Source organism: Ambystoma mexicanum, chromosome 4q (genome assembly GCF_040938575.1).
Source record: "Ambystoma mexicanum isolate Mex_15411 chromosome 4q, UKY_AmexF1_1, whole genome shotgun sequence".
Taxonomy (NCBI): domain Eukaryota; kingdom Metazoa; phylum Chordata; class Amphibia; order Caudata; family Ambystomatidae; genus Ambystoma; species Ambystoma mexicanum.
In genome coordinates this window covers 262,494,748-262,638,926 of record NC_090928.1, presented here as the reverse complement: position 1 = coordinate 262,638,926, position 144,179 = coordinate 262,494,748, and positions in this window count along the sequence as shown.

The window sequence follows — 144,179 nt, the reverse complement described above, 5'->3', positions numbered from 1 at the left end:
TCATTAGGAGTTTGGAGGTAGCCATGCTGTTCTTACCGGCATGGCTAACCCCAAACCGGGTACCGGGTCCCAAAAATAGGGAATTACCGGGCCATTCCGACCTTGAAGGACCCGGTAATTCCCTTTTGCGGGACCTGGACCCGGTACGTCCCCATTCCCATTTGAGCCCCCAGAGGGCTCAATGGGAATGGGGAGGTGAAGAGATGGAGGCCACACTGTGAAAGCCGGTAAGTTATTTATTTTACAGAGCTCGCCGGTGCCCTCATCAATGCCGGGCTCAACTCTCGTTTCAAACCGCAACTCTCCGCTGCGGTCACGTGACTCTCGTTCCAAGGATAACAAGAGAGCACGCGCGACCGCCGCGAGACAGCATACCATTCTCTACACATCTTCCCCCTCAAACAGAGCAAATACATTTTTTATAATGCTCATAACAGTAACGAAAAAAAAACTTAACAAAGCGACAAATCAGTAATCAGAAAATGTGTCTGAACTGGACAGAATAGAAAGTTAAACAGTAATGCACAGCCTACACATGACATGAGTAACATCAGTGTCCAGTTTCATAATGCACATCCTACACATGACATGAGCAACATCAGTGTCAAGTTTCATAATCCCTCATCCACACCGGCTTAGATCTAGCCCTATGTGAAGAATCTTCTTTGACTCTCCCACCTGTATTCTTCTTGTTCTCATCAGGCACCCTTCCTTTCATCTCCTCATTCAATTTATGATTATCCTCCTCCACAGTTCTCAACTGTTCCTCAAATTTACTCTTTTCCCCATCACCAGTTCTCGCCAACCTTCCTTTCGACCAAACTTCACCCCCTTCCAAAAGGATCACATTACTTTTTACTGCACATATCTTCTTCGGACCCAGGAATCTACTTTCCACACACTTGTTCACTAGTCTTGGATTTTTGACATATACTTTTTCCCCAACCTTTCATTCTTGTTCCTTCACTCTCATCCTGTCATCAAACAGTTCCTTATTTCTTTCCTGACTCAATGTAATGAGTTTCATAATATGATTCCAATCAACATTAACCACTTTGGCCATTCCCAGCCATCCTGGACAAAGCCTTGTCCCAGGTTCCCTTCCTTTCATCGAAACAAATAGAGATACACCTGTCACAGAATGTGGTGTAGTGACATAATTCCATGTCAGCATCCTTAATACTTCCCTCCATGGTTGTCTCGATTTCATGGCCATCTGCAGGCCCCCTTTTATGTACCTGTTTATTCTTTCAACAAGTCCATTGGCTTTAGGATTATACAGGGCAGTCCTTGTGTGTTTTATACTGTATCCCGCAAGAAACTTTTTCATTGCCCCAGACACAAATTGCACCCTATTATCCGACACGATTTCAACAGGTACTCCTTCCTTAAGAAACACCTTTTCCAAGAAACCAATCAACTCCTTTGCCGTGACCTCCTTTACAGCTTCCCACTCAAACCATTTGGAATGAAAATCCACCACAACAAACACAAAATTCAAGCCTTCTCCCAAACCCGCTACAGGACCCATTATGTCCACCGCTAACTTACTCCACGGCTGGTCCGGTATCACATTTGGAATCAACGGAGCCTCCCTCACCACTCTGCATTTGTCACTTGTTTGGCAAATTATGCAATCCTTGACATACCTTTCCGCACTCCTATCAATTCCCGGCCACCAATAATTCTGCCTCAATTTCCTCTTCATAGCCGCTTCTCCAGGATGCCCCTGATGAGCCAGCTCAACCAGTACCTACCTAAGGGAAAGAGGAGGAACAATGCACCTCCCTCTCCTTAACCTTTCATCACATAGGTTTAACTCATTTTTCACTTCCCACCAAGTATTGAATTTACAATCCAAGTCCTTTTTTTCTGGCCACCCCCTCACCGTCCAACATTTGACTAGCTTGAGATCCTCATCAGAATTTTCTTCTTGTGCCCATTCTTCCTTACCAACTGCACCTTGTAGTTCTGCTACTACTGACTCCTCCTCCGTCTCTCTATCTTCCACAGGTTCACCCCTGAGTGGCAGTCTGGATAGGCAGTCTGCCACAACATTACGCTTCCCTGGCAAGTAGCTCACATCAAAGTTAAAGTTTTGGAGTCCCAAACCCCACCTGCTTATTCTTCGAGAACCCATGGCCCATCTCTCGCTCTCAAACATCTGAACCATGGGCTTGTGGTCCGACCTGACAATAAATCTCCTCCCCCACAAGAAGTACTTAAAATGATTTACTGCCCAAACCATGGCCAACGTTTCTCTTTCAATAACTGAATATTTGCTCTCTGCCCCCCTCAGCGTCCTAGACGCAAATGCTATCACTCTCTCAGTATTGTCTCTGTCGTACTGCACCAATTTCGCACCCAGTCCCAACATGCTCGCATCTACTACCAAAACAGTCTTGTCCTTAGGGTCAAATCTACCTATGGATGGTGCCTCACCCACTGCTTGCTTAATACACTCAAAAGCCACATCACATTCAGCGGACCGTTCAAACTTCACTCCCTTCTTGAGTAACATTCTGAGGGGAATTGACACTTTGGCAAAATCCTTTACAAACCTATGATAATATTCGGCCAAACCTAAAAATTATTTCACCTGCTCTTTATCTTTTGGCACAGGTGCACATTTCACTGCTTCCACCAAATTCTTCTTAGGCCTCACCCTTTGATCATCTATCTCATGTCCCAGATACTCCACCCTGTGTACTGCAAACTTACACTTGCTCCTCTTCACCGTCAACCCTGCCTCAATCAATCTGTTCAACACTTGTTTCAACACCTCATCATGTTCTTCAGTAGAACTAGCATATATCAGCACATCGTCCTGGAACACAATAATGTTCTTTACTCCACTCAACACCGTCTCCATGACCCTTTGGAATACGGCTGCCGCCGAGGCAAGCCCAAATGGCATCCTACAGTATTTGAATAAACCAAACACTGTGATAAATGTCGTCAAGTGTTGACAATCCTCCTTCAGCGGAATCTGATGGTAAGCTTGAGAAAGGTCAATGAAAGAAAACACACTTTGGCATTGTTCAGTACTGATAGCTTGTCACCTATTATCGGTAGATGATGTCTATCCACTAAGATGTTCCTGTTCAGATCTCGCAGATCCACACATAGTCTAATATCTCCATTGGCCTTAGCCGCTACTACTACCGGCGATAGCCATTCCGAGCTTTCACTCTTCTCTATTACTCCCCTTTGGAGTAACGACTCCACTTCTGCTTTGAGTTTCTCACTTAACCCATGAGGTACCGGCCTCACCCTGTGCACTTTCGGACTGGCCCCTGCCTTGAGCTGAATCTCGTGTTCAAATCCCTTCAACATCCCTAGCTCCTCACGAAACACCATGGGATACTCCTTTTCCCATCTGTCCTTCAGTTCAGCTACATCAACTGGTCTCTCCGCGTTCGCCTGTATTCTAATTCCCAACTTCCACTGTTCACCCCATCCTAGGAGTGAAGAACCTTCTTGGGTAACATATACCTCTGCTTCACAGCTCCTCCCTTTATACTTGATGGAAGCCTGGAACATCCCTACAATTTCAATTCTCACGTTTCCATACGCATATGGTTCTATGTTGTGCTTCTTCAATTGTGTCACGTCTCCTTGCATACAACTCAGAAATGTCGATTTTGACATCAATGTCCACGGTGAGCAACTGTCCACCTTCATTGTCACCACTCTTCCATTGACCATGAATACATCTGTAGGCGCACCTCCCTTGCTTGAGACCTCTGTTACTTCCAGCACATGCCTCGTCTGGTTGCTCCTTCCCATTTCCAGATCTTCTCCTTGTTCAGACACTCTTCCACCTGCTTCAATGCTCTGCACTGTCCCTGATTCACGGCAAACTCTCGCGAAATGCCCTTTCTTCTTGCATTTTAGACACAAGATATTTCTGGCTGGACAAAACATGCTTGTGGAAATATGACGGTTACTACCGCATTTGTAGCACTTGATTTCCTTGTTGGAGACTCCCTTACAAAATCCCTTCACCGCAGCCACTTCTCCTTCCGACTTGTCTCCCTTCATAGTGGTCATATATTTATGGGTCTGTTCCATACTTCTTGCCATGTCTATGGCCGACTCCAGTGATGCATCTTTAGATAATAGCCTCTCTTGTATCTTTATATTATTCGTGCAACGAACTAATTGGTCCCTTATGAGAGAGTCAGTGAGTAGCCCAAATTCACACGTATAACTAAGAGACCTCAACGCCGCAATGAAGTTTTCCACCGGCTCCTGTATATCTTGTACCCTTTGGAAGAACTTGTGTCTCTCAAATGTTATGTTTTTCTTGGCTTCAAAATGAACTTCCAACTTCCTTTCTGCCATGGAATATTGGTCCACCTCCCCCTGGCCTTGCTGTGGAAGATCAGGTAATCCATCATAGACACTTCTGCCTTCGGTTCCCAAATTGTGCAGCAGGATCGCCTCTTTTCTCGCTGCTGCGAACTTGTCCCCTCCAATTGCAATCAGGCACATGTCAAACAACTTCTTCCACCTGTCCCACCTTATAGGTGGAGCACCAGGTTCTGACAGGAACGGTGGCGGGGGTGACATACTAGCCGCAGCCATCTTTTTGTGTCTGGTGTCCTATTTACACCAAATATCACCAATTGCGCTACTGCACTGGCTTATATCTCCAATCCTATTCACTGTTCTTCCCCTTATCTCCTTAGTATTTGTCAGCCCTTATGTGCTTAAATGCTCTTAAGCAACTCTTAAGTGTAGATGGTGCAGGTTCACTGTATATGAGTATGTTCCTGCAACATAGCCTTGTGTGAAGCACCTTCCACCTCTGCAGTGACTTTAATGTCCTCTGGGAGGCACACTCCCTGTGAACCCTGCAATGACCTAAATGTCCACTGGGAGGCTCACCGCTGCAGTAGCTTCAATGTCCTCAGGCACACTCCCTTCTTATGGTGGCCTCTTGTTGGCCCTGAGCTCACTCTTAGCAGTGCCTCCCCCCTGGCTGTGCCCCAGCCCCCCCTCTCCCTGCTCCTAACCTTCTTGTCCAACGAGTGGGGTAGTGGGCGGCACCCACCAGGAGGAGCAGCTTTTTCTTATGCAGCCGCTCGCTCGAGTAAAGGCGGGGAGAACGTCCCCCTTCAGCGACACGCTCCGAGGCGCCGCGGAGACAGTCCCCCTGCAGGCCCCCACCTCTCCGCAGGCCTTTTTCTGTCGCAGGGCCTGCCCTCCGTGCCACGAACGGCGTGTTCTGCGTTGCGCGTTCTGAGTTGAGGGAGACGTCGCCAGGCTCCGCGGCGAGCTCTGTGTGCCCTCCTCGTCGCCACTTGAAGAGATGGAGGCAACACTGTGAAAGCCGGTAAGTTATTTATTTTACGGAGCTCGCCGGTGCCCTCATCACTGCCGGGCTCAACTCTCGTTTCAAACCGCAACTGTCCGCTGCGGTCACGCGACTCTCGTTCCAAGGATAACAAGAGAGCACGCGCGACCGCCGCGAGACAGCATACCATTCCCTACAGGAGAATGCTAACAAGGGGCCCGTTAATGACGGGCCCGTTGTTAGCATCCTGGACAGCTAGCGGGTCCCGCTCTGCACATCTGGTCTGGCCAGGCATCCAGAGCGGGACCCGCTGCAGACCTGGTGATGTAGCGGCCCTGAATGAACGGTGCTGGTCCCTTACCGGCACTGTTCTTTCTGCGGTCGCACATGTTGTAATGAGGCCCATTGACCCTCTCTATCATCAACCACTGAAGCGTATTGGTGCTCAAACACACGCGCCGCTAGTGACTAGCTTAGTCAATAGCATTGGGTGGCCGGGGCTGGACTGGCCTGTGGGGAACTCTGGAGATTTCCCGGTAGGCCTCTGCACCCTGGGCCTCTTTTGTGTGGTAAACTATTTTATTGTCACATTTTCCCATAGGAAAGGGTTGGGCTTGCTGAAAATGTGCAATATGGGGCCAATTTGAAAACTATTTCCAGGGCCTCTGTCGTTGCTGCTAAAGAGATTTTACCGACGAGAAATTCAGTGTAGCCGATTAAAATTGATAGCATGACGCACTTTTTTTAAAAGATTTTTTAGATCATGTTCTTTACACCCTGGGCAGCTAGTGCAATATATCTAACCTTTAGGTAGGGCAAAGGCAAAGGTGATTTGACTATAGCCTGTTTTGATTGTAATCCTAGTGCTTTTGCTTGCAGATCACATGCGTTAATACATTTGTGACTTAATTTCCATAGGAAATTATAGACTTCCTGGCAGTGAAATGGAGCATTCGGCTGCATTAGTAATAACGTAGCTTGTTTACACTGTCCTTCAAATATATATTACTTTCGACATCTCGGAACGCAGTGTTTGCTGTTTTTCTACATAAAAATGAAAACCATAGCACCCAACTGCGTGGCATGTAAATCGTGTGGCAATTTAAAAGATACACGCCGATTTAGAACCGCATTACTTTGTCAAAGTTAATACAACTAAAACAACTGGAGGGGCCAAATACTTTTTTGGGAGTTTCAGAATCTGATGTCGCGTAATAAGTAGCAGAGATGGAGGAAAAACAGAAATGCTGAAGTGTTTACCAAGTATTCCTGCTCATTGCTCTGAATAACGATGCCTTCTCGGTGGAACCTTTCTCTTCACTTTCTCGCCCTGTCCTATGGCCTCTTATGACAGACAGCATTGCAACCAGTGTGCTCATACCTGGAAGCACAAACTCATGTCAAGAAGGCAAGGCTCTCTAATTGGAAGCGAGTTACGTTACTGTGGATCAACGTGTCACTGGTAACCCTTACCATATATGGTAACATGCCCCATTCAGGAGATGCTAGTCCAGTTCTGGTTTTAACTTTGCATTCTGGGACTTGAAGTCCTAGGTTCATAATGGGGAAATCAGTGCTTAATGTGTAAGAAAATAAGTGGCAGGCGCCCAAATATGTTCCTGCATGCGGGAGGGGCAGCTCCCCATCTGATGTTGACACCACCCACTGTTGCTCCATACAGAGTAACACGGCTGCTTAATACAGTTTCAACATATTTGGGGTTAAAGCTCCAACTCCCAATGGTTCATTGCGTGTGAAAACACCAATGAACCACTCAGTGGACCTCTAGTAATAATTATTACTCCCCCCGCTGAGTTCTCTCCATATAAGCTCCATAGCGTCGCACTTGCAGCCGGGACCCAAACGCCCTTTAACAACTAACATTCAGCCTGAACTTTCCATCTACCTCCACCAGTCCGGTAAGAGTCTGAATGAGCATCGACAATTGACTACTATTCTTAATGTGGCTTACGCTAAATTAATGAGCGCTTTCTGATTTATTAAGCCACGGAGCTTACTTGGCCCTTAATGTATCTATCGCGCCATCATGTCCCAATCACCAATGATATTTACTGTCTGTAGCGGTTACACCGTAAACGTTTATTAATTATTGCCGGGCTCTAAGGTGTATGCCCACCATCTAACTACTGCACCACTATATCTCTCTTCATCTGCTGCTAACTTTCTAACACCAAAATTCGGAACTATGTACTGTAATAGATCATTAGTTTGATTCTCGTTGCTAATTGCCTGTTGCTTGAAAATTGTTGTACTGCCGCTATATTGATTGCCTAGAACACTTTTGACTAGCACCTTTACGCACGCTCGAAGACTACCTTCCTCTACCTGTCTAACCCTTACTGTAACATTGCCATACCCATGCTCACATTCCGCGCATCTACCACTCTATACACCAGCTTACCTAACTTGATGCTCCCGTGTCTCGACATGCCGCTGCATTTCCTTGCCAGCCTCCTCCTTGCACACCTTGTCACTATCTCACCGCTACTCGGCGCACACTGTGTACAACACATCTCCACATTCGAGACCCTCTTTCACCTCTGCTTGCCATCCCTTACAATGATCCACAGCACCATACCACTGATCCACCACCCCACCACATCCATCACACCCATTCATAATTTCATGACCAACTCGCACATTGATCATTCCAACAATCCTTATCTTAATGCACCCGCCTTGTGGCTTCAACATTTCGCCACCAAACCCATACCCAATCCCCAGATCTGCACACATCTCTGAAACAAGGAAGAGTCTACATTGGCTTTTAGTGGCCCAAAGGATATCATTGAAATCCGTGGCCCTCACACATAAATGTGTAAACAATCCAGCCTCCCTCTACCTAGCCTCTCGATTCTCTCAGTACACACCCACTCGGTCACTCAGATCTGCCCAAGCACACTGCCTGACCATCCCCAGATACAAACTTCAGAAAGCCGGGGCTATAAGCTTCCCAGTTCTAGCCTCTAAACAATGGAACTCACTTCCACTCACCATCAGATCCTTAGCCTCTCCAACTCTATTCAAACAAAAAGCAAAGCATTGGTTATCCTCCACACTTGACTAACCGCCTTTCTACTCTGCCACTTGTCACTTGTCTTCCAAATTCTTGAAAACAACCACTTGCTTTTGTACTGCAAAGTACTTTATTTTTCCTGTTCATCTTGTACTAATGTAACTGTAACTGTACTATTGCAACTGTAACCATTGCCTTATTTATCCTGTTCATCGTATACTAATGTAACTGTAACTGTACCATTGTAACTGTAACCATTGCCTTATCTAAGATACGCGCCCGGTTGCCTTTGGGTCTGGAGCGCTATACAAATAAACAAAATACAAAATACCATATCAGTTGTGTCTTCAAATAAAATACATGTTTAAGTGTTTCTTTAAACACATCATCGTTAACATTTTGCTCTGGTCCTATCAGTGTGAAGGGGAGCATGTTAACCATCTAAACAGCGTAAAAAAAGCAAAAATGCTTTCCTCCTAGGGTAAATTGATGGACGAATGTAGGCAAAATCATTACTGATCAGAGAAGTGTTGCATGTCAAACACTGCAGCAAGATCATCTTGCATTGGTTGGAACCCATGACTCGCTTTCCTCTTCGATATGAGTCTTTTCACTGACATTTGCCCTGTGCTGGGCTGTTGGCTGGTGACTGTCCTCTTGTTGTTAACCCACCATGCAGGTTATTATTACACTAAATAATTTGCAGCAATGTCATGCAGGCTGAGTGTGGCAGTGTGTGGACATTGGGGGTCGTTACGAGGTTGGAGGTAATGGAAAAACCGATTACCAGCATCGCATACCGCTCTAGGCTATTCCGACCAAAGACCCCGGTATTAGAGGCACCGTTACTAGCGGTGCCTCTAATAGCGGCAAGCGCTCGGGCATGCGCCCCATCATGCCGGCATGCCGCTAATGGGGATACCGGCATGCTGGCAATAACGGCATTGTGAACCAACTGTAAAATGCTATGCGCAGTGTTCCCAAATGCCACAGGTGCACACAATCAGCACAGGTTGAGGCAATGGAGTCTAGGGCAGCACAAAAGGAGAACACCCACACACCACACCCCTTCCCACACCAAAATGATTCCACTAATAGTAGCAATACTGGGGACGGAGGACATGCTTGCATTGCGACACCAGCAACAACAACAACAGCAACAGCAGGCACCACAGAGGAGACACAGGAGGAGAAGGAGGGTGAGACAGGCCCAGCATGCCCCACCAGTACAGGCAGTGGTACCACCCAGGCAGCCCCTAATCCCTCGCATCAGAGCCAGTCCATTCAACCTAACCCCTGAGCAGATCCACATCCTGTACCGTCTGGACCGGGACACCATCACCACCATCGTGGACATGATGCACAACGACATTGTCAGCCTCATTGAAATACGCACCGCCATCCCTCCTCTACTGAAGGTAGTGTTGGTGCTCCACTTTCTTGCCACAGGCACCTACCAGCACACAGTGGGGCACATGCATGGCATATCACAAACCTTATTTTCTTGCATTCTGAACCATGTGCTGGATGCCCTCCTCAAGCACACAAGGGACTACATATCCCTACCTCGGACTCCCCAGGAGATTTCTGATACAAAAGTTGGCTTCCATGCACTGGCAGGCATGCCAAATTGTATAGGTGCCCTCGACTGCACCCACATGGAGTTGGTGGTCCCGCATGCCATGGAGGTGGTGTACCGCAACCGCAAGCAATACCACTCCATCAATGTGCAGCATGTGACGCCAACAAGATCATCACACATTGTTGTGCCCGATATCCTGGATCAACTCATGACTCAATGGTCCTGGCTACTTGGTAAGTTGCATGACAGGCACATGCCAGTGAAATGGGGGGGGAGATGCACACACCACCATGGTGTCAATGTTGATGTGACAGCACGATGTGCACATCACTAAACACTGTGCCCCAAAGCATCCCAAACAGAACATGACAACCAAATCCCATAGGACTGAAGTAAGGTGGACACCTATCACAACATGCCAAACAGTAAACCACCCCACATCCCACAACAGGTGCACCACTCATCAGCGGACCTCACCCTCCGTAACACCATCCAGCAACATGCAGTGAATATGCACTATGTTGCTGTCTCCACCAAATCACCACACAGGAAAAGCATCCATGGGAGTGCATTGAACAAAACCACCAAGGAAACCCACTGTCTGTCACAGGGCCGCCACAACCAGAGGAGTGCAGCATGTCACCATGGGAAAAATCAGCGCTGAATGCCTAATATTGCAAAGCCTACTGCCAACGCTGCCAGTCAGAAAATCTTACACAACACAACACATCACAAATTTGACACAAACACAGCTGTATGCGTCCACAATGCATGAGCAACATCAAGGCAGTGCACACCGTGTATCATCTTGGAGATGCAACCCATACCATTAGTCCATGGCACAGGACACATTGAGGGCATAAAAATGGCATGCATACAACAAGGGACATGTGCATGTGACCAATGATAATCTACAGACATGTGTGACTAGTACAGCTGTCCATCATGAATCGACTGACATATACCTTTTTTTGCCTCCCTTGCAGGTGATAGTGGATATCTCTTGAAGCTATGGCTCCTCACCCCTGTCAGAAACCCACAGAACAGGCACAAGGAGGACTACAATCGTTCCCACACCCGTACCCGTGTGGTCATTGAGCAGACCTTTGGCCTTGGCCTGTTGAAGGCACGGTTTTGCTGCCTTAGCCGGTCTGTTGGGGCACTCCTCTACAGGCATGAGAAGGTGGCCAAGATCATCATGGCATGTGTCATGCTGCACAACATGTGTATCCAACGGAACATGCCCCTGCCCCCTGACATTGAACTGCTACCACCTGGTGATGATGAAGGGGATGAAGAAGATGTGGCTGTACATCATCGCGGAGCCGATGCACAGGAGGGACGTGCTGTGAGTCAGTCAGCGATTGCACAATATTTCTGACACACATGGCTGCAGAGACTGACATGATAGTTGGACAGAGGGCACTGGGTGTGGGCGTACATGTACACTATGCACTGTATATGAATAAATGACGCATTTGCAATGGGGAATGTCCACTCAAGATAATTTCTTTCACACAACGGGTGTATTAAAATGTCCAATAAAGGTGTAAGTGCACTAACCCTCCACCACACACACACCCCTGCCCCTCCCCCCACAACTCCCCACACACCCTCACCCCTCTCCCCCTCTCCCCACAACTCACCCCACACACCCTCACCTGCCTCCCCCCACAACTCCCCCACACATGGTGTCCAAGCAATTGTCTATTGCCTTCATCAGGCTGGCCAGTCTACATCCTGACACTCCCTACACCTGGTGGTGGCATGTCCGGGTGGAGCAGGGTGCGCGCCGACCTGCATAGTGGGCTGGTCTGCGTGGAGCTTGAGGAACACGGGGTGGCTGCCTGCTCCATTTGGGGGGCCGGACGCCCAGCCTCCATCGAATCTGCTATGCGGCTGAGGACCTGCCGCAGGGCAGACACCTCCTTGCACAATCTACCGGTGCTATCTGCTATGATCTTCCCCAGGGAGGCGGTGTTCTCGCGCCACTCCTGCCTTGCTTGGGCATTGTCATTGACAAACTGTCTCACCAGGGCAGTTAGCTCCTCCTGCCGCTGCGAAGCCTGCCTGCCTGCTGCCCCCCCGCAGGTACACCATTGGGGTTGGAGTGTGCTTGTCTGTCATGCTCAATTTCAATTGGGTCCTCTATGGGACTCATGCTCCATTGGATGTACTCCCCCCACTGCTCCGGGGTGGTGCCGTGGTCGGAGTCGACCGATGTGACCTGGGGGGATGGTGCCGGACTTGGTGTGCCAGGCAGGTCGGAGGAGTCGTCCTCCACGGGCACACACACCTGTCCCCGCGCCTCTTCATCAGTCAGGGGTTCTGTAGCTGCCGCCTCCCCGACAGAACTGTTCTCTGCAGAGAGTGCACCTTCAACCGTATCCTGTGCCATTATCACTGGAGTTGTGGGTACAGTGTCGACGGGCCTTGGTGGCACCAGTGCCGTGGCATCCTGAGGTTTTTTGCTCTTCAGTGCCTGCCGTGGCTTTTGCGGGGCTCTGGAGGTGGAAGGCCTGTTGCCTTCATCCCGGGCCCTCTTCCGGGGTGTGGTCGGCTGTGGGGGAGAGTCCCGGACCTCGCTGTCAGGATCTGAGCCTGTCGGGGTCGAAGAGAGGGACGGCATGAGTGATGGTTTGAGAAGCATCATTTATACATTTGTATAATTGCTCATCTACACAGTAGAGGGGAATAGGCAGTGGAGTTTGGATGATCACATTGCTTGCTATATGGGTGGGTAATGAAGGCATCCATCAGGGTGGGGCGGACGTACGCTATGTGACATGCACATCTGTTGTGGCTTGCATGCAGTGTGAACTATGCCATTAACATCTTAGTGTGTTTTGTGTACGGTCTGGCATTGCCTTGCTGCAGGCATCTGCATGTGTCTGTGCTGCAGACACCGTGCTCTTTCCCGTTCCTGTGCGATGACGCTACTTCTGGTTCCGCTTATTTACAGTGACGGATATTAGCGGTCACGGCTATTCGGGTAGTGCCGTCTACACTTTACATGATGCCGCTAAGGACCATTTTTAGGACTTTAAAGGCATGGCGGAAATGTCATTACCGGCATGGCGCAAAGCTCGTGAACGCATACTCGTAATAGCCCTCTATTAGCGGGCTCTTGACTACACGGAAAGAGTATTTGCTCCATGCGGGTAAGGACAGTTACTTACCTCCAAACTCGTAATGAGGCCCATTGTCAGCATCAGTGCCCAGGATTGGCACCTTGCATCTCATTGTTTTTCATGAAAATTGATAAATAGTCCTCTCCTGCCAACCCGGGTCATCAGGTTTGTGACTAACAACGGGCCATCCCAGGATGCAGAGACCCTGATCTGTACACACTGTTGTTAATAGTTATTTTACTACAACTGACTGACAGTTAAAATAATAAAGTTGACAAAATACCACACCATAATCAAGCTGGTATTAAAAATAAGTGCAGGGGCTCAGAAATAATGCTGGAGCTGAGCCCTGACAAATTAGGCCCTGGGGCAAATCCAGGACTACAAGTCCCAGAATGCAAAGTTAACGCAAGCACTGGACTGGCATTTCCTGTATGGAATGGGGAATGTTGGGTACATGACCTGCCAAGGACACTGTGCCCTGCCGTGAGGTTTATTTCCTGGATGGAGAGTTGGAAGAACAGGGATTAAGATGGAGGAAAGGGGATTCAGTGGAGGAAGTGTGGTTCAGGGGTGACCCCCCTGCAAATCTAGTAAACAAAGTGAGAACTAAGAGTCAGGAAACAAGGAGGTTAGGTTGTCAAACCCCTTACCTTACTGCAAAACATCTCAGAACCTCTAGGTTGTGACACCTGAAGCTAATCTTCACATACCCTCTGGTCTATCACACCAGTGGGGAATGAAGTGAGTAAACAAACGATGGTGAGGGCAGAAGAACCAAACATACTCCGGATTCAAATGAACAACAGCACCGGGTTAAGTAATGCCTCCAAGGTATGAAAAGTAAAAAAAGGTAAGACAAAACACAAAGATGCCTTTAAGGAAGGATGATAGTGTCCAAACAAAGGAAAGGGGGACAAAGTGTCTTCTCTACTGGCAGACACATGAACACAACAAGAAAGGGAACAAATATCCAAAGCTTTCCAAGAACAAAGATGCAGTTCCTAGAGTTCCAGTTTCAATATGAAATTCAGAGCCAAAGGAGAGTAGTTCTAAGCTCCAGAGAAGTTCCACAGTCCCAAGTCGCAAGGTAACTAGCTGTGTCTAGCCCACGTTTGGCGACCTACACTTTAGCCGAATGCGATTTTGCTGATTTATTTTGCATTTTTTTGTGGCAAAATACATATGGTGGGTGGGGTTAAGGTATATATAGGGTTGGGGTATGGGGTATTAAGGGAGAGGTGCCAGGGGTGTCCCCCATGCATTTTGTAGCAAATAAAGTGCAAGAATCAGTAAATAGAAGTCAGTGAAAGTGTAGGTAGTGAAAGAAATGCGGCAATGGTTCATAGATCCACCAGCTGTGGTAGGTCAGAATCAGAAGACGGACACAGAGGCATGATGTGAGGATTTTTATTAAAGAAAAAGGAAGGCTTACCCTCTCCCTAAATCTACAACTCCAACTCTACTCCAAATCAGAAAAGTAAACGGGTTCTTGTCAGGAAGTCAGGAGGTCTAAACTGAAATCAAGTCATCGGTCCATAATCTTAATCTAACCCAGTTTCTTTCCCCGCCTCACAAAAGGAAATAACAAACACATGCCTTGGAATTGACCAATGAAAGGAATGGCTGCTGGCCTCTGACATCCCCCTCCCCCTTGGTATTATTACAATAGGCCCCTGCCTATATGCAGAGTTCCAAACATACAGTTTGTATACTGCTGGAGTTCTGTCCCAGGACCCAGTCAGTTCTCTTTGTCTTTTTCCCACTTTAGGTTTCTCACAGTACTTCTCATTTCTGGGAGACTTTAGGCTTTCTTGGACCCCCTGCTCAGGGTCCTTTCAGTCCCTTCCACAATTAAGGGTTCTGCTCCTTATTACTCACCACTCTGGGGTTTCTTTCTTCTTTCACCACTCTGATACACTCCTCTTTCTCCCTCACCACTCTGGGGCTTCTCGCTTACCTCCCCACTGCAGGGCTTGTTTCTTTCTTCCCACTCTGATGCTTCTCGGTTCCCTCCACATTGAGAGGCTTGTTTCTTATGCTCTCCCCACTCTGGGGCTTCTCAGTTCTCTCCCATCTCTAGGACTCCCCATTTTTCTTTCCCCAATCTGGAGTTTCTTGGTTCTCTACCCTCTCTGGGACTTCTTGGTTCTCTCGCCACTGTGGGGTCTTTATCTCCTTTCCTTGTTTTGACTCCCACCTCCCAGTCCACTGGAGCCAGTGGGTACCTGCTGACGTGATTCGTCAACTGGACTCTGCATCGGTGGCTGGCGACTCCTTTATTCTGCTTGATCTGTGAAGAGAGCAGTGGCAGCTTTTTCTCCGAGGTACTTCATTTGCATCTCTGCAGTGGGGTTGGACTATTCCGGTTAACGGTCCACTGCATCTTGCTGCACTTCCATAGCACAGACCATTGGCTGGGACATCACGTCTTGTGTTCTCTCTTCCTAACCTGCCACACCTCCTCTGGGCACTTCAGCACCATTTGACTGGCCCTTCTGATTGGTTCTTTCAGGGACCCTCCTCTAGAGGGATGGCTGGTCCATCTCTCTGCTGTCTTCAAAGAGAACTGGCAATGATTTGGGCCAGAAGACGATTCACCCATTACAGAAGAGGTGAATGGGTTATCATAGCCCTTAACTCCCACAATTCCCATAAAGGTATTAGAGTCTCGGTTGAGGGATAGTATCACTCTCTGAGGTTCTCCTGTCCCCTAAGGGGGGGTCTCCTTCAGAGGGGTACCGCTTACCCTGTCCCCTAGAGGATGTTAAGCGTAGCAGGCTCACCTCCCTAGTCCCAAAGTGGGTGGTTCCCCGTTGGGGAGCGGTGGCGATCTTGTTGGAATTGTCACACAGCCCAACAAAATGTTTCACCAGAGAGATGAGAGTGAAGGTACAGCACAGAGTGTAAGAATTCCGTTACCTAATGCTTAATTAATTACAAGCGTATTGCAAAAATTACATAGATCAATACCAGCCACAGCAGAGTATTCATGAACCTAGTGGCAGGCCAGGAGTCCAAAGATGGCTCAAGATGAGTGGCCAGGTTTAGAAACAGAGGAGCAGACAAATCAGGTTGGTACAACAATGGCAAAGTCTGTACAATAATTGAGTCTTCCAGTGGGTGCAGGAAGCGAGTATACAAACAAGGAAGCAAGAAAGACGAAAAACAAGATCTGGGGCATCAGTGGGGATATCAGAATGCCGAGAGTAGAAGAAACAAGCTGCCATTTCACAGAATGCCACTGGAGCATGGTGGTCACCAGGAAGCTAAATGGGCAGTGCTATTTGACCGGATCACCAGGCAGTTCTTCGAGGTACATAGGACATCTGAAAAATGAATTGCTAATAACTTTTGACTCATATGACGGATTTATTGCATACACCATTTTTGTCACGGCAGACCCCCAGACTGGAAATATTGGGAAAGATCTGTTAAAAAATGAAAATGTTATTAAGAAAGTAAAAAGCACCATTTCGGCCTACTCCCCATTAATTTTCCCATAGAGAAAAAGTAAAGGTTTCTGCTCATTGTACAGCAAAAACCGCTGGACGGATTTGGACCAGGTATGACATAACTTGGGCACGAAGCATTGACTGAATTTTCGGGAGGGGTTTGGGGTTATTGCATCCAGTAGTTGTTTAAATATTTGACGGAGAAGGGGGGCCCTTCAGCCAAAATTATAGCTATATGTCCCATGGTGCTTTGCCGGAGAGAGACTTTTCAGAAAGTAAAAGCCACCATTTTATTTTCTCGATGCAAGAGATAACCACGGTTATTACGGGAAAAGGAAAAGTTGAAAGAATTGCCTTTTGGGGAGGGAGGAAAGTATGCAATGGCATCAGGCTAGAGGTGGGAAGGGGGCAAGAATACATCATGTGAAATTGGGGTGTTGGGGGGGCTAGGAACCAATTTCAGAGCTCAAACGTTTTCTCATAGCTGCTGTTATTCGGCAGGACAACCGTGGTTATAAAAGAAAACGCCAAAAGGAATGAAATTGCGTCACAAGAAATGACGAGTGTTGAGGGATGGGAGAGGGCTAGGGAGAGAAAGAGGACCTAGTGGGAGCATACAAGAGGAGGGGGCACTTGGTGAGGACCTGGGAGAGCCGAGGAGACTTTTGGATTTTGCACGCGTTTTGACGATAACTGTGGTTATCTGCAGGCGCCTACAGATAACCGTGGTTATCTCTACGGGATTATCATTATAACAGTGGTTACGGGAAAAATGTTTTATTTTTGAAGAGAGAGTTACAAAAGTTGGATTAATACAAAAAAGTGGGAGAACATGTACAGTGGCCATGGTCAAAGGCCATGGCTAGTGGCTTGGTAGTGTTTAAAACTATACATTATGTTAGTGGGCCTGAAAGACATGTATACTGGCCACGGCTAGTGGGTCGAAAAGAAAAATATTGGGTGAACAGGTACAGTGGATACAGCTGAAGGCCATGGCTAGTGGTCCAATAGTGTTTCTTAATATACAGTGGGCACAGCAAAAGGCTGTGCTCACTGGCCAGCGACAAAGACCCTGGCTAGTGGACTTGAAAGACATGTATAGTGGCTACAGCCGAAGGCCTTGGCCACCTAGTAGGTCCAAAAGAAACATATTGGGGGAACGTGCACAGCTGAAGGCCGTGGCCACTGGCCATGTCCAAAGGCCATGGCTAATGGATCGTGAAAAAATATGGTATAACAAAATCCAGGAAATTCACTGAAAAGTGTTAAATTCAGCAGATTTAAAGCAACAAAGCACTTGAAATTCTCCAGATTTGGAAAGTCATGACCAACTTAACTCGGCGCATTGCCGTTGCAAAGCCCAGGCGCACATACATATGATAAGAGAAGGGATTCAAAATGACATACAAAATGGCATTATGGGGGACATAGCATTATGAGAGAAATCAATGGGAGCACGCAAAGTTAAATGGTAATGACTTGCCACATCTGCTAAATTTCAAGGGTTTTTTTGTGTTAAATCTATTCAAATGAACTACACCGTAACTAAAGGTTTTTCAGTGAACCTATATAGTTAATGTGATACATATGAGACTTAGGAAATGCGAGAATTCTATTGCTAACAACTTTTGACTCAATGGATGGATTTGGCTGATATTTTCCAAACAAAAGGTTTTTTGCTTCCCCCCCCCCCACCCGCCACCCCTCCCCTCTAACTTAAAGAAAAATACACTGTTTTCGGACTACTACCATTCATGTTCCCATAGAGAAAAGGTCCAATTTTGGGAAAGCCGAAGTGCAAAAATAGCTGGGCGAATATGGACCAAATTTGAAACACTTGGGCATTAAGCTTTGACTCGATTTCTGGGACTGGTTTGGGGTAACTCCATCCACCAGTTTTCAAAACTGATACAGAAGGGAGTGCCCCCTACCCTTTAAACCTTTATATCAGCCTTGGTGCTTTGCAGCAGAGAGGCTGAGAGTATTTTCAGAAATGAAAACCTACAATTTTTACCCAAAATTCGATGGATAATACCTTATTACTTCCTAGATGGATTTGGATGACATTTTACTAGTAAAAGGTTTGTGAAGGGCCCACCAAACTGGAAATTTGGGGAACCATAGGTTAACAAATAAAAAAGGTAGTAAGAAAAAAAAGCACATTTTGTTGTCAGCCTGCTCACATTCATTTTCCCTTGGAGGAAAGGTGCAGTTTTTGAACAGCCGCAGCACGAAATCCGCAGGGCAGATTTGGAGCAAATAAGAAATAATTTGGGCACAAAGAGTTAACTTAATTTCCTTGACTGTTTTGGGGTAAATCCATCCAGTACTTTTAAAAATATTCGACAGAGACGCGGGTGTGCCCCTGCTCCTTAAAAACATGATATACATATCAGCCTTGGTGCTTTGCAGCAGAGAGACTTTTCAGAAACCAAAAGCCACCATTTGCTTGATGCGACCAATTCCTATAATAATACTGGGAGCAGGCAAAAATGAAAGAAGTTAAAATGCTATTTGCAGGAGGAAAAAGGATGCCATGAAGCTTTGGAATGAGCCCCCATGACCGGAGTCATATAGTGAGTGTACTAACCTTATCGACTTCAGAAAAAGAATCAAACCCTTCTGTTTATGCATTCACTCCTAGGGGAACACTGATTGTTCTGATCAACATCACTTAACTGGCCTGGCCGTAGGTGCTACATAAATACAAATAGCAATGACAATCACATTAGGCTAAAGGTCTTGAGTGGGAAGGTTGGCACCGTGTGAAGTTGGGGATTTGGAGGTAGGTTAGGGAGCCAGTTAAGGGTAGAAAATGTTTGCTTTATATGGGAAAGACCGCAGGAATCGCACAAGATTACAACAGCAAAGACGCGCGCAGAACAATATGTGCATCACGCGAAGCGATGAGTGATAGGGGCTAATGGGAGAGGTTTAGGGAGGGAAAAAGCAATGGAGTGAGGGGACCTGGAAAAAAGAAGTGGGACACATGCTGAGTGCCTGTGAGGACGTAGAAGACTTTTTTGATACCGAGCAATTTTTCCAGTTTTCTGAATTTCTGTTATTAGAAACAATTACTGTGAAATTAACATGGGAATAAGACATTAGGAAATAAAGGTTTAACATCTGCAGCACCTACATCTACTGGGCAGAGGGAAATGGGTGCTTGGTAACAAATGAATGGGGTGACATGGCCAGTGGCCATGGCTAGTGGGCCCAAAAGAAAACTATTGGTGCAAGATATACAGAAGGCACGGCCAAAGCCCATGGCTAGTGAGACTTCAAGAAACTGTGCAACATGTATTAAGGCCACGACTGTAGGCTGCGGCCTCTGGTCAGTGGCTACGGCCAAAGGCCATGGCTAGTGGGCCATAAAGATAACTATTGGTGCAATACATACAGTGGCCATGGCCAAAGGCCATGGCTAGTGAAACCTCAAGAAACTATGCAACATGTTCAGCTGCTGCCACTGGTCCATGGCTGAAGGTCGTGGCTAGTGGGCGCAAAAGAAAACTATTGGTGCAACATGTAGAGTGGCCACGGCAAAGGGCATGGATTGTGGGCCCTGTGGAAACTATAGTATTACAAAACACTTGAAATTCAGTGAAAAAGCATTTCTTGTACAAGTAAACAATTACAATACTTATTAAAGCTGTTGAGGAACCTTTTTGGGGTACCTTGTAGTGGACCTCAGCGCCCTATTTTATTTTGAAGAAAACTCTTGTTCAAGGTCGCATGAGAAAGGGTAACAATGGAGTCATTGGCTCCTCAACTCCGTTTGAATAGAAAACTGTGTTTGCAGTTACACTCAAAATAACTCATGCGCCCAAAATCACTGAAGCAGCAAAAAGGAACAAGTGAATGACCTAGTACTCAACTTATCAAATCATCAACTAAAATCAGAAGAGATTTCGCTATTGAACAAAGGCTTCACATTTGCGCCATGCATAGATTTTCAAATGATGGATATTCACATTGATTTATTCAAATTTGTTAGGAAACTAAAATTAAAAAAATACTTTGCCGCACAAGTCTCAGTATTCCGTGCAAAAGAACCAGAAATTGAAAGGGGCAGCCTCACCATTGAAGATTTGACCAATATCCACCTTCTTAGATCACTACAAGACACAAGAGAACGACCAGTTCATGAGACCTTGCACGAACTTCAAATACGGCAAACTAGCCTTTTGACAAAGGAAATGAAATCCAAATCCAAGTTTACACCACAGTTAATGTCGGACAATCTAGTGGACACATTCTACAAATCAGTTACCAAAGATCTCAATGATCTTATGGATGCCATATTAAAGAGCAAGAGTAAATTCAAACATAAATTTGACAATTTGACAAATATGGAAAGGAAGGCTCTGTTTAATTTAAAACAAGACCAAAATGTGATCATTAAAGCAGCAGACAAAGGAGGAAAGATAGTGGTTATGAATCGAGAGGATTACGTAACAATGGCAATGAATCATTTGAACACACCATCCTGCTATGTAAAACTAAGAACCAACCCCAAATTGGAAATACTAACTGAACTTAAGGATGCTATAACAGACTGGCACAGGCAAGGACTCATCACAGACGAAGAGAAAACATTTTTGGATAAGAAACAGACAATTTTGCCTACCATATATTTCCTGCCAAAAATTCACAAGGATCATGAAGGAATCCCGGAGGGGAGACCCATTCTGAGTGGAATAGGATGGGCCACTATGAACATGGCAGACTACATAGACAACATACTAAGACCTTTGGTCAGCAGAACTAAACCCTATTTGAAACATACCCCTTCCGAAATAAACAAACTGGCAACAGTAGAATGGCACAAGGACTAAATACTAGCTACCCGGGATGTCAAATCCTTATACACGTCCATCAGACATGACACAGCCGTGGAAACAATTGATTACATTTTTTCCAAGGAAACTGCATCTAATTTTCAATCGGTCAGCATGCTCAGAGAAATGTTACTACTAACTCTACAAAACAATGTTTTCATTTTCAATGGTGATTTTTACAAACAAACCAGAGGGGTAGCTATGGGGGTCAAATATGCTCTGGCCCTTGCGAATTTAGTAATGTCCATGTATGAAGATAAACATATCTACCCAGATGAAACATACAACCAAAACGTAATCCTATTGACCCGATATATAGACAATGTTTTGTTGATTTGGAAAGGAGAAGAAGGGGCACTGGAGGACTTTAGAAAGAGAGCCAATTAAAACACAATGGGAATAGAATTCACTGGAATTTCAAGTGTGAACGAGGTCAATTATTTGGACCTGAACATCTATGTATCAAATAACTTACTCAAGACAAAAACGTACAGAAAGGACACTTAGGCAAATTCAACCTTATTTGCTATGAGTTGTCATCACAATCCAGTAATTAGAAACATTCCGAACAGAGAATTTGTCAGAGCCCGAAGGAACTATACAGGACAAGGGGATTTTGAAAAATAATGTCAGCTACTTACTAGCAGGTTTAAGGTAAGAGGATATGGGAAGAAAACTATTACTAGAGCACAAGAAAAAGCTAAAAAACTGAGCAGGCAAATAAATTGGAGAAAATTAGTTTTATTACCACATACTGTGCAAACAATTCAACTTTGAAAAGAATTTAGAAAAAGAACTGGTATCTTTTACAACTGGACCCACATGCCAAAAAGTTTATTGAGGAAAGTCCATCTGTCATTTGCAAACGAGCAAGAACAATCAAGAATATACTCATTCCTTCCTTGCTCCCAGAAATCAAAATGAACAATCCTACAACATGGTTACCTCAATTACCAAAAGGTTTCAGAAAATGCAGTGCAAGTTCAATGTGCAAGCATGCTTTAGACAATACACCAATTTTTGAGGACAAATATGGAATCCAACACAAAATTGTGGACTATATTAATTGCAAAACTAAATTTGTCATATGCTATCATATGTCAATGTGAAGAGATCTAAATAGGAAGAACTATCAGAGAGTTGAAAACTAGAATACGAGAGCATTTCTCATCTATAGGTAACCAGGACACTAACCTACCACTAGCTCAACATTGGCAAAGAAACCACCAGTGGAGTGACAAGAGACTGATGAGATTTGTAGGCCTTAGAAAAGCGACGCTTGGACCAAGAGGGGGCATTTCCCAGACAGTTTTTTCTCTCTCAGGAAACTTGGTCCACCCTTCGCTGTGGGCCTCTTCGTTCTATGTTGCATTGACAAGCATTTTATTTTTTGTTTTAAAAGACTGACTGCAAAAGTCACTACAATGTTCCCGATCAACCCTCCTCATGAAGAGATGTATTAATGATCACCTGCTCCTTTTTGTCTTTCTCACTCTGATAAAGGTTATGTTTATGAAATCTCCAGAAGGGGGAAGGATAGGGGAAAAGGCAATGTTGGGGATTTACAAGAAAACAAAGTTTGCGAAACACATTGTGTCGTGCTAGTGAAATTCAGTGTTTGGTGTTTGCCAATAATCGTTTGTAAAAGACACCAGGAGCAAGCAAAGCTGGGCGTATATTTTTATCGTATGTGGCAGAGCCAAACAGCTGTCACAATAAAAGGTTGACTCAGGGCTTTGGGAAATGTGTGTAGAAGTTGAAGGGCACAAAGCCTGAGGAAGAGTGTGTTTTCCTAAGAAACAATTCTTACGTGTGCTATTGTGCTATGTAATCACTGGGGCTGAAGGATCTATCTGATCCCTGGGTGTGGGCAGCACACTTCATTACCGCTAAGTGACTATGTACCTTTAGTGCTCTAATAAGTGCAACAATTTAGCGACCATCACGGGTCACCCGGCCCATTTCATATATCCCATTCATTGCCATCTCCCAATTCCTGAGTAAATTGTAGAGGCAACTTATGCTAAGTCTATAAATAATGTAACTGATGTTTCACTGAGAGCTAATATCATTGTTGCAAATTCTTCTGCTTTATCGGAAAGATCAGATGGTAAATTAATTTGTTGTATTGCAAAATACTGTTCCTGCCTGAACTCAAACACTGCCGCTCCTGTGTGCTTTATACTGGTGTCAATGAAGGAAGAACTGTCAATAAACAATACCTGTCCTTCCTTTATTGGATCTTCAGAGATATTAGGATATCCTTTGACAGTGGGCACAAATGTGCACAGTCATGAACCTCATCTTGTAATTGTACTGCTATGGCTATAAGGTTGCAGGATTCAAGGTATGACATCATAGTATGATGACATTAGTTGCTGATAAAGTATTCCCTCGTAACAAACTTTAAGGACATGCTGTGTTCCTTTTTCTAATAACATCAGCATCACTTTTTTCCTTATCTTCGACTGTATCTTTGAACATAAAAAAATGGTGAAAGTTTATCCTTGTGATTTTTCTTTCTCATGTTATGCCTTGTATTTTGGGCAGGCACTGATTCATCTATGTCAGATCCTTTAATCGGGCATACCCTCTTTTGCTTCCCCGTCTTTCCCTTCCTCCTCGCTGTCTTCTTCCTCTTCCTCACTCTCCACCATCATACCCTGGCTTTGCGCTATTTTCTTCAACACATTTACTGAATCTCCCCACGTTTCCCTTCATTTCTCATTCATATAACGACAGATACATGTCCACACATAGGATCCTCTGTTTTGTTGGGGCCTGCTAGGGGCCTTCTGCAATCTCCCTCCATTATATTTTTCATCCCACAACTTTGTCCTATATCAAATATTATGGACAAACCCCAGGTATCTAACCCTTTTCCCTTTTGTTCCAGCTTTTCCTTACCCACTACTGTTTCTCTCTCCTACCTTTGTCCGTATCTCTCCACCCGTCACTTTTCCTTTTCTTCCGTCTCAAGTCAATTTAATTTATTTGTATGCTTTTGATAACTACTAACTGAGGCATGATAACTGCTGTCTGATGCTATTGCATCAGAATCCTCCGTTCCCTCTACAGTAATTACTGACTCAGGGGTTGGGGGTGCCATTTATCTCACATTTTATTTTAACTTGAGCCTGAATCCTCCTTTGAAAGTGGGGGATAATGAATCAGTGGCATCTGATAACCTACTGCTGCCACAGTAAGCTTTGATTTGGATTTAGATGTAGGTGGTTTTCGTGCTGGCAACATGTAATCAGGCTCCATCTTTTCTTAAGGAGGTGGTGCTGTAGGTATAAAAGCTGTATCATCTGCCTCCTGACTTGCTTCATCCTTGGACTCCTCACTGTCTTTCCCACATAAGTTCCATAACTGTAATATATGTAACCTTTTCTACTGATTCTTCACAGACATGGTAGCCTATATTATTGTATGCATGTGGTTTTGATATGTTTTAGAAAATGGATCATCTTTTGGCCATGCAATAGTGTAATTCTTAGTACTTTGTACCCATTCTTTACAATATTTCCATAATTTTTCTTTATACAAAGGGAGTGTATTGCACATTATTTCAAGTGGCGTTTCCATGGTGAAATCATGAGTATTTAGTTGTGCTTTTAGTAAAGGTGATTATCACCACCCCCGTAGGGGTATCCTTACCAAAATACTGAGCTTGCTCTTACGAATAAATGCCTCATGTCCGAATCCTGGATCATATCTATTTAACACAGTTGATTTACCAACTTCTACTACACTATTTATTGAACCTGCAATAAGGCACTGCTCTCCTATTGGTGATCCCCACTTTCAAATCAATCAGAATTGGAGGCACCACTTTCTCCGTCCAAGCCCCCGCCATCTGGAACTCTATGCCGCTTAAGATCCAATGCATAGAGGACCACCTGGTCTTCTGGAGGGCCCTGAAGATGTGGTAATTCCTTTGGCACCCTGACTAACCCTGCCCCCCTTAGCTAATTAAGCCCAGGAGGCGTGCAGCAGGAAGGAGGCCCCCTTGTGATCGCCAGAGAACGGTAAGAACACCTGCATTGCATTTGGCTGAATTATGAGGGTAGCCAATTTATTGCACCTAGATGAATTTGAAAGCATCCTATGTATGATACTTTAATTAACTTTGAGGGTAGTCAGGCTATTGCACTCAGATGAGTTTTGATGGGGACCAATGTGTAGCACTAAGACAATTTATAGGGTGGCCAGAGTAGTTGCATCTGGTTGAGTCTCTGAGGATAAGCAATACTTCATTATACTAAAAAGATTCTATATAGTCAAAGGCCCGAATTTTGCCACGCTCTGATTCCACCGCCTCATTAAATTCAGCTGCATCTACAAAACCAATGAACCAACCAGGAGACATGAGTATGTATCACAAATTCCCTGCCTATGCATACTAGCCAAAGGCATCGCTACCCACCGATACCATGCACTACTCTAAGACATTGTACAACACCTCTACTATTAGAATGTAGATATCCCCCACGATAAAAGCTTGGCCTAGCTGCACACTTAATGTTCTTCTCCTGCATACTCTCAAGACCACATTGCTGCACCCATCCACTACATGCACTACCCAAGACACATTGCACCACACCTCTGCCATTAGAATGTACCTATCGCCCACAATAATATTCGGCCTAGCTGCACACATAATGTATCTACCATTATAATGCACTTATCCCGCACTATAGAAATGTGGTCTAGCTGCGCACATTGGGCCTCATTACAACTTTTCAGGTCTGGACCGCGGTGATTCTGCAGCGGCGGTAACAAAGTTTCCGCGTCCGCAAGGTTGCGGAAAGACCGTCCGATAACGTGCTGTCGGTCGCGCGCACCACACGGACACGGAAACGTTGTTACCGCCGTCACGGAAAAACCCACGGAAATGGACATAGCGGTGCGACAAGTAGCGCAAAACCCATGTCCGCCACCGTCGCCACGGACATGGAACCGGAAATACCATGATCGCCAAAACAGGAAACAGAGAGGCAGCCATCATATGAAGCACAATCCATTGCCATCCAGAGTCAGCACAAGCAGAATCCACACTGTGAGATGCCAAAAGGGACCACCAGCATGTCTGCCAGGATTCCAGCCCAGAGGCAGCGCAAACAGTGCTTTATTGAGGCGGAGCTAACCGTTCTGGTGGAGCACATACTGGAGCATGCAGAGATGCTGTTCAGTGCTGATCAATGGCGTGCCACACAGAAGCGGAGGAAGGAAGTGTGGGCAGAAGCAGCATGCAAGTGCACCGCTGTGGGCGTGTCTGTGAGGAGTGTAAAGGACTGCCACAAGCGGTGGGACGACCTCAGGCTGAGGGTGCGGAACCTGATCTCCACACACCGCCAATGCAGCAGTGGGACAGGTGGAGGACCCCCTTCCCCACTGAGACTGCAACCATGGAAGGAGCATTGCAGCAGTGTCCTCCACCTTGAGGGCATCCATGGGATCGGGGAGGCTGAGGCAGGAGTGAGCCCACCTGCAGATGCTGGTAAGTGGTCAAACATGAATGCCATATGAGTATATGTTGATGGCATGACTGGGCCAAAGGACCCATTAACAACCCCCCGACCTCCAAGGCAGTGCATGACTGGGCCAAAGGGCCCATTAACAGCGCCCTGCCCCAAGACAATGCATGACTGGGCCAAAGGACACATTACCAATCCCCCCCCCAAAGGCAGTGCATGACTGGGCCAAAGGACCCATTAACAACCCCCCACCAAGGCAGTGCATGACTGGGCCAAAGGACCCATTAACAACCCCCCACCCCCCAAGGCAGTGCATGACTGGGCCAAAGGACCCATCACGATCCAGATGGCGACCAATATCACTACAATGCATTTCCCCCAACAAGCAGATGCATGTAAATGCCACTATGAAATGATCAACCTGTATGATACATGTGATGCACCCATCAGGCACCACCACATAACTAATTGCATGTCTTTTGTGCCCCACAGCCATATCAAGTGACAGCGATACTGCACAACGGCCCAGGCAATCAGCTGCAGCATGTGTCCAAGCCAGCGCCCCTGCACGGGAGGATGCTGCCAGCAGTTCGGCATCTCTGCCCCCAGTAGCAACTGCAACACATGTGCCGGCCACCAGCACCAGCATCGCCACCGTCTCCACGCTGCCTGATGCAACACAGGTGCCACGGGCACCCATCATGCCCACCCAACCCACCACAGAAAGCAGCTGCACTGCAGAGGAGGCAGCATGTAGTGATAACAGTGCCCCGGCAGTGCAGCCTGATACTGGGCCACAGGGGGAGATGCCCACATTGGATGAGTTGGAATTCTTCCATCAGCTGGAGTTCAGCCCCACATCACTCCAAAGTCCCATGAGGTCACCCACCCCATCAATAGCAGAGCTAAATTCCCGCATGCAGCGGATGGAGGAGCAGCAGGCTACCCTCACCCAGCTGGTGGAGAGGCAGCTTGAGGAATCTAGGCTGCAGAGGGAGTGCTAGAGCACGTCAGTATGTCGTCTCTCAAGGTCCATTGGATGCTTTGCCTGCATTATAGTCACCCTGGCACGCCATGTGCGGGGGGCAATGACAACACCTCCAGGCTCATTGAGTCCATGTTGATTGGCCAACAGGCAAATATTGCACATATGCCATCTATTCCTGATTCTGTGCCATCCAATACCACCACCCCATCCAGCTCCACCACTGCCAGTCCATGAAGGCACTCGAGTCGGCTAACAGGGCTCTCGGGCAAGGATGCACAAGCACAGAAGCGCACACGGAAGTGATGGCATGTGTGTCAAGCACTGCAGGACACATGTGGACTTGAAGGGTGTGAGGGGTGGGTACGTTTGGGTGGTGGGGGAGGTCGTTTGGGGGGTTTGAATATTGGGGCCTGGTTGGGGATGGGTACGTTTGGTTGGTGGGGGAGGTCGTTTGGGGGGTTTGAATATTGGGGCCTGGTTGGGGGTGGGTATATTTGGGTGGTGGGTGGGAACGGGTGTACAGCTTCCCTAACCATTGCACCTCCTTCCCTGTTGTTAACTTATCAATATATCATCATTTCAAAAAACATACATGAGTGGACATCTATCATTTCATTTGCAGTGCAATTCATTTATTTGCATCACCATATCCATGCATTGCTGTGAATGTGCTGTTTCTCAAAAGTAAATGCGAATCAGTTCATCCCGTGCTCTTTGTCCATCTAGTGGACCCCCAGGAGGAGGTTGTGCCATCCCATCCCCATCTCCATCCCCATCTTCATCATCTACGTCTGGGGGCATTGGGATGTTCCTGCGCAGGCAGAGATTGTGCGGCATGGTACAAACGAGCGTGATTTTACCCGCCTTCACTGGGCTGTACAGCAGTGATCCGCCAGATCTGCTCAAACAGCGGAACCGGGCCTTCAGCAGTCCGAATGTCCTCTCAATCATTCCAGGTGTGCGGACAAGTGCCCTGTGGTACGCCTCTTCATGCCTGTTCCTTGGCCTCCGTACAGGTGTCATCATCCATGGCGTGAGTCCATATCCAGCATCACCTACATGGGATGTGGATGGGGGGGACATGTCAGTGTTTGTGGTATCATGTCTTCATCTGATGCAGTGCTATCTTGTATCATTGTTCATTCATGCATATGTGCCATGCAGTGGTTGGACCAGTGGTTGGTTGTGTTCTTTGGCCATCACAGAGGATGTTGGCAACTGGACATTGAGCAACGCATTGGTGTGCATGTGTACTCTGCCCTGCAGGTGACATTGGATTGTGAGTATGGCATTGTGCAGTGATGTGCACACATGGCAGAGTCACTCCACCGTGATCAAGTAGTCGATGCAGGATGTCTCATGTACAGGCATCATGTGCATTGGGAGGGCAGTGTTGCATATTGTGGGTGGGTGTTTGCAGTGACTCCAGGTGTATGGGACAGTGATAGTATCGGCTGTGTGTGTCATGTGGCAGGGTGTGTACGGGCACACTGTGGTGACCTGTCATGTGTTGCTTTGTGATGTTTAGGATCCACTGTCTATTCAGTTGATGGCCGGGGGGGTGATGCATGTGCAGTCACAGCAGCACACTCACATTGCTCATTGGCCTGGACACACACACACCACTTCAACAGGGTCGGAGCATTGGCAGCTGTACTCACCCAATAGCCATGTGCTTTGTCCAGCATAGCGTTCCATGTACCGTGGCAATGTGGAATTCCGCAATATCATTGAGTCATGGGTTGAGCCTGGGAAACGTGCGCAGCAGTGTGTTATCAGTTGTGTGGCATCACATACCATCTGTACATTCAGCGAGTGGTACTGTTTCCTACTGCGGAACGCCATCTCAATTGCACGTGGTACTGTCAGCTCAATGTAGGTGCAGTCGGATGCACCTATGCAATTTGGCATGCCTGCTATGGCATGGAAGGTCAACTTGGTGGCAATGACCTCGGGGAGGGTACGGGGTAGGGCTATCTGTTCCGACACATGGCGCAACAGGGCATCCAGTACCTGTACCAGGATTTTGGAGAAACAGTGTTGTGATATGCCGTGCAGCTCACCAACTGTGTGTTGATAGGTGCTGGTGCCAAGGAAATGCAGTACAGACATAACCTTCAGGAGGTGGGGGTGCGGGTGTCTATGTGGCTGCTGATGTTGTCCTCAATCATGGCGGTGATGTACAGGATTGTTGGACGGTCCAGCCGGTATAGTGTGTGGATCTGTCCTGGGGTAAGGTTCCAGGATGAAGCCCTGATGTGTGGTATTGCAGGCTGCCTGCGGGGTGGTGGCGGCTGGACAATGGGGTTTGCCATAGGTGCAGGGTTGGCTGGTTGCCGCCTGTGCCTCCTACGCCTCCGCCTCCTCCTCTGCACCATTACTGCCATCATGTGCAGCGCTGCCTGTTGGTTGAGTAGGCCCAGTCCCAATGCTACTAGAGCTGCTGCCTGCATGGGTCTGTTTTGTGTTGGGCTGGGTGTGGCCCTTTTGTATGCTCCCAGTGGCCTGCTGGGTCCATCTGGGGTGATTTGGTGCACCTGTGCCCTGATTCAGTTCAGCAGGCACTGTTTAACGTCATTTACGCGTTGGCGGCAGTACCGCCACTGTGATCATGGTTTTAACACCATTTTTCACACGGTGTTTCCATGCCCGTGCTAGTTGTGATGCTTGCGGTGTTTTATATAGCCGGTAACAGAGGGGTTTCCGTGCAGGCGGAGTTTACAGAAGCCTTAACTCAGCGGTGGCGGTTGGAGGTGGTGCTATTTCCGGGTCCGCAGGTCATGATTGGGCGGACGCGGAAACGGTGCCGGTATGGTTATACCGGCGACGTTAAGTCTGGACCGATGTACTTGTAATCGTGTCTCTCCTGCTCATGCATACTCTCCAGACCACATCTCAGCACCCATCAAATACATGCTCTACCCAAAGACACACTGAACAACACCCATGACGTTAGAATGCAGCTATCCCCCACAATAGAAACGTGGTCTAGGTGCAAACATACTGTTCCTCCCGATCTCGCATACTCTCCAGACCACATCTCATCACCCATCTACTACATGCACTGCTCTATGCAGGGCTCAAGTCGAGGGTGCACGCAGAGGGGGGGCGGAGTCACCCACTTTATTCAGAGGGTGGATTCAGTTCCCCCAGTTAAAATGAGAAACATTGAATGTCCTCTTTGAATTTATGAATTAAAGCCGACTTCTGGGATAGAACCACTGTCGCCAGGTTTGTAGGCCGGACACTTCACCACTGCACTACATAACCTGATGAAAAATAACCAACAACTAAAGATGAAATTTCGCATTTCTGTACTGCATGTTCCAGGGAAAACATTTGCATTGGTTCTTGGAGTTTAAAACATGCACACCTTTTAACGTTTTCAAAAACACTATTGGAGGAAAATATCCTCTCTTGGCTTTGTGTTTGTGTTGATTTTATAAAAGGCAAATTCCATTCGTCCTGTGCAATTTGAGTGGTAATGCAAAGACAATTTAATGAAATGTGCACATTTCACATTGATATGCTAATTTCTGGCGATGTTGCATCCCACCGCGTTTGTTGAGAAGTCCCCCACTTCAATTTTTAGGACTTGACCCCGGCTCTATGACACGATAAAATTCGGTCTAACTGCACAGATAATGTCTCTACTGCTCTCACATACTCTCCAGACTACCCTCAGCTGCCTTCCACTACATGCCCTATTCTAAAACACATTACACAACACCTCTGTTATTAGAATGGAGCTATCAACCACAATAAAATTGGGTCTAGCTGCAATGTTTCTCCTGCTCTCACATACTCTCCAGATGACTTCTCAGCACCCTCCATTACATGCACTACTCTAAGACACGCTGCACAACACTTCTGAAATTATAATGCAGCTATCCCCCAGCACAAAAATTTGATCTAGCTGCACACATAATGTCTTCTCGCATACTCTCCAGACTACCTCTCTACACCCGTCCAGAGCCTGTTTCGACATGGATGAGTAGAAGAAGGGCCTTGGCCACCGCTACCTACCTTCGTATTTGGCTAAAATACGCACACGCATTCTATAACTCTCTGACAAATTTCTCCACACCTGGACTTCTATCCCCCAAGGGCGTTCAACCTACAGCGCGTTGAGACCATATCAATGGTGAAAGGCGCTTCACAAATGACGTTACGTTACATTAGGTTACATTACTTTCACTTGAACAAATTGAACTAGGGCATATGATCCCAATGATCTGCAAAAGCGAGGCCCACGGCTGCAAAAGTGTTGCCCACACCCTGTCCACAGACAACAGGCAATTATATGACTGTGAGTTGACAATGACAGCGCAAAACAAAAAGCATTGCAACAAAGCATTGCCTGAAGCATCCATATGCTGAACTTACACTTCCAGGATCACTTGGGCATGAATGCAACGCAAGACGGCTACCCAAGGGGGCCTTCACCAGGGGGACCCCAAGGGGCCTCAAAAGGGCCCTTCACCATGACCCTGTTCAACTATAATTTACTGCGAAATTATTGAGTGAGCGGGGACAGACTCTATGGGATGGTTTATTGCTGCTATGTTTGCTCTGTTGACATTCGGTGGTGTCAGAGGTCTATTCTGTTTGTATTAATTGTTGTATAAAATAATAAAATGTTTACGCACAAAAATAATTGCCCTTCGCCTGAGGCAGTACATTTCTTTCACCAGCCATACATTTGACTCCAATTACCCGTATGTAAATTGCCACACTTAACATTGTTGCTCCTGGTAGAATGCATGGCGTTCCCACAGGGCATAAAATCCAAGTGGCAGGTAAGGCCCCATAAATCCACATTCTCGTTCTTCCCCATTGAATGCAGGCTTTGACGGCAGAAATGTGACTGTGGAACCCCTGGCAGGCAGTGCCAAATCCCCCGCCAGCAGAAGTTGGCTCCTCTCTGCACATCGCCACTGTGTGAACCCCTTGAACACATTTGGAACGGGCCGAGGCCGGCTGGATGTTCCCCCGCTGCAATTTGAGCTTTGTCCTGCCGTGTAACTGCTGAATATTCCCTGGTGCCAACACCAGGACATTAGGGGCACCAATAAGAGAGGCAGGAATGTGTAAGCTATTCATTCCGTGTCGCCTCATGCAGGAACGGGCGCTCAGAATGGCTTTATAATTAAGGCCCACTGAGGGATTCGCAGAGAGAGTGAATGGGCCTTGTCCGGATTCTGCCGCCACTAATTACTCGTCGTCATGGTGACACCGGTATGCGAAGTTCCTTTCTCTGGGTTATATAGACGACATGCTCGCTGTGCCTAGACGACGCACTTCAAATGGGCTTACAGGCTGTTTATAGGGAGGGGTGCGATCTTTAATTGGAACACATCTTTTAATTGTGTCACATTTTCCGAATGTTTCAGTCCCTCACAAATCCCATTTCCACAACCTGACAAACGTTCCCTGGCACGCCGACCGCTGCGCACGGGAGCGCGTGGGCTACGTGGAGAATGCGAGTGGACGCTCATTTCACCTGAGAAGTGCAAAGGTTAAAAGGGCAAGTATGGTAAAGTTTGGGAAATGACTAGAAAATGAACATGTTTACAGCATATTGATTTGTTTACTGCATATTGATTAAAAAAGAGTTGAAAGTAAACAGAGAGTTTCCAATATCAATTTGTTTACTTGCCAGTTCAGGAAATTAAGTTCAAGCTTCAGAACTTGAGACTTCCTCTTCTGGCCACTGGGGAGTGTCAAGTGAACACACATTTCATAAAGAGCTCTTATCAGGGACCACTTCTATTTATAGTTCAAATTTAGGTAACCTAGCACAACCAACTTTGTACAGAATGTTGTTAAAATTACATACCATATCATAGAGACAAGTACAAAAGAAACTTTGGCAAATCCAATAGTTTTGGCTTGTGGATAGTCATTGCATAGGAATGAAACTTTCCCCTCACTGCTGTGAGAGAGGTTTAGATTATATTAAAGACACGGAGGCAAGTATTATGCATGAACTGCTTTACTACAAAACCAGCAGCAAAGAAAAATACACTTTTACTGTAAATAATCACATTTTTCAAACACACAAAATTAATATTTTGCAGCACGGCTGAGCCCAACCCAAGATGGAGGAAAGTCTTGCCCTGCTATCCTCCAATAAGCCATAATTGACAACTATATAAGTCCTTTCCTCTAGCATGACATACTCTTCTGCAGCTGCAAAACAATGTCCGCCATCCAATGGAAAACCCATGCCAGAACTAAAATCCATCTCGAAACAGAATCAAGGGACCCCAACATGATAGAGCAGTCATCCGAAATCGTGAAACTCTCGTGCCTGCCTTTCTCCTCATCTCAAAGCTGCACAAAAAGAAAAACAAACAGGGTGGGTGGGATAATATTTGCCACCACGGGCCTCATTACGAGGTAGGTGGTAAGGGATTACCGGCACCGGTAAGGACACTGGTGCCGTTAATCCCTTACCACCCGATTCCGAGGTCCCTTAGCGGGTCCCTTCCTTAACGCCTGGTTTTACTGTGATCAGGATGCACCCTGAGGTGCAGGGCTTTAAGTGGGCTAAGAAACGGGAGGATCGGGTGTGCCTTTATGCAGATGATATCCTGATGTATCTGGGGGAACCCAGGGCTTCTGGCCCGATCATAATGGACATAATAAATGAATTTGGGGACTACACCAGCCTCTCTATTAACTGGGACAAATCGGAGCTGCTGCGTGTGAAGTGGGGGGGTGGCGGCGGTCCCATTGGGATTGTCCCCTTAAGGTGGTTCAGGGGACGATCAAATACATAGGGATCCACATTGGCCCGGACAAGCAGTTTTCTTGGGAACAACCTCGATCTTATCTTGAAGAGAGCCAAGTTAGTCGTTAAACATTGAGCTACCCTCCCAGTTTCGCTCATCAGACAGGCCAACCTGTTCAAGATGCTGACGCTACCTAAGCTGCTGTATGTTCTCCAGAACACCCCAGTGATAATTCCCCTGCGAGTGTTTCCGCACCATCAAGGGTCTACAGAGGGAAGCAATATGGGGTTCAAAGGACCCAAGAATCGCCCAAGCTATGCTGACGAGGTCAGTGTGGGAGGGAGGGTTGGGGGTCCCAGACGTCAGAATATACAATTAGGCATCGCACCTAGTATCTGTGAAGGAGTGGCTTTACGAGGAGGGGGGACACACATATCCAGTTGGAAAGAAATATGATGGGGGACCTCCCGCAAATACGTATGCTTTACAGACACCCACATAGAGTCCCGTTGCCGCTCGGCCGGCGCACAGAGAAAGAATGGTTTGCTGCCGATAGCACAATGTGGTGGAAGGGGGGAGTGACCTCGGATGCATACATTTGGGGCAACCGTGACCTGTTGGAAGTGAGTAAACTGGGTAGTCAGCCAGGATGGGTCGCGGCAGGGATCCAGAAAATTAAACATAGCCTCTCTCAGAAAAGTTTGACCCCGTTTGAGTGGCTGCAGGAGTCCCATGGGCTACAGGACAGTGAACGCTTCACATACATGAGACTGAGGTGATTGAACAAGTACTCCCGGCATGACCAGGTGAAAGCGCAGCAAAAAAACCAAGCAACGGACGATTATTTTCAGAACAACGAGGGATCGGTGAATAGCCAGTTGGTTCTGTGGTGTGGGGGAGGCATTGGAGAAGAGGAGATTGCAGAGGCCTTTGTGCAATAATATCCGGTGCGAAAGAGTGCAAGAGGGTGAAATGGGGAGGAGGAGATTGGAAGATACTTGGCGGGGATAGACCTACCTACCATGGGGCAGGAGAAGAAGAGGTCCCTAGAGATGGATCCCACCGAGGAGGAGATCCAGGCAGCCATAGGGCAGCTGTAAACTGAACGGTTTTCCCATGGATTTCTAGAAAATCGTGTCCACAAGGTGACAGCGGCTATGGGCAATATGTTCAACGACAGCCTAGAAATGGGGTGACTGCCGGACGACTTACAGCTGGTCACCTATGTTGTCATCCACAAAAAGGGGAACCCCTGGATAGCTGTAGAGCTCATAGACCGATATCACTACTGAACGGGGAAGCACAAATATTAGCAACAATATTGGCCAATAGGCTGATCGGGATTATGGGCGGCTTCCTCCACAGTGACCAATGTAGCTTTCTACCGGGGAGGGCCACGCAGATGAACCTCAGGCGAGTGCACAATGCCCTGGGTAGGGCAGTGACATTGGAGGGAGTGCATGCCCTCATTGCCCTGGACTCGGTGCATTGGGGTTCCTTTAGGCAGTGGGTGCAGGTGAAAGGGGTATGCTCAAGGGTGCCCACTCTCTCCACTTCTGTTTCTACTGGCAGTGGAGCCCCTAGCCACCGTGATCAGGGTGCACCCTGAGATGCAGGGCTTTAAGTGGGCTAAGAAACGAGAGGATCAGGTGTGCCTTTATGCAGATGATATCCTAGTGTATCTGGGGGAGCCCAGGGCTTTTGGCCCGATCGTAATGGACATAATAAATGAATTTGGAGACTACACCGGCCTCTGAATTAACTGGGACAAATCAGAGCTGCTGCTGGTGAAGGGGGGTGATGGCGGTCCCATTGGGATGTCCCCTTAAGGTGGTTCAGGGGACGATCAAATACATAGGGGTCCACATTGGCCGGGACAAGCACAGTTTTCTTGGGACCAACCTCGATCCTATCTTGAAGAGAGCCAAGTTAGTCGTTAATCATTGGGCTGCCCTCCCAGTTTCGCTAATCGGACAGGCCAACCTGTTCAAGATGCTAACACTACCTAGGCGGCTGTATGTTCTCCAGAACACCCCAGTGAAAATTCCCCTGCAAGTGTCCCACACCATCAAGGGTCTACAGAGGGAAGCAATATGGGGTTCAAAGGACCCAAGAATTGCCCAAGCTATGTTGATGAGGTCAGTGTGGGAGGGAGGGTTGGGGGTCCCAGACGTCAGAATATACTATTAGGCATCGCACCTAGTGGCCGTGAAGGAGTGGCTTTACGAGGAGGGGGGACACACATATCCAGTTGGAAAGACATATGATGGGGGACCTCCCGCAAATACGTATGCTTTACAGACACCCACATAGAGTCCCATTGCGGCCGCCGCTTGGCCGGCGCACAGTCAAAGAATGGTTTGCCGCCAATAGCACAATGTGGTGGAAGTGAGGAGTGACCTCGGAGGCATACATTTGGGGCAACCGCGACCTGCTGGAAGTGGGTAAACTGGGTAGTCAGCCGGGATGGGTCGCAGCAGGGATCCAGAAAATAAAACATATCCTCTCCCAGAAAAGTTTGACCCCGTTTGAGTGGCTGCACGAGTTCCAGGACAGTGAATGTTTCACATACACTGAGGCGCGCGCTGGGATACGAGGGCAGGGAAGAGTGGGATCTCCCTGAGCAATCCCCTTTAGAGGCCAATTTGCTAGATGGGAAACTGACGGGGAAGGTGGTTATCACCCTCTATCAAGTGATAAATAACTTCACCCTCCGCTGAGTAAATTGAATTAGCTCAGCGGCAGCGTGCGCGTCTTGGAAGCAAAACGACACGAAGCAACACAGTTCGATCCCTGGGTCCGCGCTTAGAAACCTCTGGGTGTTTTAGCGCGTTATTAATACGTAACTAAGACAAAAAAAAAACTATTACCCAACATTCCTGTAACAGCGCCTCGATGTGTGAGCGCTTTATAAATAAATAAATAAATGAAGGACAAATGCAGCATGCACCTGGGGATGATAGCGGAGGAGGACTGGGGGGACTGGGTGTGGGGGTGTGGGGGTGTGGGGTTCTGGGTTGCCCCAGGGAAGCGAGCATCTCAAGCAAATTGAGACTAATGCAATACAAAACATTGCATAGAACTTAGAACTTACTACACCAGGGTTCGCCTGCATGGGATGGAGCGAGCTGCGGACCCGAATTGTTTGAGATTTGGGACGGCGAAGGGTACCTTCATGCACACGCACACTATATGGGGCAGACCCATCTGGTGGCCATTCAGGGATGAATTGTCCGGGATCCTGACGAAGCTGATAACGGATTACCCCAAACTCTGCCTGCTGCATGTGTGGGGAACAGGAATTTCTACTGCCGGGAACGGTGTCTGGGAAAAACAGCACTGATGGTGGCCGAAAGGGAATGGGAAACAGTGACAGCCCCAAGGATCACAGCCTGGGGTTACGGAATCGATTACTGCTGTGTTCTGCAGCCCATGTGTGTACAGAGACAGGGGATGACCCCAGAAACATAACCAAATCTGGGATAAATGGCTAGAGGCGAACTGATGGGAGTCTGCCAGGGAGGCGGGTACAGCTTTTTTCAGGAGCGGTTGGGGTGGGGTGTGATGTATGCATGGGGTGGGAGTTGTGGGTATGGGTGAGGATGTGACGGAGCATTCTGGAAATATTACTGGGGCAGGAAGGGAGGTGGGTGGAGGCTGGCCTGGGAGTATGGGGTGGGTTGTTCCTCTAAAATAGTTTTTCAATTGTAGCATACAGTTAAATAAATAACTTTTAATACAGAACAGCAGGGCCATTACGTGTATATGAAGTAACGTGCTAACTGGATGAGCAACAATGGAAAAAACAACAGCTTTATGGAAAAACAGGGTAGAGCTTTCAATTCTGTAACATTCAAATTATATCATACACCTCTCTCCACATTTTAGTAAGAAAAATAATTAAACCCTCATGTGTTTTTTCTGTGCATTACCGTGACTGGTTGTGTAGCTTTCTGTTCAGAAAACCTAATAAACATGGTTTATAAAAAAAGGGGGCAATTGGGCGGTAGTTCACTGCAGCCTGTCGATTGCCCTTCCTGAAAATTGTGAATAAGTATGACGCTTTCTAAGAGGTAGAAATTGTCCCGCATTGCAAGAGGGTATAAAACAGCACAGACAGAATTAAGGTCCAAAGAGTAGGATTTCTTTTTAAAGTTATGTTAGAGAGACCGTCAGCGCCAGCTGCTTTGCAATACTTAAGCTTCATAATGCGCATGGATATGTTATTACATGACAGGTTTAAGGTGCAAGACCTTTGCCGATTGCAGGTGATTGCCTCTCGGTTGCCAGTGGGCGCTGAATAGAACTTGCTGTAACATTCCCTCTAGGTGGTTTGGGCAACGGGATTCATCAATACACCATCATGATTTGCTACTATTGAATTTAAAAGTCTCCAAAAGCAGTAAAACTAGAAAATGACAAGTAGTGCATTTATAGTTTTTGACCCATCTATTTTGATGTTTCATGGTTTTCGCTAAGATTAAGACATAGGGAGGATTTTTCTTTATGAGGCCTTGCATGTTCGGCCTGTAGCCATGACCAATTTATTTTTCCATTCATCTCTTTCCGGATTGCAAAGGTTTTGGGACCGCCCCACATAACTATTGCACCCCGTGACGAAACCACACCAAACTAGACTCGGTCTATACTTTTTTTTCCAAAGTTGCATGAGTGGCAACGTTATAAGCCTCCCAAATACTGCTCTTCCCCACCCTATAGTTAAGGTGAGTCGGACTCCCATAGGCACCCCAAAAAAATGATTAAGTCTATTAGAGGTGTGCAGGTCCCCCCAAGCCCTTCAGACTGCAAAGTTTAGGAAAGAGTTGTTAAAAAACACAAAAGTTAAGAAAGCAGAAAAAAACAAAAAACAAAGTTGCAGCCTACTTCCCATTCATTTTTCAATAGACAAAAAAGGTACATTTTTGCTGGATCGCACACTCCAAACCACTGGGTGGAATTGGACCAGGTCCAAAACAACTTGGGCACAAATTGTTGACTTCAGGACTTTTTGTGGTTTGGGGTTTTTATTTTTTTATTTATAGTTTATTTGTATAGTGCATATACACAGAGATGTGTTTCAAAGCGCTCAAGAAGGGGAGGGGGAACAGTGGGAAAAACAACAGTCCTTCAGAGCCCTTGACTTTCTGAACGATACAGGCCTACACAGACCAAAGTAAGTGCAAGAATAGGTGCAAATAATACATATAACAGTGAAGAGAACTCTTTCATGTCTGACGACAGTCCTTAGTTTTTCAAATTGCCTTACACAAATAGGCTAAAGGTAGGTGGGGGGGGTAGAACAGCCAGGCTACTATGCAATGCTAAGTTGAAGTTGATCATACAGTTATATAGCGGTGTGACATAAATACAGTGGAGGGTGATGGGTTGGTGGGAAGGGAAAAGGAGTGAAGGAAAGGTAGACTACTGGGCATTACTATGGTCCAAGTAGTTAAGCAATTTTAATGTATGAGGAAATGGGCAAGTAGGGTGAGGGGGGGATGAGGATGTGATAGGGTGTTGAAACAGAAGAGGTGACAATACATCAACAATACAGGAAGATAGAAGAAGAGAGTGTTAGCAGAGAGGGTGGGATAGGGTGGGAAGGGGAGGGCAGGAGAAAGTGGCTGCAGATGGCAGAGTCAAATTCGATTTTAGGCCGGACAAGGTGAAAACACATCAGCAGATTGAGGTTATTCAGTCTAGTCGTTTTTAAAAATTTGATGGAAAAGGTGGTGCCCCTTCTCCAAAAAGATAGCCATATCTTGGGAAAATTGTTGAGAAACCGGGTGTTTATAAATGAAACAACCCCCATCTTTTTTTTTTTCGGGATGCGAGAGATAGTCCCGGCTATAGCCGAGGGTGTCAGAAAATGAAACGCAGGAAAAAATGCCATGTCCTGGTAAAAACACATGCAAATGCCATCAGTCTAGAGGTGGAGGGGAGGTTAGAGGACACCAAGGGAAACATGAGAGTTGGAAGGGGTCTAGGGACTGAGTTTTTAAAACAAATCTTTTCTGTAACCTCAGCTACAGCCGGGAATAGACAACATTTCATAGCAAACTGCGTCACGGAAACAGCGTGTATTGTGAGGGGCAATGGGAGTGGGCAACGGTGGTGAGGAGATCATCATGGGTGTGTGGGGAGCAGGCAAAGAGGAGGGAGACACTTAGTGAGGGCCTGGCGAGTGAGGAAAGCATTTTTATTTCTGCCATTTTATTGATATTCGAGGCTATAATATAAATACAGATAGCTGAGGCTATCTCTAATTCTGTACCTGCGATTATAGAAAAAATATTTTTTTAAAAGTATATTTTAAGAGCTACAGTGATGCGGGGGTGAAGAATCACTGGCCAGTGACACTATAGGCATCGGGGACTCCCATTCATGCAGTAATCAGGACTGGCCCTGCTTCAAAGCAAGGGAGCAGCCAGCTCCCTCAGGCCATGTTGCCTAATAAATGAGTACAAGTTACAATACCAATTAGAGCAACATGGCATGAGGGGGACGGCCCCTTCCTTAATTTGAATAGTAAGAAAACACATGCCATCTGCATCATTTTTAAAACTCATGCTACTTTGTCTAAAGGTCAAGCTGGCATGACACCCACATGAAAAGAGCAGCTATTTCTGGCTAAGGAACTGCTAATACATGGCGAATTGCAAATCAAGCCTGTACATGCGAGGCAAACTAGAATAACCTTTTTTTATATATATACTAACGGTACCACCCGGCTTTGCCCAGGTCTGTAGCTGACATGCATGTGGGGGTCTGCTATAGCCTTCTGTATGTTTAATTGTGTTAAAACTTTCTATTTTTGAAATTTTTGAAAAGTTCCATGGCAGCCTGCAGAAGGCAAAGTCAGAACCCTATAATTATATTACCACAAGCACATTTTTCCCCTTTCAAACCTATCCTACCTTCGAATAACTTTACCACATAGCCAGTCCCAGGTGGACATGGCCACTTTAACACCATTTTTCATCCCTCATGGTCATGGCCAGTAGCCAGATTGTCCGGCCCATGACGTTATACAATCACCCGGACAATCTGGCCACTGCCCATGGCCACAGGCTACACCTCAGTCACCAAAGGTATATCACTTTTTTTGTACCTACATTATGACACTTGTTGAAAAATAAAACACGGGGACATTTGCAAAACCATGCTTTAAGGTCCTTGCCAATGCTCATTAGACAAGTTTGCTTGAAATCAACACATGTTTAATATTTTGTGAAGTGTCAAAATGTATGTACCTACAATAGTCATATAAATTAGCCACCACTTGACAAAATCCATTCAGTCTTTACACAAACATTGAAGGTTGAGTCTATAATCTTTCTGAAAACATTGTCCACATTTGTTAAATGGCAACAAAGTTATAAGCCATCTAAAAATGTTGAGACCCCCCTCTTATTTAGCCCCCTCTTGAGAAAATCCCACCAAACTTTACAAAAACATTTATATCTATATTTAAAATTGTTTTGCAAATCTTTGTGCAGATTCGTCAAATGGCACCACATTTATTAGGCTTTATAAAATTTTGGGACCCCCTCTAAATGTGTTCCCTCTTGACAAAACAGCTCCACACTTTCAGAAACTATTCAGAATCAAGTCTACAATAAAATTCAAAAATGTCATTCAGTTTCATTGAGTAGCGCCAAAGTTATAAGCCATCCAGGAATTGCTTTTCACCAACCCTATAATGAAGATATAGGCATAGATGCCCCGAACATCTGAAGTGTTTGCGAATCCAACATTGGCGTTTCCAAAAATCTGACACACTTCACGCTTTTCACCATCCAATCAGTGGGCGCGTCCATTGACATCACAGCACCCTCTAGGTCAATCGGATGCCTGACCGCGGACCGAACAGGGACATGGGTCCGCGGACCGAACCCAGATATCACTAATTATTATGGACCTACTTTTTGGTCATTTAAAAAAAAACAACTTGACGGATTGACACCAAATTTACAAATGCACACTTTCGGGACCAAGCCGCCACTCCTGGCACAAACATTGCGAACATTCGTCCAGAGGTTTGGGGTGTAGGAATGAGCACATTTTCTTCCCATTACGTCTATGGGAAAAAAAATGTGGGATCCCCTCTATGCATTTGCCCCCCAATGAGGAAACCTCACCAAACTTGCCAAAATTCAGAGCAGGTCATATACTTTTTTTTGCAAAGTTTATTAATGATTCGTTCAGGGAGAACGAAGTTATAAGACCCTCAAAAAGTGTTCTTCCTATGAGTTGCGCAACTTAACCATAACTACGTGCCGCTACCGCAGGCCGTGTGATATATATACACTTATAATACGGTTCACATTGGACATGTCTGAGATATCTCCTATTTGCATATGCTATTACTGGTTACTTGGTGTAAATTCATTATGTATGGTATGTTTCTACTTTCTTACACTTATTTGTGAATACTGTTACACATAAGGTTTTCAATTCAGCAAATTTGACTGTTATGATTTACAATGTGACTGGATTAATATATCAATTGCATTGCAAATGGGAGATTCAAAGATGGCAACCACCATTGATACATTGTGAATGAGCAGTGTTAGAAGACGTACATCGCTCTACGTGTTATGTCAGGTGTACCCAAGACATTGAAAAGGGACTATCTAACTATAAAAATTGGTGAACACATTCCTCTCTCTCCTCCCCAAATGTTACTTAAATGTGTGTATGTAGGTGGGCAGATCATGTGACCAAGCAATGAGTTGTTGCAAAACGCGTCTTTTTTTGCCTCTGCTTCTCCATGCACTTTTAGAGAACCTCACAATAAACTTTTATGAACATTTGAAATAGAGATACATTTTAATTCCTGGATTCCAGACTCCGGTGTAAAGTCAATACCGTCATGGATTTTGCTAACTGGGAGTGCATCTCTACCTATCTGTTGGGGACCAGAAATAGGCGATACCTGTAATGATGCCTATAACATGAGCAGCCTTCAAAACAAAGTATCCATCAAGAAGACCATTCTTTATGTATCGACATAAAGCTGACAGCCTCTTGGGAAAGATCCCTAAAGAGCATGTGAAGACGGTTGAAAGAAGAGACTGGTGATGTCACATGAAGCAAAGTAACAAGGGGGTCCTGGGAGTCCCTCTGCCAGACATTAGTCCTGGTTATGAGAGACGTACCCAGAGTCTTTAGCTCACTATCTTTCACAGAGAAGAAATATCCCAAACATATCAGTCTTTGTCCTGCCCTGGCGCAGTCCAACACCGAAATGCTAGGCAATTCTCCTCTGAAAAAGAGTACTAACAGCAACCCCAGACATGTGTGTCTGGGTGGACCTCATCAGTAGGGTGGAGCTGTGCCTCTCTAAGAATAGTGAGCAAGGGGTCCACGTCTGGATTCCCCTAGTAACTTAGGGTGAGACCCAAAGTTACTTAAATTTGCAAATTAACAAGGGGGGTCCTGGGAGTCTGTCTGCCAGACATTAGTCATGGTTACGAGAGACTTACTCAGAGTCTTTAGCTCACTATCTTTCACAGACAAATAATATCCCAAACATATCAGTCTTTGTCCTGCCCTGGGGCAGTCCAGCACCAAAATGCTAGGCAATTCTCCTATGAACAAGAGTACCAACCGCAACCCAAACACTTGTTTCGGTCTGGTAGGACCTCATCAGTAGGGTGGAAGGTTTTGAATTAATCTGGACCACTGGCATTGCTCTGGGCAACCTTCCACATCACCGTTGTTTAGCCCGTCTGCACCATTGCAAAAGTGGTCCAGCCATATACAAATCAGTCAGGTACTGCCACCAATGGGAGCAGCCCTGCCCGAACTGATAGGCCAGGTCCCCTCTGCACGGAAACACAAGCAACCCCAGACATGTTTCGGCCTTGTTGGGCCTCCTCAATGAGGTGCAGCTTGGTTCCCTATGGCGTAGTGAGCAAGGGACCCACGTCTGGGCATACCCTCTCTTACATAGGGAGACAAACTGAAATAAAAAAAGTGATGGGTGGAAGGTTTTGAATTAATCTGGACCACTGGCATTGCTCTGGGCAACCTTCCACACCACATTTCTTTTTGCCCATCGGCGCCATTGCATAAGGGGTCCAGCCATATGCAAATCAGTCAGGTACTGCCACCAATGGGAGCAGCCCTGCCCGAACTGCTAGGCCAGGTCCCCTCTGCACGGAAACACAAGCAACCCCAGACATGATTCGGCCTTGTTGGGCCTCCTCAGTGAGGTGCAGCTTGGTTCCCTATCTCGTAGCGAGCAAGGGACCCACGTCTGGGCATACCCTCTCTCACATAGGGAGACAAACTGAAATCAAAAAAGTGATAGGTGGAAGGTTTTGAATTAATCTGGACCACTGGCATTGCTCTGGGCAACCTTCCACACCACTGTTTTTTTTAGCCCGTCCTCGCCATTGCAAAAGGGGTCCAGCCATATGCAAATTAGTCATTTACTGCCACCAATGGGAGCAGCTCTGCCCAAACTGCTAGGCCAGGTCCCCTCTGCACGGAAACACAAGCAACCCCAGACATGTTTCGGCCTTGTTGGGCCTCCTCAGTGAGGTGCAGCTTGGTTCCCTATGGCGTAGCGAGCAAGGGACCCACGTCTGGGCATACCCTCTCTCACATAGGGAGACAAACTGAAATCAAAAAAGTGATGGGTGGAAGGTTTTGAATTAATCTGGACCACTGCTATTGCTCTGGGCAAGCTTCCACACCACCGTTTTTAGCCCATCTGCGCCATTGCAAAAGGGGTCCAGCCATATGCAAATCAGTCAGGTACTGCCATCAATGGGAGCAGCCCTGCCAAACTGCTAGGCCAGGTCCCCTCTGCACGGAAACACAAGCAACCCCAGACATGTTTCGGCCTTGTTGGGCCTCCTCAGTGAGGTGCAGCTTGGTTCCCTATGGTGCAGTGAGCAAGGGACCCACGTCTGGGCATACCCTCTCTAACATAGGGAGACAAACTGAAACCAAAAAAGTGATGGGTGGAAGGTTTTGAATTAATCTGGACTACTGGCATTGCTCTGGGCAACCTTCCACACCACCGTTTTTTAGCCCGTCTGCGCCATTGCAAAATGGGTCCAGCCATATGCAAATCAGTCAGGTACTGCCACCAATGGAAGCAGCCCTGCCCAAACTGCTAGGCCAGGTCCCCTCTGCATGGAAACACAAGCAACCCCAGACATGTTTGGGCCTTGTTGGGCCTCCTCAATGAGGTGCAGCTTGGTTCCCTATGGCCCAGCGAGCAAGGGACCCACGTCTGGGCATACCCTCTCTCACATAGGGAGACAAACTGAAACCAAAAAAGTGATGGGTGGAAGGTTTTGAATTAATCTGGACCACTGGCATTGCTCTGGGCAACCTTCCACACCACCGTTTTTTAGCCTGTCTGCGCCATTGCAAAAGGGGTCCAGCGATATGCAAATCAGTCAGGTACTGCCACCAATGGGAGCAGCCCTGCCGAACTGCTAGGACAGGAGAGGCAGAGGAATGGACTTCAAAGGGAGAGGTCATTTTCAAAATAATCAATATGTCTTTCAGAATATGCAGAATGATAATCAGAATATGCAAGGAGGATTTAATCAAGGAGGGCAAGTTAGAAGAGCACCTCCTATATGTTAGACGTGTGGTATGGCAGGGCACATTGCGCACATGTGTGGCCGTTAAGGCTTTGTACAGAATGGCCAATTCTCAAGAGTGGGGGCAGCTTATCCTCCTGCATATAGCGCACAGGCTAGGAATGGGTTTGCACAAGATCAGATGGTGTATCAAGCATAAGCGCTGCAAATGCAGCAAGCATAACTGCCACAACAAGCACCATTGAATCCACCGCAAGAACAGTCACAGCATGCACCCATGCAGGTACAGCAGAATGTGCAAACACAGGGCAGTTATTGACTCTTAGAATAGGGGGTGTCTCTGTGGTGGGAGGAAGTCCTTTCACAGGTACAGGGATGAGCATATATCCACAATAGGACCGCTCAAAGTGCGACTTGATGTCTACAGTACTATTGGTAACACCACACTCCCAAGAGGAACCAAGTGTTAATGGGACGATAGGAGGCAAATCTTTTTCTTTTTTAGTAGACACTGGTGCAACTTGCTCATGTATACGAGAGGGAAAGTTTCCATCATCGGGAAATGCCATAAATGCTCAAGGGTTCTCTGTAGCTACAAGTAGAGTTCTTTTTACTGAGGAATTACCAGTCTCGATAGGAGAATGTGACATGTGTTTTCCATTATTGTATTCATGGCAGACACCAGTTAATACTCTGGGATGGGATTTAATGACAAAGCTTAATATGACGATTTATTTCACTGATGATGGCATAGTGTGTTCTACTCCAGGGATCCACTATTTAAACGTGGACATATTTATTATAGCATTTACAGGGCACATGGCCCTGCGGGGAGTGCCAATGGAGCCTGAGGTTTTTCTTTATGGGATATGCATTTTGTTAACATGGCTACCCAGCTTATTAGGAAAGACTATAAGAATACCTGATGAGTTTTTATTCAGGCCACAGATACCTGTGGATGAAGAGGGGGAACGGACTATTCCTTTAGAACTCATTGCGAGGAGAATTGGCCATGCTCAAAGGATTGGATGAGGGCAGGCCATGGAGGGCAGTGATTGGCATTGTGGAAGGGTATAGGCTGACTGACGTCACAGATGAGGATATGGTTAAAGATGATACAACAGACGATGAAGTAATATTTGAGATGCACATCACCTATTGGATCAAAATAGAGAAAAGAGAGGTCCCACAGCGAATGATGATAGTGCGACAGCATCCAGTATATTTTCACGAGGAGCTGGAAAAAGTACCAGCCTCGTTATAGACTACAGGCCCCTATGATGTAGGCCTATTGAAGGGGGTAGGAGAAGTTAAGATTAAACGGAAGCCAGGAGAAATTTTACCTTGAGCAAGACTGTATCCCATGTCTCGAGAGGTGGATGAGGGAATTTTTAAAACTATTTCCGCACTAATGGAACAGGGTATCTTAGTGATGTTGGAGTCACTGTGCAATACCACAGTGTACCCTGTGAAAAAATTGAAGAGGGGTCATGGTGTTTAATTCAGGACATGATGCCGATTAACCAGATTTTAGAGGCAGAGTTTCCTCTAGTTCTGAATCCTGCGACGATACTATGTAGTATCCCTGTTGAGGCATGATATTTCATGGTGAATGCGTTTTTCTCAATCCTGTTGCATAAGGACTCCCAAGATTTGACGTCATTTACTTTCCACCAGACTAAGTTGAAAAGCACTTGTTTACCTCAAGGGTACTGTGAGTCTCCATCAATCTTTAATAGGGTCCTTCAAATGGACCTATGCATTATTGATTTGAAAAGTGTTGTGCTGCAGTACGTAGATGGTATTTTGGTTTGTAGCACAACAGAAAATGAGTGCATGCAAGACTCGATTCAGTTAATGGTTATGTTAGCAGACAACGGATATAAAAGTGGACAAAGAAAAGTTACAGTATTTTCAAGAAGAGGTGTTGTGCATAGGCCAGTTGATTTCACCTGAGGCAAAAAAGGTCACACCTGAAAGGGCTGAGGCAATTATGAAAACAGCAAAACCGCACATGATAAAGCAAATGCAGTAGTTCCTGGGATTATGTAACTATGTTAGAGCATGGGTATTTGATTATAGTTCATACACAAAACCACTTTTGCATCCTTTAAAAAAGGCAAAGGTAAACAAGGATAAAATAGAATGGCCTGAGGAAATGGTGGAGGGGTTTGAAGAATTAAAGAAAGCAATTTGTACAGCTCCAGTTTTAGGAATTCCCAATAATTCTGGGGAGTTCTACCTGTTTTCGCACACGAACGGGAAAGTCATGACAGCAGTGCTTAAACAGAGGACTACATTAGGGTACAAACCTCAGGCATAATACAGTGGAATTTTAGATACAGTTATGAGAGTACACTTCCCTTGTGAACAATCGTTGGCAGCAGCCGAGTTTGCCATTGAGAAATCTATGAGAAATCTATGAGAATTGTAATGGGGTGTTCTATGACATTATTTGTTGAGCATGCTTTGTTTGCCATTTTGGAAAAAACTAAAGGTACGTTGTCATCCCCGAGAGTATCTGCGTATAAAGTTGTTATATGGAGAATAGTGAACCCTGCCACATTTGTAGCTGAGCCCGTGGCAGAGGGTGAGCATGTGCATGACTGCGCTAGTTAAAAAGAGTCATATGACGACCTACCTCGTGCAAAGGAGAATGCGCTGTCAGGAGGGGAGGTTCTCTTTATTGATGGGTCATCAAAAATCAATCAAAGTAATGGAGAAAAACTGATTGGGTCAGCTGTAGTGAGGCATAGAGAAAATGGGGAATTTGAAATTGTGGCAAGCATAAGACTGCCATCTCACTTTTTGGCACAAGCAGCAGAATTGGTGGCGCTTATTATCGCGCTTGAGAAATACGAAGGAGAGGAAGTGACGGTGTACAGTGACTCTGCCTATGTGACATCAATCGTGCATGCAGAGCTAGCATGCTGGAAAAGGATGGGCTACCTCTGAGCAGACGGCACTGCTGTGCAACACGCAGCATTATTGGACAGGCTTATTAAGGTACTACAGCTCCAAGCAACCATTACAATAGTTAAATGCGCAGCACATACTAAGAGAACTGATTTTACTTCACGACGAAACAAAGCCGCAGCCGAAGAAGCCAAAAGGGTTGCAACTTCTTCAGACATTTCGAGTTCAAAACTCGAAATGTCGAAAACTCGAAACTCCCTATATAAGAAAGGGGGAACTTATGGCTGTGATAATGCAAGAAGGTTTTAATCATTTGCCGAAAAAACACTGGGCCTCATTACACGGTAGGCGGTAAGGATTTACTGGTACCGGTATTTTACCGGTACCAGTAAATCCTTACCGCCTTACTACGAGGTCCCTTTGCGGGATGGGGATTTTAACGCCTGCTTTTTGCAGGCGTTAAAAACCAACCCGCAAAGGGACACAGGGAGCTAATTACGGTATCGCAATTTGCGGTGTCGTAATTAGCACCTTCCCCATTCCCATTATTCCCTATGGGGCAAAAATGGGAATGGGGAAGGGCAATGGTGGAAGGGGGAATTACTGCCCCTCCAACCTTGGAATGGGGCGGTAATTCCCCTTTCCACCAAGGCGGTGCCGGTATTTTACCGGCATGAACCATGGTGCTAATTGCGCCATGGTTCACCGCCTACCGTGTAATGAGGCCCAGTTAATGTAAATTCAAGGCAGTGCACTGCAGGAAGGCAAGAATTGTGGAAGCGTAGGGGGTGATCTTTATCCCCTTCCAAAGCATTATGGCGGCAAGCTAGCACTGGGAAGCCAGTAATGCCAGTAGCATTATTAAAGGTGGCGCTTCAACAGCTGCACAACCTACGAATATAACTAGGGAAAGCCTTGCAGCAACTCTTGCAGAGGTTTGGTTCATACCAAATTTGTTAGAGCATGTTGCATCTTATGTAGTAAATTGCATCGTATGTCAAAGGTTTACTGCTGGGCACACATTGCAAACAATCAGAGGAGTAATTACATATTGATTATGTTGACATGCTGCAAATATGTAGTCTACACAGGTATATGATAGTGGTGGTGTATCGCTTTTCGAGATGGATCAAAGTGGGTTCATGTAAACACCCTGATGCCACTTGGGCAGCAAAGTTTTTAGTATGATAAGTATTTCCAATATGGGGAGTATGTGAGGTGCTGAGATTCGACAATGGCCCACGTTTTGTTAATTAATTATTTGAACAAATTAGCTTTTTATTGAACATAAAACACAAGTGTTCTTCTTCTTACTACCCGCAAGCAAACAGGATATGTGAGAGACTCAACTGTCTTCTCAAAGAGAGAATTGCTAAATTAATATTGTCACTGAAGAAGGGATGGCTCTATTGCCTGCCTCTAGCATTATATGCATTAAGGAATCAGCCCGGGTCGGACCACCACCTCACACCCCATGAGCTAGTAACAGGGAGGCGAATGAGAACGTCTCTGACTCCTCCATCGAGGATTAGAAGTGATGCCCAGAAGACAGCAGAAATGTTAGGAAATGTGTTACTTGCATATTTGACATGCATGACCGCTAGTATCTCTATCATTTCAGATCAATTCAAGCAAAAGAGGTGTCGGTCTCAGGACACAGATGAAGACCATTCAGCAACGGGACCTGAAAAACCTTTATCAGCACTTAAACCTTTTGAGGGAGACGCTGTGTTAATACTCAACTTCACTAGGAAGTGGCACGAGCCTTGTTTCAGTGGACCCTACGTCGTGGAAAATGTCACTCCCTCAGCAGTAAAAGTCCAAGAACAACACGCATGGATCCACCTGAACAACATCAAACCGTATGCTGGTGAGGCCGGAGCACCTCCACCCGTTAATTCGGAAGCAAGTCAATCCAAAGTAGTTCAGCACATGCAGGCAAGATCGATGACGAGGGAGAAGGACGCTGAAACTGCTAGATGAATAAATGGAAGTGTGCATTTGGACTGTGGCTCTCGTAGGACACTCTTTATAGATATTATAGCAGGAGTGTGGAAAGCAGTCATTCTTGAGCCACAGGAATCTTTTGAAAATTAATGTTAGAAAGTTGTGGATGTATCATGATTATGCCTAAGCGACAACATTTGGTTAAAAATTGGAAGATAGAGCAGTTTCCTGACTCATTCCTTATTGAATTTCTCTTTGGACACCCAAATGGTCCTATCTGATGTCGATATTCACCGGCTCTTGCTTATTGTCTTTATTTTTATTCTTCGGGCATATCCAGCACTGTGGGGAGAAATACTGAATTTGTGTGTTCCTGCACAATCCTAAAAATGGTCCAGCAGTAAGGAGATTGCTCTCAGCAATCATTGAGCAAATTTTGCAATTACCTGAGCACTTAACGAATTTGCCTGATTAAAAAGGTTTTTTCCTTCCTTGGGGGATTCTTTTACGTCTCCAAGGATTGGGGGCCCTGCTCCTGGAGGGAGGTAGTGGGGGATCATGGGGGTTAGGGTTCCCCCTCCTGAGAAGAAACATTATTCCTGTCTCTGACCTTAAGATTATGATGCTCAATACTAGGTCACTTGTAAAACATGCTGATGAAGTTGCTACCTATATTGAGGGTAATGATATTGATCTATGTGCGATTACTGAAACTTGGGGCCATAGTGTAGCAGGCCCCTCTCTGAACTTCAACAAGACTAACGGCAAACAAATCAAAAAGATCCACAGCGCTTGCACTACTGTAATTCAAGGTGAAAAGAAAGGCTGCAGTTGGCTGGAGGGTGTGGGTATATGTTACGCTCACCTGGCTCCCACAGAGGCGTCGATCTGGTCTGGACTGCTGCGGTCTCCACCAATGTGACGAGTAGGGCCGAGATGACGGACTGGACTGGCCCACCTAGCTTTGTTCACTTGGCCCGTAGGAATATTCTTCTGCAAGTGGAGAAAGGGAATTAACCACCCGTGGAGTTGAGCGTAAATCCACCCACCCCGCTGTTCTCCCCACTGATCACCTTGGATGTTCCCTCTTATAGTCTCACCTGATGATTTGAAAAGATGAGCTCTCCATCCTGCATTGAGCGCAGGGGCGCATAGATAACCAGTTGCTTCACTGGCTCGAAGGAATTGGTGAGTTCCAGGACAATATTGACTCTGATGTTCCCGGCAAGACGCCATAAGTATGTAGTTCGTAAGAGTTCAAATGCCTGACTTTCACTCTTGTCCGATTCCTTGCAGGTTGCAGCTTGACCCTACTGAAGAGTTCTTCGTGGCAACCGGTAATGTTCTGGTAAGGATTTATATTATCCAACACAGTTCGATAAAATAATGTCCATTTGTAACCTGTTGCTTTCTCCCTTATTCAGGTGCTGAGAGAAAGTATGAAGTCCCTGGGACTAATGCCTCCGGCGGTAAAATTAGGTAAATCTTTTGTGGTGAGGAGGGTTCCCCTTGTTAGTCCCTTATTTCACCTTGCTGTCCTTTTGTTTCCCCTTAGGGGCCGGGGTTTGGCTAGGATGCTATGGAAGCTGCGCCGACCCGTGAAGAAGAATAGTACCCCTGGTGGTAAAATCAGGTAAGTCTATGGGGGGTATTCCTCTGTGTATTCTGTTGGCTCACCTTGCTGTTCTTGTCTTCTCCTTAGGTGCCGGAGTGCGGCGGTAACATGCAGGAGGTTGCGGTGAAATGTGAAGATGCTGCGAAGGCCGGTGAGCTCAGCGCGGCGCTGCAGCAGGCGAGGCGATGCGCATAAAATAACTTCTTTCTTCCAGCTCGAAGGCGCGATGGATCGGGAATTCAGGTAAGGATCAAAGGTATTGCTCTTGTTCTAACCTTTTCTCCTTCTTTCTCCCTTTTTCTAGGCACTCCAAATCCAAACTCGAGGCGGGCGTGGCAGAAGACTGGATGCAGAATAACGCGAAGCGTGTGCTGCTCTTCGGGCGTGGTTTAAATAGCCTCCAAAGTAGTCCCAGGTAAGTATTTCTCCCCAGCCCCACCCGAGTAAAAAAATAGTCCCTAGGTAAAATAGTCCCTTCCAAGCCTTGTTTGGCTTGGAGCTCTTGCAGCATGGTCTGCATCAGGTAAGTTTGCAGGATGGTCTGCATCAGGTAAGTTTTAATCTATGAGCCTGGCACCTATGGCACCAGGACTGACTCTCCATATGAGCCTGGCGCCATAAGCGCCAGGACTGCACCCAAATAGCCCCTAGCGGGGGTTGTTGGGTTTGCTTGGGGTAACTTGATGCCTGCTTCCGGGGTTGCTGGACTTGGTCTGGGTCCCCGGGGGTAGGCATCAGACAGTATATTGCCTGTATACTCCACAGTTAATGAGAAATGCAAATAAAAGGCCCATTAACACTGCGCCAAGATTTTCAATAATGAAATGCCAAGTTGCATTTATTGTAAAGAATTTCAGCCTGACATGTGTTTCAAGCAAACAAGCTCTTCTTCCGAGGCTTTTATATAAGGAATCGTTATTCCAAATCTACGGCAGGAAACCAGCCTGTTCAGGGAACCAAATGCTCTCTCGCTTTGCAGTTCCAGAAAAGGTCAGAGCGAATTGCAACAAGTGTGTATCCAAGAGCGCTAACCCCTCTCTGAACTTAGCCATTCCTGATGGGTACTGTATGCTACGTCAGGATAGATTGGATGGGAGAGGGGGGGGAGTTGCGTTAATTTATAGATTGGCACTCGCCGTTTGGGAAATCAATGGCCAACACGCGGAAGGGTTGAAGTCCAAATATGTTAAAATAGGAGTCAATGCAGAATCCGCCATCAATGTTCTTCTGATCTACAGCCCCCCTTCGGCAGATGAGGACTTTTCCTCGGTCATTTCTAATTTTCTCCTTCCATTATTGAAACTAAATACTAGCTTTTTATTATTAGGGGATTTTAACCTGTGGCTTGGGCAAGAGCATGATAACCTGGCCACTGACTTAGAGTTGGGTTTATCCAATCTGGGTTTTGAACAAAAGATTCATGTTCCTACCCATTGAAAGGGGCATACCCCGGATTGGGTCTCCACACTTAATGTTGATTCCAAAGACTTTCCACTATTGCCGTGCCCGTGGTCAGATCATTACTTTGTGCACTTTACAGTGCAGACAGTTTTTCCCGGTAAGAGGAAAGGAGGGAAGATTGAGGAATTTTAGTCTAGAAACCTTAAGAATCTTACTCTCGAGAGGATTGAACAATTGCTGAGCCCAGACATGGTGAACTTCTCAAATACAAATTCTCCCGTAGAGATGGCACAGCTTCTCTCTTCCTCTATGGATAGTATTTCCAAAATATTGGCACCACTTAAAAAGAGAAAACATAAGCAAGTACACAAAATTAATTCCTGGCTCTCCCCAGAACGTACAGGTCTTAAAGCTTCTGCTCTTAAACTTTACCATATGTGGAAACAAAATCATACTCCTTTAACCTTGGCAGCCTATAAAGGAGCGGCCAAAGAATATAATTTAGCCATTGTAGATGCCAAAAGAAAATTCCTTCAATATGAGAATTCAAAGTGCCCACTTGGATGTGAAACAGTTTTTCAAGATCCTTAAGGAGCAGGAATCCCCGTCCAACCATGAGTCCAACTTGGCTTACTAGTACTAGTAAAGGATGTAGCCTGGTGTTCTGCCATTTAGGATGCTATGCAGGGCAAACTGAATGGAATCAAGGCAGACATTGACCGAAAAAAGTGAGTCAATCTAAGGCATTCAGAGAAGGTGAGAATGTAGAGTTTGCTAGATGCCCTCTTATTCCACAAATTAGTTTTTCTGCCATAACGGCTTTGGATCTTGCTAAGATAGTGGAAAAGGTGAAAACTATTATGTGTTGAGATGACCTATGCTCGGTGGTTATCATCAAAAATTGTTTGCCCATCTTGCTTGATGCTATATGCAAATTTGTTAATGCATCCTTCTTGGAAGGCTTAGTGCCCCAGGAACTAAAAAAAGGCCTGGGTAACTCCCATTATTAAAAAACCTGGAGTTTCTGCGGACACTGCGCTTAATTACAGACCTATCTCCAACATACCATTCCTGGCCAAATTTCTGACCATCTTAATACATTTCCCATTCGAAATAATCGTCAATCTGGATTTAGGCAGGGATTTGGAACAGAGACCGCTTTGTTGGACTTCAAGGCCAGATTATGGGAACGCATGGATAAGGGAAAGGATTCCATCTTGAAGCTGTTAGATTTGTCGGTGGTCTTCGACCTGGTGGATCATACCATCATGTCCACCAGGTTGAGGGACATAGCCAATTTCTCACCAGCTGCTACGCACTGGGTGTCCACGTTCCTTAGTAATTGGGACAGTAGAGTTTGCCATGAGGAGGCAGTGGCATGCGCCTATAACCATTAAAGTGGGTGTGCCGCAGGGGTCTTGTCTATCACTGTGCCTGTATAACATCTTTACGGCACCCTTTTTTGCTCTTTTGGAGCATGAGGGAGAGGTGTTTAGGAATTATGCTGATGATACTCAGTGTATCGTTCCTATTGCTGGGACACATGAAATAGATGAGGCGCAGTTGAACAAAGTTTATACTCTCATCGAGGGTTGGATGATCCAAAATAACATGGTTTTGAACAGACATAAAACCGAGCTGCAGATTGTTGGGACCTCAAATATGTTACAGAAAACGGGTCTGGTTTATGATAGCTTTTACATTGAGGACTCCAAAATATTCACTTCATAAAAGGTCAAGACATTGGGTGTCATCCTGGACGAACACCTCAAAATGCAGGCGCATGTTCGCAGCCTGGTGTCATCATCGACCTACCATATTAAGCTTTTGACACATCTTATACCATTTATTTCCCAAGCTAATGCAGAGACTATTGCAAGAGCAATTGTGGTTGCAAAGCTAGATTATTGCTGTAGTCTGTTAAATAGCATCAACAAAACCGATCTTAACAGGCTCCAGGTAATACAGAACGGGGAAGTGCGAGTATTCATGGGAATTGCTCGTAGAGACCATGTCTCGGCGGCTAGATGTGCTCTGCACTGGCTCCCAGTGGAGTCAAGATGTTTGTTTCGTCTCCCTGTCATAACTCAGAAATGCCGACAGAAACCTTTGAAAGAAAAAACCCTGTACGAGAAACTTAAGATCTAGTAATACTGATCAGTTGGCTCTTCCTAGGTCTAAAACCTCAAAGCCCTCAAGGGGGTCCTTTCAGTTCGCAGCTCCCAAAGTTTGGGATGGCCTTCCTCTGAACCTGAGGTGCCTAAAGTCCACAGAATTATTCAGGAAGAAACTGAAAACTCACCTGTTTACGTGAAGCTTGGCTGCCGATTCCTGAAGACCTCTTTCTGGTTATGATGTCTTTCATCCCTCCTTTCTTGTAGTCCTTTTGTTTTTTGGTTGTTGCGCCCTCAAGCCTGCGGGTCCGTGGTCTACGCAGTATACATAATAACAGTAAAAGTAAAGTAAAGTTAAAAAGTAGTACACAGGCATAATGTGGAATCCTGAAATTGATACAGTGGCGGGGAAATGAGCAAGCTCAGCGAAGTATGGGAAATCGCTGCTGGTGGGGACTAATGTATTGGTGTATAATATATGCATGCACAGCATTCATCATTGTTTTCCTGATTCTTTTGGTACACACTGTTTATTTTATTGGTCCAAAGAAAGCAACAGTCCCCCTGATCCTTCCCTCAGTGACCCTTGCAGACATATCTGTTACACGAGGACCAAGACCATATGTGATTATCCCTACACCAGTGATACGTGTAAGGTCACCAATTTCTCTGGCAAGTGTCCCTATGATTCCTCCTGTAGGGAGGTCCATTTTCAATATGATCCATGACCATTATGTGCACACTCACTACACAAGAAAGAGACCCAAGAGAAGTGCAAGAGAAGATGATTATGAGTTAAATAATTATCTAGACAGTACAGCACCCTTGGGGAACAACATGTGGTATCAGCGCATGAAAGAAGTGGGAAAAAGATCCCAGAGGAGAGTTGCTATGTTTGTGCTCTCCTACCCTATGCATTGGGGAATTCTAAGATATTCATAGCTATAGAAATAGATGTTCAGACAGCTCATTGGCTGACACAACTTGCCCTCTGCCACACAAGAGGTCAATTCCAGGGTTGAACAGCATCCTTGGTATGGGTGACAGAATGGTCAGCACTAGAAGAAGATGATTATGTTAAAGATTTGAAAACAAGAGCAAGACCACACACAAGAGATGATGTAATAAGATATGAACATCCTGGAATGAAAGGAGCAGAAATCAGATGGGAGATAAACAAAAGGCTCAATTGCCAAAGAAAGGCTGATGAAGAAATACGAAGATGAAAGGAGAGATGTCAGATGCAGATCTGGGGAACAGTACTTTCACCAGATGGCTGGGAAGAAGGAATAGTCGTATTCAGAGCATTGGCAGTCACAGAACATCACAAACCATGTATTGATCGTGTGGAGAAGGGATGCAGACCTCTCTGGCCAAAGCTTGCCAAGCTGCTGACATGGGTTGAAGATAGAGGAGAATCTGCAGACTATTCACCAGACACTCCTATTTTAGATGGTTCCTTAAATTAGGTTTATGTTAGTAGCAAAAATGTGTTTAACAAATTTAAGGTGCAGGGGAGATAACAGTCAAACCTGGCATATGGGTTGTGAGATAAATGAAAACAGAATAAGTTCCTAATGGAGGAACTCCCGTCCCCTGCACACTTTCACAAGCTCAAAACTTGAGCCAAACAATTTAAGTTGACTTATGTTCACACTCCAAAAGTGTTATTGTTCAAATCAAGTTCTTGAATTATTTCAATTTAGGAACACAGACAATGTTTAGTCTTCAATGAAGGACATCAAGACATAATTCTTTATAATCTTCATTTGTAGATTTATTTTTCAAAAGTGGCCCAACGCGTTTCGAAAAAAAACATCTCTTCTTCGGGGGCATATTCAATATATCAATCATATCTAAAGAAAGTTTTCAAAAAACATGTAATTACTTATTCTGCAGAAAAACTAGGAAAAAACTCAAAACATTATTACATTTATCTTTTGGTATAAACGAAACGTAACCCAAATCTAGGTTATGTTCAATCATGTGATTAGTTCATCATCATATGTGCTTATGTAATTCTCATCATACAATACATGTTTGTACATTTGCATATTTGCATAGACCTTGCCTAATCTCAGACCTCATAGAGTATCATCAATCTAAGTGTATTAGTATCTCCATTGGTGTCCTTAACTTTCTGATCCCACTGTCTATGAGGTTCAATCTTATTGGCTTAGATAATTTGGATGTTAAACAAGTTGTAACCAAGTCTTGAAAAGCAATTGAAAAAACATCTTACTCAGAAGTGCATTTCTGCTGTATAACAATAAACACTGGTTTGATTCACATCATTCTATGAGTGTTCATCAACATGAAACATTGTTTGAACGTCTTGAGCATTTGAACAATTCTTGAAGTAATTACTGTCTGCTATCTATATAGAAAAGCAACACAAATTTTTCATAGGGAAACTGGCTATTATAAAATTCTCTCTGCTTGGTCAATTGGTTGTTATATAGAATGTGTAAGTAATTGAAACAATCGCTAAGTTACCTAGCTGAGGCCTGCATTAATGTAAGGATTACAATCTTACTCAGTTGTAAAGTGTAAAGGTATCGCCAATCATAGTTATTTAGGACCGAACTCAATGGTTTTACGAACGGTTGTGCGATTCAACCTCAATATGGTCCTGAAATGAGGAAAGCAAAAATTGTCTAAATGTGTTGCTTATTCAGCTAAAAATGGTAAGTAAAGAGATAGTCAAAATAAGGATAAAACATTTTAAAGGTAGATAACCTTACCCTTCTGGTAGAGCTGAAAAGCCCAATGATGAAATGGGAACTATAATAGCAGGAGGTGGAGGAAATCACAAAGGTGGTAAAGGGTGCTCAACTGAACCGCTTCAGTGATCTAAAAATACAGTAATAAGAGTGTATTGAATACCTTTTTTTTTTAAAAAAAAAGGGATGAAAAGGGGAGTCCCTAATAGTTAAAGAACTGGACCTGAGTCCAGAAACATGCTCACACTTGCCTAGGTAACAAGTGGCAGAGAAGAAGCTGTTCTTCTCACTTTCGTGCCAGCGTATGTTGTAGAAACAAAATGGCCGTTATTTAAGGGGGCGCATAATGGTGACGTCATCATGTGATTATGTGACATGACGTCATCATTGTAAACAAATAACCGCAAGTGCGGAATATTATAGAGACGGTAATATGTTGTAGCCAGAACCTGCTGATAATAAGATGATATTAAAAGTGAATCAAAATGAAAGTGAAGGAAATTCTATTACCTTGTAATCATGCCTTGTGCGGACCACCCGCTCATGACGTCATTAAACCGCCGTCTGTGTGGAATTCAGCTGAAAACCTACATGTAGTCATCAGGCAAATGCGATATGACTACGAGTCTTAAAGTGGTACCTCTTCTGTTTCTAATAATAAATGGAACCTCAGTAAGTTCAAGCAAATAAGGGGGATCATGGAAGTAAAAAATGTCTCGTAAAAATGATACATTAGGAGAGGGGGACTGATACTGAAATTATTTTGGAAACTTTGAAACTAGAATGTCTCAAAAGATGGTGTTTAAGAAGAAGGAGACTGCTGTAAGAAAAATGACGGCTGTTAACAGTGGTGTAGAGTCCATATAATGTGACTAATATATTTTGTCATTCGAAAGAACAATTAGCTCAGAGTATACATTTGTAAAACACATGGTTAACGCAAATACGGTAGTTTACATACTGATTCTCTTAATATTCCCTTCATTTTGAAATTTACAATGTGTTCTGTGATCAAAAGATAGTGCTAGCATTTCACATAACATGACATTTTTATATTTAGTCTGTCTCACTGAGGAGACTTACATTCTGTAATAGTCCAGACCTTGTGTTCGTACTCCGAAATATAATCCATGGTGACTCCTTGGATTTTTTACTAGATCATGTAGTCTAATGATAGCTTTCTCACATGTTCTATCTCTCTGTAGGAGACTTACAGTCTAGGTGATACCAGCCAAAGTGGTAGAGTCCAAGAATGGCATTGTGTATCCGAGAGACAAGAATAGAATATAGGTATGTTTCATTAATTGGCCTGACTTTTCTTAACGGTCAATCTCTTCAAAAAAGTGTTAGTCTGTACTCTATGATAGTGTTATATGGCTATTCGACACAGTCTAGGTATAGCCATCTACTTGGATATCTACAGAAATGGTCCCAAGTAGAAATCTTTGTTTCGACCCAATGGGGTCATGGCATCCAGTTTGTGTATCCAATACAGTTCTCTTTGTGCCAACCTTTTGGCTAGGTCTCCTCCTCTTGGAGATGCTCAAATTACCTCGAGTATCACAACCCGTAATTGTGAGAGGTTGTGTCCATTTTCTTTGAAGTGTCTAGCTACCGGAGATTTTACATTCCCCATTCTTATGTTGGATTTATGTCCAGTCCATCTTCCTCATGCTTTGCGTATTGTCTTCCCTACTTAATACTTTCCACATGGACATTTTAGTGCATAGGCTACATTTTTACTTTCACAGGTTGCAAAATCTCTCAACATTATTTTCTTTCCACTGTTAGGGTGTTTTATATTGTCGCCTTTGATAAGGTTTAAGCAATGTTGACAGTTGAGGCAGGCATATGTTCCTTTCTTTTGTTTCTTCAGGGTGGCTTGTGAAGGTTTTTTCATTCTCTCTGCCCTGATCAGGCTGTCTCTGAAATTCCTGCCCTTCTTATATGCCAACAATGGTGGTTCAGGGAATAGTCTGTTGAGATTTGGATCCGATCTTAGGAGATCCCAATTTTTATTGATTATCCTTTTTACCTGTTAGATTTGGCTTGAGTATTTAAGGGTGTGTATTAACCTTGTTGTGTCTTTCTTAGGTGTGTCTTGTAATAGATTCTCTCTGGTTATAGACCCTGTACGTAGTATTGCTTTGTCAATGATCTCTTCTGGAAATCCTCTTTTTCCAAAATCTTTCCTTCATAGTCACCTGTTCTGATTGTAATATTATGGGATCTGATGTAATCTTTTTTAAACGGAGAAATTGACTGAATTGCAGATTGTCTTTAAGATGGAGTAGATGGAAGCTTGCGAAATGCAAGATCCTGTTCACATCCGTTGGTTTTCTATAGATGTTTGTGATGAACTCTTTATTTTTCCTTTCAACTTGTACATCCAAAAAGTGGATGCTGGGGTTCCCGATCTCCAATGTAAATGTGATGCCCCCCTGGCAGTTGTTGAGGTATATCAGAAATTCTTGTAGTTCTTCAGTTGTTCCTTGCCAGATACCAAAAATATTGTTGATAAACCGTTTCCAAAATTTGATCTTGCTTTTCCAGGGTACGTTGTCCAATACAAAATTGTGTTCGAAGTGAAACATGAAGATGTTCGCGTAAGATGGTGCTATGGAAGAGCTCATGGAGGTGCCCGATATTTGGAGATAGTATTTAGTGTTAAATCTGAAGTAGCTATTGTATAGTATGATCCTGATTAACTCAATTGCGAAAACCTTATGTATCAGAGTTTCATTCTGTCTGAGAAGGAACCATTCCAGGGCCTCTATACCCTCTTGATGGGGTATTGATGTATATAGACTATTGACATCTAATGTGAACAGAATAAGGTTTGTTTCATCTGTCTGAATTTCACTCAGTAGTCGTAGAAAATGTGCAGTGTCTTTCAAGTAGGTGGAAGTTTGCTGTACGAGGGGTTGTAGAGCCTTGTTCAAATAGATAGCGAGTGGATGAAAGTTATTTTCTGTGTCCACCACTATCGGTCGGAATGGTGGGTTTCTGAGGTTTTTATGAACTTTAGGAAGTGCATAAAATACAGGTGTTATGGGGAATTTTTTGATGAGGAAATCACATGTGTGTTCAGATATCCAATCTGAGCCGTAGGCTTTGTCAATTGTGTCTTTGATTAAAGTGCTGATGGTCATGATGGGATCGTTGTCCAGGACTAAATATGTCAGTTGGTCTTCTAGGAGTCTAAGGCAACATTCATTATAAAAGTTGGTGTCCATTAATACCAGTGCTCCCCCTTTGTCTGCTGGTTTCAGTGTTACTGTATTGCCCTGTGACAATTCCTTGATTAGTTTAAACTGATGGCTCCTGATGTTCATTTTATTGGCCTTACTGTATTTCAATCATTTAAGGTATTTTTTAGTTTTCAAATTGAATACGTTTATGGCAGGATGATTAATCTGGGGATGAAACAAGCTTTTGTTTTTCATCTCTAAATAGTCTGATTTGGGTCTCTGTTCACTTGTATCTGGAAGTCCATCAAAGAATACTTTTATTTCCATCTTTCTGATGAGTTTGAATAGATTCACCTCTTCTTCAAAGATACTGGTGTTGTTTGTGGGGATGAAAGAAATACCTAAATTCAATGTATCCATCTGACTCTTGGTAAGTATCTTATTTGAAATGTTCAAAGTTATTGATTCTGTTATTTGTTCTTCAGTCTTTGCTTTCTTTTTCCCTCTGGGGGTTTGTTTCCTTCTAAATTAATTCAAGAATTGTTCAAATGCTCAAGACATTCAAACAATGATTCATGTTGATGAACACTCATAGAATGATGTGAATCAAACCAGTGTTTATTGTTGTACAGCAGAAATGCACTTCTGAGTAAGATGTTTTTTCCATTGCTTTTCAAGACTTGGTTACAACTTGTTTAACATCCAAACTGGCTAAGCCAATAAGATTGAACCTCACAGACAGTGGGGTCAGAAAGTTAAGGACAACAATGGAGATACTAATACACCTAGATTGATGAGATAACCGTATTTACGATAACCATGTGTTTTACAAATGTATACTCTGAGCTAATTGTTCTTTCGAATGACAAAATACATTAGTCACATTATATGGACTCTACAACACTGTTAACAGCTGTCGTTTTTCTTACAGCAGTCTCCTTCTTCTTAAACATCATCTTTTGAGACATTATAGTTTCGATGTTTCCAAAATAATGTCAGTATCCATTAGCAGTTTTTTCAGCAGTCGCCCTATCCTAATGTATCATTTACGAGAAATGTTTTACTTCCATGATCCCCCTTATTTACTTGACCCTACTGAGGTTCCATTTATTATTAGCAACAGAAGAGGTACCACTTTAAGACTCCTAGTCATAGGGCATTTGCCTGATGACTACATGTAGGTTTTTCATCTGAATTCCACACAGACGGCCGTTTAATGACGTCATGAGTGGATGGTCCGCACACGGCATGATGACAAGGTAATAGAATTTCCTTCACTTTCATTTTGATTCACTTTTAATATCATCTTACTATCAGCAGGTTCTGGCTAAAACGTATTACCGTCTCTATAATATTCCACACTTGGGGTTATTTGTTTACAATGATGATGTCACGTCACGTAATCACGTGATGATGTCACCATTGTCCACCCCCTTAAATAACGGCCATTTTGTTTCTACAACAAACGCCTGCACGAAAGTAAGAAGAACAGCTTCTTCTCTGCCACTGGTTACCTAGGTAAGTGTGAGCATGTTTCTGGACTCAGGTCCAGTTCTTTAACTATTAGGGACTCCCTTTTTCATCCGTTCTAAAAAAAAAATAAGGTATTCAATACGCACTTATTACTGTATTTTTAGATCACTGAAGCGGTTCAGTTGAGCACCCTTTACCACCTTTGTGATTTCCTCCACCTCCTGCTTTTATACTTCCCATTTCATCATTGGGCTTTTCAGCTCTACCAGAAGGGTAAGGTTATCTACCTTTAAAATGTTTTATCCTTATTTTGACCGTCTCTTTACTTACCATTTTTAGCTGAATAAGCAACACATTTAGACAATTTTTGCTTTCCTCATTTCAGGACCAAATTGAGGTTGAATCGCACAACCGTTCGTAAAACCATTGAGTTCGATCCTAAATAACTGGAGAGAACTAAGGAGAAGGAAGGCAAGAGGTCGTGACCTGCGCAGACTCTGAACAGTGCAACTCCAACTAGGAAAGACCAACAACTACACGAAAAGACAAGACCAAGGGAAATTTCCAAGGAAAGGAGGAAAGCCACTGGGAGACTGGCCCCTCCGCCACGAACTTGACAACGACCGGCGCCGGCCCGAAGCGGCAAAGGACTATGAACATGCTGCGGCTGCCTTTGGGGAGAGGGAGGGGGGGAGGGAGGGGAAAAGACAATGGGAGGGGGACTTTTGTTTTTGGTTCTGTTTGTTCTCTCCCATCCCTTTTATGTTGTAAAACCAATAAAAAGAAGTTAAAAAAAAAAAAAAACTATGATTGGTGATACCTTTACAGTTTACAACTGGGTAAGATTATAATCCTTACATTAATGTGGGCCTCAGCTAGATTGAACCTCCAAGACAGTGGGATCAGAAAGTTAAGGACAACAATGGAGATACTAATACACCTAGATTGATGATACTCTATGAGATCTGAGATTAGGCAAGGTCTATGCAAATATGCAAATGTACAAATATGTATTGTATGATGAGAATTACATAAGCACATATGATGATGAACTAATCACATGATTGAACATAACCTAGATTTGGGTTACGTTTCGTTTATACCAAAAGATAAATGTAATAATTTTTTGAGTTTTTTCCTAGTTTTTCTGCAGAGTAAGTAATTATATGTTTTTTGAAATCTTTCTTTAGATATGATTGATACATTGAATATGCCCCTGAAGAAGAGATGTTTTTCTCGAAACGCATTGGGCCACTTTTGAAAAATAAATCTACATATGAAGATTATAAAGAATTATGTTTTGATGTCCTTCATTGAAGACTAAAAATTGTTTGTGTTCCAAAATTGAAATAATTCAAGAACTTGCTTTGAACAACAACACACTTGGAGTGTGAACATAAGTCAACCTAAATTGTTTGGCTCAAGTTTTGAGCTTGTGAAAGTGTGCAGGTTACGGGAGTTCCTCCATTAGGAACTTATTCCGTTTGAAGATAGAGGAGGCCCAGTGCAGATAGTGCTTCTGGCAAGCGCAGAGCTATGCTTCAGAAACAATGGTACAAGAAATGTTGGAGAGCACCAACAGTGCGATCAAACCTTTGATGTACCAAGAATGAAGGATGGGACAGTAGTGATAATGGACCCCTACTGGGCTTGTGGATCCAGAACCTGTATGAAGCTGCCCAGAGACTGGGGAGGACTTTGTTCCATAGTGATCATTCACTTTCCAGCAATAGTGATTCTGAAACATGATTTGAATATTGGAGAGTTTCCAAAGGCTAATGCTCATCTAAAGAAGAGGAGATCACTTGAATTTCTCAATCCAACAAAGAGGGAGAACTATTTCTCAGCTAAGTCAGCTTTTGATGCCATTCCATATGAAAACTGATTCTTCAGTCAGACTTCAGCAATATTCACGACAATCTTCATGCCAAGGATCCAGGTGATGACAAATGCCAAATGGACACAGATAACCAGATGGGAGCTCCTACAGACAATCAGCACTATCATAAATGGATTCAAGCTATCAGAGAAGAGCTGAGAGCCATAAGACTGATGACACTCCAGCATAAATATGTCCTGGACATGATTACAGTCATGGATGGAGGTGTTTGTGCCAAAATCGGGGAATCATGTTGCACATTCATACCTGCTCACGATGAAGAGAATGGGACATTGATAGAGGCCATAATGTTGTTGACAACTTTGCATACCAAGATGGAAGATGAAGTAGGAGATACTGCAGATGACAGGTGGTTTGCATCAATCTTCTCATGGGTATCAAAGTGGATGGTGAATATCTTCAAGTTCCTTGGAGCATTACTGCTGATGATAATGTGTGGATTCTGTGTGATCAAGATAAGAATCACAGAGTGCAAGAAGACCGCAAAGAAAGCAGTAGGAATGAAGATCATGATTGATTTTGAATCTGGATTTGAATCCAAAGAGCTGACCTGTGAAGAAATCATAGATAGTAAAGGCCAGCATTTATGCACCTGAGGGAACAAAGTTCCTATATCCAAGAGACCACAAGAAGTATGTGGCAAGATGGATCTACTGCAGTCTGAGTGGACAGTGCAGCCACATGACCTGGAGTGTTGCCGAACATGTAAAATCAGCAGGATCTTTGAAAGAGGTGATAAAGATATGGACTCCAAAGAAGCACTTCTTCAAAAGAGGATGTGCAGAGGCGGAGTCTGGTGAGAGAGTGGTTGATAAATCAAACAGAGAGGGGAGTGTAGAGGAGGAGACAAAAGTCTCTACCGGAAGTCCCGCCTCTAACCTACCTATCTGTTGGGAACCAGAAATAGTAACAAAGGCGAAACCTATAATGATGCCTATAACATGAGCAGCCTTCGAAGTTAAGTATCCATTAAGAAGACCATTCTTTATGTATCCACGAAAAGCTGACAGCCTCTTGGGAAAGATCCCTGAATAGCATGTGAATACAGATTAAAGAAGAGACTGGTGATGTCACATGAAGCAAAGTGACACACCTCAGAAGAGATGACAAGAAAGAAGCTGGATAGACCATATATGGATAGACCATATATAATCTGATGACGAAGTTAAGAATGAAGATCGCATGTGTGAAGAACACGGAAGAAAATTAAAGCCATTTCATAATAGTACGGATGCAGTAACGCAAGTTATATATAGGCATAGGAATCTGGAAGTTCCACGTCGTAATTTAGCAAACTGAAAATCCTGTGAATGGAAGGACTTGAAGTAACGAAGGACCTCAAAACGTGGTCTCCAGTCACATGGTCAGATGAAAATAGACTTTGGGCAAGCTACACCGAGACCAGAAGCTAAAGCCATGGTCAAACTCCCTTTTATTTCCAGGAGCAGTGATACTTGCGAGGCCAATTTCAAAAGACTATTCTCATGGCAGACAGCTTGAGTGATGATAGATGATGGGCTAATTGGGTCGGGAGGCATGGTCAAGCCAGACCCACTAGCACCTGGGTTACCAGCTTGCATGATGCTAACGAGTGGACTATTCCAGAAGGGTACAAACGTGCCAACCAATTATAAAGGGCCATTTATCAAAGAGCCCTATAGTATAGAGATCCAATAAGACGTTGTGTATTTGATGACGCTCACAATGACTTGCACTAGGGGTGGGCAGAGTTGTCCACCTGATAGTAGAAGCCCAACACCCAACACCAACCCCCATAGAAAATATACCTAGATATTTCCTGTTACCCAATCACAGTCCCACATAAGTGTTCTTAGTTTGCCACGTAGTATGACGTCAATGATGACGAGTTTTTAGTACATAAGTCTGTTTTTTGTAAAATACTTTGAGATCTTAGTGCATCACATACGATGATGTCTGTTGTATACTCTGTTTTAGATCATTGTTATTAAAACAAAGTCTTTTGCCAACTTCCTGAGTCGGTTTTATTATTGATGTTTGAGTAATTTCTGCATCCCCATTGACCCTGTAGAGTGTTACCTCGTCTTAAAGGACCCACGGGTTCAAAGGGACTTTATGGTTACTAGTCAAGCTGAAAAACCCAGAGATTTGGCAGTTATGGTAAGCTAACCAACCATAACTCACGCCACTGCTGTGCACTGCTAAGACTAACACGCAGGACATCAATGATGACATCACAAATGTCATTGATGACATCACTGATGACATCACATATCTGGCACACTTGTTTTTGTTCACTGGCATATATAGGCCGGTTGTTTTTGTTCACTGACAGTCAGAATATGAGAATTCAAAAGATCCTATGTATATAGACGTTACCCTTGTATGCTTGTAAGGTAATTTCCTTAGGTTTGGCCTCAGCTCATGGTGCACATACATGGGGCAATGAGCAGCCCTGAAACACACAATTCATTTTTACAAGTGATGATGAACTTTAATGTTATTGACATTATCTAATGATGATGATTCTTTCCTCCTTACCAGAGTTTCCCTGACTGTGTCTCACATTTGTATACATTGTGGGTCTTCATATGTATTGTTTCAACTAACACAAGTGTGTCGTAAGTCTTCAATTGTTAGCTATTTATTCCATAATTAGCATTAGTCAAAATTCTCTTAGGATTGAAGTTATTATTTTACTGGCCAATATTGCCAGATTAAAAATGCTGTACTTCTATGCTGTATAATGGATCCATTGCCTATGTGTATGTATGATTATGTTCCGTATTAACAACAATACTCCAATATGTTTTGTGAAGATAAGTACATTTTTTAATACATTAAAAAGTTCATGATAGTTCTCCCAATCGCCCCTAACATCTTGTTACCAACATTACAAGCACAACTCTTTGAAAGGACTTGTTATCAAAATTAATGTCATATGTGATGTCATCAGTGATGTCATCAATGCTATTTGTGATGTCATCTTTGATGTCCTGGGCGTTAGTCTTAGCAGTGCACAGTGGTGGTCCGAGTTATGGTTGCCAAATTTCTGGGTTTTTTTGTTTGATTTGTAACCATCACGTCCCTTTAATAAAGTTGTTTTACTGAATTTCATAGGTTTTTAGTAGTGCAACTTAACCATAACGTCCCTTTACCAACGTTTTTTCAATGAATTTCATTGGTTTTTATTAGTGCAACTTAACCATAACCTGCCTTTAACAATGTTTTTTCAATGAATTTTCATAGGTTTTTACCAGTGCACCGTATGTTCTACAACTTCCTAATATCATACTTACCCCAATATTTCAGCATTTACAGCCAATCTAGAGTGTTTCAAGTAAGAACTGTGCCATTCCCAACCTCCTAGCAACATTTTTAACACTTCTATGCACCTTCTGCACATTTTACCACTGTTTCCTGTTCACTGACGTTTGCGGACATCTGACGTCATCGCAGACTTTACTGACAGTGTCACATGACCACGCATGCGCATGGCATGATGACGTGGCCGCCGGCGGGGCCGCGCTTTGCGTACTAGTCCATGCTTTGTGAACAGTATGAAACTACATTTTCAGCTGATCTAGGAAGTTTGAAGTTGAACATTTACCTTTGCACAGCTACTCAACCCATTCTTACTGATTTTCCAGGACCAGGAAGATGAGATAGAGGAAATGCCTACCTCCAGCACCCAGAGAGAATCATGGGTGCTGCAGTTCTTTAAGACCATACAAGGGGTACCAAAGGCTAGGGCTACCCATGTTGAATGCATTGAGTGTGGACAACAGGACCACCTCCATGCAACGCCAGACCAAATCCAACCACTGGAATGCTCTGAGAAAAGCTGTTCCTATTTCAGGAAGCACTTGGCTGTCTTCCCCTACCCCATCTTCCTCGCCCAATATTGCCACCACACAGGCTACTCCTGTGAGGCAGAAGATCCCACCATCTACCTTGCAATCCATAAAAGGGGCTGTTGATCCATATCTTTCCAAGACAACAGTACTATGTATATACTGCAACACACCACTCTGTAGGGGGGAGTAGATTCGAAGTGCTTTCGAGGCTGCAATCAAGGAGCTTGAGAAACACTGCCCCTTATTTAAAATTTGCCACACACACATCTTTCCCTGTCTAAATCCCCCCGTATCTTTCACCGGTGCCCCTTCCCTCATTTCCCCCCCCACCTTACTTCCTGATCTCTCCTGCCAAAAACAAAAAAACAAAAAAATTACAAAATCAAAAAACACCCAAAAGAGTTTCCTTTGGGAATTACCTTTCACAGTTAAAAAATAGAACACATAGTCTTATAGACTCCACCTACTTTACATTTCTCAGTAAAGTAGTTAGACTCAATAAGATTCTCCAACCTTTTTTCATTAGCATTTTATATTATGCTAATGGGAGAATGGACACTTGTATAGTAGAGCAAAACTTAAAAGAACAGAAATGATTTTCTGTGCCAAATACTTTTCGCTAGCAGACAATAAGGACCATAATCCATGCACCTTTATAACTATCTGAGGTCTCCGCACTCCCCTTTAAAGGCCATGCATCATTAAAAGACCTGGATAGCACGTGCACACATCGCATAGGACAGCCCTTCTACCCGTTTTACTTGTATATTTGTAACACCCCCTCATTGCCTGCTTTTCAACAGTCAAAGATCCGTCCATCAATCACTTCCCAAAAAATTCTAAATATAACCCTATCAACATATTACACTTCCACACACCAACTTGCACTTAACAGTGTTCTACAAACCTTTTACACCTGCATTGTACACTCCTTCTATAAATGCACAAATGCATTATGCAGTGAGAGAACTGCATACATCAAAGTGGCAATATGGTTGGGCAAGTGCTCATGGGAGCCCAGGGGGCAAGTGCCAAGGGATGCCAAGGTGGGAGATCACTGGCTAACTGCTGCAGCAGAGGAGTTCCAAGGGTGGGGTGCATCTTAACCATAACGTCCCTTTAACAAATGTATTTCTGTCAATTGAATAGGTTTTTAGAAGTAAGAATGGTTCATGATGTTACATCACTGTATATAAGTTATTAATAATTTGTCTTTTAACATATATGAAAGAACCTCCTTTAACAAACATATTTTTTGCAACACATACTTATGTGTGTCGATATCAGCAGCATGTGCTGGGGATGCAAATCATCATTCAATTGCCTATGGGATGAGGCTCGACCATAACCCCAGCCCTACCAAACCGTTATCCACTGCACCTACCCTGCATCCTAGTTTAGTGTCCACTTTACCCTCATGGGCAGTTCTCATGGCTTGTAGAATAATAGTAGAAATGGGTCCTTGCCAAGGGCCAGGCCCACTGAACAGGCAGCAAAATGATATCACTATTTTTGTACTTACTTTTTGACACTTTCAAAAAAAGTAAAACACAGGACATATTTCTAAAAGCATGCTTTCAGGTCCTTGCTGATGCTCCTCGCACAAGTTTGCTGCGATCCCGTCCAGCACTTCATGTTGTAGCCGCAAGCTGAATATTTATTCCCATTTAAACCTATCCTGATTTCGAAAAACTTTACCACATAGCCGTCCCTGGTGGCCATGCTCACTTTAACCCCATTGCCAGTCCTTTGTGGTCATGACCAGTAACTAGATTGTTCGGGTCATGGTCTTGGACATACAATCAGGCCGCTGCCCATGGCAACAGGCTATACCTCAGTCACCAAAGGTATATCACTATTTTTGTACCTTTATTATGACACTTTTCAAAAAATAAAACATGTACACATTTGCAAAACCATGTTTTCAAGTCCATGCCAATACTGCTTGCACGAGTTTGCTGCAAATCCATCCATGTAAGTGTAAAAATGTATGCATATAATATAGTCATACAACTGAGCCCCCACTTGACAAAATTCATTCAGACGTTGCACAAACATTGAAGGTCTGGTCTATAATCTTACTGAAGACCTTTGTGCAGATTCGTCAAATGGAAACAAAGTTATAAGCCACCTAAATATGTTGAGACCCGCCCTCTAATTTTGCCCCCTCTGACAAAATCCCACCAAACTTTGAAAAACATACAAATCTGGGTGTAAAATCTTTTTTCAAACATTTGTGCAGATTCGTCATACAGCACCAAATTTATAAGCCTTTCAAGTATGTACTTTTAGACAATCATAATCAGTACATTCTATGTACTATGTTGGTACAACATTAGTGTGTGGTACACAGTTGTACTGAAGTTTTCATTGGGTCATTGAGAAACAAATCCATTGAAGATCAAAACAAATGATTACATTTATACGAGTGGAAGTGTCACAGAATGTTTGTTCGAAGTGTGCTGTAATTAAGGGAATGTTTAAAGTAATACCTGTTGGCGTATTCTATCCATATTGGACGTTAGAAGAAGCTTTGTAGTAAGAAGAATTGTGATGGCGTATTTGAAGTGTAGTGCAATGAAGGGTATTTTTAAAGTACTTAGATACCTGTTGGCGTATTCTAACTATTTTGCCTTTTAGAAGTATTATTGTAGTATTATGGATGTAGTTAGACCAGTTGGTGTATTCTAACTATTGATTGTGCTACAGTTCAGTGACTAAATTTGGGTTTAAATAGGCATTTGTTAGATTTGCCGGTAACCTATGTTTTAGAGTAATGGGCGTGTCATTGCATTCGAATCAACCACTTCTTTTTTGACATATGCAATATAGTGGCCTGCAGTGGTTGGGGCACCACTATGGTATATTATGCCTACTGTTGTGAAGGTTTTCTTGCCAATAGATACTTAGCTGTGCGAAGCTAGTACGCTTACAGTTGTTTCTGGTACCATCTGCATTGTACCTTAAAAGCATTAGTATCAGATATTGGCTATGTGAGTTTATTTGTATGATGGAATGATTGTCTGAATTGCAAAAAGTGCATAATATGCCATGATTTGCATTTTGCAGAAGCTGGTGAAATGGAACGGATTCCCAAATTGGTAAGGATACAAACACACATCTTTCATTAGGGATGTTCTCTTGTGAAACATGGTTGCAGAGACTTCATGTATGTTTCCATGCGTTTGAAATCCGGAAGATTCCATTTATAGGTATGTTTTTGGTTTCTAGTACTTGTACTAAGTACATTAGACATTCTTGTGGATGTTCCTGTGTGTTTATGATGAATGTTACCATTCCTATACAATAACCCAATTGTTGCCTTATACCTGAGACACTGTAAGTGTTGTCAGGATTATTTGTGGCATTTCTATGAACGGTGAGCATTCGTAAACGCAACTGGTCTGAGTTGTTCAAGTAAATGTGGCCGAGTGGCAGTCCTGCTTCTTGATTCCTGATTCTACAGTCTTTTTACACTGTCCATTCCTGCAGAGGAAGTGCTGACCTTAAACCTCCTCATAAGCCCATTCAGTCCGCGGAGCGGACACGGAGTGGCGGAGAGTGGCAGTCCTGCTACTTGATTCCTGATTCTACAGTCTTTTTACACTGTCTATTGTCTGCAGAGGAAGTGCTGACCTGAAACCTCCTCATAAGCCCATTCAATCTGTGGAGCGGATGCGGCGTGGCGGAGAGTGGCAGTCCTGCTACTTGATTCCTGATTCTACAGTCTTTTTACACTGTCTATTGCCTGCAGAGGAAGTGCTGACCTGAAACCTCCTCATAAGCCCATTCAGTTTGCGGCGCGAACGCGGAGTGGTGGAGAGTGGCAGTCCTTTAGTCATGACAGGCAAGGCTGCAAAGACTGCAAAGGCCCCTCTGTCCGTCCTCGCCTACGCCCCGCCATTTGAAGATGAAGCGGGGTGACGTTTGAGGAGCTTTCGACTTCGAGTGGATTCCACACAAGACTCACAGCAAGTACTGCTAAATTCTAACAAACCAGCTATTATGCACAACGATTGTTTGTTGGTCTCTATGAGCCCTCAAAACGCTAAATCCGCTACTACAGCATCACTTATTGACTCTTCAAATGACGGAACTTTGTTAAAACATATCTGTGACTCATGGAATGAAGTTGAAGTGTCTGTGAGCTAAAAGCCCACTTTTCTCTCCCTTTACAGTGAGTGTTACTGCTCGGCGGACTTCGATGCCGGTGGCTCCTAGTGGGGGCGGAGCTCTTCCTCTGTGTGACGGTCCATCGCAGGACACGGTGGTGGACCGCGATGAGGCATTTGCCTCCTGGGATGGACGGGGTGTGCCGGCGGAGTGCTCATCCCCCTGTGAGCCCCTGATGATGGGCCCCCGGCGAGTCCCGAGAGACGTTGTTCCGGTGGCCTTGTGCGACCGAGAGCCCTTGCCGCTGATGGCCCCGTACACAGGATCGATGTCAGTCAAGGCCCAGATCCACGTCACTCCAGCGAGTTCCACACCTAGTGAGGATGAGGAATTGGATTTGGCTGGAAGACAGAAGACAGCTAAACTAGATTCTATTCAGGAAGAAAGAAATTTTACAAATTCGAAAAAAAGATCAAGACATACGAGAGATCTTCCAGAGCCGGCTGATCAAATACATCTGATCGCTAAAAAAACTGCAAAAGATCCTTTATGGCGAGGACCAATTGGAAAATCCGCAAATAATAAAGCAATTTGTCAGCCTGGTGATAATAAAACTTCCCAGCCACCGTTTAAACTCCTGTCACATTTTTTTAGTAAACACTCAAGGCGGTTCAGGCCCGATGCGAAGAACTCACGGATGCTGAAATGCTCGAGGCAGCGGAAGAGAACACGCCGCCCCACAAATAGCATAAGACCATCACAGCAACCCGTAAACTACCTCTTCCTGGACACCACGTTCTGGGAGTTCGAACACTGCCCACCAATAAGACAAGGTGGGAGTTCAATAGAGAATTTCCTGCTTCAGGATTGGAACCAATTAGACCGTCGCCGTCTCCAGAAAAAGAAACTGACCTGAGCTATCCCTCTTTGCATCCTTCAACATCTTTATCGAAAAACCCAGGTCCTAGCGAGCAAAGCCATTCTGGATGCCCAGAAAAAGAAGATCTTTTAAGTAATACTGCAGGCTCTCAAGTTGACATACAAAGGTGCAGGCCTTTGCTCTTATCCCAAACCTGCAAGAAATGACACCATAAAGAAAGAACCAGGCACGAAACAAAACTCTGTAGAAGATGCCCATAATCCAACCAACGACGAGGACCCCCTCCCAGACCAGGAAAAAGAGCGCACCAAAGCCATTAACAGGTCAGATCGATCCCAGCCAAGATCTGAATCTCCCATGACTGAGAACTTGTCTCTTAACAACATTCCTAGTCGAAGAATCTCTTCTGAGAAACCGGCTTCATTCAGACGCCAAAATTCTAGTTATTACAATTCACCCCGAAGATCTTTAGTGGGCCTACCGAGTACATCTCATGAACAAGAGAGAGCTTTTTCAACCTCGAGCCTATCCTCACCAACAAAGGTTAGGTCCAACTTTCTGGATCCGGGCCTCAATAGGGAAACTTAATCTAAAAACCGGATATGTGCACTTTGATGTCAGCAATAACAATTGGCCTAACTCCTTTCACCAAATTATACGAGTCTATGAGCGACACGTTAAAAGATCACACATCAATTCAAGAAATTATGTTAAGTGAACTAATCTTTCTGGAAGGCTATATTATGGCCAAGGACTTAAAAGCTAAGTCAGAGCTTCCATCCCTGGACCACCATTTAGATTCTGCTTTAAACCAACAAGAACTATGTCAACTCTTAATAACCAGCCAATCACCGATAAAATGTACAAGTCAGAAGGTTCACAAACCTTGCCCTTCATAGACTTGACAACAACAGTGATTTCACCTGTACTAAGTAAACAACCTGTCAACTAGAGGATGACTGCAAATTTAACATCGTGTGACAAGCCCCTTTTAGAACCGATTTTCCAACATCAGTGGCATCAAAATGCAAAAGGACGACTTTAGCGCCGCTTTTGAAAGTTCCAATGGCACAATCCGGACAAGACACAACCAATAAAGAAAGTCAATCGGCGCAACAGAAGGGGCCTGTCTGCTCTAGTGCCTCGGCTTTTTAAGAGATACAGGCCCTCATTACGACCCTGGCAGAGAGGGGTTTACGCCAGCGTAATGCATGGCGTACCTCTCCGCCAGATTACGACTTCCCGTAGCGCCATGGTGGTTTTTTCGCCTGGTTTTTCCGGGCGGAAAAATCCATGGCGCTACGGGACCTGTTGTTAATTACGCCACCGTAATTTACGGTGGCGTAATTAACGCCTTCCCCACTCCCATTATACCCTATGGGGCAAAAATGGGAATGGGGAAGGGTAAATGGGGATTGGGGACTTACCGCCCGCCAAGGTCGGAATGGGGCGGTAAGTCCGCCAACCCCCATGGCGGAGTTGGCAGCTCTGCGCCATGGACCATGGTGCAAATTGCACCATGGTCCTCCGCCAGGGTCGTAATGAGGGCCACAGAGTTGATGAATATCACCCTGCATCCAACTGAAATTATGCACTCGCCTTCCTTGGTCTCCAATGTTACCCAAGAGTTAAAAAAAACGGCTCCTTACCCTTCTCAGCCAAGAACAGAAAGTACGACCTTAGATGTGTCGCCTTTCCTTACTCTTGAAGAAAAGTGTCATCTTATAATACGAAAGCAAAATCAAAAGCCTTCCGAAAAAAAAAACTCCCTAGCTGCACCTGCTAACGTAAAACAAACATTTCGTACCAAAGACGACAAAAAATCACAACGCAAAAGAATACGATCCTTAGAGCCTGAACCTAAAGAGTCCTTGGTAAAGCAAGCTTACCTACGATTTGAGATAACCAGATATAAACAGCAAGGAACACAAAATAAGAACTTGCAAGGTACTCAATATAGGTCAAGAGCAGAAGCTCAATGCCTAAAACGGTCTAAAGACAACCAAATTAAATGGATATTGAAACTAAAACAGATACGTGGTAACCGAGATGAAGTCAGTGTGAATGGAAGAGTGGTTATCAAACTATTTCAATACATTCCATCGCTTCGCAAGTTAAGGACATCCGACTTGAAAATTGACGACCCAAGTCACTACCATCAGAAGGCGGTCTCTCGCTTATACATCACTTCTCTAACAGTGAACAAACTCCTTAGAGCTGCAACAGAAGGCCTACTCAGATTGGGCTACGACCTAACTGAGTCGACCAGAAAGATCAGGGAATCTTCACTAAATTATCGGAAAAGTGCCCAGAAAACACAGCAATGGGCTAGTCGACAAAAAACTTCCTCTTCAGGATATCGAAAGTCGTTAAACAACTGCGTCGAACCTTCGTCTGATACGCCCACTAATTTTTCTAAAGATTGCTGGAAATCATATGGAGCAGGTGCCACAGTAGACGTTGGGGCTTCTACGACGCCTTGTATTATTCAAGACAAATCTAAGCTCAATTCTATCAAGCACGATGCTGTAGGAGAAACTCCAATTACAAGCAACCAAACCCAAGAAATAACTAAGAAACCTTTTCTGGGACTAACAAGGCAAGTCCAGAATGATCCTCAACCTTTAATGCCAAGCACTGAAAGCGGACAAACACTTCAAACCATGAAGTTATGGCTTCCAAAAGCCTTAAACCTTCAATGACAAAGATAGCCACCCATGATACTACAGCACACTCCTGAGATGGCTACCCAACTTGACTCAAACCAACAAACGATCAGTATGTGCTCATGGAACACTAGAGGGTTTCAGCACTTAACTATGCCAGGAAATATTCAACTGGGGATTATGCCTGCAAGAGACATGGCTCTTGCAAATCCCGACCCTGGACGGTTATGAAATTAGTGCTGTACCAGCAGAAAAAGGCATTGCTGGGTCAACCTACCTCTGGTCTTCTAACGGCAGTCCGAAATGGAAGTGGCATCATTCTAACACAAAAACCTAAGGAAAATCAACTGATGCAATCAGTAAAATTATATTGGTCAACAACAAACGTTAAGGGAAAAAAAGAGCACAACCAAGTCCATTGTAATTATCAATGTCTACTGGAATCCTGCTGAAATCGAAACAAAAAAATTCCTCGCAATGATGGAGCACGAAATTGATGAAACGCTGGTCACTCACCAGGTAGACCACATTACCATATGTGGTGACTTGAACGCTCAGTAACAAAAAAAAGGAGGAATAGGAAGCATAACAATTGCCAAGAAAACGCCTTCTGAAACACAAGCCTCACAATTGATGAAACTGATGAAATCAAGAGGTTTCCTCCATCTTGACTCTGTTTTTCCCAACCCAAGCTGTATCCCTTCTTGGGAAAGAGAAGATTCTTGTTCAACGATTGACCACATTTTTGTGTCACAACCCCTTCTCCAATCAATTTTAACTTTTGAAGTGGTGAGAACATTGGCCAGTGACCATAACCTTCTTCAAATAACTTGGGTCTCACAAAGTGCTTCCTATGCGAAAATGTCTGCCCGCATAGAACCCAATAACCAAGGAACAACGTTAAAACTATCAGAGGGTGCTGTAAGAACTTTGATAGCTGATTATAATGACTTGGCTAACAATGAAGATCAAACTCGGGTTGATTACACTCCTTTATTAACAGCCTATAAAGTCCAGTCGCGGAAGCCTAAACAACTAGACATACAAATAAAACACGTCTTTGATAAGCTGGTGGTAGATAGAAAGCGCCAAAAAAGTAGATCCAACTTCCGCTTCAATTGCCTCTGTCGAGGCTAAAAAAGCCTATAAAGCATGGCTGCAAGCACATCGAAGTGTATTATACCAACACGACACCGAAAGCATCCTCAAAGCCAATGGTCTTTGCTCTGCTCAACATCAACTGGCCCTTTACCTTCTTTACAGAATGGAATAGGTGAACGAACATGGGAGACCTATATCACAAACCTTTTTTTACCACCTAATACCGAGACTCAAGGACCCAGGAGACTAGATTCGCCCTGGATACGGCTAGACAACAAAGCCGATATCTTCGACCTAATAAAAAAACTAAAAGCCTCCTGGGCCCCGGGACCCGATGGTATATCCAATCTTGACCTGAAAACTCACCCGGAAGCCTGGGGAGGTCTACTAAGCAAGATTATTGGTCGATGTGTGGATTCGAGAACGATCCCGTCTTCTTGGAACACAGCAAATGTAATACCCATCTACAAAAAGGGAACTAAGGCTGATCCAGCTAACTATCGCTCTATTGCCCTTCTAGACCCAATAGGCAAAGTATTTGGATCTCTACTTTTTTGCCATTTTACAACTTGGGCATCTAATTCCACTTGCCAAGACCACCTTCAAACAGGATTCAAAAAGAACATGGGTACGGATGCTAACATTCTCACCCTGAGTACTTTAAAAAGTAATGTCTTAGAAGGAAGACCCAGACTGTTTGTAGTTTTTCTGGACCTCTCTGAGGCCTTTGACTGAATTGACAGAACCAGACTATGGTCGAAATTGTCTCTCTGGAAATGTCTGAACAACATCCTGGAGCCAATACGAGCTTTATATTCTAATACCACGATGCAAGTCCGCATAAACCACCAGGGGACCCTCTCGGCGAAGATCACAACAGCCAGAGGTATGAAACAGGGCTGCCCTCTGGCCCCAGTCTTGTTTTGGACCTACTTAGGTGATTTTCAAGACTCTGAAAAACGAATACGTTCCCTTCCTCCAAAACTTGGTGGAGAGAAGATCAGTCGCTTACTCTACACTGACGACCTAATTCTCATAGACTTTACACCAATAGGCCTGCAGCGTGAACTGAACAACCTACAGCAATACATGGCGGAGAACAACTTGGACATTAGCGAAGGAAAAACCAAAATGATGATATTCGAAAAAACAATTAAGAAAAAGGAAAAGACGATCCTTCGTTTGGGCACAACTACAGTTGAAAGAGTAAGCGACTTTAGATATCTAGGGGTAACTCTGGACAGCTCTGGGAAAGAAAAATCCATGCAAAGTGCTCTCTATGATAAAAAAAAAACGTACTGCTCAAGGGAAAACAATCGACATCAAGTATGGCCGCTTCTCGACTATTCCTGTTCGTGACATCTATGAAAAGAAGGTGATACCGGTTTTAACTTATGGCGTGGATGCTATGCCTAATTTACCTACTGACCTCTGGCCAAAGTTGGAAGCAAATCTTTGGAGAACGGTGCTAGGTCTTCCCAAATCTACCACACTAGCATCGATCAGACGCGAACTCAGCCTTACATCGCTAAAGACCATAGTAAATTGCTGTCGCCTTATGTTATACAGGGAATGCAGATTACCGGAGACTACCTTTGTTTATAAGTTGATAAATCAGGAAATGTCATGCTCTACCTGTGTCATGCTGACCAGATGGAAGACAGAGAATCTTGCCCTTCTAGCGGAGGCAGAGAGCTCCGAGGATGAACTCATAAACAACCCGGTAAAAGCCATAAAAAAGATAAAAAAACTGGATTGGATATCAACACTTGAAACTGCTAACAAAAATAAACTTACCAAGCATCTCCCTCAGACTTTCAAAAAATTAGATAACTTGCAGAACTATATCAAATTATTTCCAAACAGACTGGCCCGAAATAACTTTATGAGAATTAGGCTGAACTTGCTTGAAACAAAAGAAATCTTGGCAATCAGAGGTCTAGCAGCTACAAACTTCTGCCGCTTCTGCAATCACCCCTCGATTAAAGAAACAATTTGCCACCTGCTCCTGGTATGTCCAGCGACCCAAAGTATCCGCTTTAAATAACTACACAGCACCTTATCAAACTTGTCTCTTAGGGATGAAGACCTTTGCTGGCAAAAACTGATAGGAGGGGACAGAACATCATGGCTATTGGCTACGGTCAACATTATGCAACATATAGTTCAAGATTTGTTTCCTTTAACGCCTGTGACGCTGTAGCTACACAGAAGAATTCCTTGAGAGTATTACAACAAAATCAGTAGATACTCCTAAAGATCTCGCAAGTTCCCCGATATCAAAAAAACAGATTTATGATCCTCAATTTGAATGAATGAATGAATTGTTTATTTTTATCTTCTGCTTCTTTTTGTAAAAATCTATTTTTACATTATATACAAATAAAAAGAAATAAAAGTAAATGTTTTGAACAATTGGTGGCAATTAGATGAGAAGATGGATTGCTGCATTTGCATAGGAATTTACTCCAGTTGCATTGCTAAAGTTAAATGGGACATCTAGTTGTGTCTTTGTGTCATTTGATGGGCCTGCATTTGTTTCTTGAGAAGAAATATTTGTAGTTCGGTCTTGTAATGGATGTGCAGTTGAGTTTGTAGTAGACAGTTTTGTGTTTGTATTGCTGGATGGAGTAGCAGTTGGTTTTTGTTTCTTTGGTGGTATTGTTGGGAGATCTCTTATAGGCTCTGTTTGGTTTACTTTTCTTTTTAAAGGCTATAGAAAATGTTTGTCCACTATAGAGAACATCAAAGAGGATGCCTTTTGGGCTTACTGTATTGCCAGCACCTCCATGATACTATCTGCTACCCTAAGAGATATTTGGAATGAGATAGAGACACTGATCAATGACGCCAAATATAAATCTGTTCCTATAGTGGGCAAGGAAAAACCAAAAATAGTTTGAGTGATACCATGCCTATAACAACTGCATACAAGTTAATTATACAGCGAGAATATTTACTGTTGGCTATTGGCCTATGACAGACCCATGTGTTTGCAAATATTTTATGACAATGGTTGTATCTTAACGTGACATAATTGATTTATAATGTTATACGGTTAACATGAATTGTATTACATTGTGCAAAAAGCTTTTGTCAACTGTGTTTGGAGGAACGCTCTTGTGAAAAACATGTGTACTGGCAATAAAGCATTGCGAGTAGCTCTGAGCTCTTGCTGTTAGGAGAAAAGCAGATTCGCTTCCTGGAGGAGGCGGACGCAGTGGGCGACACGTGACTGATCACTTGACCATCGGGGAGCATAAACTCCCAGCCCAACCGGCCGAGCGGCGGATTCAACTGTGTTTGGAGGAACGCTCTTGTGAAAAGCATGTGTACCGGCAATACAGCATTGCGAGCAGCTCTGAGCTCTTGCTGTTAGGAGAAAAGCGGATTTGCTTCCTGGAGGAAGCGGACGCAGTGGGTGACATGTGACTGATCACGTGACCATCGGGGAGCATAAACTCCCAGCCCAACTGCCCGAGCGGCGGATTCAACTGTGTTTGGAGGAACGCTCTTGTGAAAAACATGTGTACCGGCAATACAGCATTGCGAGCAGCTGTGAGCTCTTGCTGTTAGGAGAAAAGCGGATTTGCTTCCTGGAGGAGGCGGACGCAGTGGGCGACACGTGACTGATCACGTGACCATCGGGGCGCATAAACTCCCAGCCCAACCGCCAGAGCGGCGGATTCAACTGTGTTTGGAGGAACGCTCTTGTGAAAAACACATGTACCGGCAATACAGCATTGCAAGCAGCTCTGAGCTCTTGCTGTTAGGAGAAAAGCGGATTCGCTTCCTGGAGGAGGCGGACACAGTGGGCCACACGTGACTGATCACGTGACCATCGGGGAGCATAAACTCCCAGCCCAACTGCCCGAGCGGCGGATTCAACTGTGTTTGGAGGAACGCTCTTGTGAAAAACACGTGTACCGGCAATACAGCATTGCGAGCAGCTCTGTGCTCTTGCTGTTAGGAGAAAAGCGGATTTGCTTCCTGGACGAGGCGGACGCAGTGGGCGACACGTGACTGATCACGTGACCATCGGGGAGCATAAACTCCCAGCCCAACCGCCTGAGCAGCGGATTCAACTGTGTTTGGAGGAACGCTCTTGTGAAAAACACATGTACCGGCAATACAGCATTGCGAGCAGCTCTGAGCTCTTGCTGTTAGGAGAAAAGCGGATTTGCTTCCTGGAGGAGGCGGACGCAGTGGGCGACACGTGACTGATCACATGACCACCGGGCAGCGTAAACTCCCAGCCCAACCACCCTCGCGGCGTTAAGCCCGCAGCGGGGACAAGGGCGCAGCAGTGACAGCACTGTTTGTCTGCTGTTTGGCTCTGGGAGGCTTCGGGCTCTGGAGGTGACCTGTGTGTCATTTAAGTCCCTTTGCAAGTTTCTCCTTCAATAACTGTGTTGCTAGTAGGGCGTACTATTTAGTAGAACATTGGTGACTGTGGAGAAGTTCTCTTCGAACCGAATGACTGCTATTTACATTTTTGGACTTGCATAATAGGGACTTCCTTCGACGCTAATCTAACTTTTATGAAGGAAACACGTGTTGGCTACCTCCTGCATTTAGTTGGACATTGGTGAGAAGAGACGGACTAAGGCTGCTCCTCAAGCCATCGGGCGTTCCCAAGGCAGTGTAAATATAACATAAGTAGTTTTTAATCTACATTATAGTGGTTTTGATAATTTGTCGAATGTCATATATATTTTAACTAAATTGTTTGCTCTCCCAGCCCTTATATATCCTTCGCTTATTTATTCTTTTTTTCTTCTTCTTTTAGAGGCTGCGAGTTGTACTCTCCTCTTCCCTTTTTCTGAAGGGAGTATTCCCATTTAATCAAATCATTGCAAAATGCCTGCACTTAGAAGCAGGTTTGAAACTTTTGAGAGTTAAGAGAACAATATAGTAGAAGTTCAATTGTGCTCTTCTATACTTTGTGAGGCACCTGTTAATACAGATCATATGGAAATCACACATCTGAAGTGAGTGTGGAGGGACCATCCATTATTGATTCTGCAGCTTTGGAGGTTCAAGCTTCTATTGGGGGAAATGTGGACATATTAGATGTAGAGGCCACTGGGGCTCATAGGGTTATGTCAGATTCTAGACAGGAACTTACGGACGAAGAATGTCTTCAACAAAGTTAATTCGGTACTAAAAGGGTGGTCCGTTTTCATGTATCCACTCCACTTCAGAAAATGTTTTTAAGTGGGAAAATGCAATCGAGGGGAATTAACGGCTCAGATTTATCCAAATTGAATATGATGGAAAATAATAAGGGTAAATACCAGTTTGGCACTAAGCATCCCACCCATATCTCGCCAGCAATGTTTATTTTTGGGAAGGGTGAACAGGACAAGACGCAATGTGCTATCAGCTCTACCCAGTCTAAGCCTGCTAGGTGGGCAGAACAATATAAAAGGATACCTATTCGGTCTAATCATAATCTTAATTTACCCATTGGGGAGGGCAATCTGAACGATTCCTTTCTGCTTATGGCCGATGCTACGGGTGACTTACTTAAAGAAATTATTGATTTGGAGATACCGACAGGGAGATTTTTAGCCAAGGGTAAGGGTGCGAGGAGCCTATCTGAGGGGGTGCCGAGCGGTGCACACTTTCAATTTAGAGATACTATTGTGATGGGGAACAACAAGAGGATAAACAACCTACTCTCTCTAGACCGGTAGCGGAGATATCAAAAATGTTTATACATAGGAAGATAGCTTTTACTCAAACGGATAAGGAAAGGTATCATCGACCTATAATAGTGGATAGTGCAACGGAACCCCATCAAACAATATTGGGAAATCACTCTGTAAATAAGGATAAACACGAAAAACCCTGTGTTGACAAGGAGGATAGAAGAGACTATCTCCTATCCCTCCTATCTAACCTACATATTAGTTTAAACCTGGCTCTGAAAACCATGGGTGAGTCCCAAGAGATCCTCGGTGGCTCCATGGTAGGCCAACAAGCTGCCTTCAATCAATTAGTTACTCGTTTGGCGTTTTTGGAGGGCTTAGTGGAGGGTAAGTCCAAAAATGATTATAATAGTAAAAACAGAACCTATACCATAAATATAAAGAGGAACAAGATATTAGGTTAACAACTATGGATGCAAAAATCACCACTTTGTTGGAAATTATGCTCTCAGGGGATCGCCCTACCTCTTCAGATAAAGGGATAGTGGACCCAGACTTTCTGGTACAAGGAGGTAAAAAATCCAATGACAACAAATGTGGAAATGAATTGAGCTGTACAGATAGTCCTTCTGTTCTTTTGGACGCTATTGTAAAAGCTACAGGGGTGCCTATCCAAGAACAGTATTTGGAAAACTCTAGTGCCCAGGAGCATGGGAGTGTAATATCTAAGGAGGGGAAATGTTTGAACATTAGTAGTGAAGATGCGATAAGTATCCAACCAACTCCACCTAAAAAGGGGAAAAAATGTAAACAAAAGACAAAACATATAGAGAAAAAACTAGTAGACCCAGTATTAGAAATAGGTGTAATTACCAATCCAGATGAAATAGGTCCTGTCAATAATTCAGACTATGACATTAATGAGGTACCCCAATCTCCAGTACATAGACGTAAAAAAGCAAAAAAACAGGTTAGGATCCCCAAAAATATGCCTAATACTAAAATTAAGGGCAGAAATTCCAACCTTAAAGCAATAAGGAACATTTCTGTTCAAGAACATTGTGATGATGGTGGGGTAGTGAATGGCTCTAATAGGGGAGAGGGCAGGCGCGGGGGGAGGCTATCAACAAAGGCTCTTCAGTCAGGGGAGAAAAAAACATTAACCCTAATTTGGACAAAAGTAATTTACTGAAAATTGGGCAAGATCATCCTCAAACTAAACAAACCAAAATGACATCCTTTGGCAAAATAATCAGTACCAAACATACCAGAACATCATAGGCACGCAACAAATAAAGCCTCTCCCCTTTGCCCAGGCGATAATACCTATAGAAGATTCCAACACTCCCTCCCTTAATGGGACTATTGCCATGGTCGAGAATGAGAGTGGTTCTACAACTTAGAATACGGGGGGAAGCCCCCTAGATACACAGTCTTCTAAAATCCAGGACTTTCAAGGTAATGTATTGGCCAAATCTTTTGTGGATAACACTAAGATGCTATCCACTTTGGGCCAACCCCTCTCAAAGATTCATACAGGGAAGATGTTGGGTTGGATTATTAATAATAATAATAAATTAGACTCTCATGCCAGTTTAAACAGAACACACCTTTTAAATCTGTTTTAAAAAAATCCTTTATTGCGGGCTATAACAACAGATGATATAGACGCTATTTCCTTACCCAATCATAATAACCATCGTATGGTAAACTGCTTTCACTCAGTGATGGTAGCAGACATGGTGCGTGCCCAGGAAAAAAACCTTAATTCTTTGGGATATGATATATCTACATTAGCAGATGACAAAGAGGCTGATCATTTCCTTCAATATAAGGAACCAATTAACATACATACACAACAAATCACACAACTAGGCAATCAAAAAGCAGAAAACTTAGATCCAGGGATGGTCTTAATTTCTAGCCTTTTCAATAGTGGTCACGACTGGTCATGGTTGAAACCAGCGCAAAAAACTTTACAGACTCTTAGACAAGGCAATGGGTGCTCCTAACAGTTTTAATATGAATGTTATTTCCTGGAATTCATGAGGGGGATTACATTTGCACACATTCTTGACTAAAGTGCCCCCGTATTTACTTTTTCCAGGAAACCATGATGTTGTCTGACATGTATATCGAGGGATTTTATACCTTCTCTTCGCTAGCATCGAGGGGGCTAGCGGGCCGGCCTAGTGGCGGTTTGATTATTGCTGTTGACCATAATCTGGGATTCCAGGGCAATGCGATTTTTAGGACTGATTGGCTTCTGGGTATTGCCCTATCGTCAGAGAATAACGTAGATCCAATCCTCCTGTTAAACTTATCCTTGAATCCACTTAAAGTGACCATTGATACAGTGGAAGATTCTCTTGGAGAAATTCTGGGATGTTGATTTGAGAAGGGGTTTGGAAATCGTATTATTCTGGGAGGCGACTTTAATTCAGCTTGTGCTGAGGGTTCTATGCTAAATGAAAGAGGGGTGATCCCTAAATTGCTTCATACTAGCCTTAAGAGAGGCATATGGTGGGATAAGTTCCTTGATCATTGGGATCTGGGGCTCGTAGACCATGCCTCGGATTGGAACTTACCCAAATATACACGGAAAAGAGGAAGTAATAGTTCCAGAATTGACTTTTTCTATGTATCCAATAGTTGGAAACAAGCATGTGGTAAAGTGACACAAATGGAGGTACATTTGGGTGATCACATTCCCTTATGTTTTTCTCTATCACTTCCAAATCTTGGTAACCACATTTACCCTATGTCTTTGGGGCTTAAGGCGGTAAATAATGGGAGAAGGATTGCGTGGAATAAAAAAACGATTATGAAGTTTAATACCTTGGTTTTGGAGAACCTGACCCTATTGTCGCATCGAATCAGTAGGGAACAAGATACTGTAATGGGGGGAGTGTACTATAACAATATTATACTGTCATGTGTTTATAAAATCAGTAGAACAAGGGATATGGAGGGGTTGAAACCTAGGGGGAGGGTAGGTGACTCCAGAAATCAAGAATACAAGCGTATTAAATGTAGGGATTTAAAAATCCTGAAGAAATTACCTATCTCCTTTTTTGAATCACAGGTCAGGAAGACCGAGCCCGTTCACACTTAACCCACACCATGACCAAGGACAGCGGTGGGAAGAATGGGTTGAAGAATTCAAAGACTTTGTGGGTGCCATTGGCACACAAGATCCTCCTAATAAAATCAGCATCTTTAGCAACGTTGCGGGAAGAGAAATTAAAAACATAATATGCACAATTCCCCTCTGAACCGCGCCACGTATCCACGCCTTCTAGAAGCCATCAACGAGAAACTTGTCATAACACCCAATCGCGACTACGAGCGCTATACCTTTAACCAATGTGCTCAACTCCCCCACAAATCAATAGGGGAATGTGTCATCCACCTCCAAAGGAAGATCATAAAATGCGACTTTGCCAACTTCAACGACAACGAAGCAATCAGGCTACGCATAAAGGAGGGATGCATCTCCTCAATGTTCAGGAAACATCTTCTGAAAAAAACATATCCCTCAAAAAAGTATTAGACCTAGCCAGGGTATATGAGAGAATCGACGTCCAAGCCGCAGCCATAGAAAACCCCAAAAAGGGCGAAGTTGTCACAGCCATAACCCCCTACACCCGATACCCAAATACCCAGAACAGACCAACTCCCAGATACTCCTCGCAACGCACCCAGAGTGACCGGCAATGCTACCGCTGCGGGTTCGAGTACCCACACAGGGGACCATGCCTTGCAATTGGCCAGTGATGCATGTGATGTGGTCAAGAAAACCACTTCCAAGCTATGTGCAGGGAGCAACTTCCTGAGGTGAACCCAGGATGCCAACAGAATGCCAGTCGCACACAGGAGACACATAGGGAGCAACGCGACCAACACGCCGTTGATAGAGTAGTGACCTACCCCACAAGCACTTACCAATGCCCAAACACGGTGAGAGCGCTGGAAGGCCTACAGATTGAACCTGACAGGAAAGACCATGAACTATATGATCTTCGTCATCGTGACCGAGCACAAATGGCCACGCAAGAGAGAATCCAGACAAGAGAACTCCTACCACCTCACGAACAAGACAGCCACATCCTACCATTTCCCCTGGACATTGACCCATACGCCAACTCTCCGCCAAGATACCACCAGGAGGAAATGCAACCACTCCAATACCTACAAGACGGATATGACCGGGAATACGTCCGACTCCTCAGCGTCGACACTGAGGACACGCCAGCCCCCAGAGTAACGATACAAATGGCAGACACCAGAAATCAATTTGTCGTTGACACCGGAGCAACGGTAAATGTCATGAACAAAGAACTATACCATGACATTGCTGCCCTCTACCCCCTGCGGAAGTCCAAGATGCACATTTTCCAGTGGGGAGTGGCCCTACCCATGACGTCCCAAGGACAATTCCAATGTGACTTGACACATCGAGACCTAACAGTAACCTCTACAATTCACGTCATAAAGAGTCCCTCGGTGGGTCGCTGCCTTCTCAGCTATTGAACAGCCAGAGCTCTAGCACCCATTGACCTACAATACGACCAGTCGGAAGTAATAAAGGGGCACCCACCAGAACGCAATGCCATCATGTCAATAACATGCCGACCACTCACCAAAGAGGATCTCAAGACTCAATCCCCTAAATTGTTTGAAGGAGTAGGCATGCTCAAAGACTTTGTTTTCAAACTACACATTGACCCCAAAATCATGCCAGTACCACAACACCCATGCAAAGTGGGTTTCTATCTTCAGGCCCAAGTATCAAAAGAAATTCAACTCCTCCTTCTCAACAACATCTTTGAAAAAGCAGAAGGACCGACACCCTGGGTATCCCCCATAGTAATAGTACCCAAAGACAACGAACGCCTACGCATATGCGTTGATATGCGCATCCCCAACACTGCCATTCAAAGGGAGAGGCACCCAGGCCCAAGTCTAGAAGACATGCTTATCAGACTGAACCAAGCGACACATTTCTCAAAACTGGACCTCAATCAGGGTTATCACCAGCTTGTCATAGACCCTGCGCGAGAGCAATCACCACCTTTGCAACACATGAGGGGCTGTTTAGATATAAACGGCTCAATTTCGGCATATCCTCTGCCGCAGAAATCTTTCAGGAGACAATCAGGCGCCTAATATCATCAGAGGTGAACGACCTAAACTACAGCAATGATATCCTGGTCTTCGGGAGGAACCAAGAACAACACGACAAAGCCCTGACAGAGATCGGCAAGATCCCCCAGGAGGCAGGTCTGACGCTAAATGGACCCAAATGCGACATCAACAAGACCAGCCTCAGATTCTTTGGACATATATTCTCTGACAAGGGAATAAAGGTTGACCCAGACAAAGTAAAAGCAATCACTGATCTCCAAGCCCCCACATCAACGGCAGAACTACGTTCCTTCCTGGGGATGGCAGGATACTGTGCGCGCTACCTCCCAAATTATGCCACGATCACGGACCCACGTCGGAACCTCCTAAAAAAAGAACAGCCGTTTCTCTGGGACTTCCATTGCCAGACAGTATTCTCAGCCATCAATGAAAACCTTGCCAACCACCGCCAGCTAGCATATTTGCATCCAGGGTGGCACACTATCATCATGGTGGACGCCAGCCCAGTTGGCCTTGGAGCCATCCTAGCTCAAACAGATGATCAAGGCCGCCGTATGCCTCACCCGCTCCAACAAATGGAGAGAGCGCCAACAAAGAGGAAACGGAGGGGGAGGGCGGACAAGAAGGACCTAGACTGCCTAGCCAAAATACACAAAGAACTGGTGGTCACAGACCAAGACATATTGCTACGGGCAAACAGGCTAGTAGCCCCAAAGGACCTACTGAAGACACTAGTAACGCTAGCCCATGAGGGCCACAGAGGGATTGACAATACAAAAAAGATCCTAAGGAATCTCATCTGGTTCCCCTACATGGACACCGCAGTAGAGGACATGCTAGCACACTGCAGGCCCTGTCAATTAGCAGCAAAGAAATCACCCCCAAACCCCCTTCAACCAACGACACTTCCAGTGAGACCCTGGCAGAAAGTCGCAATGGACTTCTATGGACCCCTGGAAGAAGGTGGTTACCTGCTTGTAATAATAGATGAATACTCAAGGTTTCCCTTCATCAAACAAATGCCGTCCACATCATTCACCGAAACGGCACCCATCATAGATGAACTATTCAGTGAATGGGGCATCCCCAACATCGTCAAGACAGAAGAATTGATCTGACATCCATGATTGGATGGCCAGTAAACAAGCACTACGTTTATGATGAATGTCATCAGTGAAATGTGGAAATTAAAGAAAAAGCTGTTTGTCGTCAGAGTAGAAGTGATGCGAGAACCCAAAAGAAGAAATAACCCCAGCTAACGAGGAAGTATACATAGAGAAAATGAAAGGACCAAGGACTGAGCCTTGAAGAACACCATAAGTAAGTGAATATGTTTCAGAGGAAACCCCTGACCAGGAAACTGAAAAGGTTTTCTGGGATAGATATGATTCAAACCAGGCTAAAGTGGAACAAGAAAAGCCAAAAGAAGAAAGAGCAGACAGTAAGAGTGTGTGATTAACAGTGTTGAACGCAGCAGAAAGATCCAGAAGAATAAGAAGAGAAGACATGTTTAACTTAAACTCTGTTCTCCAAACTGTCAACTAAAATCCTATCAGGACAGATGATTATTTGCTCGAGCATATCAAAAAGAAAGACAAGGTGGACTGGCTTTTACTATAAAAGCAGCAAAACAATGCAGCTCTCATCTTCATTACGTAAAGAATACAAGCTTTTTTGGAGACATTTGTAAGCTTCTTTTTTAAGTCTTCCTAGCACTAGTAGCAAGTACAGATTTCCATTATATTATTCCATCTCAATAGATACCCTTGGGTGAAGGTTGCACTTAATAACCCCTCCCTAACATAACAACATAATATTACTACCTCACTCTACTACCCTCAAGGGAATGCAGTGGTGGAACAATTCAACCTGATACTTAACCATACCATACAGCCCACACTGCAGAGTAACACAAGATACCATGTTTAGAAGCACACTACATTCCAGCATGGGAAGCTCCCCCTTTTAGTTTATGAGAGTAAGGTATACAAACTGCATCATTAAAACCCTGGTGGTTTGTTAACCACTAAGAATTAGATGTGATAGCCCCTTCAGATGTGCAGGATGTAAGTAAAAAAATGGGTGCCAAAAAGTAGCACATCAAATCTGTTCATAGGTACCATGCTACACATACTAATTCAATTGAGGTGGATGGTAAACTAAGAGTGAACATTCTGGGACATGTCCCTAAAGTGGCATCCAGGAACAGTTTCCCCACAACCGTTACCCTTGTACCCTAGGACTCCGTCAAAAATACTGTATGTCGTGTCTGGAATGTTGAAAGTATTTTCTCCTATGCCAGGCTTCCTCCAGAGTGATTCTGTGGGTCATGGCACTCTGAATGAAGCACATGCTAATTTAGACCAGTTGGCTAACTGTGTTGTGGGGTTCAAAGGCAGTCCCCAGACAAAAAAGAAACTGCATTTGGCTATTTTGGGCCTGAAAAATGCAGAAATACGGTCTTGGAAATGTGAAAGCACAATTTTGACTGGCAGACTGAAAGGCCAGTAATTCATTTTCAAACTACGAAACAGGAAAACGCTGTTTCATTTGATAAAAAAGAGACCATGGAAAATGTGTGCATTCTGCAGATTGAAACCAGAAACATGGACATTGAAATGACACTGCAGAAGTATAATTTAAAGACATATATTAAGGAAATGGGGGGGCTTGTTACAACTGTTTTGGAAGAAACTGCAAGAAGGAAGACTAAAATTAGAAACACCAAGAAACGTTTTGAAAAAATGGTCGTAAGGACCATTTGGCCGAATTCGGGCAGTAGTACAAAATCGAAGCCCAAAATACCGAACATGAGCATCAGGTGTTGTGGGGGGGTCCCGCACCCCCCATGTTCAGTATTAAGGGTATCAGGGGTTGCGTGGGTGTCCCCCACTTCCTTGACATTGAAAGAGAGGTGACCCAAAAAAAGGAAAGGAAAAAAAGCTATTGAAAAAGAAAAAGGGACTCTGCAGCGTCAGAGGGATGGAACTGACGCAGCAGGGGTATAGGAGAAGCGGCGGTGGCCGGCGAAAGGGTAAGTAGAGGCGGTTTGTCTACGGCTGCTTAGGAGACATGGATTTGGGCTGTTTTACCGAAGTAAAAACTGATTTGCAGCGAAATCGACTATGGTCATTTCCGCCGCGATTGTTTCTACTTAAGTAAAACAACCCAAATCCCTAAAATTAAGTGTGCCAGACAGGTCTATATTTCACCTCATTATGGAAAATGAAAGGCTCCTTTCACAAAAAGGGAGGAGTATAAAACAATTAAGACATTTGCAGCTAGGACTGAAAGGAACTGTTTGCCAGTGACACTCCAGCGCCTTTGCCAGTTCAACATAAAGTATAATTTAAAGATCAACATTAATGGCATGGCGTAGCAGAAATCTGCATATAATTTTAGGTCAAGTATTAAAATGACTCTGTGCAAAAGACATTGTTATATGTAAAATTATCAGTTTCTGTTCAGGTTTAATGGTATCAGTTTCTGTTCAGAAGAAATAGCATCAGTTTCTGTTTAGGCAAAATGATACCCAGTTTGTTTCAGGAGCAATAGCATCAGTTGCTTTTAGGAGAAATTGTATCAGTTTCTGTTCGGGCAAAATTGTGTTAGTTTCTGTTCAGTAGAAATAGCATCAGTTTTTGTTTAGGAGAAATGGCATTGGTTTCTGTTCACAAACTTCAAACAGTGACCTTCCCCCACCTTTTATCTATCTAAAACATCTTTTGGAGCCACAGCAGTGACCAAGAAGGAACTTATAGTGACTCGAGGCCTGCTCACAAAGATGAGACACAGATGTCCAGAATTTAGTGGGGAAATGAAACTTAATGTGCAATTGAAGTCAGAATATGCATATATGCGTGGAGATTGCTATACGTTTGAATGGACGATCATACTTTGTGCATTTTCTCAGGACCATAAATCACACCATAATGAGACAACTATCACGCTGCAGCTTATTAAAAGGTCTACCTGTTGATTCAACTCTCATACAAATTGGACCTTGGGCACAGGACTTACTACCTAAAATTGGTTTCTAGCTCCCCAGAAAATGCCACGAAGCAGAGATTCATGGAGATGATAGCTTATAAAATGACATACCCGTATAGGAAATTTCAGGTTGTTAATTGTTCTAATTTTTGAATAAATCACAAAAAACCTGCAACATCGTGCCACGATGGAACATATTTCAATCAATATGGCATGATGAGAATAACCCAAATGTATATATATATATATATATATATATATATATATATATATATATATATATATATATAGTAATGACTAACTATAAAGTACACATATGTGTCATGTTGTTTTTTTTAGTGCTAAACTGAAAGTGTGGACATGGAAATTCAAGGGGTTGGAGTGATTCCTTCCTGAATTTGGGCTTGGAAACTGAAGGGACCAATCAAAAGAAAAGAGGTTATGCCTGTGTTAAGGGGGTGAAGAATCATGGTCCAATCCCAAATAAGAGCCAATAAACTGGCACAATCTAATTTTAGTAATTAGGGGTGTGATTATGGTTTGTAAGGAGTCGCACAATGGGAGTCAGGGAGAGGACCGCCTGATTTCATCTGTTTTGGAACTGCTGACCAAAACGTCTGTAGGAGGCGTAGGAAGGACTAAAAGAGGCTGTGATCTACGACCAAGGAGAGGCAAAACAGAGGGACTGATCCTGTAGAATATCTATGACTGATGTTGGATTCTGATAGTCTGTGTCCTGTACCTGAAATACGTACTGAGCTTTGATGTCCCTTTTCCGGAGCACAAACCCAGAGAAATGTATCTAAGTACATTTGTCCAAACCAAGTCTGGGGGAGATCTGTTTGATTGAATAGTTTTCCCATTATTGATTGGGTGGGCACACAAAGTAAATCCTTAGTATTTTTAATTAATAATATTTTAATTAATTCCCACATAGCCAATTAACATGGGGTGATTTTGTTGAAATTCAAACTCAACAACATTGCTTCCAGTGCGAATAAAAATACAGTCTCGTAAATTAATTGGGTACACCTATTTCTGATTGCCAGACCCAGAATTCCCTAAAAGGTGGGGTGCATAGAAAACCAAATTCCCAACTGGACATTATTTCTCATACCCTGCCTTAAAGCAGAGGGGCGATGAATGCAAACTGAAAATCAGGGTGTCTGTGCTGGGGCAGAAAGGTTTCTTGAAAAAATAAATAAAGAGAAGTCCCTGATTTGAAAAGCACACCCTCTGCAGAGAATGAGAAAGTGACTCCTGATAGAGAAGAGAGATAGGGCCTTGTATTCTGGTGAAGGAAGAAGGTCTCCAAATATATCTTAAGGTGTTTTGTTTTTAAAAATCTGTTGTGCTCCAACACTGTTTGCATTGCCTAGTGCACAGGGAGATAACAAAAATACGGAGCGTGCAGGTGTGAAATAGTTTTGCATATAGCAAAAGCTTACATATAATTTAAAGTAAACTTCATGTTAAGTAGAGTGTCAAGCTTATGATCTTGTCTTGTTTCGAGATGCTACATGCTATTAAAAGGGAACCCCGGGCCAGGTGTTTTAAATGCACATGTTGTGGGGCTAAAGAGTTGATGATCTCTGTTATCCTGACCCAACTAGTGTTTTCAATTTGCGTAAAAGAGATTATTAGGAAAGAAAAGCATTTAGGCCACAGAGTGAAGTGGCGTGATCTTTGATCGTGTATAAATATTCATTTTGCTATTCTGTAATAAATATATATTCTTTCTGTACATGGGTCTGCTTCTTGGTTTATTTGTGGTACAGGGGTGAGGGCCCTACGTCTATGAATCACAGACAGGGCTAAACAGAACTAAAAGGAATATTGGTGTGGCATTTTAGTTTGGGGAGGGAAAGTATTCCCTGCTTCCATGGTTGTTGCATAAATGTCTCCTAACAGTGTGCTGCTCTTGAAGTGCTCGAGTGTGCAGCACCCTCCAAAGTCTCATAAAGAGCTCTAACCTAGTGCATCGCAGACAGGATCAAGGCCAGAGGCTGCATTCCAAGATTGCCCTCAGATTCTACTAGTAATACTTACCTCAGTCTTTCCTTCATAATGAAAGCTGGCATTCCCCACAAATATAATTTAATAGCCAAATAAAAGACACCAATGGACACACCCCAGTAGGGAATAAGACCACGACCAAGTGCGTGTGAAGTAAAAAACAAGTCTTTATATAAAGTAAAATGGGGCACGCAGAGGACTCTGCTTACTCCAAGAGCGCTCTGCCCAAACATCAAAAAATACACATTATATAGGGGATACATAAAGTTGCAGCCATTGGACAAAGGGGACAGGACTGTATCCAAACTGTAGGGGTGGTGCTCCCGGATTGGCTAGTGTTGAGATGGTTACTTCGTGGAACACGCGGGTCAGCTGGGCTCATCTGGGAGGGGTTCAGGGTCAGGCGATGTCCAAGATATGAAGATGTAGACTATCTAACATTGTCCCTTATGGCCACACATGCCTGAACATTATTTATATGTTTTGACATATAAGATTTATATTACCAGACGTTTGACCTGGACAATAAAAGTGAAAATACATGGGTCCAGGTGCCTAATCTACTCACAATATTTCATTGACACATTCATCAAGTGTTCCTTCAGATCTCACAAGGGAATGGTTTATTGTTTGTTAGTATGAGAAGAATATATAGCCACACATAGGATTAGTGCTGGGGGTGAGCTGGGGTGGCACACAAACAAGGGGCATGCAACTGTCACATCAAAAAGACTTTGGGGTGAGGGGGCTTGTAGACTATATTTCTTTGAATGGGGTCTGTGGGCACAAGGCTAGTTTGTGGAGACAAATGTTTTTTTCCAGGACCAGGCTCTGGCCCGGTCATTCACAGGGGAGTAATGTAAAAGGGAAAACGAGAGATGCAGTGTTTAATTTGATACTTCTCGCGCAGAGGCTCCTGTGAGAACAGGACAGCCGCGGAGACGGCAGAGGGGAGGAAGTGGGGATTGGCTTGCTGACTGTGCGCAACACTGAAGGGGAGAGATGCAGGCTGGCTTCTAAAGTTTTAATGTGGCCTAATATAAAATGGAATCGGTGAATAAACAAAATGGAGTCTAGCAGCGTATGTGCCATGCACTGCTGTGTGTCATTCAGTGGGTACCGCACACCCTGGCCAGAGGCACGTGGTCAGCCGCTGAATGAGTATATCATGCGCACTCAAGGAGGAATGAAGGGGGGCCTGGGAGACCCTTACTCCCTTAAATTCCATACTTTTGTTACTTAAGTAACGAATAATATAAATCTTCCAGACATCTCAGTTCGGCAACATCTGCCTCTGCCTCATCCCAAGCCAGAGTTCCCTTTCTTGGCATCCAGGCCCGCCACACTGCCCTCAGATTCTCCCCTGCTCGTGCATATTCATCAGGAGTACAAGTCATGTAAATACAACCCCATTCCCCTCTAGATCTACCCATACTTCATCATACCATTCCAATTCCCGGGGCACCTTAATTGTAGTATGTCATAATGGGTCTACAATGTATCCAGTGTTGTATATTGGTGTAATTTTATATTTGGTTTCTGACTCTTCCCCTGTCTGGACCTGGGCCTCATGTGTCATCTGTACTACTCCTGCTGTGTTACCCATTGTCACCGACATCATTGAATTGTTAGGTATATATATTGCACAGCACCTGAGACCCAATTGGCACACACAAAAAATCAAAAGAAAAAGACGATGATGGGTATCAGTAGCTTTACCGTCATTCCAAGCCATGACGGGACCCACTCGAACAGATTGTTGAACCACAAGCTGGACTGCACTCCTCCTTCCTGCTTCATCCTTTCGCCGAGGTTGTGCACTGATGCTATCACATGTGAAAGTGTCCCATTGTCTGCGTCGGCAGAGGGTACGAAAGTGCAACATGTGCTCCCAATTTTTCGGCAAACACCACGGTCCATTGCTGTGAGGAGGTCTAGGATGTACCGGTTTTGCATGGTCATCAACCACAGGGCTCCAAGTTCCACTTTGATCACGTTGAATCCTTCTGCTGTGTCGTTGTCCAGCTGGATTAACTCCCAGGGTGTGATTTTCAGCCATTTTGCGTTTGCACAAGCTTGAATGCTTGGGACAAGGGATGCAAAAAAAGTCTCTGCTAATGTGAAGAGTTTAAACTTGTCGGGAACTTCTGCCAAAAGTTCAGAGGATGCAGCGGAAATATAGTTTAATGACCTCTGCTTCCGAGATACTGTGCTCTGCAGCTGCTCTTTGGCTAAGACATTGTAGGTAGGGGGTTCTTCGGTTGTTGATAAGGGCGCCTGGGACGTCTTTGCTGGCACCCTCTCCCCATGAATGTGGCTTTCCGGTACCACCATCAGGGCTGAGTGCAGTGTTGCCAGGGCACAGGTGCTGCTCCATGACTGTGTAAGGTGCAAATACGCCTGTTTGCCACACACCCAGTAAGTGTCCATTAATGCTGCTGTTCCTTTTTTCATATCTGGAATGATGACAATTTTGCTACAGTTTTTGTTTGTGCATTTTTCCTTTTCCATGGAAGAACAGCTTGTAAGATATTTCATGCTGAAACTTGATCAGTTTTTCGAGAGCTGTTACCGATGTGAGTTTGGCGATGTGCTGGGACCATATTGGAGCGCATGTGTTTTTGATCCATTGGAGCTTCTCATCCGACAGTCCCCGCAACGCCTCTGCCTTACACGTTACCTGCTTTTTGTGCCATTTATTGTCAGACAACATTGCCCCTTGAATGGTGAAAAAAGATTCTTGAGGGATATTACTCCTTGTGGCTTATTGTAGCATGTCTTCTCATTTTGCAGCATTTGTAGGCTAACAGTGTGTGCTTGGAATGTGCTCTTAATTCGACACAGAGCAAGATGAACAAGACACTGGGATTCCGCAATAGGTGCCTCCTTGGGTAGCAGTATTTTATGTGTTCACAAGGTGTGGGGTATTAAAGAGCACACATGGCAGCTTTTATTTGGGGTCTGCTTTGCCATTGTGCTCATGTCTGCGTACCATTTATTGGACTGATGTGGGTGTCGTGGATATTCTATTGTGTCTAAGCTCAGACTGTGATACTCATCATACCTCTTCCATCCCACCCCTCTTTTATGCCTCTACTCCCCCTGGACCATTTTGTATTTCTACTAACTCCTGGTACTGGGTTCGGAATATCCCCGTAATGACCTCTGCCCCCCACCCATCATTCTGTTGTCCATCCATTTTGTAATTTTCCAGAGCTGGTGTCTGTATTTCATCATTCACTTTCTGAGGAATCCTGTGCGGTTGTGTGGGAGTCATCATATGACAATGTCTGTGTATCGGGGTTGGGGTCATTCATGTCATATACATTAAAGTTGTGCTCATAAAAATCAGCCATGGAATAATTCAGCAACGGGGCTCTAACAGTTTTGTTCTTGTACAAGGTGGTGATATTAGTAGGGGCATTATGGGCCCAGATCAGCTTAAAACCATCCCATATCAAGTGAGACCCCTCCTGTATCATTTTTACTCCTCCTCCCCCCTCTTTTATATCTATAGAAATAAAAGACATTGCCCATTATAGTACTAGGCCAAACATTATTGAGAAAAACAGAATTACAGTAAATCCTATTCAATACTCATCGGAGTACATTCTAGTGCTACTTATTGTTCTCCTATTTCTATCCACAGTAGAGTTGCTGTTATCGAGGGCCCTTGTTTCTGCCATTTCTCTTCCTACAGAGTGAGATACAAATGGGTTAGGTTCACATGCACATATCTTCATTTTCATTTTCTTTTTACAAGCATATTTTTCTTCAATTAATTATTTATATCGCATAAACCAGAGGAAATGACAAAAAATAATCCTCTTAAAAATGAGAACAAAAGCTACTAGAGGGGTACAAGAGATCCATGCGACAGAAGGACGGGAGACAAATTTAACCCATGTAAATCATTCTATGGTAACTTACTTATATCTCGCGTTTTATGCCCCCCTTTAATCTATTTTATATACATTACATCCTCCTTTAATATGTACACCTTTTTCACCTTATGTATTTACACACATTGTGTCCTTTTTATCACCTGTATTTCTTTTATTGCAGTAATATTCACATCATTTCTTCTTTATTCTTTGTGAAGTCATGTTTGCGTTGTTCCTACCTGAACACTTTTCCTCTCCTCAGCTGCAACTCTATTTTGTGCTTTACGCACATCTGATAAATAGATCCAATATTTCAGCCTCTTCACCTGCACCGCTGTGGCTATACAATATATAACTTCATAGGGGCCCTGAAATCTTGGAGCATTCCATTGTCTCACGAAGCTGCGTACATATGCAGTCTCCACAGGCATCAATTGGGTAATAGGGCTATCATTTGCTGCAGTTACTGTGTCACTTTCACTATCTCAGGTGAATGGTGGCGCTATTTGCTTTGCAATTATTCTCGCTGCTCTTGTCAGTTTTCTTAAGTATTCTTGAAACTCCTCACCCAATACTGTGGCTGGTCTGTGTTCATCTGACATTATTCTTAGAGGTGAAAGTGGTGTGTGCATGCGTCTTCCTGTCACTATCTCGTGAGGTGACAAGTGGTGGTCTTTTGCGGGCTGGTTTCTTAATTCGAATAGTGCCAATGGCAAACAGTACACCCAATTCTTTTTTAGGGTGTGACATAATTTAGAGAGTCTGCTTTTAAAGAGGCCGTTGATTTTTTCTACAATGCCATTTGCTTGGGTGTGATAAATTGAACACAATTTGTGTTTGATCCCCAGCATTGCAGTTACTGCTTTGAACAAGTCATTGACGAAATGTGTTCCGTTGTCGGAGCATATGACGTCACAGATACCCCATCGGGAAAACACCTCCCGCACTAGGAATTTTCCTGCACATTTCGGATCCGGGTGGACGCAGGGTCTTGCTTCCACCCATCGAGAAAAAGGGCAGACCACCACAATCAAATATCGTTCCCCACTACACCTCTCTCCCATGTATGCATAGTCAATATGTAGTTCACGGAATGGTCCAATGGGGCAGGGAAGTGTTCCTCTCAGTGTTTTCAAAGTCATTCGTGAATTATAAGTTTGGCATGTTATGCATTCTATCACTAATTTTGCCACGTGCTCCTGCAAGCCTGGCACAAACCAATTTTCTTGAATGTCTGCTGCTATGTGCTATTTTGCTGTATGCGCTGGGAAGTACAACTGTTGGAATTCCACTTGTAATAATTCTACTGGCATCACTACTTTACCTGTGCAATTTTGTCGCCAAAGGAGCTGAGTATGTGATTGTGTGCATCCTCTTTTCACCCATAATTCTTGGTCTTCCACTGGTGCCCTTTTTTGTAGATCAATAATCTGTGTCGCTGACATTGAGTTGTACCCTTCCCCTCTTTCTTCCTCTACATTCAGTATGCATTCTCCTTGTGCTGCTCTTCCTAAGTAGGCCGCCTCTTTGGCAGCAGCGTCCACTGCCACATTGTCCAAAGAGATGATGTCATCATTATTTGTGTGGGCTTAGCACTTAACAAGGGCCACTACTGTTGGTTCTGTCAATGCCTCTATAAGTTCCTTTAAAAGCTCAGCATGTTGTACTGGCGTTCCATCTGCTCTTCTGAACCTTTTCCTCCCCCAACTTGACAATCCTCCATGCCCTGTAGTTGTCATATAAACTGAGTCTGTGTAAATTGTAACTGTGCACCCTTTTGCTGTGTGCCTCAATTAGTGCTACTAACTCTGCTGCTTCTGCTGAAAAGTGTGGTGGTAATCTTTTTTATACTATCATCTTATACTCTCCATCTTCCTTTCTTACCACCGCTGCCCCTATGTGTTTTTCCCCTGTCTCTGAATTTATTGACGCTGATCCGTCCACAAAGTGCACCTGCCTTTCCTCTAGGGCATTCTCATTTGCTTTGGGCATGTCATCATCCTTCCCTTTGTATGTGGCACAGTCATGACTTTGCATATCTTCTACAGTACAATCTTCAGTGAGGAACGTGGCTGGGTTTACTGTCTTACATCTTACTATATGTATGTTTGCACTGGACAGTATTATCTCATAGGCCGTGGCTCTTTGTGTTGTTAGTGTGGATTTTGCTCTTTAAAGTATGGAAAACAGTGAGTGTTCAACGAACAGTGTTACTGAGTATCCCATTACAATGCTGGCACTTTTCTCAATTGCGACCGCGGCAGCTGCATGAGCCTGTTCACAGGCGAAGTGTCCTTGCATAACAGCTTCAAGTGTTCCGCTGTAGTATGGTAGAGGCTTGTGCACTAGTGATGTTTTTTTGTGTTAGTACTGCTGTCATCAGTGTTCCATTACAGTGTGAGAATAAATAAAACTCGTTGTCATAATCAGTTGTTGCTAGAACGGGTGCTGTTGAAATCAATTCTTTCAATGTGTCAAATGCTGTGCTCATCTCTGTGGTCCAAACCAAGGTTGTGTTTTCTCTTTGTGCCTCTTTGAGTGCGTGCAACAAGGGTTTTGTGTATGCCACGTAATCTAATATCCACGCACATCAGTAATTGCACATGCCCAAGAATTTCTGCATTTCCTTCACTGTGTTTGGTTTCTTTTCTGCGCGCACCGTTGCCGCTCTTTATGGGATTGTTCGTTTGCCTTCTTTTGATATGAACTGTCCTAAATACAACACTTAATTTAGGCAGTATTGCAGCTTTTGTTTGTCTACTTTGTACCCTTTTTGGGCCAGCAGTGTTAGCAATTTTATTGAATCCTGTCTTCACTCTTCCTCCTTTTCTCCACAAATGAGCAAATCGTCTACATATTGAATAATTGTGCTCTTGGTGTCAATATTACCGAGATCTTCATGCAATATCCTGTTGAAAATGCTTGGGCTTTCACAATATCCCTGGGGCAATCTACAATGCTCACACCTCTCCCCCCCACAGGGTAAATGCTGTTAAATATTGTGACTCTGGGTCCAATGATACTGAGAAAAACGCATTTTTCAAATCTACCACTGTAAAACACGTTGCTGCCTTTGGAAGGCTACACAAAATGGACGTTGGATTTGGGGCGAGAGGAAATTCTTTTTATATGAGGTCATTAAGGAGTCCGGTCATCTCGGGAGGATAGCTCAGGGGCAGGGTGCCCTTCTTGGAAGCAAGATGACATGGAGCAACACAGGTTCGATACCCGGGTCCGCGCTTAGAAACCTCTGGGTATTAAGCGCATTATAAATAACCTATCATATCATATCATATCATTAAGAGGCCTTAAATCCTGTATCATCCTCCAAGCACTGCCCTTCACTTTTTTGATTGGGCAAATGCAAGTTTTACATGGTGAACTTGAGGGTACAATTATCCCTTGCTCTAATAGGGCTTGTATTGTTTCCTTTATCCCCTCCTCTGCCTCTCTCAATAGTGGGTACTGCTTTATACGGGGTAGTATTGCACCTGGTTTAAGTTTAATCTTAATGGGCGTCACTTCCTGTAGTAGGCCCACATCATGGGGCCCTGTTGTCCATAATATGGACGGTATCTGTTGCAAGTCTTCGTCAAAATATGCCGGCCGTGCACTGACAATGGCTATGAGGGGTGCTGTCACTTAGTTTAGTTTAGTTTATTATTTGACAATGCGCTCAAAACCCTGGGGTAGCCAGGCGCAGCAGTAACAAGAATACTTAAGCTTGGTTACATACAGTGGATGCATTACATATTCTTACAATATTTACAGTATGAGTCAAGATAGTCAATAAAAACAGATTTCAAGATAGTAAAGGTTTCAGGATATTTACATGCAGAAATCCAGAGTGAAGAGTAAGGGAACAGTTTATCGGGTGTCATTGGTCCAGAGCCAACTTTTCACTTTACTTCTGAAGCTAGAGTAGGGCTGATCGTCTCTTAAAGCAGAAGGGAGTGCATTCCAGGCACGAGCATCTCTAACAGGGAAACTCACTCCACCCGATTTAGTAAGTTTGAATCTAGGTATTTCTAGTAGACGATGGTTAGAAGCTCTGGTGTGGTGCCTGGGGGATTTTCTCATGAGTCTCGCCAAAATATATGGTAGTGCTGTGTTGTTCAATGCTTTGTAAGTGATAGATAGTATCTTGTCTATGTTGTATCAGTACTTCACATGGGATGGCAATTTCCATTATTATTTCTCCATCAGTGTCATTGTCAGTGAAGAGTTCTTCGTCTGATATTTCACGCAGTGCTATATTGGGGTCTACACACAGCACTGTCTGCCACTCACACCTGTGCATATCCATTCCTATCACTGCAATTCTTCGTGCAGATACTTGCACACAGTGCAAGTCTATTGACACTATTGACCCTGGCACCACCTCTGGTGTAGCTAAGGGGCAAAATACAAATTCTGATGGTATTCGCCACTCTCAGCGTGTTATCTCTGGTACCACCCGTGCCAGTACTTGTATCCTTGCACGAACATGTCTGGGTCAACGAGTATTCCACGTGTTGTTAGTTCATTAGCTTGAGTGCGTATAGGAAACATGGCTCTCATGACACATATCCCTGGTGTTGAACAAACTATACCTCTTTCAGTGAAGGATATTGTCATATTAAGCTTGTTGAGGAGGTCCCTTCCCAACACATTTATGGGTGAGTCTTCGTAATACAACAGGGGTGCTCGTACTGTCTTTCCCCCCACTGTTAGATCTAAATCTTCCGTGTATGGAACCTCGACCACCGCCCCAGAAAATCCCTGCGTCTCCATTTTTCTATTCGAAAGCGAAAATCACCCTTCTTCTAGACACGATTTTTCCACTCCCGAGTCCACGATGAACATGAATTATTTGTTTCCTATCTCCACCCCCACCAGCGGGTGAAGTAAATGATAAGTCTTTATATAAAGTAAAATGGGGTACGCAGAGGACTCTGCTTAATCCGTTAGACCAGAAACAACCCTATAGTATTTATAGTATGTTGGCCAGAAACCAATCGCATCATGTGACAAACATCGCAATGCTAGAATTGTCAATGTAACCAGAGGCCGTCCATTTTGTGAAATGCCAGCCATTTGCTTTTTTCCTTTCTGACAAAACGCTTTGCAAATGTATTCTATGCTTCGAACTCACACACGGTGCAAGGCCACGGCCTGAATGCTGAAATACTAACACAGACAGGATTGTCAAACTGTGCAGAAATACATTGTTTTTCTCTCTCACTAAGACCTTGAAGTAGAGCAGAAGCCGCATCTAATCAGTAGGCCAGGTACCGGCTTGTCTTACAAACGCTGTAGTAAAGGCAGTTAAATCATGAATTATATTCTCCTAGCGGTGCTCCTTTGTGGAGAGTGGTATTTTGTGCTTCAGAACTGTCTGACCCTTAGCTCGTGAACCTACACACACAGATAATGTAGTAAGTAATGTTTCTCTGCTAAGAACATGATATCTTTGCTGAGCTAAGAGCTCCATATTCCCCATAACAGAAAGCTGTCTCTGCTGCCTTTGCTAGAATAACTACGATTAGACTAAATGAAGACTTGTTATAACGTGTCATAATTGTCATAATTGTCAATCACTGAACCCTAGCCTGTACGACATGTTTGTGGGCGGAACGAATTGCCTTTGTAAAGATTATGTCTAATGTATATATATTGCTGCTTGAGCGTTGCTCGCTCTCTCACATCTCACGAGGTCTGGGAACACACGTCGTGTGGCGTTGAGACCTAGTTGGCTGACTGAGAATACTTTGAAATAAACCAGACTTGTTTGGAAAACGAACCTCGTGTCTGACGTGTCACTTGGGTATATGGTTATTGTGCCTTAGTGTCCATATGCGGTTTTTATGGCCTAGCAATATTAAGCTTGTTGAGGAGGTCCCTTCCCGACACATTTATGGGCGAGTCTTCGTAATACAACAGGGGTGCTTGTATTGTCTTTCCCCCCACTGTTACATCTAAATCTTCCATGTATCGAACCTCGACCACTGCCCCAGAAAATCCCTGCGTCTCCATTTTCTATTTGAAAGCGGAAATCAGCCTTCTTCTAGACATGATTTTTCCACTCCTGAGTCCACGATGAAGATGAATTGTTTGTTTCCTATCTCCACCCCCACCAGTGGTTCCTGTTCTGGGCGAAGGGTCGTAGTTAGTACTGGACATGCAAGGGCTTTCTGTGGGCTGTCCTATGCTGGGTGTCTCATTGTATCATGATTGTCGAAAACATTGTCTCCCATTGCTGCTGTCCCTCTAAATGGTGCCGCCGCTCCATTCGCGGTGGTGGCAAATGGGATATCACATGTATGTGTTATGTGGTTCTGTGATTGGGGGTGTTGCTGCGCGCTTTGCGGGGGTGCTCTTTGTTCGTATGTGTACCGGGGATCTGCTTGTTCTTCGTGTCTAAATCCACCCATAGGGGCTGCCGGGGTGGGGGTGTCCACACTGGTGCTCGCTCTGGTAGGGTGCCATTGGGCGACTTTGACATTCTCTTGAAAAGTGACCCCACCTCCCACAATTCCAACATGTTCCTTGCCCTCCTCCTCTAGGTCCGTGTCCTCTGTATCCCCCTCTTAACCCCCTCTACCCACCTCTTCCTCCTCTTCTGCCCCTTCCTTGCCATTGTAGCCCTCCATACTGTTCCTCACCGGGACGTCTCATGCCAAAAGGACCGAAAGTACGCAAACATGTCAGGGTCACCAAATGAAAGCTGGCATTCCGCACAAATATAATTTAATAGCCAAATAAAAGACACCAATGGACACACCCCATTAGGGAATGAGACCAGAACCAAGTGCGGGTAAAGTAAAATACAAGTCTTTATATAAAGTAAAATGGGGCACGCAGAGGACTCTGCTTACTCCGAGAGCGTTCTGCCCAAACATAAAAAAATACACATTATATTACAAAAACACGTCATCTATGACGTGTGCTATAGGGGATACATAAAGATGCAGCCATTGGACAAAGGGGACAGGACTGTATCCAAACTGTAGGGGTGGTGCTCCCGGATTGGCTAGTGTTGAGATGGTTACTTCGTGGAATACGCCGGTCAGCTGGGCTCATCTGGGAGGGGTGCACGTTCAGGCGGTGTCCAAGATGGGAAGATGTAGACTATCTAACATGTGCCCTTATAGGCACACATGTGTGAACATTATTTATATGTATTGACATATAAGATTTATATCACTAGACATTTGACTTGGGCAATAAAAGTGAAATTACATGGGTCCAGGTGCCTAATCTACTCACAATATTTAATAGACACATTCATCAAGTGTTCATTTAGATCTCACAAGGGAATGGTTTATTGTTTGTTAGTACGAGAAGAATATATAGCCACACATAGGATTAGTGCTGGGGGGGTGAGCTGGGGTGGCACACAAACAAGGGACATGCAACTGTTACATCAAAAAGACTTTGGGGTGAGGGGGCTTGTAGGCCGTATTTCTTTGAATGGGGTCTGTGGGCACAAGGCAGGTTTGTGGAGACAAATGTTTTTTTCCAGGACCAGGCTCCGGCCCGGTCATTCACAGGCCAGTGATGTAAAAGGGATGGCGAGAGATATAGTGTTTCATTTGATACTTCTCGCAACCAGGCTCCCATGAGAACAAGACAGCCGCGAAGACGGCAGAGGGGAGGAAGTTGGGGGTTGGCTTGCTGACTGTGCGTGAACACTGAAGGGGAGAGATGCAGACTGGCTTCTAATGTTTTAGTGTGGCCTAATATAAAATGGAATCTGTGATTAAACAAAATGGAGTCTCGCGGCGTATGTGTCATGCACTATTTGTCATTCAGTGGGTACTGCACACCTTCGTCAGAGGCACGTGTTCAGCCAATGAATGAGCATTTCATGTGCACTAAAGGAGGAATGAAAGGGGCCTGGGAGACCCTTCCTCTCTTACAATCCCTTGGGTTGATGGGGCTCACCAGTCAGGTGGAATTTCATATTTTTATTAGTATTGTTTTATCATTGTCTGCAGTGGCGCCCCCAGACATTTTTCATATGGGTGGCCTGAGGAGGCTGAGGGTGAAGTTGCAATCATAGACTCTAACAGGCATCTGGGCCGGTGTGGGGTTGCAGCGTTTTTATAAGAATCGCAGTGGCTCCCTCTTGGTGACGCCTCTGATTGTCTGATCTGGGCAAGTTACCTGTTGTGTTTTAGCTTTAATGCTTTAGTTTTCACTGCACATGCATTGTTGTGCCTGCCAGTAAGTTGTGCTTTTGAGAAGAAAAATCGGAGCAGTGGTGTTGTTTCCTACCCTCCACCTGCTGCCACACACTGGACCCATCCTAAAACATGGAGAGCTGGCCAGCGGGAAGAGTCGCTGGGTCGGTCAGGTTGATACATGCCCAGCAGGAAAGAGGCTGTTTACCACTCTGCTCCAATAATCTCTACCGCTCACTTTGGCCCTCTCTGCCTTCCTTTCTTCAGTTATGGTGTCTGAGGTCTTGTTTTGAGCGGATTGCAGGGTTTAGTTTAAGGCCTATTTTACCGTGCCTCCATGCTCCTTTGTGCTTTGAGGTTGCATGTATTCCATCCCTTGTTTTCAGGTTCTGCATTTAAAGTCCATGGAGTAGCACAGTAACTAGACTCAACTTGTAGTGTGCTGTTTTAGACCCTGGCCTTAGATATGATTCCCAGATGTATGTGGTACAGCTTGACAGTATCAGACGACTCACACTGCAGAGATGAATTTTACATCACACATATTAACAATCTGAGATATGGAGATAAAGAGATTTTTCAAACCATTATATAATGTTTTGGTGAAGCACATAGCTCTCAACTTTCTGTGTCGCCCAGGGCGGGTAAAAAAAAAAACACGATTTTGTTTTTGGTGGGTGAGAACCCTTTGAAGCGTATGGGCGTGTAAGAGGCTTGGCGGGTGAGTAAACAGATTACACGGCTGGTGAGGTATGGAAGTGCAGAGGCTAGGATTAAAACAAAACTGTAACGGTTCCGAGGTTTACAATTCAATCACTGAGAAACATAATTTCCATCTCTCATGGTAGGGGCCCTGGACAAATGCCGGTTGTCAAGCAACCTTGCCCAATTTTCATTTGAAACATTAGGTATATAACCGAAAACCCAAGAGTTACATTTCACCATACACTGAATATTTTCACAGCGACAATCCGCAGAGCCAAGGAAAACAGACCGGAAGAGGTCCAAATGACAGCATGCCTGGAAACAGTTGACGTACATTTCCTTGACATTCTTCAGCCTACAAAATGACATATTTACACCCTGCGGTACCCCGCGAAGCTATTGCGGTAGCCACACTGCGACACTTTCACCGAATGCACATCTTTCAAACACTTTTGAAAAGGGAAAAAAATGAAAAGCACAGCGAGAAAATAAACCATTTGAAATAATATGTGGGCCCGTGCCTGAATGATGGAGCTGGCGCAGCTAGTTAAATAAACTCACATTGTTGCTTTCCATCCCTAAATGCAAGCTAAAAAACATCTAGTATCTCTCAAAGGAGTTCTAATCTGGAAAACAGTTGCAATATATCATATTCAAGTCATGAATACAAGGGTGATGTCATGGGGTCTCTGAAGCTGCACAACAGAGCTACTGCGTTTATATAGCATTAAATACTGATGTCTACGTGCTGCCTGTCCACCTGTCAGTCCATCAGACTAGTCATCCACCTGCCTAATGTCCACCTGTCCATCTGTCTCTCTGATCACCTTTCCCTCTGTCCCTGTCACTCGCCAATTCATGCCTAAAACCAAAGAAACTATCTGTCTGACAGCCTTTCCATCCACTTAGCACGTTTTCCCTTCAAAGCAAATGGGTCATAGAAAAAGCTACTGTTAGGTAAGATTTTAATAGAAATGGTAAATATTCCTGACCTGGGTCAACCCCAGAACTTTTTGCTTTCATACCTCTGGGAGTGGGAACCTTTTCCCACACTCAAACAATATCTTACTCTTTTTCTGGGTGTTATTTCTTTGACTCTCAGTGTCTTTTTTAAAGTTATCTTCTTTAACAACTTTTTGGCAATATGTGCCTGTTGTTGCTGGGTTGCCCTGGGGGATGGGGGGGCTCCCCTTTTAAACTTTCTCTGGCTAACCTTGAGAAAACTACCGTTCCCAAGGGTAGAAATGATCTTTGGATCCCTTTTACATTTTGTTTGGTGAAAACAGCACACCCCACCTTATGTGGAGACGTGGGAGGATACAATGTATCCCCTTTCTGTTATAGGGACAAGCTTACCTTCAATGGCTGGTGGCAGTGATACCTTGTATTAATTTGGTGCACCTTTACTGCGCGATGTGTTCACAGCTGCAGTAAAGGCACCTAAGGGTACTCATTTTGCCAAAATGGCCCCTGTCTTCTTTTTTCGCCATTTTAGTGTATCTTTTGCTTTTTTAATCCTTCCCCGGATATCCAGAGCAGGAAATTCCTTTGTGTGATTTTTATCTTCGGTGAGAGTCCTCTGGACTCCCCACCCACGCTCCAGTCTGTCTGTGGAGGCAGAAAGCGAGGGAGGAGTCCAAAACTCTGCAGCCCTTTGTCTTTCTTTCTCCTTGCCTGAATGGGGACAAATCCCAGTGCGGGGCTGGCTGTCCTGATTGGACAAACAGACCGCCCCTTGTTCTAAAATGCAGGGAGAGAATGCAGATGTTGTGCTGTAGTTTCTGTTAAATACTGCGAACCTGGAAGCTGAAGACAAGTCGACCACTGGAACCAAAACTGAAGAGGATGATGAAGGAAAAGCAGCAGAAACAATTTTCAGCAACCAGCGAGCCTGCTCTGTAAATAGAGCCTGCTGTAGCCCTTCCTTCCAATTGACGTGGGGACTCCAGAAACAATGACCCTGACCCAGAGAATGGTGAGACCTACTAGACTCAAGAAGACCTGCATTTTGAGCCATTCCACGCATTGCTGCATCCTTGCAGGGCTGCAATAACCCAATACCCTGGGACCTCAAGCCACTGTGCCTTCTTCATTGATCCCTGCTGCAAAGTCCCTTTTAAGGTCCTGTTTTCAGTCACCACGACAAGGAATCCACTGACTGGGTATTTGGCTGCAGATCCTGAAGTCCTCCTGATGCAAAAATCTTCTTCAATGCTGAGGTACTGTGTTGGCTTGGGTATGTACTTACCTTACGTCTCTTAGGATTTCTGTGTAGCTGTGGGGTGTTTTCTGTGATGGGGAGGCCTCTCATCCAGTGCACCCAGTCCCACTGTTAGAATCCTACTACGGTGTCTTCTGTGAAGCCAGTGGACCCTCTTCTAACTCTAGAAATAAATTACTCACCTGTTTGCCCAGTCTTCCTGAGCAACTCTGACGTTTGCTACTTAAGAAACTATTTTGACACTGTATATTGGTCACTAGATCCTAGTGACCCCCCTTCTGCCACTGAGAACACTCATGCTCCAAGAATAAGGCAAAGCCTTTTAAGGGATTGGACTTTTTGCCTAGAAAAGAAAAGAAGTGTTTCAAAGGTACTTTCTTGTTAAAGAGTTGGTTGGTAACTGTAACTTAAGAGTGAACAGTTATAAACGTTCTTACCTTGGATGTGTGATGCACTATTCTTAAAAGTATGGTTAACATCTTTCTTTCTTTAGAAACCGTGTTGCCATTCTAATAGAAAGTAGATGTGATGGTATATTACTCACCTGTGATTAAGTTGTGCCTCTTCCCAAAAGTAATGTGTTGGTTTCACCAGATTATTCCTGTTAGGATAATTGTACGAGGGTCTCCCAACTGGGTCTTGCTTCCCCTGACTTGCTGTTAGCCTGTCCAGAATAAGTCTGCCTTAGATTTTACCTAACTAGAATAACCTTTAGTCATTCAGTAAAGTGTAACATTGGGTTTTGCTTTCTTGTGCTGTTGAGACAGGCACAAGAAGAGTTGTTGGTTCTGACTGTCCCTCATAAGTCATACATAAGGTACTTGAATAGCTGGGAAAGATCTAACGTGGACTTCATTGTGAGCTTAAAAAAGTATATGGGTTTTACTTACCTAGAGCTACCTGTGTGCCATCCCAAAAATAACTTACAAGAGTTACTGCTTATCTCAATGTATGTTTCACTGATCTCAAAAGCACCTGTAATTGAATGTTACATCCTTAGGTTTTACTCACCTAGTATAACTGTGTGTTATCATAAAAGTAGTTATACATTTTTACTGTACCTGAAATAAGTGTTCCACTATTAACAAAATGTATACTGTCCAGTTGACTGATTATGTGATGTGTTGCTGAGAATAATTGTACAACTGGTAGGGTCTACTACCGTGGCATTACTAAAAGTAATTGTGAAAGTTATCATTGGTTTTTACTCCCCAAGAATAGGTGTGACCTATACTGAGTGTGTATGAAAAGGTTTTGACTTTCCCAGAACTAATGTTAGGTGTTCCAGATAAGGTTTATGCTTTGGTCTGTGCACCTTCAAGCATAATGTTGTGTTTTGATAATTGTGATCACACATAATGTGTAATAGTACTTATTTATCCCTAGATTTATCTGATCCTACCTGTATTTAAATACATCCTTTATTTTTACAATACATAGTGTTTCAGTGTTTCTTTTGGAACATGTGTATAACAATTTCCTTTGTACTGTTCTACAGCTCTCTCTCCCTCCTAAGATAAAGCTGGCTGCTCTGTCTATGCTAACATGAACTCAGATGGTACAGCCTTATACTAAGAGTGGAGTCTTGTACTGCCTCAGTTGAATGGTTTTACTAAGCCCTTAGGTGGACTTCAGAAAAACTGTCCTAACACGGTTGGCATGCGCTGGGATAAATGTGGATTGCATTACATTGATTATTGATATATTTTGTGTCCAAAGGAAGCCATCCAGTAGTTTTGTTTTAGCCAAAGAAAGGTGTACTTATTGTATTTTACATAAGAACCAACACCATGGCCTGCTTTAGGCCTGAGGACTACTTGTATGCTGAAATGAAAAATGTGTTCACAATATGTAAAGAGAAGGGCCTCAATTGTAAAGGAAGTAAGCTTGAATTATTACAAAGGTTATGGGCCCATATGCATGGTTTCAGTGAACCTAGGTCCACTTCCAACAATATTGATGGGAGTGAGGATGATGAGGGCTCAGACAGCTGTCCAGGCTCCTCAGAGGAGTAATATGATGGTTCTGATGAGGGGCGTATTAGTTCACCCCCTCTCCTTCTCCTGCCTCTACCTTACTTCATACCATGAGCTCTGAAATAGCTGAGGAACTGGATATAAGGCAATACATATGGGAATACAATATGAGGATGTGGGAAATGGGTAAAAGGCATAACACGCCTGTAGAAGGCTGGTTTCTGGCCCCTTCTTCTCTTCCAGGGTGTTCTGAGTCTGTGGCTTCCAGGTTTTCCAGAATGGTGAGTCAGTATTTATTTATTTATTTATTTGCATCTATCAAGCGCGCTTGCAGCCCATAAGGCATCGAGGCGCTGACATGAAGTGTGACATTGTTGTATGGCTGAAAACATTTGACCTCACTTGTAAAAAGTGTGGCCTGTGTGAGAGTGATAGAATACCCTGGGTTCTTTTAGGCTCCCCAAGAGAGACGACCAAGTGCTCTTGGATTTGCATGAAGTAGAAAGATGTAACTGGGATAGGGTAAAAGAAGCTCTCATAAATAGATATAAGTAGGACGCTTCTCAATGTCTACACCCCTTAAGGGACTCTGAGAATAAAGATGGTTATTGGCTCAGCTGAGTCCCCTTGTAAAATGACTGAGGCTCTCAACCTTGAAGTAGGCGATGACCCCTTAGGAGACCCCTCCTTAGGGATAAAAGGCATTAACTGCCACTCTGAAGGGCACTTGGATTTAGCACCCATAACTTCAAATAGGAACAAAGCCCATAGAACCACAAAGCTAGAGGTCACTCCTGCGACCCCACTTTAGCTGCTGCTAAGATGATAGACCCTCTTGAAAAACCACATGTAGTGGAAGTGATACAACTAGTTCCCAGAAACTTAAAAACATCTGCCCTAATACCAATATGGTGTGATGCCATTAACCAGGTCACTGGTGTGACCCCACCTTCAGTTCACACTAAGGTGAAAGAACCTCTTGAAAACTCAGCTAGAGTGGAAGTGGTTCACCCTGTGGATAGGAACTTAAGTGTTCTTGTCCAATCTATAACACTGTTTAAAAACTTTGTTGAAGTCACTGGTGTGACTCTGCCGTCAGTTGAACCTGAGGTAGAAAGTCCCTCTGAAACCTTACAGACAGTGCAATCACGACCCACTGCTGTAGAGGCAATTCCCAGGGCTGACAAGAACCTTGGTGTTCATGTCACACAGCCTGTGTGGTGTATGTCCTTTAGAATAAAGGTCCCTTCAGCTAAACCTCTAGTGGCTGAAGCACTTGAAACCCCACTTGGAAGTGGTTCCTAAAACTCTAAACATGGATACACCTGAAAACCCAATTCCAGTGGAGGTGATCCAGATGGATGTGCAAAGCTTATTTTTTTTTTAACAAACCCAAGAGGACAAGGAGTTTCTTTGACCTCAAGGTAGGAATTGAGATTTCTTCTTAGTTTTCTCCTTAGTTCAGAGTGCCCAGAATGAAACTTCCAGGCCTGAAAAACTAAAAACCAAAAAGAGTAATAAGAACCTAAGAATAGCTTTCTTGCTAGGCCTTCTAATAACAAGCTAGTGACTGCAACTACTCTGAGAGGAGAGATGGATAGGTGTTCTGACAAGGGTAGGGTCTCTGTTTCAAGAGACAAGTCTAAACCTGTGAAATCCTCTACAGAGGATCCTACTGTAAGTCCTAATGTTAGCAAGGCGACCTCTAACAAAGGCAAATCAAAATCTAGAATATTAGGGGAATGGGAGCCAAAACCATGCTCCACCATTTCAGTTCCAATTCTAAAGTCTTTGACCCACACTGCTTCTGGGGAAGGAGTGGATAGAGAAGTTGGAAACCTATCTAGACCTGTGAGGACTGGTAAAACTCAAAGCTGGTGGAAATCCAGAAAAGAGATGTCAAAGGCTAAACGCCTTGACACAGTAGAATCTTCTGCTAAAGGCCCCCTTGTAAATCCTAGTGTTAGAAGGGAAACCCCTAACCAAGGTAAAACTAGATCAAAGAGGAAGTGGAAGCATGTACAATACATTGCCACAACCCCTCCAACTAAGATACCAGAGACCCAACCTGCTCCCGTGAGAGAGGTGGTGAGGAAACATGGAGAATCCTCTAGGTCTAAGGGGATTTCTTTATAGTAACCCATTTAAAATCCTATTGTATGTTCAGAAGTTGTCACAACTTTTGAGGGACTGTTAAGTCAGATCCCCTATACTTAAGACAATAGCAAAGTGCCCAACACTACTTATATGTCATATAGTTTGCAAATGATGACTAATATTAAAAAGAGTATGACAGCAAGGGTTACACAAGGATTGCTCGTGGACTCAGCAAACAGTTTAACCAACTTGAAACATGAGATCCATTCTGGTGAGGATTAGATCCTCCTGTTCCTTAGTCTGGGAGGGACGAGTGTTAGGTAAGATTTTCATAGAAATGGTAAATCTTCCTGGCCTGAGTCAACCCCAGAACCTTTTGCTTTTATACCTCTAGGAGTGCGAACCTTTTTCTACACTCACAGAAGCTTTTAATCTTTTTATGGGTGTCATTTGTTTGACCCTCCATAGTGTCTTTTTAAAGTTATCCTCTTTAACAATGTTTTGGCAATAAGTGCCTGTTGTTGCTGGGTTACCATAGGGGCTCCCCTTTTAAACTTTCTCTGGCTAACTTTGAGAGAACTACAGTTCCCGAGGGTAGAAAGAATCTTTGGATCCCTTTTACATTTTATTTGGTGAAACCAGCACGCCCCACCTTATTTGGAGTGCTGGGGAGATACAATGCATCCCCTTTCACACTAAAACTGCAACAATTCTGTTACAGGGACAGCTTACCTTTAACCTCTTAAGTGCCATGGGCGAGGTAGCATTCCCTCCAGGTGGCCAAGGATGAGATATCTCGTCCTTTTAGGCACTTTGTTTTGTGTGATCCCTGCAAAGCAGAGATCACACAAAAATGAAATCCAACCCCAAGGCTATGTAAGGGGGAGGTCCCTCCTCACTGCCAGGGGGTTGGATTACCTTCAGTTTCAACTCGGCATGCGTATTGCGAATCTCCTCCTCTTTGATATAACTAGCATGAGTAACCTTACTGTTAACCTTTCTTATTTCTTTTCGTAATATGTTTTTTCCTAGCCGCAATGATTGGATCATATGGAATTATCCTTTTACAATCATCTCAGACGGTCATATATTGTCGGCCAATGCCATAACAATTAGCAAGTGATTGAAGTATATCCACGATGGTATCTATATAGGATGTATCAACATATCCTATCAGATCAGACTGATATTTTCCTAGTTATTCGTTCAACAACATCATGTTTTTCTCATGCCAAACAATTTGGTTACCTTTCTGGTTAATGTTGTACATCCCTTTAAGTTTGTTTCTAGTCAAATCCTGCTCTATTTTCATCATCATGGACAATACAGTGTGGTCACTTTAGGTATTAAACCTGACCTGGAATTTATTTATCAATGTCATAATGCTTTTGTCTACAAACAAATCAACAGTGCTTGCATTAAGCGCATTACGCCAAGTAGGACTCGCTTTTTAGTTCCATCCTTGTAAGAACTTTGTGTTGCCCATATTATGAGTGAGCATACATTTGTCGCACTTGTGCGTCATATTTCCACACCCTTGATAATGGCATTAGAGGGCCCATTCTCTTCACTGTGGCATTCTAATGACCAGTCCACTTAATGAATATCATGGCAGTTGAAATCCCCCCTATTATTATTAGAGCGGTTCCCCTCTCTTCTCTCGATCTACACATAATCTGTGCTAGTTTGTGAGGTTTAATTAAAGGCTCAAACAAATATAACTGAAAGGCCCACTGGAAAAATGACCTGCCAGCCTTCAAAAACCTTCACACTGAAAATGATTAATGTAGACTTTGTGGATTTCTGCAAGTAAAATAAGGGAGAGCTTTGTGAATGGCCAAAAATTGAAAATCGAAATGCCTATCTTTCATTGGAAAAGGAAAGGTCAAACCTAAAAGCAGCATTGTGTCAGTGAAACTGCCACCCATCAAAAAGTGGTGCACAATGACAACTCAGACCCACTTTTCAGCACAAAAATAGACAGCAGATAATTAAACATATATTTTATGAATTACTAAAGTAAACAGCCCTGTACTTTCAGCTGTCACATTTAAAAACCCATGCTGTCTGCAAATAAATAAGAAATGCACTGATGCAAAAGCAAAGTGAACCATGATCAGTAAAATACACAGTATTTCAAAGAATAAAGGCTGATATTTGAAAATGCAACATGTACATTAATTTCAGCCAAGGACAATGTCTGGGTCTCTGAGCAGACTTCACAAATGGCTTCACCCACTGCAGGCCTGTTGGCCTCTGTATTTAGAAAGGGAATTCATTTGAAGCTCCTGCATACCAGATAATTATAACTGCAATAAAGTGACTACCAGTCCTGAATGGGGAAAAATACAAAACGGAAGTCGTTGAGATCAAAATGGTGTTCAACTTCAGTCAGATAACAGGACAAGGTGCAAGATGTCAGCATGGCCTTATGGCATCAATGGGCAAAGGTGAATGGTCTGCTGGATGATAACGATCTCCTCAGCCCATCAATTTTCAAAGAACAAAGAGGCTAATGGTTTTTACCCTGGCCTTAACCAAAGATTCAGCCCAATAGGGTTTGGTCACATGCTTGGCAAGAGATGAGAGCTAAGATTTGCATGCATGTGAAGATTTCCTATTAGCTTTAATGGAATATCATTACTAGTGATTTTCTCAGCAACAGTAAGTCGCACTGTATACATTCATATGTCATTTTAAAGATAATTTCAAGGCAATTTTGTTGAAAAATAGGTTATGCTCATGTGACTTATGGAATTTCAATAGCAAGCTAAAATGTGTTTCTGGATGCCATGAAAATGTCCTGAATTTAAGAATTAGCGAGCTGATGGAGGGTCAAATTAGGTATCTGGAGGTTAAATTTCATGTTCATAACTGTTATACTTTTGATGTAAACAGCGAAAAATGATCATATGCCAGGGCAGTAAGCTGCCAAAACGAAAGTAAGCTTAACTGATCCATCTTGAGGAGAGGAATATTTATATATGTAGTATGGCATTTATTGATGAATTACAACCTTTTGCCATGTAGCTAATTTCTGGCTAAAACGGACATAGAAATAAAATGTGAATTTTAAATGGGAGTTGCAATTTGTCTGTTCTAGACTCCTGAACAAACCCTTAGACAGGGGCTGGGCTTTAGGGTTGAAGAGAAATGTCAATGGGCCTCATTACGACCCTGGCGGAAAGTGACTGACCGGACCGCAACAGCGTAAATAGCGTTTCCGCCATTGCACGAAGGAGCAAAGTGCGGCCAATCACGACCCATCGGGCACGAGCATTACGCCATGGCGGAATCCGAAAGGCTGCGATGGCGGAAATGACCCCAAAACGGCCCTTACCGCCGCCGTACGCTGCACCAGGTGCAATACCGCCACCCATCTTAGCGGTCACCGTAATGAGCGGTCACCGTAACGAGCGTGCACCGCAAATTACGGCCACCGTAAATATACGGAAACGGAAGTAAAAGCATGTGGCCGGAACGGGAAACAGCACGCCGCACAACTATAAAATCCGAATCCCAACACAACCATAAAAAATCCGACCCTGACACACATCCCAACCCGTTAGCAACCCCAGTTAAAAAATAAATATGGGAAAGGTAGCCAAGAAAGCGTGTGACCGCAAGCGGCAGGTACACTTCTCCCGAGAGGAACTGACCGTGCTCACCGAGACCCTCCAGGAAAATTCCGCCGTCGTCTTCTCCAGTCAAATGACCAGGACGGCCCTTGCCAACAAGAAGGCCATATGGGCCCTGGTGGCACAGCGCGTAAGTGCGGTGGGGACAACACCCCGCACGCCACAGCAATGTCGCAAGCGGTGGGACGACCTGCGGATCCGCGTACGCAGCATACTTTCTGCGAACAGGAACATCGCCACAGCTACCGGGGGGGGTTCAGAGTCGCCCATCAAGTTGACCCCCTGGGAGGAAATCTGCGCCTCCACCATAGGAATGGAGAGCATAGAGGGAGTCGGAGGGATGGAGAAAGGAGTGCCGACATCCGGAGAATCAGGTAGGTTGGCCAAGAGAAACAATGCGAAATCCACAAACCACGAACATGTGCAGTACCATGTGACCCCATAGTGCAATACATACTTTGCCCTGACAGCGCCCTCTAAAAGTCAGAATGAACAAACGAATCAATCAAGAAGCCATAAACAACCCCTACATGTGCAGCATGCACCCCCTAACTGCAGGCAGCCAAATGAATGCATCCTCAATCCACACGAAAATGAGACCACCTCCAAGGCCCAGTCCCAAATCAGCCACATGTACCACCCCAATGCATTTGATACGTTGCCATTCCAAATCCGACAGACCCATAACTAACGCTCGCCCCTCTTTACTCCACCACAGGGTCCGATACCAACGACGAGCTGCAGGACACCCCTACCAGCACGCCTGCAAAGAGGGCCAGGACCAACGTCCCAAGAGCCTCCACCTCAGGTGCAAGGATCAAGACACGGCAGCAGCAGGAATCAAGTGGCAGCACACTGGAGGGGACTGCAACAGGCACCCCAGCAGCCAGCAAGTCCACAACCCCAGCACCACAGGTCCCCCCAAAGAACGTATCTGATGGCACTGCCTCTGGTGGTAGCAGCACCATAGGTGACACAGCTGTCATGCCAGCATGCTCCGACACGGAAAACAGTGCTGGCGACGTAGGTACCATCCATGACCTTTCCCAATCCCCCTGCATGTTCCATCCCCTACACCATGACGAAACCACGCAGGGGCACCCTGAAGACGACGACTGGCCAACCCCCACAAGTCCTGTGCCAAGGCAACATGTGTTGAGCAGCCCCCCTGTCACACCACCGCAAATGTCCATGGCCCAGCAGAGGCAACAGTCCCTCGACCTGCTGATCGAGCAACAGCAGGAAGCGTCCACGCTACTCAAGGACCATGCAAATGAATGCGGGGGTTCCAGGGCAGCCATGGAAACATCCACCGAGACACTCAGGGCACAAATAGAGAAAAGTAGTGAGAGCCTCAGGGGAGAAATGGAGAGAAGCACCGAGAGCCTGAGAGCACAAATGGAGAAAAGCACCGAGAGCCTGAGGGGGGAACTGCATGCGACGTCCAAAGACGTTTGTGCTGAACTTGCTGCTGTGCGCCGTGTGCTCTCGGAGCTCTCACAAACCCTCAGAGACATGCATGGACGCGAGCAGGCAGAGACATCATCCGTGGCAAGTTCCGTCCAGGGCAGCCCCCAACGCAGATCTGGCAGGAACCTGCGCTCCACGGGCAGGGGTGCCCCTGATACCCGTAGAGGGGGCTTGCAATAGCGTCTACCCACGGACAGCATGCATATTTGGACACTGGTGTTGGGGGGGGAGGTAGTAGGGTGGAGGGGGTGTGTTGGGCTTCACTGGGTGGCGGGTCCATAGGGTGTATAAATCAAATCACATTAACAATACAGCACCTCATTATCATCCAATGACATGTGTGGACATTGATATTTGCGTACGAGGCCTTCATAGGCGTACAGTCCACAATGTGCCTGTACTACACACACACAGTGCCACAGGTCCCCTTTCCGTGTAATAGGCACCATGCGTGGTTGCTAGAAGCATGCATCTATGATGCTCTGTCGGATTGCACGTACATCCTGTGCCTCATGGACTCCTTGAGGTGCCTCCACATCCCCACCCTCATCACCATCATCATCCTCAGGTGCATGCAGTACAGCGTCAGGGGGCATGGGCACATTCCTACGTATGCACATGTTGTGCAGCATGACACATGCCATGACCATCTTAGAAACCTTCTCATGGCTGTACATGAGTGCCCCGCCAGACCTGCTGAGGCTGCGGAAACGAGCCTTCAGTAGGCCGAATGCCTGTTCAATGACCACACGGGTACGTGAGTGGGCATGGTTGTAGTCCTCCTCATGCTCGTTCTGTGGGTTCCGGATTGGTGTAAGGAGCCATCTCTTCAGTGGATACCCGGCATCACCTGTATGAGACGAATTAAGGGTGTCAGTGGAATGATAGTGCTAAGTAGCCCCCCCCCCCCCTGCAAGGTCATTGACGCATCAAATGGGCCACGATGTCATGCATGGAATGAGACTCACCGAGTAGCCAGGATCTGTGCCCTGCGTGTCGCTCCATGTAGCGTGGTATTCTTGTGTTCCTCAGGACCATAGAATCATGGGTAGATCCTGGAAATCTGGCACAACAATGCGTAAAGATCTTGTTGGAGTCACACACCATTTGCACATTGATTGAATGAAATTGTTTCCGGTTGCGGTACTGGACCTCCATGGCATGTGGGACAACCAATTCTACATGGGTGCAGTCGATGGCACCAATGCAACCCGGGATGCCGCCAAGTGCATGGAATCCCACTTTAGCGTTGGTAATCTCCTGGTACGTGCGTGGTAGTGTGATGTGGTCGTCGGCGTGCTTCAGGAGGGCATCGTGCACTTGGAAGAGTGTCCGTGAGAACAGTGGCTGTGAAATGCCATGCAACTGTCCCACTGTGTGCTGGTAGGTGCCTGTGGCCAGGAAGTGGAGTGCAGACACCACCTTCAGTAGGGGTGGGATGGCGGTTGGGCTATCTATCATGCTCACGAGGTCAGCATGTGTCATGTCCACAATGGCGATTATGGTGTCCCGGTCCAAACGGTAGAGGGTGTGGATCTGCTCAGCAGTGAGGTTGAACGGATCGGCTCGGAGGCGTGGGATTGCGGGCCGCCTGCGTGGTGGTAGTGGCAGTGCTTGTGGGCCTTGCTGACCCTGCCTTGCCCTCCTCCTCCTCCTTCTCCTCCGTCTCCCCTGTGCGCCCGGTTGTTGTACCTGTTGTTGTTCGTCGTCTTCTTGTAGTTGTAGCACTTGCAGTGCTATCTGGTACCCCAGGCCCAACATCGCTAGTCCTGCCGGTAGCATTTTGGAGTGGGAGTGGTTGTGGGAGGGGTTTGGGTCTGCAATATATGTGCTGTCGGCCTGTATGGCCTCCACCTGTGCTGATTGAATGAATCTGTGGCAGATGCAATCCCTTCTGGCCGAGCACGTCCCGCACGTAAGGCTGAATTTGGCCGCATGGCATCTTGGGATTTGAATCATGTATCAAATCCCGATGGCAGTGTGATGTACTTTGACTGATTTTCATGCTATGCTCCCATTGTTACACATGCTATGATTACAGCCGCTTCCATACCTGTGAAGAGTCAGTGGTATGTAGGGCTCGATCGATGGCCGACCCTCATGCAGCACAGTAACGTACTTCACCGACGGGCGTGGCGTGCCATTTGTGATTGCAGCCAGTTAGCATCATGACACACAGCCGCACTACATTGATGTAATTGTGAATGCAAGCGTTCACAGAAGCCTTTTCGACGTAATGTTGCAAGTGAGGAATTCGAAGGCCAGCATTTTGGGTTTTGAAGTAGCGGCGAGGATACGCCCACAGGTCTGGCTGGAAATGTAACGTTCTATTGTAGTATGTCCTTGGGACATGGCCCATAACGAGCAGGCAATGAATGATATGAATTGAATGGGATGCGCAACAGCGTAGTGGACGATAAGGCAGGACGTTCCCAAATCCATCTTGCTTCACAACACTACAGATCCGGCCAGGGGCACAGTGGTTTTTGCGGACTGCATTACGCACAGACGCGATGGAAGTTTCACATATTATGTGAGTGAATATTCATGCATTTTCATTGCGGGATGAGGGAATGATGTGTGGATGCATGGACTGATGATTCCGTTTAGGGTCTGCCATGTACATGGGTTTTTTGATTCACTCCCCTTCCCCTGCGTTATGTGATGCAAGGCTGCCATAGTGGGACATACGTCTATCTGCCCTTGTCGGATCCTCCCTGTCTCGACGCGCCTTCATACACTTGTGTCTAGGCACGTTACTAATCCCATGTCATGGGTTCTATCTTGACGGACGCATGCACAGTAACCGACGTTGACAATGGTGTATTTAGCTCGATTGGTTTCGTTGTGATTCGATACTGATTTAGGGGTGTGTATATTCCTTTGGAGTGGGCTAGCATGCATATGGGTGTGGATTTGGTGTGTTGAATGAAGATTGTAATGCATCATGAGTCCCGTAATGCAATCGGTTGATTTGTGTTTCTTTTGGGTGACAGGTATCTCCTGCCCTATTGCAGATGCCATCTCTACGCCACTCCTCCAGATGGTTTTTACTCTCGACTCCTGCAGCTTCGGGTGAATCAGTGGAGCACCATTTCGATCATATGGGACGATCGCCAATGGGCCACATGCCCTTACGCTGTACTGGTGGCTAGGTGCAACATTTCGGCCTTTCAGCTCGACTAGTGCCTGCCTCATGGGACGGACCTGCGGTTCTTGCCGCTTCCATGGTGCCTTTTGGAACGTTGATGTAGGCCCTGTGTGCCATGATGGTACAGGGCGTCACACAAGTGGAAGCCGGTCAATTATTGCAGATGCAGCCCTCGGTGATGATGGTTGTTTTGGTGGTATTTTGCAAATTGCTGTGGGGCCTTTGTCATTTGGATGTGCATTTAAATTGTATTCCGATATCTGACGTGTTGCGTTGTTCTTTGCAGGTGATGTGGCGATTTTCGCTTTGTGGCGGTATGTATTGCGTGATGATCTGCATTGTGTTCCGCCTTCTGAGTTGAGTTGCGTGGTACAGTACTGGCCGCGTTTGCCTACGTAGCACAGTATGGTCACGGATAGGGGCTGCCATTGTGACTGTTTACATGATGTGCTGTTCAGGGGCGGGGGATTGGCTTTTGGCCGACTGGTGCCTGTCAGCCAGGTCGATTGGTGGAATGATGGGTTGTTCAGAATGTGGCTGGTCACAGGTGACTGTGTTTGCGTGCGTTTGTTGGAGGGGGACTGGGGTCATGTCCATTGGAATAGCTTCTGTATTGATGCCATCTGTGCCCTGCAGCTCCCATCGGCCCCTCTTGGGATGAGCCTGGCTGCTCAGTCACTCTGCCGACTTGTGTGGTACATGCTTCTGCTGATGGTTGGTTTGTTTACTGGCATGAGTACAGGGCTGGTGCAATCCCCCTCAGGATGCTGTTTTGGATGTTGCCTTGCGCTGGTGGCAAGCGATGGGGGACTACTGTTGTTTTGTGTCATGTGTTCTTGATTTTCATTTTGATGTATTGTACCTTCACATGCCTGTGCTGCGTCAGTACGGCTATGGTGACATGCCGTACATGGATGCCCACTCACGGGGCGCTTTGAGCCCCTGCATGCTTTTCTACGTTGGCATGCATGGGTGAATTGTGGATTTCACTGGTTGCATAGTGTGAGTACATTGCGCCTGCCAGGAGTTGTGCAATGAGGCCAGGGAGTGGAGTACAGGCACTCAGTGGGCCATTTACGGTTGGTTCGCGTTGCCGTATTTCTCGCCATGGCGGAATGGTACTTTACGACGTGCTTGATGGCGTTCAGTGCATGTCCGCTAGGGTCAGAATTCGCGTACCGTTGCGCCATGGCGGTGATTCCGGTTTTGCAAGGCGCGCGTGCGCGTACTTGGTGCAGTTAGCGTTGCCGTTCACTGCGGTGTCGCTAATGGCATCGTACTTTACGGTGACGGGTCATGATCGCAACGAGCGGTGTTCGATGGCGGTATTGCATTTCCGCCATCATTTTTCCATTTCCGCAAGGGTCGTAATGAGGCCCAATGTCCAATCCTGGTTGCGAGATCATAAATTGCACCTCCTGATGTGGGCAGGATCTTAGAGAGTAAAAAAGTCTTGCACTATGGAAAAGTAAAGGGCTGCAAAAATATTACAAAGGGACAGCTGCCAAAAATTTCCAAGGGTGATCTGCTGAAAGTTCATCTGGGTGGAAATATTGCTGGGAAGACTAGAAAACAGAGGCTGTGAGACTTCCCGGGAACTATAGAGGGAGGATTGCTGTGGACCATTGACTGAAGTGCTGGTCAGAACCCTGTTTTTCCCTAAGAGCAAAGTTTTGCTCAGTCCATGAGTGCCAGCCCAGAGATTTCCAAAAGTAAGTAGATTGTCTAACAAAATGTCAGTGTTGAGATCTATTTAATCCACCCATTCCCTTTCATAGTGGGTTCTCTTCCCTTAGTGGGTGGAGGAAAATTGTGTAGACCCATAGCATATTTGACTGTTTATTAATTTATGAACGCCCAAATAAATTGATGCATGGCGGAGCTTGCAAGAATTTGAAACTTTCACCCTGCCTCCTGGGGGGAAAATACAAGATAGTCATTTAAGTAATTGGGGTGCCTTGATTTTCCTGTTCACCCCTGACTTCTCTAATGAGAAGGGTGCCCCTTCCTAAAACGAAAATACTCAACTGAACACCCTACCAAAACTTGTTTTTCAGCAAAGGATATACTTGCCACCCATACAAAATTGATAGTTGTCACCATCCCCAAACCCTGCCTTTCAAACCAAAAGATACTTGTCGCTAAAATGAAAATTCCCAACTTAAAACCCATTCCCAAAAGTTTTTTAAATAAAAGGTATTCTTATCTTAAAGACGAAATTTCCAATTGTCACTACTCTTTTAACATTGTATTTAACCAAGGGGTGCCTTATGCCCCTCAAAAAGAAACTTTTCAAATGCCCAACTTCCCCACCAGAAGCCTTTAAGTAAGGGGGGGTCTGCAAAACAAAATTCCTAAACTGTCCCCACTCTGTAGCCCTGGCTTTTGAACAGAAGGGTGCTGCGTGTCATTGATGCTTGGGTTTTTGGGGTTTGGGGAGAAGTGCTTTGCTGAAATTGAGACCTCATGTATCCAACACTGAACTTGTGATGTATGTCTTGTTTTTTTTTATTAGCCCTGTTTTTATTCCTAAGCTAAATGCTGGTGAAGTCCTGTTTGCCATATGGATTTTACAAATTTGTGATTTAAACTGTTAGCCTTTTGAGTGCACAGGAAGCCATTAAGGGGAATAAGTTTCCACAAAACGAAAATGAAGCTTATGTTTTGATACTAAACCTCCCAGCCAGTAGTGTTGAGGATTATGTCCAAGCACTGTGCCATATTATTATTGAAATATTGAAATTCAGCATTCCACTGGATTCATGGCAACAGAGTTTTGACATTTAATTTAGCCGCTGTTCCATGTTTGAGAGACAAAAGTAAATGTAGACCAAGTGTGTTTTGTAATTGAAGCTGTGTTTCCTGCCCCAAAGAAGGTGGTGGCTGTGATTGAACAAAGTTAGTATTCATTATGTTTATAATTAAAATAAATATATATTCTTTCTATACCCCAGCCTGGTTCTCGGTTCACTGTGGGCACAGGGGGAGATTTAGGTGGCTCTATATGTGTCTTCAATAAGGCCAGTGGTAAAAAGATTTAACCAAGTATTGCAGGGCTCCTTGATTGGGGGTGGGAAGGAACTCCCCAGGTTAAGGTGGTCTCAATATAACACAACAAGTTGCTGTATTAATACACCCCCCATTGGCACATACACATTAATAAACATCATTTTCTTTCCCATATTTGTGATACCCAAGTCAACATCACCTCATAGTATATGCTCATTACTTACTCTCTTCATATATTTATTTATTTGAAATGTGCTTTTACTCCAATCAATGTGCCACCATAGGGACGCCCCCTCACTTCCTTCCTGGCAACACATTGAATTAAAGAGAAACCATCTATGTGTGTGTTCTGTGTTAGCCAGGTCTCTTAATGAGCCCATGTTGTTTTTAAAATATCAAAGCATTAATTTCTATAAACATAGTCTGAATGTCCTCTTGTGTTCTATGTCATGAATATCATGTGGTGATTGACTTGTTTATCAACCTTGCTTCACCGCCCTTTATTTGCGCTGGCTTCTGGTGCCCAGTCCCACGAAGGATTGTCTACTGTCACTGCTTCCTCTTGTGCCTGATCTTTAAACGAGACATAGCGTCCATGCACATCTCGTGTCACCTTAATAGCCTTTTGGCCTTCAACATTGGTCCATGTGTCTGACATTGAAAAAGTTGATCTTCCTATTAAAAAGGCCATTTAAAAAAAAATATGACGCATAATCCATAATCGAGTCCCCAACATGTGCCGAGTATAAATGTACTCTTGAACCCGGCTTAATGAATTCAATAACATCCACATCATACGATGTGACTACCCTCAAATGAGGAATAATACTAAAAGTAGACAATATGGTGGAGAAGTTTAAAGGGGCAGCATCACAATCATCAAATGTGTACGTAATTGCCAACAAATGACAATGGGCCTCATCACGAGTTGGGCGGTAACGCCGGCGCTATTAGCAAGGGCGCCAATAGCCCTACTGCCGAACCCCCGGCGCTAATAGCGCCGGAGCACGGGTTCGGCGGAACGGGTATTGCCCATTCCCCATTGAGCCCATTCGGGAATTCCCCATTCCCCATTGGGCTCAATGGGGAAATTTTGCGCTCTAGGCGGTAAGAGCGTGAAATTTCAGAAGATTTCCCCCCAGCTGAAAGCTGGGGGGAAATCAGCCGAAGCCATGATTTGGCGGACCCTTAAATGCGGCGGTAATAGCGCTACCGCCGCATTTAAGGGTTACCGCCAAACTCGTGATGAGGCCCTATTTGTCTCCATGCTCGGTCATTTTTACCACAGTTGGACTTCTCACATCAATGTCCTTGCGACCTTCATTCGGCGATGTGTCTTGAAAAATGTTGTGACAACAGCTCCTCCATCTCTACGTCAGAGGCATTGTCCTGCTCCATGTCTACATCTGTATCATTCTTGGGTTTAACTAACCAATTGTCCAGTGTAGCAGCCGGTTGTTGTTTTCTCTTGGGGCAATTGATGTCCATGATATCATACGTGCCCTCAGCTCTGACTATTAGTTTGGACTTTCTGGTGAACGATTTTGTGCCAGTGTTTTTAATCAACGGGTTGTCATCTCTTGCCTTTCTTCTTCCGCAGTTTTCTCTTCTTACACTTGTCTTGGTATTCGCTATTACACTCGACCTCTAATATGGAGCTCTATCCGTCATCAGTTTGATCCCCTCTGGTCCACTTCCATATGTATTGTATGCTTTGCTCCGCCATTATGCTCTTGTCAGTGGAGGCTATTGCGTAAGGCAGTTTGCCTTCCTCCTCCTCGCTACCTTCCATTTCCGTGGATTGAGCAGAATTTCAGAGTGATTGTTCTGAGATCTCCACCTGACCCATGGCCTCTGAGTGTACTTGCGCTGCCCTGTGTAGATCGCTTCAGCACATAACTATGGCTTTCAATAGTTGTGTCATTCCTGCATTTTCCACACACATCCTTCAATGGGGGGTTGATTAAACTGTTTCACTCCCACTCGACCCTCTTTGTGATGTCAGACCGAAGTTCAGGGGTGCCGATAAATTGATGGTGTTTAAGGGCTCTTTGTCCAGGTTTACTCGCTCCGTTAGTACAGTGTAACAGGTAATTTTGGAGACTGTATCATAAGGTGAGCAGGGAGTTGTTGTCAATAACATCCTCTGCACCCTTAGCTCTAAGCTCCTGTGTTGTTTCCTTGCCCTCCGGGTGTGTTACCAGCAAGTCAGTGGCCGTTAAGTGCTCTACAGCTGCAAGTGGAAGAATTTCGGAAATAATGTCCTGCTGCTGGGCTTTGTCCCTGGGGTTGGGTTGGAAAAACATTCTGATTTTCCGACTTTTGTTACTCGTTGCTATTGAGTCTAAATGTAGAGCCTCAATGAACTGAGTGCAGTACTTGATTAGGCAAATAGACAATGCTAGTTCCTGTCCCGGTTGTTTTCTTCCATTGACTGTTATTGCATCCATAAACTGTTACTGCACTTTCATTCAAAAGACTGCTATTGCACTCATACACTGAGCTTGACATTACATTAGCAAAGAAATGTTCATAGATTGCTTTTGCTTCCACAGACGGTTCCTGCACTTGCCTGCACAGCCAGATTGACTTGATACTCATAGTTTTGCTTCCATAGACTTTTTTGCATGCATAACTATTATTTCATTTAATATTGTTCCTGTACTCACAGATAAATCACACTAACATAATGTTTCTGCTATTGCATTAATCAATCATTTTATTTATTAATTTATTTGATACTTATATAGCACCAGAAAACTAGCCCGAAGGCATCAGGGTGCTCATAGACTGATTGTGTATTGTGTTTCCTACCATTATACTGCTATTGCACTCATCCCTTTGCCTTTGAATGATTCCTTTCCACAGACGGTTTTGCATCCAGAGACTGCTCCTGCATCTTGAATGCTACTGCACCCATAGATCATTTTGCTTCCATATACTGCTCGCGCACCTATAGATTAATAACCTGCTCTTCGATTGAACATGTCATTGGATGAATGGATTCTTCCTGCTTTCATAGACTGTTCGTGCAACTATAAGATTAATGGCACTCATAGATTGATTCTGCTATGGCATTGATATATCATTTTGCTCCTATAGACTGTTCCTGCATCCATAGACTGACTATGGATCCCATAGCTCCTTACTGTTTGCATCCCATAGTGTGATCAGCATAACTATTAAATTGTAATAATTACCCTTGAAGTATGATTTTTGATATATTCTTTGTTATAACTCATTCTCCACACCTGGCACTGCCTAACTGTATGCCATTTACTGAGAACATCATCACTGGCCAACACCTTGTCCACAGTTTCTGACCTTCATTACGAGTTCGGCAGTAAGTGGTAAAAGTGGCTGTAAATCCATTACCACCTCTTTTACCACTCAACTGAATTATAGGACACTGAAAATCTATGCTAATTCCGCCGGCAATTCCACCAACAAATGGCAGAATTAGCCCTGGCGGAATTACCACCGGTGGAATTACTGCCGGAAACACAAATGCTAATTCTGCCATATTACAAGGAAACATACTGCCAAAATACAACCAAATACTGGTGGTAATTCCATCAAAAATGCAGTGCAGTTACCTCCACCCAAAAGGTGGATAAAAGCATCCAGGTGATCGGAATCAAGCACATGTGGCCATATTGGCCTCCAAAAATGTATTTAAGGCCCACACCCTACGCAAACATACTTCCAAGCAACATCCAGCTACAATCAGACATGAATTACGGCATCCACAACCTGCTGCTGTTCATTGAGCTCCAGCAGCATGCAAGGCCACTACATGGAAGGATACAGGCAGCACCAAGACGGAGGAAATGGGTGTTCCCGCCCAGAGGCGTAGACAGGGTAGGGCCTGAGCAGGCAAGGCCCACCCAAAATCTGTAAATGCCCACTCAGCAGCTGTGTGGGCATTTACAGATGTTAATGTCACTGCTGTGGGCCCAACTACATTAGCTTCAGGCCCCACTTGTTAGACAATACTGGCTACGCCTCTGTTCCCGCCCCTTGATGGACAATTGGCCTCACTGTATCGCTTGGACAGGAACACCATAGCAGACCTGCTGACCCAGATACAGGCAGATCTCCAGGCTGCCATACACCAGAGGCGTAGCAAGGATTGTCTAAAAAGTGGGGCCGGGAGCTAAGGTATTTGGGCCCACCGCAGTGACATTATCATCTGTAAATGCTGACCCCAGTGCTGCTGAGTGTGCATTAACAGACTTTGGGAGGCCTTGCCCACTCAGGCCCTACACTATTTGTGCCTCTGCCATACATATCAGAACTGCAATCCCACCAAAGCTCCACTTCTGCCATACATGCACATTCCAGCAGACTGTGGGGATGCTGCATGGAATGTCCCAGCCAACATTCTCAATAGTGCTGGCACAAGTGTTGGACGCGCTCATGAGGCATACCCATCTCCCTGCCCACCACCCCGACCAGGCGCACGCAGCAAAGGCACGATTCTATGCCATCACCCATATCCTTAATGTCATTGCAGCACTTGACGGCACACATGTGGCACTGGAGCCCGCATACAGGAATCGTAAACTGTACCATTCCATGAACATCCAGATGACATGTGATGCAGATCTAGCCATCAGCCACTGCTGCGCATGATTCCCACATTCCATACATGATTCCATGGTCCTGAGGAGCAGCATCCTTCATGCATATATGGACACACACCAAGAACAGCATACCTGGCTCTTGGGTAAGTATGACCTCTGATGATGATGTGAACAGAGGCACACATGGGGACATGCTTGAGACCATATGTGAAGAAACTACAAGTCCCATGAACCATATACCATGTGGCACTCCATAGCTCATGGCCGATAATCCAACTAATGCTGGCCATAGAGACACCTCAGAACATACTGCATACTCCTGCATGTTCCCACTCATGGCCACTACAACCCTTCCACCCCCGTATAGTACAGGGTGTCAGCCCTACACACATATGAGCACACAAAGTCCAACATCACAATAGTGAATGAAATTAGCATTTAGAAGCAAAACAGTAATATTGAACACTCTTCTTCTTGTCTGCTGTAGGTGACTCAGACTGTCCTCTGCTACATGGTTGTTTGCACCAGTGAGGAACCCTGGCATAACGCAGGAGACAGTCTACAATGAGGCGCAGATAAGGACCAGGACGCGCATGGAAGGCACATTTGAGCTACTTAAGGGAAGGTTCAGGTGCCTTCATAGGTGGGGCACCAATACACACTCCAGAAAAGTGGTTAAGATTGTTGTCACTTGCGCTCTGCTGTACAACATAGGCATATGCCGTAACATACCCATGCCTCCAGATGAGGACATTGCATGCATTGACTCAGATGATCAGAAAGATGCAGGTGATGACAAGGCACCTCACAGCAGATGTGAAGAATTGAGGGAAGGACGTATTGTCCGGCAGGACAACATTGACAACTATTTCTGAAAGCACATATTGACACCAGTCACTGTACATTTAGCTGCCACAGTATACACATTTACCACTCGAATGCAGTGGTCGAAGTGTACGAAAAGAAGTAGTGGAATTATGTTCCCTGCTGGCCTTAACCCGCTCCCCACAAATCCCATCACCATTCCCCCCCACACACAATACAAATCCCCAAACAAACGCACCTGCTGCTTAAAGGAATGTTCAGTGCAGTGCACTGAAGTGGAAGTTTCAACTTCTTCCTACACTTTTATTTTAAAACTAAATCATTTACGGAACTGTTTATTTTTAAAATAAAATTATAGGAACAGTAAAACGTTTTTTTAAAAGTAGAGGAGCACCGCTCCCAACTGCTCCCATCCACTTTGACCATGGCTCTAATGAGCAGTGGATCGAATGAGTGTAGCACGAAGTGATGTATTGTACAAATGTGCACCTCATCCCCAACACCATCGTTCTCATCCCCAACAACCATCACCCTCCCTGTACCCTCATCCCCAACACCATCACCCTCCCTATACCCTCATCCCCAACACCATCACCCTCTCTACCTGCTCATTGCCAAAAACATCACCCTCAGCACACCCTCATCCCAAACACCATAACCCTCCCCACATCCTCATCCTCAACACCATTGCCCTCCCCACACCCCTGTGGTCTCCAGTCTGTCCCATTAATGTGTCCACTTTATCCCCTTTCCTTGTTAGCGTGGTTTCACAACTGGTACAGCACTGCAAGCGCCTTGGTGGCATGCTTCCCACTGATCCTTCAGTTGGAGTGGCCAACACGGAACTGGCAGGTTCACTGCCCTGGAAGTGCTGCAATGTGAGGGGGATGGCTCTGGATATGTCATGTGTGGCAGACATATGCTCAGCCAACTCCCATCCATTTGGCTCATTAGGGTGTTGCTGGCAGTGGCGTATGCCGTATACTGACACAGATGGTCCAGGGCTGTGGCTTCCCGCCTGAAGGCCCCCAGCACTGCATCCCACATTGCCTGAGAGTGTCTCAGTTGCTCCTGCTGCTTTGTCTCCTGGTGCTGCTGGATCTGAGTGAGCCTCTCCTAGGTGGCATGGAGGGTGTGTTTCTGTAGTGGCCTAGGAGATGGATGGGGGCACCTTCCCTCAATGCCAGATGCCTGGAATGCTTGCTCCTCATCATCCTGAGTTGGGGAATATATGTCCTTAGGACAGTGCCAATGTTGGGACAGCAAGATGACAGGGAGGAGGGTGTGGAGTGCATGAGCGAGATGCTGAGCGGAGAGGGTGAACCTGGGGACATCTGCCTCACAGGTGCAGCTGCAGAGGTTGAGGCAGTGGTGGCAGACTTGGGTGCCGCTGTGTCAATGGATGCAGTGCCTGGCCCTGTGCTTTTATGTTGTTAGCACTTGGGTAGGTGGGTTGGTCGTCAAACTCCCCAGAAGTGATGGGAGGTCCTGAAGCCTCAGTAATGGCCGCAGGTGGTGGCACACTGAGGTGGTAGCAGCAGCAGCTTTGGATAGGGGTGTTTTTGGGATCTTGTGAGCACTTCCCTTCCTGGGTGCAGCATGTCCTGGACCCTTTTGCGGCTTCGTGTGCTGGTTGTGCCAGATGTGCTGCGGCCTTCAAAGGGGTCATGTGTGTCCTGTGTGCCTGTTGGGAGACAGGAAAATGTTCTTTCATACCCTTGTTGGAATATTTTTTGGGTGTTATCTCATTATGTGTTCTATGTACTATGGGGTCACATGGTGCTATGTGGCAGACAGTATGATGATTTACTGGGTTGATCGTTGGGTGTGCATATGGACAGTCGGGAATGTGGACCTTGCTTGAACTGTGGTGTCATGTGCTTCACAGTTGTGCAAGGTAATGGGTGCCCATGTATGATTGGCCTAATGTTGCTTGGGTTATACTGTTATACTGTCAGCTGAGTGCTGCCCTGCTAGCTATGGCAGTGTGAGTGCAACATTAGGTGCGACACAATCTTCATGGAGGCCTTGTTGCTACTGGTATGTTGCACTTGTTGTCAGCAAGTATCATGGACAGTCGCCCAATACCATGTTACATCACAACCACCCCTTACCAACATGCCTGGTACCCATGTACAGAGACATCAGCCACACTGCTGCCACACACGTAACGTATGGCATTAAATCAACACCGGTAGATGTGAAATCCGGGACAAGGTAGCGGCCATATGACATGTCCCACGGCACCGTGAGGATATGCAGAAGAGGTGGAATGATCTCAAAGCCTGAGTCTGCACCCTTACCTCCAACTACCATCGGGGAAACAGCAGCCACTGGCGGTGGAACTGTTGACCGCTACAGCTGACACCCCGGGAGGAGGCGGTGAGCAGCATTCTCCACATCTAGAATCTAAGAGAAGGAATGCCTTGAAAGCAAATGGGATATCAAGGCATTATGATACTACATGTTGGGCCGGCAATTTACAATGGCCACAGACCACGCTCCTCTGGTGAGGCTTTCAAGGAACACGGACACTAAACCATGGGTCATGCGATAGTTTCAGTGTGCTACAGACTTTCTCTTTTACGAATTTGCCTCGTCGATGGCTGGCCCAGGCCCACTTCCTATCCTGCTCTTGTTCACTGCCTGATCAGGGGTTGAAGCGGGGGATTTGTGACAGGATGACTGCAAGGGAGACATGGCCATCAGGAGAAACACCAGCAAGGAAGATGCCAACACCATCAAGAGGGACGCCGGAGGTGAGGACAATGCCGGTACCATTATTAGGGATGGCATAGGCAAGGAAGATGCTGATAATGGACCAAGAGAGGAGGAGACACTCACCTGGGTTCAGAGCTCCAGATGCACCACCATCCGCACTGTTATTGGCTGCAGTGGGGAACAACACCAACACGGCGTACATCGGCAGCCGGGGTGCCTAACCACGCCGATCTGTGGTGACGCCACCTACAGAAGGGATGACCAACAAATAAAACCCTGCAGCTGCCGGCCCCCTGGCTGGTCCCACCGACATGTGCACTCAATGGGAAAGCCTGGGTCAAGCAGAATGGAGCACAGAGCAGGGTCGGAGAGGGCCCCGGCCTACACTGCAATGGCAGTTAGGAGGGGGCAGAGCTTATTCCGGGGCGGCTGACAGGAACCTGATTGGTTAGAGGCCTGCACAGAGGAGAGGCAGGTAAAACCCAATCAGAAGAAAAGATGGAGAATAAAAAGGGGAGGAAAGACTGAACAGGTTCACTTCTTGTTGCAGGAGGCAGCTATGGGAGAGGAGGAACCAGAGACATATCAAAATGGGCCTATTGATGACAGGAGCCATAGAAGAAACACAGCCCAAACTGCAGACTATCCAACTTGAATAGACAAAGAAAGAAAACCGTAAGAAGGGAGAACCCAGGAGGAGGAAGTAAAACAAGAAGCAGGTCTGTGGATTACAGAAAAAACAAGTTAGAGCTCTCAATGGAGAAAGCAGACAAAAATCTTGAACCAACAGAACATTCAAGAGGATGAAATTTCATACTGGCTGCTCTCCTTCTTGACCACATCCAGATATTCTCACAAAGGACAAGCATGCTGTAACAAGAGCAAAATACCCTCAACATGCATTAGAAAAGGTATCACAAGGAATCTTCCCCTCTCTCAACATCAGTGAAGAACCTTAGCCTGTCAGAATCTGATTCCTCAGAATCTTGGCTCATCTGTTTGTTTCTTGATGTCATTTTCTTTGTGGTCGCAGGTTTCTCCCTTTTCCTGGAGTTGCGGGTCTCATGAAGGAATGGCCGAGTTTCCTCCGACGCCACCCTGCAGGTAGGTACTAGGCAGGCAATACCCTGAGCTCCTGCCCAGGGTGGAGACGTTCAGTCCGGGGAACGTTCAGTATTCCAGGGAGGATTGCAGGAAGGATAATTGGGTAAGAACACCAGGAAGGAAAACAGAAGTCCAGGAAGTTCAGAAGCGGCTTGGGTAGAGCACCTAGAGCAAGCGGAGAAAGCAATAAGCGGCGCGAGGCCAAACTCGCCAGGAAGGAATGCAAGGAACAAGAATAGACCTTGCAAGCAAGCGAAGCCGGTAAGGTAGCAGAAGGGAGAGAGAAGGTAGAAAGGGTCAAGGAAACAACTCTGCTGAAGCTCTGAGCACGGACAAGCCAAGCGTTCAGATGCGCCGAGCCGCGGGGGTGTGACACTTTTCATGGAAGCTGCAAGTAGTACCAGGATGCTAGGCCGCGGGTCTCTCCACCACGTCGGCCGAGTTGAAGGTGAAAATGGAAGCCATTATACTGCACCTGAGTGACCAGGTCGTCCAGAATGGGCAGAATCGGTGATTCATGACATAGCCATCGATATTGTTCTCCAGGACATCAGTGCCACAATAGTCAACACAGATGAACTCTGACTGTCATGTGATGGCAATAGAAATTGGAATTATCTCCATTATAATATGGGATGTGGAACTAATAGCAGACAATACCATGGAGAAACAATCAATTCACCAATAGCTATGATAGGTCTACTACACAGGGCCCTGAAAGATCTTGAAAATAAGAACCATCACTAGAATCCTTGCATTTTCAACCTGCTGTGAGGAGAATAACTGACAATGGAGTGTTGAGCCCTTGATATGTGTTCTAAAGATTTCATTTCCAATGTTGTTCGAGATAGGTAAAGGTCATCACACCATGTCAAGAAAAGGGCCATGACTGTCAGGTGACAGGTACTTTGTTTATTTGGTAGTGCCTAACCTATCAATGAGCTTATGTGCTCTGGTTTTGCCGTGAGTAGCTGTTTTAGTGAGAGAATTGAGCCCTCTGTAATCCACACAAAAGTGGACTTTCATGGTTCCCTTCTGGCTCCCTTTCTTAGAAACCAGCACCACGGGACAAGCCCATGACTGCGGGATGGCTCAATTACCCAGAGGGGTAACTATTTGGAAACTACTTCCTTAACTCAGTCCTTCAACCTGTCTAACATAAAACCAGTCATGCTCTTGAACCACTTGCTACCTCCTGTGTCACAATCATGAGCACACCAGTCTGGTAGGTCTGGAGTCATCATAGACAAGCCTGTAAAGAGCCCCCGTGTGTGCTTCTTGCTTTGTGTAACCACAAAAGATGTTCACCTCTTCCACTGAGTCATCAATAAAGCCTGCGTATAAAGATTTGGGGCAGAATCACTTTCCTCTTCAGGACAATCATTGGTTACCAGAAGCAAAACCAACTCATCACTGCAGTAATGTGGTTTCAGCCAGTTTACTTGGAAGACTTCATGCACTTGCCAGACTCATTTAAAATGGGGCAGTGTATTGAATGGAGGAGTAAAAGTGAGGCGTAATGATTTTATGCCAGAATTTGACTTGCCATCCCATGTTGGAGCACTGGCGAGACAGGGCAGTAGCACAGAGGGGAGATACAATATCTGCCTTGCAGTCCTCCTCTGTTTCATCAGTGCATCACCTTGGAAACCTGCATGCGATTTTCACGCAGGCGTACAACAAAGGCATTCTTATGGAATCTGCCTCAGTTCTGCTCCTGGTCAAGACCAGATGGATTCCATGGGGACCGATTTGCAAAAGCTTCCTGCAAAACCTATTTGCAGGTGACGTTAACCTTTTCAGGAGATGGAGTGGGAAATGTCAGAGTAAAAGTGAGTTTGCCTCTCTCCTCGTACCCTCCGCCTCATGGACATTAACGTTCCATGCAGGGGACCCAACAGCACCTAAGTGCCAACATTAGCGGTCCCCTGCATGAAATTTACATTTTTTATAAAAATTACCACTTTAGTATCAATTCGATAATGGGATAGTTAACCTCAATGATTTTCTGAAACAAGTATAGGGTTCATCACACTTATCTTGAAGAGCACTGTGATAGGCAAGTTCAACCACCCAAATGAACTTTCCTGGAGAGTATTTCGTCATTGTGGTTTTCTGGTTTTGCCGGTGCTGCTTTACTGGATACCAGGTTCATTTCAGACTTGTCCATGGACTAATACATGTTTTAACTTAACCCAAGTACATAGTCTACTGTGTCACATATTGAGCTTAAGGTTATATTCCCACTGTTACCAGACTTAAGGAGCTTCTAACAGGATGCCCAAACAAACGTTCAAAGGACTGATTCCCTACTCCATTCTGTGGCACTTCCATTAGGTGAACAATACATCTAGCAGGAACATAGCCTATTTTCTCCTCAGGTGCTGTTCTAAGCCACTCAGCATGCCTTTACTGCCTTGTTGAATCTCTCAATGAGCCCACTGGTTTGTAGATGGAAAGGGATCTATGTGAGTACATCGAATCCATTACTGCAAATTCGATTTCATCGATTTTGTTTTGCACCTTTCATCGCAAATAAATGTGGGGTGAGACTGCCCGCAGCCCCCCCTTTAACTCCCCACCTTAATTAATACCCAAACCCACCCCGTCTACATTGCAGCAAAATCTGCACGCAAAATTCCCTCCACATTATTCACACATTGCCTTCATATACGGAGATATGAGGTTGGTACCTCTGTCAGAGATATCTTCAACAGGAAATCCCACCTGAGACAAAATCCCCATCAGATGCTTTTCGATTGCAGGGTCTTTTATCTACCAAAAGAGAACAGCTGTTGACTATCGAGTAGCATGGTCCACGACCACTAGGATTTACAGATTGACTGACGCTGTTTGGGGATCCAGTCCACCGCCATTCTTTTTTAGAAGGCACCCCAACCACTCAAAGTGGAATTAAGGGGGTCTTTGCTGGATCTCCTGACTTCTGCAGTAGGTTAAAATATAAACAACCTAACCGAGGGTTTGGTCACAATGACTCCCCAAAGGAATCTCATGAGCAAAGTACAGTAGAAACCACTGCAGCACTGCCAGCTACAGCCTCAAAATGTTTGGGCTCACTGTAGAAGAGACCTTTATCCCAGTAACCTCTAAACAAGCCAAGGGCCTCAGCTTGAGCTTGCTCTGCTGTCTAGTTACTCAGGCATGCTGGGGTAGCATAATACCTCTGTTCCTGGTCAAACTTCCGACTGACTTGGATCTCCTGTTGATTTAAAGTCACTCAGCTCTCGCAAAGGGGAGGAAAGGTAGCTCAGGGGCAATGTGTTCGTCTTGGAATCAAGACAATGCATACAACACAGGTTCAAATCCCACTCCCACAATTAGCTCAGTGGTATTAAGCACGTTATAAAAGAACAATTATAATTATAATCCCTTCAGGTGTAAAGCTACTGTATCTATGTCCATCTTAGATTCCTTTTTTACAATAGCAGAAAGCACAGAAGCCATGTACCCCTCTCGCTGCACAAGTCGTCCCAGGAGAATAGCTCAGCAGCAACGTGTTCGCCTTGGAAGCAAGACAACACGAAGTAACACAGGTTCGATCCCAGGTCTGCGCTTAGAAACCTATGAGTATTTAAGCCTGTTATAAATACACAACAAAGAAAAAAAAGCATTATACAACTAAAAAACAAACAATTCCTGTAACAGCGCCTCGATGCCCATGGGCTGTGTGAGTGCTTTATAAATGCTAAATAAATAAATCAGCTTGATGGACTCTGGCTCTCGACATGAAGCTACTGGTGTGATTGTTATTTTTTCACTTCCCAACAGGAAGAGTGAAGAGCATCTCCATTTGCTTTTAGTAGAGCTTTTCATGCTAGTGATTGCTGTTACGATTTCTGCATGGGGGTCATTACCCAGCAGACATCCTACTGGAACTGAATCATTCACAGGCATGCAGTGCTTGAAGGTATCTCCCCTACAACTAAACTCTACCGTAGACAGTAGGCATGGGCTACGTCCATCCAAACATCTAACTACACAATCTGGGCCTTGAATGTACTGCCGGGTTGTACTTACTCTTGTTGAATAGTGATAGCTCTAGTGCCACAGAACGCAGAAGTCATATGCCCATTTAAGAAGACATGCCCCTTAAATAGCTATGTATTCTCTGGGACTGAGATCTCCACTGGAAAACTCATACTGGGCCTCATTCTAGGTCGGCCGGTCCAGTAAAAAAGTGCAGTATTCGTGGATAACAGTACTTTACAAGACCGGCCGACCACGGGTTTCCCTGTGCAGCGCCTGAGATACTTCCAGCTAAAAGCTGGAGATAAGTCAGGTGCCCTACTGGCAAACAAAGCTCTCATTACCATGAATGAGGATTTACACCATCACTCCGGTGCTCGTAATCCGGCAGCAATACTGCCGGACTGAGTGACGGAAACGGTATCTCCATTTGCCGGAATCCTGGTGGCTCTACCGCCAGCATACTGGCAAAGTTAGAATGAGGCCTATTGAGAGTTGACAGCACACATTCAGCACAGCACACATTCAGCCACATTCAGCCAAAGCATAGGATAGAGGGAATTGTTCCTCTGGAAGTCCCAAACTGATTACAACCTGACTGGGTTTGCTCTTGAAAGATAGAGTTCCCCTTCTGTGAGACAAGTCTCCACATGTCACACACAATCTGGCTGTTGGGTGTTGTGGTCCCCCAGTGTTAGAGGTTGCATGACTTTTTTCTGTGGGGACAATGGTGAATGAGGGATCCCTGAAGATTTAAGGGGCCTTTCTAGAAAGTAGAGCCAAGACTTGCGCCTTTGCTCACTTTGCCTTTATCTAAAGTCTTCCCTTCTGGGACATAAACAGTTTTATGAGTGCTCAAGTGCAAAGGAATGTGTAAACACTCTTTCTTTTGGGCTTGAGCACTCATAAAACTTTCAACTGATTTTGGAAGATCCCTAAGGTCACTGGTCTTCTTGGCAACAAGGAGTTGATGAAACTCAGGCTAACAATTTTTAGGAATATGCCCTGAAGCAACCACATTGTAAATACCATCAAATGTGTCGTAACATTTTACGCCACCATTCCCTTCAAAGAAGAATAAGCAAAAGCTTTGGAAGTTTGGTTTCTCTTCTCTGTGAGCTCTCTAAAAACCCGTACGCTATTGCTCAGGGGTTATGCAAAACGTCATGAGTATGGCCGCTTGTATTTTGGAATAAATTAACCGCTCCTCATAAGTAAGCTGCATGATAGCATCCATTTCCTGTGTCTGTCAGAGGGGGTGCAATGTGTGAAGGCCCAGTGTTGGTCGATTTATTTACTGAAATTATGTCAAACCAATACTGACTGTATTAATGATATGAGCAACACTCACACTCTTTTCTAATCTTGTTTTACAATTTGTGAGAACTGATGAGTTTTGGCCCTCGCCCTTTGGGCCTTTGAAGCTCAATTATGAGACAACAAGCAAAGGAACTGAATTCGTTTGGTTCCGGCATCTCGAGGACTAGCTGCCGTGACAGGAGTCTGCAGGCCTTTTGGAAGCCAATTCTCAGAACTAGGGCGAACAGAATGTCGAAAGTTTAATTTTGAGCTCCAAGAAAACACTCCAAAAGAAAGTGAATAGTTTGGAGACCAAGCTGTCCATGCTGGAAATGTGATTAGAGGAATGTTCTGGGGAGCTATATGTTCAAACGTGAAAGCATTTGCATGCATGTTAGGAACATATGGACGTTATGGCATTGTGACATACGAGCGAATACATGATGGGACTTGATGGGCATGGTCTGTGAACGCCAGCCCAAATGATGCCAATATCTGGCATATGAAGGCATACATGAACATGATATATTAGGGTATATGTCATGACGCAGTTATTGTACCAGGGTATATCCTGCCACGATCTCATATATTGCACAGTTTTTGGCCATATGAAAGTAACACATGGCATGTGCACACAGTACCTTGGAATACGTTGGAAATACTTGGCATATGATGCAGGATCACGAGAACATGGCCATATTATCCCGAAGTCTTTCACATGAGTGCAGTACCCAGCCATGTGATGGCACTTCATGGGCATATGGAGCCATTCCTGTACTCCAGAACTAATAACACCAACTCACAAACTCACACCTCAAACCACACATCCATCCATTCTACACGAATACACGTTGTGGAGTACCTTTTTTCATTTAGCTGTCTTTCTAAATCTAGCTTTATCATCTAAATCGAAATGCCAGCCTCCGCGACGCCCATAAGTGCGCGCAGGGGCTGACAGGTGTGGCTGGGCCAGGAGAGAGGGGCAAAGGTACCCGAGGTAAGTGTTTTGAGGATTTTGATGTGTGTGTGTCGGGAAGGCGCAGTAATGTTTGTGGCGTGGGGAAGGGAGGGCGAATGGGAGCGTGTAAACGTGAGTGTATGCATCAGTGTGTGTGGGGCAGGGTGGGCTGGGAAAACGGCTTCCTGAGAAGGCTTTGGAGATGAAACCTACCCCCCACCCCCGCTAGTGTACTATTTCCGCGTTTGAAGGCCACACACAAAACAACCAAAATAAATCGGTCTTTTTGATGGGCAGCCTTCTTAAAGCGGAAATATCACATAGAACCCTAATACACTCATACATAGATTATTCTCACCGCCGATCTGCTTGGTACCCTCTGCTGCGTGTTCCGTATGTAGCCTAACTCCCAGCCCCCGTGTTGCCCCACTCTCACCAAGGTCTATTCGCTGAACACAGTCCATTGGCAAATATACCATCCCACTCCAGGTTCTTCAGGACATAACCTCACAAGTACCTTAGGGCACCACTACCAAGACATCACCTAAGGGCAAACCATACCAAGATATTGCCATGGCCACTATGAAGGATGCTCCAAGATGCTCACCGGGCCCTTCTCTGACCCCCCCCCCCGGAACTAACATTCTAAACTTCTACACTCAAACACACTATGCGCATACCAAATACCAAATATGCCACTTGCACACAGCAATTGAGTCACACTATCAGCAGAACGGAAACAATAGAATTCTACACCTGTGCAATCAAATTACATATCACAGTCGCATTCAACGCATTCTACTACCATGGGTATGCAAGACTCCTCTCTGGACACACATGCCTTCATGCCCTAGGCACAGAGCACCTAGAAACAGACCTGCACAGAGAGCTCATTGTGCTTCCGGTTTGCACTCATCAACACAATAGCAAAGCTAACTTGCATTTTTCCTCCTCTCTCCCCACTTGCCTAACTCAGCCCCCTCTCTTTCAGACCAGTCAGAGTTCCTGGAGACCATACAAACAGCAAGGGTGCACATTATAAATCCCGGAAACGCAACATAACAGCGCAACATAATAAACAAAAAAAAACGTAAAACAAGCCTGACCTATTGGCTTTGCCACTGCTTGCCTATTTTGGAAGCCAGAATTCAAACCCAACTATTAGGAGGCTTCTAACGTGCACATGTTTTGATACGGCATTCCCCCATGCTTCTGACAAGGCAGCAAAATAAAACATGAAACATTCAATAATTGGGAAAGGCTGAGTAATTGTTATTAATTGCACCACAGCTGCTAATTATATGCTGCCCTGTAGGGACACACGCTGGAACTATGTCATAAAACATCAAAGCCAAGGCTCATGTACACTTCTAAGAAAACAAAATAAGTCATGTCAAGATCAGAACAATTACATCATCCCTTGAACGACGACTGAAACGTTCCAAGGATTTATTTGATTTTAACTACTTGTAATGACTTTAAATGTGCTTGTTCAATCATTTTAATGAAGAACTGGTGCTGTTCAGAGGCTGCGTTGGTACAGAGTTCCTGGGTGGTTGATGTAAATGTCATATGCGCTCCCAGCATTCAGAAAGATGCTGAGTCACCACTCTTCGGGCAGCATTTCCGCTGAAGTTCAACTTTACTGTATCAGATAACGAAAAGCGAAAGGACGTCTTATGATGTGGCACAGGAAATGGGGCTGGGAACCATGTGGTCCTCACTAAATCAGGTCCAAGTTCTAAAATGCACATTCTACACAAACGCATACAAAGATGACTAATATTCTTATAACTAGCTTATAAGTACTTGTGAGAAATTGGTGGGTTTTTGAGAACAATGATTAGAACGTTATAAAAACTTATTTGTCATCCAAATAGTTTTAAATGCTTATAAAAACGTATAGGTTTGAAATAGGATTTCGGTAAACTCTTACACGATTCTGATGAGTTTCCTATTAGAAAATCAATAAGACATGTATGTCAGTGAACACACCCACAACAGTTTTGAAGCAAAAGGTTACCCTGGATTACCAATTCTCCCTCCTCCTCTGTCTGCCACACATCTTCGTGTCTCTTCACTTTATACTGCTCAAACAATCAACTCTTAGGCACAGCAGCACCTCCCCCCACACACACACCACATTAACTGAGCAACACCAGTGCTCACTCCTCTATCCTTATCATCCCTAGCCCCATGCCAGCGCTAATTAGCTCTGACTCCAACTGATTGAACTTGGGCTCTACTTTCTGGATGACACACACACCAAGGGGCTTTCAGATGCTGCCCAACTAGAATCCAGTGGTGTAACACAACATTTGGAGGCACCCCTGCGAGCCATGCTGATGGCCCCCCCCCCAGTTCGGCAACAAATAATGAATCGGGCCACACTCTGGAGAGGCCTAGATTACCACGCTTGTGCAATATGCACATATGTGCTGCTTCAGGGGTACGCTGCACTCTGTACTAGGAGAAGCATATATATACATATATATATATTACATGGCCCATGGTAGTGGCTGTGTAGTTATGGTTAAATTGCTAATCCCATAGGAAAAGCACTTTTTTGGGCGGTTTATAACTTCGCTCCCCCTGGACGAATCCACACCAAACTTTGCAAAGAAAGTATATGGCCCACTCTGAAGCTCTGAGCAGCGGCTTGGTCCCAAAAGTGTGCTTTTGTAAATTTGGTGAAAAACCGTCCAGTAGTTTTTTTAAAAAAATGACCAAAAAGTAGGTCACAAAAAATGTGTGATATCTATGTCTGCTCCGCGGACACACTTCCCTGTTCACTCCGCGGAGAGGACACCAATTGGTTAATGGGCTAGCGTTATGTTCGCGGACATGCAACTTGTTAGCTGATTGGATGGTGAAGAGCGTGAAGTGCTTCAGATTTTTGGAAATGCCCCCATCTTGGATTTGCGGACTTCACCGCTGTCCGCGGACATCACGGTAAAAACATTTTAAAAAACACAACATTGCACTTGCCAAACTTATCAAATAATCTCTGGGGAGTTAAGGGGTGGTGAGGATGGGATGGGATATGGCTTCAAGAAGCAAAAAAAAGGGTGTTTTTTGCCGCGAAAGTCCACAAACAGTTCGGATGTTCGCGAACAGTCCTGAAAAGTTCACGGACACCTCAGCATTACAGGGTTGGTGAAATGCAGTTCTTGGATGGCTTATAACTTTGGTGCCATTTAATGGAACTGCATGAAATTGTGCATGTGTTTTTCTGAGCTGATTCTGAGTTTGGTGGGATTCTGTCATTAGTGGGCAAAATTAGAGAGGGGTCTCAAAATAATGTAAAGGCTTATAAATGAGGTGCCATTTGACGAATCTAAACTTCATTTGGCAAACTGATAATAGATCTAGATATACATGTTTTGCGAAGTTTGGTGGGATTCTGTCAAGAGGGAGCAAAATCAGAGGGGGGGGGGAGTCCCAAAATATTGTAAAGGCTTATAAATGTGGTGCCATTAGATTAGATAAATCTACACAAAGGTTTGTAAAAAGATTATATATCTAGATATAGATGTTTTTGTAAAGTCTGAATGGATTTTGTCAAGTGGGGGCTAG